Below are 143,885 nucleotides of genomic sequence, written 5' to 3'. Positions count from 1 at the left end.
GGTTACCAAATTTGGTTGGACGTATTCCTGGAGATTTCATCATATGACATAATCTTTAATTAAGGATTACTCTTTAATTCCTGGAGACTCCAGGACAATCCTGGAGGGCTGGCAACCCTGGGGGGGTGGGGCGGTGAATGAGTTTTGCATGTTTTACAATGACCCACCTGCCAGATGTGCCAGAGCCCAGGACTCCTGCAATGCAGGGCAAGACCCCGGCTCCACTGTGCCTGGAGAGCCCATGTGACCTGTCGGTTGGTGCAGGAGGAACCTAGGGGATGGAGCGTGTGACGGGCAGCAGGGTCCCAGCCCGAGGAAAATCAGTTCTCACCATGTGATTTTCTCCCCCGGGTCTCTAGGGTCTCACTGCACAGGGCTGGGACTCAGGAGACCCTGGTTAGCTGCCTGGCTCCGCCAGAGTCCCAGTGTCTCGTTGGGCAGCTCACTTCATCCCTGTGTCTCCGCTCCACACCTTGTCCCTCCTCCCACGCTTCGGTGCAAGCTCCCGGGGCAGGGACTCTCGCGACACGGGGACTGGGGGTGATTCCCAGCTCCAGGAGACAAACCGCACCGGGACTGATCGAGCTAATGCGCTGAAGATGGAGTGTTGCCATGGCAGTGTGAGCGGTGGGAGGGGCTAGTCACCCCGAATACCGGCCTAGCATCTAGGACGGGGATGGACTCGGGGCGAGCTGCCCCTCCCAATGCCGTGGGGACACTATTTTCAGCGCACTAACTGTGACTGAACTAGCGTGGGGGTGTCCCCTCGGCACCCCCTGCTCCGCGGGCAGACGTACCCGGTCTGTGTGAGCAGCTGCTAGCTCCACGACGAGCCAGCCCTGGGGCCTCTAGGCGCTCCCGTGGCACAGATGATACAGGGGCATCGCCATCAGCGGGTTCGAGCTCGTTGTGCAGAGAGGGCAGCCACTGGGGGCCCTGTCCAGACCACAGGGAACGAGTGCTCAGTCCAAAGGCCATGGCTTGAGAGAACTGGATCATCAGTCAGATACGTCAGGTATCTTCGTCCCCTCCCCAGACGAGGAGGAGAGCCGCAGACAGAGCCCAGCTCCCCTGGGACCCAGGTCCCCACAGCACATGGCCTTGCAGCGGGCTGTGTTTTGTAACTGCACCAGGAGAGGCTGGTCGGGTTAATCAGCCTGTGCCAGCTATGTGCTATGCTCCTTTCGCCCACGCACGAGAGGCCTGTCCCTCTGGTGCACAGGTACTGGGGTCCTCGCCTGGCTGGGTAGGGGGCAGGCTGTAGTTCATGGTCTGAAATACCCAGTTTTCCTCCTGGTTTCAATGGCGTGTCAATATCCATCATGCTTCTCTGTCGGAGCATTCACTGGGGTTACAGCCTTTGAAATGCAGAACCCCGGCACTTCCCCCCACACACACACCGGGTAAGCCCACCACAACCCCAGCCCCCAACCACAAGGCAACTCCACAACCCCCCCACCCTTCAACAGACACTTACAGTATCTAGAGAGAGAACACATATTGATAACATATTTAAGGCCCGGCTTGATAAAGCCCTGGCTGGGATGATTTAGTTGGGGACTGGTCCTGCTTTGAGCAGGGGGTTGGACTAGATGACTTCCTGGGGTCCCTTCCAAACCTGATATTCTATGATTCTTTGGTTCTATAACATCGCAGGTCTCCTCAGTCTCACGTGACCCAGAGCCTCTCACATGCCCAGTCACTTGTGCGGTGGTGGGCAGACAGCTGCTGTATTTTCACTATCTGTTCTCACTTAAACTGCGGAAGTGGGAACGCTGCAGCATCTTTAGCTAGACAGAGAAATTTTCTCTAGTAGCTATCCCGGTGTATTGGGAGAATAATGCAAATCTTTAGACCCACGAACAAAACCCCAGCAGATTAAATTATTTACTGGCAACTGGCAAATCCATAGAAAAACCAGCCGGGCCGGTCAGATACCAGCCCGGTGGGAACCCCAGCATGTTCCCCTGAATTAGATGCCCGGTCGAGAGGCTTGCCTGGGTGGGGAAGTCTCCGGTACAGCCCCTGGAAAGCACAGTCTGACACTGAAAGCTGGGCCATGAGCACCAGGCCGTAGGAGCGCAATTCACCCGTGCAAAGCGGGCGTGAAACTCAACCATGCGGATTCAGGAGGATTTCACGCCCGCTTTGCACTGGTGTCAGTGACTATGCACAGGGGGCGGGGCAGGGCTGAGTCAGGCCTCGGGGCTCTGTGAGAGGGATTCTGGGAAACTCCTTCCTGTATAAAGGGGTGTGGCTGCTGGGGGTGGCTCCCTTAGGCCAGCCTGGCTGCTGCAGGGGCAGGGGCTGTATGTTGTCTTCTCCATAGCTCGGGGGCTGGCTTTCCATGCCATCTGCCTGCACATTCACGCACCCACAGGGAACCTCTCGCTCGCGTCAGTCGGGGCACCAATGTGTGTGCAGGGGGGGGTCTGGCAGCCACAGGCAGGCAGAGCTGTTGTGTAACTGTTGATAGTGGGGGCACAATGTAAAGGATCTGGTGGGATGCAGCAGGGTTCAGGGCAGGGCATATAAACCCTGGGAGAAATGGGGGGGCATGTGACCCTGTGTGCCCCCCACCCCGTGTTGCCCCTGCAGCCAGGCAGGGCCACTAATAACAGCAGTGAGAGCGGGAGCCCGGCTCAGAGACTATCCCAGGGAATGCAGGAGGGAAGAGGGGCTGGGGCTGGCTTGTGTGTGCTAGTTAATAAGCTGAGTGCTCTGATTCCCAGGGGCTGTGGTGCTGCTCTCTCCTGACAGCGGGGCGGTTTGCTCTGCACTCCTGTGCTGGGGCCTGGCCCAGAGGAGGCCAGTGAAGGGTGTTTGTGTCCAACTGGCAGAGCCCCAAGATGCGTATTGGGGAGATGGTTACAGAGCTGGGGAAAGGGGTAAAGTCCAGCCACGCTCATCAGGCTGAGGCATTAGTAGGTGCCTCTCCTGGGCTGCTGATGGGATCGTTAGCAGCAGACATCTGATTGCTGCTGCGGGGAGGAGGGTGTCCTGCTCTCAGCAGATACTATGACTGCAGGATTCATAGCACACACTTGCTCTGCATGGGGGGCCGGGTCTGAATGACCTTTGCCTGCAGGTGCTCAGACCCTGAAGCCTCTGCTGCCCCAGCACAAAACAAACCAAATCAGTCAACAGCACCTGTTCCCCGCAATGATCTAACATGCACTGAAATAGGCAGTGAAGATGCTGAGTGAATATTGCATAGACAGGGACTCTAGGCCAGATGCTAAGGCAGAAAGGGGTGTGTGTGTGTGGGGGGGGGTTGTCTCTACATAAACTCTTTGCAAACCCAACCATGGCCTTCGATCCTTGCAAACACCTCCCCTGAGAGCAGTGATGGGAACTGCCAGGCTCATGGGTGGCTTTCAGCAATGGCTCCCAAACTTTCCCTTCCCAGGACCCAGCTGACTGGGATCTAGGCAGGCTGGCACCATCGGAAGGGCAGGGACTAGACAACAGCTGGTGACTGAGTGGTGGAGATGGGAATGGTCACCTCATGGGGAAAGCCGCTGACTTGTCCTCAGATAAAGGCTGGAGCTGGGGTCCCATCCATTGCTCCCTTGGCCAGGGAGAGACCTAGTGGAGGTACCCTGGGTTTTCAGAATCCCCAACAGGGGTAACTTAACTATTTCACTCCAGGTGGTGTCAGGAATAAATCAATGAGAACACAGCAATTCTGTCTGATAAAAGATCAATGCAAGTAAGCGTGTCTTTCTAACACTGCAGTTTATTAGATTTAAGCACACACAGACATGAGCAATAAGTTTAGAACAACCCAGATATTTACCTAACATCTGGAACAGTATTGAGTAATTAACAGCAGGTTCATAGTGGCCAGTTTCTCACTCGTCAGGGAGAAAAGGTGTCAGGAAAAACATCTCTCAAGATGTCTTCAGAAGACTGCTCCAAAGTGCACTCTACTAGCTAGTCTTTTATAACTAGCTTCTACAAAACACAGAGTTCATAATGACCCCTAACTTTCAATAAACTTCTAATATCAGAGGCATCTAGACTCAAGGTTTCCATCCACGTATCTTCTTTAATTCTCAGTTATTGATTTTCTCTCCCCTCCTCCCATTCTGATTAGCAGAAACTGCCAGCTAGTTTTGACCTTGCATCTAAAAGCCTGTCTCCAAATTAACCCTTAACTATGTGATGTTCCATTTTATTAATTCCTGGTGGCTGAATGCACATAATATGGTTGCAATTGGCTTGATCACATTCTAGGGTATGCAATTCCAGGGTAACTGGCTGTGGGGGGAAGCTGAAGGCAGCCTCCTTAGGGGGATCCCTTCCCCCAGGTTGTGTCGTGCCCCATCCTCCGGGTACTCAGCTCCCCCTCTGCTCCTGGCCCAGCTGCTGAAATCAGTGGGGGAGGGGTCACTCACAGCCAGCCCAGGGGGGAGCAGGGAAATTGTGCTGGGCATCTAGCATGAATACCCCGAGTAGCATGGTGTGTACATTGCGTCTGCCAGGCCAGCCAGCCCTCCCTCCCCCCAGTCCTTCCCCTGCTCTGTGGCATTTCACACCCATCCCCGGCAGGTTAAATCCTGCATCTTCTACAGCCTTGTTCTTAAGAGTGGGAGTTTGCCTCCAAATATCCCCTCCTGGTTCCTTGCTGTCCTGCTCCACCCCAGAGGTAGCTCTGTCATGGGGAATCCACCAGTGGCACTGTGCACTAGATTTGCTTAATGCCCAGTGCATTCCTGTGCTGGGTGGCTGCTGGCTTGGCAACAGGTACCAAATCCCTGAAGCATAGCCCAGCAATGGCCCTCTCCTTTCCTTACCCAGTTTCCAAGGGAGCTGTCTCCTCTATCCCTATTCCAGCCCCGAACACCACATATAAAACCACATACAGACCATCCCATTTGGCCAGACTCCAGTTAACCAGAGCACTGGCGTGTCTCCCGGACCCTCTTATGCAGCAGATTGGAATGTGCCGGAGGCGCTGCAAGAGGCCGCTCCTTGCTGCGGTCTCCCCAGCACAGGTGCAGTGACCATCCGTTGTCGCTACCCCGCTCACCAAGCAGGGCCAGCAATGTAGAGGGGTTGTGTCTGACCATGGAGGAGGGGCTCAGGGCTCCAAAAGGCTAGGGAAGAGTCTGCAGCCCCCGCCGGAATTTGCTCTGTGCCCATGAGAAGATAGGCTCCAGGGCACTGAGCAGAGGGGATTGCTGGGATCGTGTAGCCTGACTTCCTGCATAACTGGCCAGAGAACCTCACCCCGCGGTTCCTGCACCGAGCCCAATAACCCACAATGCGGCTAGAGCATCTCAGAAAAAACGCCAGCCTTGCTTTTCAGACTCCACCACCACAACCCTGTTCCTCTCCCCTTTGATACGGGGGCAATAGGAGCTGGGCTGTAGCCGCTTGGCTGGGCCTGGGCTTGGACCTGGGTCTGCGGCAGGCAGGCAGGGCTCGGGTTCAGACAGGCACCCACTCGCGCTGCCTCTCGCTCCCCAGACTCTGAGCTGGTCTTGTCCTGACGCGGAGCTGTGTGCCTGCATTTGCAGACCCCGAAGCACCAGCTCTGAGGGGGGACCCGCCCCGGGCAGCTCGGGGGGTGACAGACACCCAGAGATAAGTGCATTGACACGTGAGAAAGGCGGGGGAGGATGGTGGGGGATACCAGCACTCCCTCAGTCAAGAGGGAGCCAAACCCCAGGAGCCCCCCAGAGCCAGCCCGGTATCTGAGCCCCCCAAAGGGGATCCAAGCTCCAGAAGCCCTGAGGGGCCTCAACCGGGGCAGCTCGCAGAGCCCGTGGGGCGCTGAGCCCAGAGAGCGGCACGATCATATTGTGAATGTGGAAGCGCCACCACCCTTGTTTCCCAACCTGCCCCCTGGAGGCAGGGATGGTCATTGCGGCCCAAATGCACATTCCATGAACACTGACGTTTAATTGCACCTAAGTCAACGAATCACCCAGGGCTAAGTAGGCTTTGGAGTCAGATAATTTTTGCTGGGCCTCAGACCAGCCCTCTCTTGCTAATCCCCTGAGGCATGTTCTCCAGTGCCTGGGTTTAGACAGATTTTATTTCTGGTCCGTTCCAAGCTGATTCCTGGAGCTGCGATCCAGCTCCTTCCGATGTGTCAGTCCATTAATGTCTTTAAAATCAATAGTTCTGGTTTAATTAAAGCAAATCAATACGTTAAATACAGAGATGAGTGCATAATCCCCAGTAAGATTTGCCTGTTTTCTTGCTTTCTGGACTCTCATGCAGACTGCCGTCTCCTCCCAGCTAGTCAGTGTCAGAAATTATTTGAGACATTTTAAACTTTAAAAAAAATTCACTCATTTGCCTTTGAGAATTCAAAATTTGTGTTCTTTTGGTCAGCTAAGTCACATGATAGAGCATTTCTTCCCTGATTGGATGTCAGCACAAGCACGTCTGGCACTAATTCTCATGCATCTGACTATGACACTTGCCATCTGCAAACACTGGCGCCCGTGGACAGGGTGTGGGTGAAGCCAATCAGAATCCAGGTGAATATTTGGGGACATTTTTGCACTGTTCACCCTGCCCTAGTGAAATATGCATTGAAATGCAATAACGAAATGCAGCATTGAACAAGTTTGCAACCAACCGAGTTTTGAACTGCCAGGAAGACCCACTGGTTGTCCCACTGCCCCCAAACGTACTTCCTCCCTGTAATGACTCGGTTCAGCGCTTGCACCATGTGGAATGAAATGACACCTCCATCCCACAGAAACAGAAGTGAACCGCAGAGCTCCCTGTGAGAGTTTTAATCAGCTGGTGCAGTAACAGGAAATCAGTCATGTTAAAGGAGAATCGTAAAACAGTTTAAAAAAAGCCCACCGAGCCCTACAGAATTGTTTAGCTCTGTTTGTTTAGAATCCAGTCATTTTATGGCGCCATAAACCTCCCAGAATGTATTCTGTAGCGTATAAATCCCGGCTTTCACTCTTTTATGTGCAGGCTAACGATAGGGGCAATGTGTGGGATAAAAACAGCTGACACGGGAGTCTGGGCTCTGTCTCTCTTTGTCCTTGGTCTCTAAATGCTGCCTCTGCTAGATTTATTTGATTTTTTTGCCAAGCAGACAGCTCCATGCAATGACAGCAGAGAGCTCCTGGGACCTGACAGATGTTGCAGACTTCACCGGATCTGCAGTTCTCACGCTCACGCAACTTGCCGAGCTCCTTAGGCTTCAGCAATTTCATCACGAGCCTCCAGATTAAACCGCTTCTTCCTTCCTCTCCAAGCTTTGACACAAAAACGGGTTTGGTGGCACGTCGTCTGCCTTAATGCACAGGCCCCAGTTCATGCAGAGACTTGTGTAAACTTGGCTTTGCCGAAATAAAATAGTTTTTGAAGCAACAATACTAATGTAACGAGCTCTACCAACAATTCCATCTCCTGAGGGATCCGAAAACTCTGGGCTGAGCTAAAAGAAACTGGGAGGTGCAATACGTCTTCTAAAAATGGGCTTTTGATCTCATTTCCTATTGTCAAATGTAACCCATTCTTGCAGATATTGTAAGATCCTTCTCTGCATTCCTGACATACAGCCCAGGGCTTATTTTACTTGCTACTTGAAGTGCTAGGTGCTGGCCAACAGAATGAAGTGTGGACACCTGAAAACTGCCTGTGATCCGAGAGGAACCCTGATTCCTTCTAGGGAAGGGAAACTTGCACTGACGACATGTGAAAACAGGGATCTTCATCTGTGGTCTGGTGACCTGCAGAGTGAAACCGAACAGTGGGAGACAAGGGGATTGGGAGGGACAGCTCTGCCTCTCCCAGACAAGGGAAAATTGGAATTGCTGTTGAGTGAATAATTCACTGACTCTTGACTACCTTTTATCTTGTGCCAGTAGGATTGCCTCTGCCCCCTGGTCTTCGTTTAGCTTATGCCTTTCAGCAGCATTTCTCAAACCAGGGGTCCCAACCCAAAGGGGGGGTCTCAAGTATATTGTAAGCAGTTGTGAAAGCAGCGGCTGCTGGCTGGGCACCAAGCTCTGAAGGCAGAGCCGTCACCAGCAGCAGTGCAGAAGTAAGGGTGCCATGGTGTGGTATTAGGTTTCAGAGAGGTAGCCGTGTTAGCCTGTATCAGTAAAAACAATGAGGAGTCCTTGTGGCACCTTAGAGACTAACACATTTATTTGGGCATAAGCTTTTGTGGGCTATAACCCACTTCGTCAAAGGCATGGAGTGGAAAATACAGTAAGCAGGTATAAATACACAGCACAGGAAAAGATGGGAGTTGCCTCACCAAGGGAGGGGGTCAGTGCTAATGAGGCCAATTCAATTAGGGTGGAAGTGGCCTATTCCCAACAGTTGACAAGAAGGGGTGACTATCAACAGAGGGAAATTTACTTTTTGTAGAGCTAACGAGGCCAATTCAATCATAGTGGATGTGGCCCATTCCCAACAGTTGACAAGAAGGTAAATTAGGCCTGAATTAAGACTGGGAGTGGCTGGGTCACTACAAAATATTATTTTCCCTCTGTGGCTACTCACACCTTCTTGTCGACTGTTGGGAATGGGCCACATTCACTTGTGTAGCTTTGCCACTTGTCTGTACAGAGAACTTCGTCTGTCTATCCTGTCTTGCAGCTGGTATGACTGAATAGAAAAGAAAGGCCCTGACATCTTTGCAGCAAGGAAGCACAACTGTGGAGGAGTTCAGTTTACTGATTTGCAAATGTCATTTGATTTCCATAGCAAAGTGAATGACGTAGCAGAGCAGGGCGCTGGCTGGGAAGAGCCCATTGTATCCGATTCTGAACAGTCTAATATTGCGCCATCCCCAGCCTGGAAATGTAGCCAGAGGAGACCTGCCCGGCCCCTCAATGTTTGCAGGGTTCAGGCAGCCTGACAGGAGAACTAATAATCTTCATGGGGAAGCAGTGTTGGGAGTAAGAGCCCAAAGCCGACAACAGGCCGAGCATGGGCCAAAAGAGATGGTGAACCAGTCGTGCAGGGGCATTAGGTGGGCCAGTGAGACACGGGAGGGGAATAAAGGGTCTGGGATTCTGGTGTTGCCTCCGGCTGAGGAAGAGAAGAGGTGGCTTCAGGGAAGCGCTGCCTTGTCATTCTGTCAGGGCATGTGAGGAGGGTGGGGTGGATACTTGTGCACTGATGTGATGTCCCGTGGCTAATGTACTGAGCATAACGCTGCCAGTGAGGGCTATTCTTCTCTCACCGGTTTGCAGAGACTTTCCATTCTCAGCTAGTTTAGTGCCTTGCAGGAACAAAACATGCTCAGCCATTTCCTCTGCCCCCCTTTCCCAGAACACGGTCACCTTTCCTTTCCGGGGGGGACGGTGCAAGCTGAGCGGCTGGCGACAAGCACCGCTGTCTGCAAATGGGTGATATTTCTGATGTATTGACTTGTAAATTGGTACCTGGTATAAACTCTGCCCAGGGGTTAAATGCTTCCTTGTTCCTGGATCAGTTAGATTCCAGCAAACATTTTGCTCTTCCTTGGCAAGCTGCTAACCTCGTCAGACAGTTATAACAATGCTTCCTGGCCCGACTGAAACGCGGAGATACAGTGAGGTGGAGTTCAGGGGGTCAGTCGATAGAGCACTGAAGCATGGGCCTCATATGGCTGACTTCATAAAAGTGTGAATAAATGAAGTATCAGAGGGGTAGCCGTGTTAGTCTGGATCTGTAAAAAGCAACAGAGAGTTCTATGGCCCCTTTAAGACTAACAGATGTATTGGAGCATAAGCTTTCGTGGGTAAATACCCACTTCGTCAGACGTATTCACCCACGAAAGCTTATGCTCCAATACATCTGTTAGTCTTAAAGGTGCCACAGGACTCTCTGTTGCTGAATAAATGAAGTCTTCTACTGTTCACCCAAGAACAGAAGCGTGTGTGTGTGTGTGTGTGTGTACAAGATTGCATACACAGACCTACAGCATTTCAAAAGCCTGTATGGCTGGCAGGGTGGCAGAACCCACCCACCTGCCTGGCTTAGAGTGGGTTCCCTTCCCTTGGAGGCACTCAGAGCTTTGTGGAAGGGAGGGACTTGGTGCAGAAGGCTGTGTGAGACCCTCCCATGGTCCGTGCAGTACTCAGCTAGCATTCAGACAGAGCTTTCCATGGTACACTTGGGTGCTGCAGTGGCCCCCAGACAAGAGCCTCACTGCATGTTTGAAGTCTTCTAGTAACTGCACCTCCCTGTTTGTCCTCCACCTCCTTCCCCACTCATCGGTTCTCCCACTGCCAGAGCCCTGCCATCCGCCTGCCTGCTGGGAAGGGCCCGCAGTGACTTTGTTAGTATTACAGTAGAATCTAAAGGCTCCGATGAGATTGGGACCTGACTGTATGAGGGGTGGCACATACATATAATGTGCCTGACCTGAAGAGCTTACATAGGAACATAGCAATTGTCCAGCTGATTTGCTCCGGGGTCCCATCTCCAGCAGTGACTGGCACCACCTGCTTCAGAGGAAGGGGCAGGAAAAGCTGCCGTTGGCACTTGTGGGATAATCTGCCCCAACCCCTAATGTTTAGAGATTGGCTTATGCCCTGAAGCATGAGGTTTTCTCTCCATTCCAAATCTCTCTATCCGCACTCCGTATTCTAACTGGATATTCTTATCTACAGAGATGTGCGGTCCCTCTTTGACTCTTACTAAGAGCTTGGTCTCAGCAGCTTCATGTGGCAATGAGTTCCGCAGTCCAATGATGAGTTGTGTGAAAAACTATTGCCTTTCATCTGTTTTGAATTTGCCATTTTTCAGTCTCACGGACTGTCCCCTTGTTCTTGTGCTGTGGGACAAGGACAACAGAAGCTCCAGATCTCTCATCTCTAGACCGGCCACTATTTGATAAACTTTTATCAGGGCTCCCCTTGTCCATCTCCTTTCTCAGGTAACTATCCCAGTCTTTTCAGTCTCTCTTCATCTGAGAATTTTTCCAGGGCTTTAGTCATTCTAATCTAAATAGACAAAGGGTGGTTCTCCACTTTTTACAGAAGGGGAATTGAGGCACAGAGAGTGAGTCCAGGGACACAGAGTGAGGCTTTTGCAGAGCTGGGAGAAGGACCCAGATCATGTGAAGCCCTGGGAAGTAGCTAAGCCAATGGCAGCATTCCTCTTCCAGAAGAGACATTAGGACATTGTAAGTAATACAGGACCCAGAGTTTAAATCCATCCAGGCTTGAAATGAAGCGGTGGGTGTGGTAACTGCATCTGTTAGCTCTGGTAGCGTATGGAAGTGAGGATGAATTCTGAGGGGTGGTAATTGATGGGCTGAGCTTTGAAATGAGCACACACATGCTTTGAAATGAGCATGTGGATGTTGTACTCTACATAGGGGCGTATTATAACTTCTGTGCCCACCTTGTAATGAACTGGGTGATAAATAGCGTGCAAGGTTATTATGGGGCCCGTGTGCACAAAGTAATAAATAGAGTTGTAATGAATTCAATTTGTTATAATGAATGCAGGGATGGTGTAATGAGTGTGTGTGTGCTGTGGGGATTAGGACACTGGGGTGATGAGTATTGTCTACGCACCATGATAAAAAGCCTATCTCCAATACATATGTCCAAAACTAATTTAAGATTGAGAGCAGCTTATTAAAAATGAGGAGAGGAAATTGTCAGGGATCTATTTAGAAACCCCCACCCCAGTTCACACTTCCTGTCAGCATTGCCTAGCACTGGGCAGAGCTATGTGGGCAAAAGGGGTAAACAGGGAGGTGGCAAAATTTTGCAGATGATACAAAACTACTCAAGATAGTCAAGTCCCAGGCAGACTGCGAAGAGCTACAAAGGGATCTCACAAAACTGGGTGACTGGGGAACAAAATGGCAAATGAAATTCAATGTTGATAAATGCAAAGTGATGCACATTGGAAAACATATTCCCAACTATACATATAAAATGATGGGGTCTAAATTAGCTGTTACCACTCAAGAAAGAGATCTTGGCGTCATTGTGAATAGTTCTCTGAAAACATCCACTCAATGTGCAGCCGCAGTCAAAAAATCCAACAGAATGTTGGGAATCATTAAGAAAGGGATAGATAGAAAATATCATGTTGCCTCCATATAAATCCATGGTACACCCACATCTTGAATACTGCGTGGAGATGTGGTCGCCCCGTCTCAAAAAAGATCTATTGGAATTGTAAAAGGTTCAGAAAAGGGCAACTAAAATGATAAGGGTATGGAACGGCTTCTGTATGAGGAGAGATTAATAAGACTGGGACTTTTCAGCTTGAAAAAGAGACGATTAATGAGGGATATGATAGAGATCTATAGCACCATGATTGGTGTGGAGAAAGTAAATAAGGAAGTGTTATTTACTCCTTCCAATAACAGAAGAACTAGGGGTCACCAAATGAAATTAATAGGCAGCAGGTTTAAAACAAACAAAAGGAAGTATTTTTTCACACAATGCACAGTCAACCTGTGGAACTCCTTGCCAGAGGATGTTGTGAAGGCCAAGACTGTAACAGAGTTCAAAAAAGAACTAGATACATTCGTGGAGGCTAGGTCCATCAATGGCTATTAGCCAGGCTGGGCAGGGATGGTGTCCCTACCCTCTCTTTGCCAGAAGCTGGGAATGGGCAACAGGGGATGGATCACTTGATAATTACCTGTTCTGTTCATTCCCTCTGGGGCACGTGGCACTGGCCACTGTCAGAAGGCAGGATACTGGGCTAGATGGACCTTTGGTCTGACCGAGTATGGCCGATCTTATGTTTTTATGTCTTAGCCCCTGGCAAAAAGCCTTTGTCACAGTCACAGGGGTAGCTGCACCTCTACCCCACTCAGGCTTCTCTGAGCTCTTCCCCTCAGGTGATAGGCTCCTGCCTTTCCTGCCACGCAATTCCCCCACTCTGGGACCCGGCTACTGCACTCTATGTCTGCCAGCTGCTCAGCGCCCTGCAGGTGCAGCTGGGTTCTGGGCCCTGGTGTCTTCTCCCCCCGGGAAGCTAGTGCCAGTGGCAGTGAGCAATGGGCCCTTAGAGAAAAGTGTGGTCCTTACCTACCGCCCCATAAAGGCAACCTCATTAGACCTCACCTCTCCAGCCATCGCCATGGGTTCCTGCGTCTGAGTGTCTGCTCCCCGCTTGCACTCCCAAGAGAGCATCCTTAAACCCTCCAGGGTTCACTGGCTTTGTCCTTCCTCTCTAATGGCTGGCAGGAGACTAGAGCTAGGAGTTCTGGCATTGTCCCTCAGCACTCTGAAGGGGGCTGGTAGGGGACCTTTGAACTCTCTTTTCTGCCAGGACCACTCCAGATGCTTCACTTAAACACTTGTATACGGAAAGAAGGCCAGAGCCAGGTCAACATACAGTATCAAACTATCGCAGCCAGCTCCACATTCCTCATGCCCTGCCCTTCAGAGACAAACTGTCTCCCCAGAGAAGCAGTCCCTGCTTTGGAACATCCCAAGTGAATCGCTGGCTTCAGGAGCGGATCAATGGGAACCAAAGGAATCAATCTCACCCAGCTGGATTCTTTGCTCTTTTCCAAGCTCAGTTTTTGGCAGGAGATTTTTGCAACTCTGGAGAGAGGGAGCTGGACGCTCCAGTTCCCTTCTTGAATAAAATGGGGCAGGTCACCCAGCATCAGCGGCTCCCCAGAATACAATGCAAAGCCCTAACTGCACTCGGGTTCCAATTCTGACCCAGACAAACGGCTTTGTGTTAAATGCTCTTACGCAGTAGCTGGAAGTGCCATCCAGCAGCTGCTTTGCTGACGTCCCTGAAGCCGAACGCCCCTGTTGTCTCATTTTCCCTCAGTTCATTTCCCGTATCTCTGAGCAATTTGTCTCTGTGTGATGAAGCCATTAGATGTTGTAAGCACTAATAAATGCACTCTCGGATTTCTTTAGGGGGCAAATTGGCTTCCTCAGAACAGGGTCTAAGTTTTACTTTTATCCTGCGTTATCAAGGAAAGAATCCCCAAGCCCCATTGAAAATTGATGATCTTTGCTTCTGCCTCTTTATATTTTATTCTCTTTCATTAGATCAAACTAGTTTTTCTTTTAATGCTGGCCAATATGCCTTGTGGAATATACACTAAATTATGCTAACGGATTCCTGCCGTAGGTAAACAGAGGAAACTAATTATCTATTGTTATGTTGTGGAAAAAGAACACACACACACACACACACACACCCTGCCATGTCGCACTTGGTCTCAGCTAGGGTTGTGCGGGGTGGATCGGCAGGAATAATGCCAGGGTCGGTTCCGTTCATGTTAGATCACTTGGTCTCGCTTCCACTGGCCCGACCTCTGGAAGGGAACAGGTGTAGCAGGAGGTTTGCCAGCTTTAATGGAGAGGCGCTGCCGCTGTAGGACAGCAGACGCTCCTGTGTCCAGGGCTGAGCCCAACAAAGCCACAGTCTGTCTCCCAGGCTGTGGAGTCCAGGCAAGGCTTGGGGAGCTGAGAATCCAGCCACAAAGGCTCAGCAGGGCTCTTCCCTCTTCAGCAGGCAGCTGAAACCAGCACAGGTGTCAGGAGCGAGTTTCTTGTAAATGGTTAGTGCCCTTACAAAGAGGGACCGACAGTGCTGGTTAGAGCTAGGCAGAGCGCAGGGAGGGGCTGGCTACACTTCCCACTCGCAGCTCTGCTGGTGCACCTCATTCCTGACCAGTTCTCCCGGTACAGCGCTTAACACAGACGCCCCACAGCACTGGCTTGGCACCCGCTGCTACGCTGGGCCTAGGCTCTCTGAGAGGGGCCGGTTGTGCTGACGAGTAATCGAAGTGCTGTCGAGCTTTGTGCTATGAGCAAGCCTCCAACTTGTGTTTCTTTTCCTGGTAACCAAAGTGTGTGGTTAAATCACGTGTTATTCAGAACAAATAAGGGCCACGTTCTGGGGGCTCTCTCTGGCCTTGGTCCCCTTTCTTACCCCTACATCTGAATGGCCATTTCCTTTATCATAACCTGACAGGGAACCTGGCTTGACTGCAGTAGCCTTTCCCCTCACAGATCTTTCTAGCTGACATTTTGCTGGACTTTCATTCTTTGTCCCGCTCTGGAAGCGGCTGGTGGGGGCCAGGGATATGCGGATTATTATTTAATGTGCGTTACTGTGGTAGTGGCTAAGGACCAGCCAAGGATGGGGCCCCAATGCACCGGGCATTGTGCAAACAGAGTAGAAGACAGTCTTTGCCCTGAAGAATAAATAACAGCCCTCTGGGGTGTGGCTAAGATGTGCATTCCCCAGGTTCTAGCTAGTCCCCTCGGGAGTCGTGTAAATGCAATATATAATCTTTATCCTTCAAAAATTCACTGCATGGTATTGAGTCACATTTCAGAAACGTCGTCCCCTCCAGCTTTCTACTAGACCTGATCTAACTACTAGCTGGGGACCACTCATCCCTCTCTTTCCTCACTGCAAACGGGTGGTGCTTTCCCTCAATCTGTTCGCTGTAGGGAATGATTCTTACCAATGTAGCAGGCAGATGGGTGTGCCATGCTGCCTTGGCTATTACATAGCCAGGTGGTGTGATTGGTCACCCAAGTCGTGTGGTATGGCATCTGTTCCCTGATTGGGTGTTGTAACTCTGATTAAACAGGAGCCTTGGGCGGTGGCTTCCCTCCGGGGAGGGTGGGGGGCATGTTACGGAGCTGCAAACCCAGGGCAGTGTAAACCCTTTCTTGTCCCTTCATGCACTGGGGAGAGTGCCCTGTTTGGTGTTTACAGGGGGCTACACGCAGCTTTACGGAGCGCTGGGCTCTTTCCCGAGGGAGAGGGAGGGACAGGCATCAACCGGATTCACTGGCTGCCTCATGGAGTTTGCTTTGGGGACATTCTCCCCGAGTTCCTGCTGTGGTTGCTGAGACCAGCCCCCTGGTGCTGCTGCTTTCTCCAGGCACTTGGAAATCAAAGCTTTGATCTTGACTATTTCCCTGGCCGGTCACTGAATCTTGCCGTGCGGTTTGCTCTGGCAGTATGCCTGAAAACCCAGTTTCTGTGGCAAAGCTTTTCCTCCTGAGCGGTGTGTAACCACACCCGGCCGAGGCCTCCAAGACATGGGAGTTAATTGTGTTCTGTCGATATCCTGGGGCCTGTCAGCTGTGTCAGATTTAACGCCAGGATGGGTGGGGGTGGGAATGCTCCTCCATTACTCACCCTGGCTGAATGAGGTTTCAGTTTTATTATCTCCGGAACTAGCCAGTGTCTGGAATGTTCTGATTGAAGCCATTTGAAAACATGACAACATCCTCAGGACAAGGGGTGGCTAATCTCATGGAGCCAGAATGCATTAGCTACGTGCTGCGTACAGCGAGGAAAATGCAATTAACGCATTCCCGAGGACAGATGTCGTCCTACATAGGGGACACTGCAATGAAGACATCTGCAGAAGCCTAATGAAAATAAATGATCAGTTTGAAATATTCCTCCAATCAATAACGGCGCCTAAGCTGCCCCCACTTCTCCCCCGTCCTCAGACACCTACATCTAATGACAGTCACTTTGACCAGCTGCATTGTGTGATTTATACAACAGAGGGCCTGGGATGGCTCAGAATAGCTGAACAGCTGTTTGGAAATGAACATGGAAAGGTAACAATACAATATAAGAACAGGGAGGTTTGCACAGAGCTCTGTCCCTGCTACCACCTGCCCAGCGGTCTTCCATTCCTCTGTCCCCCCTCTTCCCCACTTCCTAGCTAAGATCGCCATCACAGCAACGTTTGCCTTGTAACTGTGCAGAGAGAGTCATTCTGGGTGTGCTAAAGTCCTGCCTGATGCTGACGGAATAAGGGTGCTGAGTTTTGGTGCGGCCTCTAGGCTGTAGTCTCAGGTCTTACTGCCAACTGGCCCTGCAGATAGTCTGTTACCCTCATGAACAATGAGGAGACCTCACAGCTGCCAGATCTGTGCATGTGCAGCGTGGAGGCATGAGGTGTATAAGTACCAAGTGTGCTGAAGATTCAGGCTCCTTGAAACAAGTGTTGCCTGGTTGGGGTGATGTCATGGAGGGTTATGGTAACCCACCCTCTGCAGTCGATATTTATAAACTACCCCCTTGGAATGAAATCTGCGGGTGGCATCTGTGTGGCTGTAGGACGGGAATGGGGGATGTGCCCTGGGGCCTGACGCTGACTCTCAGGTTGCCCAGGGTGAGAGTGTTGGGGTGAAATCCTCATGCTCCCTTGCAAAGCTTGAGTAACTGGACTTTGTGCAGCGGGCTGGAGGTGGAACATAAACCAGCCCAGCCTCCCCATGGTGGCCGTTATGACAGCCCAGAGAGACACTGTGAGCTGTCTGGGCCAGCGGCTGTCATTTGTTATACGGGTGTATCTGTATGACTCTAGCACTGTGGGGCTCTGCTTTGGCTGGGGTCTCTGGCTGCTGTCTTGCTATAAACAAGGATGGCCCTAGTGAGCAAGGCCTGCTGCCTGCCCGTGCTTGTGGAGAAGACTGCTGAAGTTGTAATTGTGTCCCAACCTAACCTGACAGCAGTTGAGTTCCCGCAGGCCTTGGGGGGTCGGCTCCAAGCTCTCTGAGGTGGGCTCTGTGCCTTCCCCATACACTTGCGGCTGTAAGTGGAGCCTCTGCCATTGTATGGTGGCAAGACGTAGGATGCTAAGCAGAAGCTGCGCTGCAGGAGGTGAGAAATGTCTGACCTACATGTTCTCTGCGGGTATAAACCCGAACCTCTATCCCCGCCAAGACTGCTCTTCCAATGAACTCCAACTGCAAAGCCGGCCATAGGTTCTAACTCTCCTTCCCACACGTGCCACAACCAGGACTTCCCTTAGTTCAAATGTCCAGACAGGATTTCAGCTCACTTCCAGCTGCGCTTTGAGACACCAGCCAGATACAGCCGGCTCAGCCCCGGCGAGCGCTCAGCTGAAATGAAGTTTACCAAATGTAGTTGATTGCATGAGCATCTCGGCGACAGCTGGGATCAGAGCAAAAGGCCATGCAACAAAATCCATCCTGGTGACATGTCGCTTTAGGATATTTCCCCTGTGATTAAAGTGCCATCACCTCTTTATTTTCTGCATGTGCTGAGGGCTGAGCCAGTCTGATTACATCCCCCACTGATAGGGCTGAAAAATCAGCACCATGGACAGATCGGACACTTCCAATCAACCCTTCTATCTCGGTGCAAGGGGGGAAATGTTCCTCACCACCGGTTTGACAAGAAACAGTAACTTCTTGCTCTCTGAAATGATATTTTATGGCTTTCTTCTCTAACTAAACTGCATCCTGCTTGAAAATAAAATCCTGTATGCTGCTGTCTTGTAACCAGTGCTCCTGTTTTTAAGATGAAATCAGAAAAGAACATAGTAATCCCTCCGTGCAGGTAGATATCAATGCATGGGAGTCATCCGGCATGCCTGCTTACTGTGTGTAATATTCAAAGCTCTCAGACTTTCCCTGTGATTTTTTTTCCTTTTTATTCCCAGTTCCTCACTGACAAGAGAAGTCTGACAAAATTTTGATCTGAGCCTATACATCCTCTTTATCCTTTTTCATCCTTTGGCACTGCTTTAAAAGCCACCATGTACTAATCCACTGCAGACCCACATCAAAATACATTCTTTTCCACACTGACACCACTAATAAATGTCAAGCAGATAGACTGCACCTCATCCGATGTTTATTCCATGAATCTCTGTGCTGAACTTGCACTGAGTACAATTGAGCCTGTATATATTTATCCAGTGATCAAGACTTCTTAGAGGAGAAGTGAGATGTAGGAAGATTCCTCCTTTGCATTCTGATATGACTGATATAAACAGCTGAATAATTCATAATCAATAGACTGCTTACAAAACACAACCCTATTACAAATTCACACGTGCCCAAAGGGGCTGCTATCCTGGGTAGTGCAATCTCTATTTGTTTTCATACATTAAGCTCATGGAAACCTAAGCCGTTTAGTTCTAGGAAATTATTTTCCTGTGATGTCACATTAGTAATCTTGGCCCAAATTAATTTATTTTGATTTTTGCTTCTCTGCAATAATACCGCACCCATCCAACACTGTGGACACCCTTTAAAATACACAAAGAAATAAACAGGCCATCAGTTACTCCAGCTCACATAAAGCAGTTACAACATGGATATAACAAAGTGACAAACTCCCCCCTTCTCACAAACTCAGCCTATAACAGTCTGTGGGGAAAGCAAGCGAACCAGAAATCGATGCCTGTTTGCAGAGGGGCGTCGTGTGGGTCTTACTATTTATCACTTTTATTGATCTTCCGCCCCCAAGTGCCTGTAGTCTAAGGATCTCCATTCCCGCTGCCCTTCAACGGGATGCTGGGGGTTATTCCAAGACAGTGTTAGACGCCTGCTTCCCTCCCCCAACATACATACACCCTCCCTCCCTTCACAGCACACACCAGCTCTCCCCGCCCCCCTGCGGCACAAGCGCCTCGCTCCTCTTTGTCCCAACATAGCAAGGGTTGAGTGTTAATAAAAACCTACTGTCCTGGCCACTCCCCCCTAAAGAGGGTTACAGAGAAATCACTTGTGCGCAGCTTCCTGGAGCCATGGAGCAAGAATCTACCCAGACACAGCAAACAGCTGGGAAGTCCCTTGGTGCCTGCTGGGTACGAAGGTCAAGAATGTCTAGCTGGATACAGCAGACTGACAGCAGGGCAGGGCTGTGCTCTCCTTGGGTCCAGGCAGGATTCAGTGCTGCTGCTTGCTTGGCTCCAGGACCAGCATCCTTTCCAGGTGTAGCACAGAATCGGTGTGTAACTAAAACCCTCTGCAGACATGGTGCTCACGGTGCAGCTATCAGGGGAGAAAGCTGTGTCTTTCCAAGTGTTTCTGCTCCATGTTATTCAACATGTCACACTCGCACACACGCGTGCACACACGCGTGCACACACACACGCACACACACTGTCCAAAGAGCGCTTGCATTCTCCCTGTTTTTCTTGGGCTCACAGAGCAACAGCCCAGGAGATCTAAGTTACTGGCCATCAGCTAAGCCTACTCCCCCCTCCGCAGAGCATCTCCAAGGTGTTCAGCCATCTCCGAGCTCATTTCATACCTCATCCATTGAGTGACTGGGGTGTAACCGAGCTCCCTGCTCCTGTACGTTCGCTGGGCAGCGCCGTTGTGTTAGAAGTAACGGAGTGGGATCACGCACACTCCTTGGCAGTTATCTGGGCCTGTTTCAAACCACCGTGCTCAGCCCAGGACATTTATTTCTCAAGAGCCGCCCAGCTGAGACCCCGCGCAGCCTCCGAGAGCGGAGTCCCAGCTCCTCAGCCGCATCCCGCCTGATCCCAAGGGCTGGGCTGGGCAGTCGGTATCATGGCAAGAGGCTACGCCTGTGCCCCTGGCATGAGCAGGCCAAGCCCGGCCAGGCTGCAGTGGGGGAGGGCAGAATGCCCAGAACGGGCCTGGCAATCCAGCCCCCAGCAAACGCTGAGAGTGCGTCTGTCTGGGGAGGGGCACCAGAAGCTGCCTGCCGAGGAAGCAGCTCGGTTCCATCTGCCAGGCCTGGCCGAGGGTCCGGGGTGGGTGTGCAAAGCAGGGCCCGCTGCTCGGTGACCGGGGAGAGCGCCAGGGCTGGCCTGCCCCGCAGGGACATTGGGCAACGCCCGAGGCTGTTACCCAGCACCCGCCCTGGCAGGTCCTGCCTGTTCTCAGCAGGAAAAGACCTTCTGCCAAGAGCTGTCGCCCTGCCCATAAGAACAGGGAGAGGCCATCTGCTGTCTTGTCGTAATCCCTCCATCCGGCCCGCTCCAGCAGCGCAAAGCCAGGTGCCTCCTCAGCTCCTTTGCTATGATTTACTCTTTGCAGTATGCTGGGGCGAGAGGCCCCGTTGCATGGGCCCTGTGCGGACACCTAATCAGGGCCAGTCCCTGCCGCAAAGAGCTGGCAGGCTAAGGGGCAGGGCAGACACAAGTGGGAGAAAGTATTTTGCCCATTTCATGCAGGGGAAAGCGACAAGGCTGTGGTCACACAAGGAGTCCGTGGCAGAGCTGAGACTAGATGCCAGTTCTCCGGAGCCGCCAGCCAGTGCCGCCTCCAGAAGGCCAAGCTGCATTTCACGGCCTGCTCTCCCATCCAGTCGCCCTCCCTGGCAAGGTGGCAGCGTCACTCCTTAGCAGGATGACATCCAGCTGAATTCAGCTGCCATGCCCACCGGGCAGACCCAAGGCGTTCAGCGGTAGCAAAGATCCTCTCTCACAATGGGCCCTGAGCTCCAGCTCCAAGCCCCCGCCAAGCTCCTGCGTGTTGGGTCAGGCCTGTGTTAACCCAGCCTTGCCCTGGTGGAGGGTGACGCCTGGGGAAGTGGATGCGGGGGGGAGAGGCAGCAGCTGTTGCTTGGTGCACGTCTGGGTGACATGACCGGAGAACACGTTCCTCTCCCTTTGTTATTCCCAATGCCCTGCTGTAAGGCCTGCTCCCCTCCCTGCAAAGCGCAGGGCCAGGGTTTGGGTCGGAGCTGTGAGGGACTCGGTGAGTGGGGGAAGGGAGCTGCAGCTAGCCAAGGGCATCCGGCAGGAATGGCAGGGCTGGCTGAGGGCCAAATCCCGGCCGAATGTTCCTAGATACTCCAGCAGGCGCCAAGGGAAACGTTTCCCCCGATACTGGGCAGCGTCACGCGCCCAGTGTAAATCACCGTTAATGCCAAGAAAACCCAGCCTGCCTAATCTGGGCTGTTCGGTTCAGGTTCGTATCCCTCTGTCACCCTGCAATATTGTACATGAAGCGTTGTGACGAATATCTGTCACTGGTGGTTCCTTCTGTCTCCCGCGGGAACAGCTGTGTGCTGCGCTGTGGTTTGTTTGGGTAGGGATTTAAAACCCGGTGCTCGGCGTTCATTAAAGACAGCTGGTTGGAGAAACATGCCTGGCACTTGCAGCAGGAGGTGTGGGATCATCCTTCATTCCCGCCGGCATTTGTTCCAGAGCCCCCAAGAAAGTTCTGCCTCGGAGTCTGCTCACGCTCCTGTCGGCGTCTACAGATATATTCCAGCCTCCCCATCCCCCGCCTTGGCTGTATGAAAACCGCCTCCAAGGGAGGCCGTCTGTGTTCCAAGCCCTTTGGTGCTGCTGGCCCAGCAGCCGCGCTGAAAATGAAGATGCTGTTAAACTTTGCCCTCCTGTCCCTTTCTCCATAGCGATCTGGGAAATGCCGGCATTTGAGACAAGTTCTGATCACGCTCTGTGCACACATAGCCTGCAATTTGTTCCAGCTTGGAAATTACTAAGTAATTGTCTGGGTGGGAGGGTCCTTTCTGGGCTAGGTATGGCTACATTGCAATAAAAGACCCTTGGCTGGCCCAGGTCAGCTGACTCATGCTAGCAGGGCCCCCATGAGGGGGGAGGGTCCCAGAGCCCTGGCTCTGAACATCTCCACTGCCCCCGAGCCTTGGCCAGCCTCGGCCATGTGGTGAGTCTGGTACCGCAGTGCAGCTGTACCCTTAGTGCAAAGATTATACAAGCAGGCGATTAATTTTTTTTAGAGTGACTTCATGCTCGCTGATTCGGGTGGGGATTGTTTAAAAATAAGTTGCCATTCAAAAATGTTCTGTTTTTACATGCTGACTGTTAAATTGTTCATCAAATCTCCCCTCGTTAATTATCCTGTTTTACAGGAGACAATAACAGCGGGATGCACTAAAGCCTAATTTAGTTCTTCGTTCATGGTTAAAATACCTTGAACAATTTACTCTCCCACTTACACATGGTTTATAGAATGCAGGGGTTGTACCCGGTGGCTGTACTGTAATATTCATGTGCAAATGCAGAGAATCATCTTTCCACATCTGTCTCTAATTCACCACCTTCTCCTGGCATCGCCCTTTTTTGTGACTAAAATGAAATGTATAAAAACAAACGAAAGCTCCCGAGACATGAAATGCCAGAGCCTGTGTCACGGCACAATGCTAATGCTGAGGAATCCAGCAGCTGAAGTGAAGGGGTCTTGAAGCCAGGAGCAAAGCGCTCCTCAGGATTGAGCCCACATGACCAGATGTCCCCAGGTACTGAGCACCCTCACCTCCTGCTGACTTACAAAAACCAGGCCCATCATTTCTCTGGCAACCTTTATTCAGCCATATTGCTTATCTGTAGGGCCAGATTCTCAGCTGCTGTAAATTGGCATATCTCCATTGAAGTTAATGGAGCTGCACTGATTTTCACCAGCTAAAGACCTGGTAAATTGTCTAGTCCTCTTTTACTCATTGTACTTGAATGTACAATACTGACTCTTTGTTATTTTGAGCGATGCCGTATTCATGCAGAGTGCCCAGCGTGGCACAGCTCGTGTTGTGGCAGACACCCCAGCAAAGGCAGCGCTGTGTGTATGGATTGGATTGGGGTTTTTCCATTGTGTCTGTAACATGTACTTGGGTAGCGATGTCTTTCCCTCCCTTCTGCAGCCCCACCCATGTTATAAATAATAATTAAAAACATCCACTTCTGCAAGTTGCTAGCAAAAGTAATTTGCATTAAATGGCCATTGTGTGGCAGACTGTAAATTGACAGTGATGGGTCTGTTCAGAGAAGAAAGTTTATTTTCAGAAGTTTGATTCATTATGGCCACATCACATTTTGACAGCACGTGATGTGACGTTTGACACATCACATTTCCATGCAAGACAATGTAACGATTTAATGTACAACTCTGCTTTATACAGCAACACAGTGTGTCAACATCTGAAAACAAATTAAAGAGCTGAGATCCACCCCAATCTTACCAGGCAATGCAATTAATACATCCTAAAGATGAAAATGTAACAGACCCTTGGAAAACCTTCTTTCTTCTTCGCAGACAAATGCAGCAGTTCTCATAGCGCTTTAGAAAACAAGATTCAGACATCACCAATTTAGACATAAACCTGAGGACCTGGCCCAAGTGCAGATATTAAACATACCATCACATATTTTAACAGAAAATGGAAAACTTTCAGGAAGCTGTAAAACTGCTATGTATCAAATGGTCTGCCCTACTGAGACTGCTGTCCTCAGGGCACCCCTGGCTTGGCTAACAAATACAAAGGGCCAAATTCCGCCCTGCTGGAAAGTGGTCGCGTGGACCAGTGGCCAGGCACTGGACTGTACTCAGGAGATCTGGAGCGCATCTCTGTCACTGCTTGGCTTTGTGACTCTGGGTGAGTCTGTTCTCTCTGACCCTTTGCCTGTCTTATTGGCTAGACAGGCAAATACCACCTATGTGACGGGGGAAGGACCTTCAGTTGGTGGGTGAAATTATTAATTCTGTGTAGCAAGGAGAGAGATTCAAAGCCTACCCTTGTGCACCCCCGGAACTCCAGGATCTCTCTTGGGCAGTTGAGTGGGGTTGCTTTCTTATTGTTTTGCCAAAAGCTATTTTAATGCGAGCAACTGCATTTCCTGACCCTGACTGATAGACTGTGGAGCTCAAAGGGATCTTCCCAAATGGCAGGTATTTGGTGAGTCCCCTCCACTTAGGCATGACATTTTGCCACGTGTTTCTAATGCGATGAGTGAAGTGTACGGGCTACACCACTGCAATGGCCGTTCTGCATTCCGGTCAATTCCAGCACGAATGTCCCTCGCTGGTAATGTCAGGACTGAGACTTCCAAGGCTCCAAATGAGAAGGACTCAGGACGTGTCTTGTGTGGCTGGGGAGTTGCATAACATGCTTCAGCCTCCCGAAAAGGCCAGGTCTGATCTGGCTCATGTGATTTCCTCTCCCAGCAGGGCACATGCTGAATCAGTCCTGCGATGTTTTCATTCATGGAGAGTGCGAGGGGACGCCAAAACCACAGCTGCTGTTTGAAACGACTACAGCTTACTGTGCCGCGTTGGAGGGGCTTCCCGCAGTCTAGATGCCAGCGTTGCCCAGCCACAGGATATGGTGGGAAATCGAACATGGAATTATTCTGGCAGGACTAGGACTTCAGCAGATCCGATGTCTTCGTTACCAGTCCCTTGAGCCACAGCTGGAAGACCATCAGAGTTCTTGGAACTTGTCAAGTTAACGACCTGCTTAACATGTGTATTTGCAACCTGAGGACTTGAGACTGCAGCTCATGGGCTTTTCCTACCTACGTTCCTCTTTTTTTCCAGTGTACTTGGGATGGTGCCATTGCGCAGTTACTGGAGAGGGAGTGAGCAAATGTGTGTGACCCTGCTGTACCTGTACCGCACAAACCCCAGAGACCTGAAAGGGGAGAGTGTTCCCGTCCTGGTTGCCAGCCTGAGCCTCACATCTGCAGGGCAAGGTTAGAGCAGCAATAAATTAACACAACTAAACCAATAGCAGGCACAACGTGATAGCTGTCCAGAGTCAGTTTCACACTCACGGTATTACACACACACACACACACGCAGCCAGTACAATTGCATCCTCCCCTAGGGCTGGCGCTTCACCCCAACAGGAACTTTTAGGTGTGTGAACAAACTCCTGACCCACACTCCATGCAGTCAGGGTAGCTGGTAGGTCAGGGTCCCCACATACCTGCTGGGTGATGGACTATAGCCTGGAAGAGCCGACATTCGAGTTCAGACTGTACTAGACAGGCATATCGACTTCTGAATGAGATAACAAAGGCAGCTGCATCATAGCCTGAGTCTCACTAACATCAAGCGTGTACACACACACACACACACACACACACACAGAAATTGCTTCAGAGCTCCTGGTTATGAGTTCATGCAGAGGGAATAACTCTGTTGCTCTTGCTCACACGAGCCATTGTAATAAATTCTACTTCTCCCGGCAGAAACTGCATTATATCTTCACTTAATTTAACTTTGTCCAGAAACAGGCACAATGAATGCAATCTGGGTCCCAGAGTCTGTTCTTCTCAGGAGATGTACAATATTGCCAATTTACATACCACTTACCCTGGGAAGTTTATATTTACAGCCGCCAATGGCTATTTATTCAGAGGTGCAATTGCCACGGCTCCAGAACACCTAAATCTCACAAAAAGCATTGTCATTGCCCCATCAATCTCGCCTCTTCCTGAGGTTTAATAGGATTCGCTTAAAAATATTTAACAGAATAAAACCGCCATGACTGAATATCATTCCCTGCACCGCCTTGAAATACGAACCGCGAGCGTATCAGCACTGGGCCTGCAGCTCCGGCTACCCTTTGCTTCGCACAGTTAGTTCCTCTGGCCCTGTTGGCCCTGGGTCTTTGGAAGCCGTTACCTCGAGATAGGTGTGAGTCTCTCATTAATTCCTGCCCAGCTGTCCTGGTGAGACACTGAGCGCCTGCCCCGCTTCTCCTCCTCCAGCCGGGAATGCAGGGGCTCATCCATCCCCTTCCCTGCCATGCACAATCATCTCTACTCATGGTGGGTTTGACTGAACATCTGGCTGCAAAGGGGAGGGCTCTCTGGATAACCAGGGCATGGTTGGCAGAGGCTGGGCCCAAAGCCTGAGTGAGGGGCTGGCACTCAAGGGCTGCTGCAGACCTGCTCTGGAACTGAATAGCTGATCGATCAGGTACCAGCCGCTGGGTTTTGTAGGTCCCAGTAAAAGCAGCTGCTGATGCAAATGGCTGCAGAGACACTGCCAAAGTGCAGTGCCTGCTTCTTGTGCACTGGCCGTAGTGCGCTGCACCAGGGTTTGAATCCCCAAAGGGGCTAGGCATGCACTGCGCTTGGGGGGTGATGCTATGGGCACAGGCTGCAGGGCTGCCTCATACAGAGCCCGGCGTTCAGGGAACCCTTGGCGGCTCCTCACCCCTCCTGAGCAACTGGTGCTGGGGTGGGGGAGGATCCGAGGTCACAGCCTGGCAGAACTTTGCTGTCTGAGGTTCTGCCAAGCTGTGGCGAGTGACACAGCGTCAATGAGCCAGTTGCCTGACAGTTCCTGCGTGTCACTCAGTCCTGGGGTCTGTTTGGCCCCCACGCCGCGGGGGAGGCAGCCTGCTATCGAACGCCAGCTAGCCCCGGCACAGGCTCCAACGCGGGAAGCAGCAGCAGGAGTGGGCATCACTAAAGCAAAAGATTACTCCACACAAAACCTGAATTCGTCCTGGGAACGTGCAGGATTGCACAGCAGTGACTCCAGAACGTCTGAGCTGCCATTCTAACTCCGATACGAGCCGGCTGCTTTAGTTCAAGTCCATTATGGAATTTAAATACTGTGCAACTTAATGGAGACATTTATGATTGTACATAAAGCAGTGAACTGCTCTCCTATTATGCCATACGGGGACTGTAATCGCATTTGGCTGTGTGCTGTCTGGCCATAAAACCACTGGAAGATGAGGTTTATCTTCGGAGCATGCCGAGCAGGATGTCTACCCAGCCAGCCCCATGCTGCGTAAGGGCTGCACTCCACTACGCACGGGCTCCCGCTCCCCTCCCGCCGCACTGAACGACCAGGCAAGCCCCAAAACACTGATACTTGTGTCTAAATTAGGCTGCACCGCTGAAAACTGCTCATCAGAGGACGCCAGCTTTGCAATCCTGAGTCGACACTTTTAATGCCATGTGGTGATTGTGATGTGTGTGTAGCAGCCTGGGGGGAAGGAAAAGTACAGGAAACTGCTACAAGCTTCCCCTCCCCCAGCTCTGCTACTGCCCTTCAGCCCTGTTTTGTGAGCTGGGCTGCAGAGGGAAGGAGCTCGCTGATGTAATGTCTCTACTGCTCCCCCTCCATCGAGCAGTTGCTTTGGCTTGAGGTTCAATATGCCATATGACAATGGGTTTTATTCTAGAGCGCACGGGATGGCTAGAAATTGGACCCCCTCGTCTCCCAGTGGTGCTGCTGCCCTTGTGACCAGACAATGCATGAGAATGAGTTGCTGTGTCAAAGCCAGTCTCCTGGGCAAGGGCCCCAGTCTTTAGGGTAGGGACCAAGCGTGCTACGGGGGGGAGAATGGAGAGGAGGTGGAGGACGCTGCTATGTAGCCCACTGGCACGAACACAGACTCCAAGCCTGCCGCAGCATTAGCAACCTCTGCCTCTCTGCACGCCCAGCCGGCACGAAGCCGGGGGGCACCAAATGTCTGAGCCTGAAAACAAACCAGCCAAGTGGGGGATGGACATGGTGAGCTGGGGAAAGGGCACGGCTCGGCCGGCGGAGAGAAGGGGCAGGACTAGGCCATAGAGAGAGCAGCAGACAGTAAAGCCTGCAAGGCCAGTGTCTTTGCCACGCTAAGGAAAGCTGCTGCTGCTCCCCCCAGGGGAGAGGCTGGGTCAGTTTCCTGGGGGCCTAGGGCTCAGCTCTCCCCAGGCGGCCATTCCCCTGCGATGCGCCCAGGCGGGCCAGGCCCCGGCTGTCGGCCCTGCTGTTTACAGCTCCGGTGCTGGTTCTGCAGTGTTGCTTTGCGCTTCTGGCAGGACTGAGCCCTAACATTCTGGGCCTGTTAATAAATCAGGGGCTCCTAAAGGTCATTTTTAATTATGGCCCATAAATTAGATGCTGCTTTTTAAAAATTTGGACCGACGAGCTGTCTTATTTCTGCTTTTATTAAAGCCTATAAATAACCCACGGTGCCTCTCCTCTGCTCCCCTTGTCACCGGAGATATATTGCTGGCTTCCACACGCGTCTTTATTACAGCTCAGTGCACCTCAGTGCTACTGCACCACCCCAGGGAGCCTGTGCTCCTGGCGGCATCACTGGGCTCATTATGCAGCAGATTGTTGTAATTCAACAAAAATTGAACAAACAGAAACAAGGTCCTCGAGCTGGGTCGGTGTAACAGAGCCCATGCCACCACGCCTGCCAGCTGCACGACCCACCCTCCCTCCCCCGGTGCCGTCAAATGCAGCCTCATTCCCAGTCTGCGGCTGGCTTTTGTTCCCAGCCATTCCCAGCCGCTCCGCTGCCCTGCCCTGGCGGCTGTGTGGTGCAGTGATAACGGCCTCCCTTTGTTGGAGGTGGAAGATGCTTTTCAAGCTCATTGTGATAAAACCTCATTTCTAATTGTGCAGTTAAACAGCTCCTGTGCTCGAAGGGCATCTCCCGCTGCCCGGCTTATTGTCAACCATCAGTAGGAAATGGCAAGACACCCAAGGCTACCTCTGCCCTGGATAGCGCAGATGCCCTGTGCACCAGCTCCCCTGCAAAGGCCACCTGCCCTGGGATGGACATTGCAACACCAGATGAGCCCCAAAGAGTCACTTCAGACTTGGCCTCCCCTGGCTGCTTCATCCAGCAAGGCCAAGGGCCCCCCTCTCGCCCCGCCAGCAGAGATCCTGGCTGTGCACAGAGCCTGCAGGGCAGGGAGAAGCAGTCGTATGGCCCTGGTGCTAACACCGTGGAGCTACGTGTTAATCGGGAACACGTCTGCAGTGGCTCTCAAATGACACTTCTTCAGGGACGTTGCTTTGTTCGCTCGGAGAGGACCCATCTGCAGGGAGAGCTGCAGGGGTCATTTTTTTTTAAACCTACTCCCTGCTTCCCATCATGCCATGGGTTTGATCATTGGTTTGGGAGCCAGCATGCTGCAGGCCTGGGCATTGACCAGGTGTGTGTTGTCAGTGCACAGCCTGGTCCCTCTTGGCAGTGTCACAATGGAAGCAGAGAGCACGAAGCTTCATTCACGAGCCAAATGTAGTTAGCAGCTTGAAAGCTGGCCGGAAAGAAAGATCCCAAGTATTAGCTACTGCCCCCCACTCCAGAGCCACAGAGCAGGGGCGAAGAGGGGGGAGGGGGGGGCTGGAAAGCAGCTGGCTAGGATCCAGCGAGTGATGCGCTCGCTTCATTAGCATGGAGATGCTGGGAGATTAATATGAATAGGAAAGACGCAGCCATTTCCGTGACACTCGCATTGACAAATCGCTGATTAGGATGATGGATGGTGCCGGATCTTCATGATAATTAGCAATTGTTATGCTCCCTCCAGACCTGGGCGCTCGTTAATAGTCCCCAGAATCATGTCTCCTTCTATCCTGTCCCCTTACAGGGCTGCTTCCCAGGGGCCAACTCGAGTGACCTTTGTGTGGAACTCTTCCTTGTCCCCACCGGGCCCGAGCGAGCCACAAACCGCGAGCGCAGCCACGGAGCCGCGGCGACAGGTCTTCCAGAGCCTGCAAGCCCAGCCCTCCTCCAGTGCCTTGTGAAACGCAGCCTGCCCTCACTGCCTGCGCTCTCCTGCCGTGGCCCCAGGGAGACAGACGGGGTAATCTGACCAGCCTCATCCCTGCCTTCTGGGAGCCAGGGGCCCGGCTGTCCACACTCGTCACTGCTCATTTCCAAGGGGCTGTGCTACTCAAACAGGTGGTGTTGCAGCAAGATTAGGAGGAAGCACCCCATTTCCTGTACTTCCTGGGCGGGGTGGGGTGGGGGGTGTTCCATCAGGGAGACCAGCTGAGTTCCTTCTTCCGGAGCAGGTGTATCTCCACCCCGCCTCCCCCTCCCCCGCCTCTTTTTGTCAGCTTTGTGGAAGAGCTTGGCTTGTGTTCTAAGGCCATTCCCGCCTCCCCCAGAAACCCCCCCATGGTTCTGGGCAGCTGGCAGCAAGCTCTGGGCCCTGCTCATGTTTAAAAGTGAATGTTCCCCAGAATGGTGACTCAGCCACACTGCCAGGTATAGAGCAACAATCGCAGCCAAGAGCCCGGGACAGACCCGCCGACAGACCACGTCCAGCCCGGGCAGAGACAGTACCTGTGTGTGCCGCCCGAGAGCAATGGAGCTGGGCCTCCAGGGGCTATTGCAATGAACACGATACACCAGCACGGTGCAATGGAAACCCCATGGTTTGCCCTTCCTCCGCTTTGCAGATCTTCGGCCTGGCTCTTGTTGTCTCATGCTCAAAGCATTTGCATTTGCCTGGGCATTTAATCTTGATTGACCAGGAATCTCAGCGGCTGCAACCACAGCATTTATCTTCCTCATTGTTTATCATTTTTCAGAGGACGTTTCTACTGTATCTTTAACATTTTCAAGTAACTTGTTTTTTGTCCCGGTTTCCTGTGAATTCCAGGACTTGACAGGGAAACCGAGTTAGGAAATCAATGATGCATCTGGAATAAATAAAACTGTCACAGCGGGAAGAACCACAGAACACACTTTTACAATATTCTGGTCACATGCAGGGTGACCTGGGGCAAGGTCCTTCCCTTTCACCCTTTACCTGTCCATGGGACAGGGTCTGCCTGGGCCCCTCCCACCAGTATGGGGCCCTGAGCTCTGCTGGGGCCTCTAGGCTCCATTGTACTGCACATAATACTCATTATTTAATAATAGCAACAATAATAATTCCGCCTTTGGGAAGTGAAATTCCAGACTCCCTTCTGTTGCCAGGTGTCAAACAGACTGTCCCTGCAACAATGGTCCAGTTCCGCAGCATGCTCTGCAGGTCTCAGGAGGTCGATACAGCGATGCTGGTTTCCCTAGCTGAAGAGCTGTGCCTCACCGGGAAACTGAAGACACCTTTTTCTGGATACTAGAACGTGATTTAGTCAAGCTGGTGTGAGTGGCAATTACAGTCTGGTTAACTCCTCCGCTCAAACCATGGAGCTGGTGCATCAGATTCTGTACAGGGGGAGAAGTGAGGCACAGGGAGGTTAAGGGACTTGCCCAACGTCACACAGGGAGTCTGTAGCAGAACTGGGACTTGAATCCACTTCACCAGAACCCCAGTCCAGGGCACAAGACCAGCCTGCATCTCTCTGTTTGGACTGGAGCTTGTCCTTCCACAGCCAAGCCACATGCCCACAAGGACAATTTTTCCAGCCTTTGCTCCAGGTGGAAGAGGTGACAGACATTTATTTCACCCCCACTCCCCTTACTGCAGGGAACCCCCATTTCTGCACAACTGCAGCACAGCCCACTCTGACTGAGAGGCCTCCTCTTCCTGCCTTTCTCTGCGTGGCCGAGAGCACATGAACCATTCAGTAAAGCCCAGCACGTGAGCGTGTGCGGAGCCACATCCCGGCAAATTACTCTGCTTGTTAGGATGATCAGACTGTACGGTCCATTTGCGGAGTGGCGGGGGAAGTACAACTTACCCATATCATTGCCCATGGCTCATTACTGGTTTTGTACTAAGGCAGCATGTCTTGGAACGGGTCAAATGCCGGTCATGGGACAGGCCCAGCAAGTCCAGAAACTTAGGCAAATGTCCCTGTTTGTTGCAATTGGCCAATTAACAAGCTGGAACTTCAAAGACAGGGCAGTTCACCTCCAGCTAATGGGTTAATAGATTCTCATTGTGAAAATATCACAGTGCCTTTCTGGACAATGATTATTAATGAGGCCATAAAGCCAATGATAATGGCTCAGGTAATTGCTAGTAACTTACTGTGAGTGCTGATTAGGAACTGGAGCTGGGGGTTTCCCATTGTGAGGAAGTTATGACAAGGGAGAGGCTGGCCTGGCTCCTCTCTCTGCCTCCTTGGCCACTGAGTGAGGGGAGTTCACAGCACTCCATGCAGAGCAAGGCCGAGGGTCAGTGGCAATAACGCTGAGCAAAGCCCTTTGAGAGGAGACCTCCTGGCAGGTTCACCTGGGTACCCTGGTCAGCAGTCCTGGCTGAGCGTGTTGGGCCCTCATCCCCCTGTGAGCCGACTCCACGAAGGAGCAAGCAGAGGGCAACAGTCGCAGGCCCCTAGGGGCCACTTCATGGAGTTTAAGGCAGAAGGGACCATTAATCCAACTACTCTGATCTCCTGCCTAGCGACCCAGTCACCCCGGCACTGAGCCCAGGGACTCGTCTCTGACTAACGCATCTTCCAGACCCGGCTGCCTAGTGTCCGCTGTGCCCGGGAGCAGGCAGGCGTCCCCCTCCGGGAGGCCCCCACCTGGCTGACCAGCCCTGCTCCCCAGCCAGTCTGCTGCTTTGCTACAGCCGCTTTTCCAGTTCGTTTGGGCCAATCGCTGACATTGCCCAGATCTGCTGCAGTCCAAAGGGCTCCCTGTGTCCAGCAGCTTTGATCCTAGCAGCAGTTTAACACTCGGGGAAAGCTCACGTCAGCTTTGTTGTTTTATTTTTTTAAGCAAATCTCTGTAAAAGAGACAGGGAAGCTGGTTGCCCAACGACTTGCATTTTGGAGACCGTAAAAGGCAAGAAATCTGAGTCTTTCCTTCGTTTTCCTTTAAACACAGAAAACTGCAGAGTTGATTCCAGCTTGCAGCGAGAACAGCACATCTGGAAGGAGAATCCATTGCCTTCAGTGCTGGGCACGGCCAGATGCTGCGGGGCCAGACATTCACTCAATACAGATATCAAAAAATCCTCCCAGAGCAGGTGGCACCTGTAAACTGCCAAGTCCTTCCCCTGACTAACCTGTGGTGCACCTTGTATTTTACTGTCATCTCTGCCATAACGGCTTATCGATCCCTCGGCTCATCACCACAGAAATATATATTCCAATTACAGTTACAGCTGTCAGTACAGGGCTCAGAGAGGCTTTAGCAGCAAATTAGGGGTGATGGCCCTTCCACGTTCCATTTATCTCCTTGCTAGGGCTGCTGGGACGCCGGGAATCCGAAAGAGAAGTTCAGCAGCGAGCAGAGGGAAAGATCTGAGTGTGACATAGGGTGTGATGCACCCAAGTGCCAGGAAGAGAAGAGACTTTGGGTCCTGGCCCAGTCACAGGACAGAACGTTTAAGAACAGCTGTGCGGTGCACTGACAAGGTAGTTTTTCCCATGTAACTGCTCCATGCTTGGGCCACAGGCCGGTGGAATCTCACCTGGTTTCTGTGCTTTCTATTTTCTGCATTTCATAAGCTACAATTAATTCAGGAAAGTTATGCAGAAGAGCTATAAATCCACCTGCTTCAGGACATGAGCCAACCTCTATCTATCAGGGTCAGGAAGGAACTTCCTCTGGGGCAGTTCCGTAACTGTGGGGCTCTCACATCCCTCCCGCTGAAGCTGTGGTGTCAAGCCATTGTGGCAGACAAGAGATCTGGTTGTATGGGCCCACGGAGATGACCGTATGCAATGGGGAGGAGGAGTGTTTGTGGCGAGCAGCCGCTCTCATATGTAACCTGACCTATGATCTGTGTCATTAGTCACGTGCTGGTGCTGCTAAATCTGGCTTTGTTCCTGGTTCAGCCACTTTGCCTGGTGGGCACGAGGACAGGACTGAGGGAGGCCTTTCCCACTTCGAGCTGCAAAGCGTCTGCTGGCAGTGGAGTGAATGGGAGATGCAGGGTGACATGCAGGGAACCCAGCTCTTCAGGGTCAGCTGGTCAGTGTTCACAGCTCCCCTCCAGCACTGCGCGCCCCAGGGAGGAAAGGCTGGTCACCTTTATTATAATATTATTATTATTATTACCCGACTCAGTGCTTGCAGACACATGGCGCTTTGAAGCTGGTTTCCGCCGGGCTCAGCAGGACAGGAGAGCGCCATGACATCATGGCTGTGCACGGCCCTCAGCTGCACAGGGACGTGGTGACAGGGCCAAGCTGCGTGCCGCTTTTCTCCAGGGTGGATGGGGGTTTCTACATGAATGTGGGATTGTCTGTGGGATTGGCTACTGCTGATGGGGGCTTGGCAGCGCTAAGCCCTAAGGACAGAAAAAGTGACTGGGAATGTGGACATTTAAAACAAGTACCCAAACCCAAGCTGCTCCTTTGAGAGCAGCGGCAGCTTGTCACTTCAGCCAGGCCCTCCGCTCTCCTTGTAACCCCATTTCATCTCTCTCTCCTCCCACTCCCCCAGGGCTCTCTGACACACTTGTCTAGCCGATAACACAATACTCAGCTGGACAAATTAACACACACAGCAGCGGCTGGGCTGGCGTTGTGTACAGCTACAGGGGACGGGCTCACTGCAGGACAGCTGAAGGTTCCTTGGCAGCATACAAGGACTGGTTCAGTTATTGCCTGGCTTGACTTAGCTAAATCTAAGTTGTTCCCAGTCTGGGGTAATGGAGGGGGACAAAACGTATGTAGGGGAAAATGAATAAAGGAAGTGAGAGCAGAGAGAGAAGGACCATCATCAGTAAGAGGCAGAAATGCTGCTAAGGTGATTCGGTGACTCCTGCTGGGTCACTTCCATTGGCTTCATTGCAGCTATTCCTGATTTACACCTGTGAGTGAGAGTGAACCAGCCCCCCACCTCGATATTTATCGATTCAGAAAACAACACTGACTTTCCCCTGCTAAGTGTTAATCCAATTGCCAGTGTAACTAGGTGACTGTGAGGGTTAGAATTATTTCTGTAGTGAACCAAATTATCTTCTGCTCCGGCTAAAAGGTTTGGGCAATGTGATATTCAGGGCACTTCCAGGGCTAGATTCTCCTCCCCCATAAACTGGTGTAAAACAGGACTCCTACAGCAGGATTCCCCTGGGGTTGGCACTACCAGGTCTAGCCTTGGGTATCTCCCTTGAGTTAGCTGCACGGTTCTACCCCGTTCTCCCTTTCCTTGTGCGTTTCCCTTTCTGCCTTTGCTCGAGTCTTTCCTTTAGAATCATAGAATCATAGAATATCAGAGTTGGAAGGGACCTCAAGAGGTCATCTAGTCCAACCCCCTGCTCAAAGCAGGACCAATTCCCAGCTAAATCATCCCAGCCAGGGCTTTAAAAACCTCCAAGGAAGGAGACTCCACCACCTCCCTAGGTAACACATTCCAGTGTTTCACCACCCTCCTAGTGAAATAGTTTTTCCTGATATCCAACCTGGACCTCCCCCACTGCAACTTGAGACCATTGCTCCTTGTTCTGTCGTCTGCCACCACTGAGAACAGCCGAGCTCCATCCTCTTTGGAACCCCCCTTCAGGTAGTTGAAGGCTGCTATCAAATCCCCCCCCCTCATTCTTCTCTTCTGGAGACTAAACAATCCCAGTTCTCTCAGCCTCTCCTCATAAGTCATGTGCTCCAGACCCCTAATCATTTTTGTTGCCCTCCGCTGGACTCTTTCCAATTTTTCCACATCCTTCTTGTAGTGTGGGGCCCAAAACTGGACACAGTATTCCAGATGAGGCCTCACCAATGTCGAATAAAGGGGAACGATCACGTTCCTCGATCTGCTGGCAATGCCCCTACTTATACAGCCCAAAATGCCATTAGCCTTCTTGGCAACAAGAGCACACTGTTGACTCATATCCAGCTTCTCGTCCACTGTGACCCCTAGGTCCTTTTCAGCAGAACTGCTACCTAGCCATATGGTCCCTAGTCTGTAGCAGTGCATGGGATTTTTTCGTCCTAAGTGCAGGACTCTGCACTTGTCCTTGTTGAACCTCATCAGGTTTTTTTCTGCCCAATCCTCTAATTTGTCTAGGTCCCTCTGTATCCGATCCCTACCCTCTAGTGTATCTTTGTTCTAAACCCTCTTGTTGCAGCCCTAGAGGCCCTTAGACGGAGAGCTGAACTGCTGCTACCAGATGGGGTAACTGCAGCAGAACCAAGAACGTTGTCGTGGGGAAGGGAGGCGTTCTCTTTTCTCCACTCTCCCCACTGCCGGTGTCTGGGGCCACCCGCCAACCAGCCATCAATAGGGAGATCATCCTTGTGTGCCCGGTCATTATCCGCAGGGATGGCGAACGCCTCGGCTTGCCTGGATGCCTGAGTAGATATGGATAAAGCTGTGTCTTGGGGAGGAAAGGGATCCATCAATGTGCCAGCAAACACCAACCCCCCACCATGCTGTGCGTCTGGGGGCGCGTGCACACACACACACACACATTTTCATACAAGTCCTGCTGCTTCGCTCTGTGACCGTGGCCTGCCCCGCCCTGCGCCGCTGTGAAAGGGGGATGATCTCTGCTGGGCCTGCCCGGAGCCCCGCCGTGGTCAGTCTTACACAGCACCACACGCTGTGCGCAAAGAGCTGTGCTAGGAATGCTTCGCACCATTGCTGCCATCCGCCTTTCCCATCCTGCTGCCACCGCGCTGCAGCATCTTCCCCCCAGACTCCACATGAGACTGATTAGTGCCAGAGGGCTGGTTCAGGAGAGAGCCAGCTCCAGCCACGCCGGCGCTTCTCTTCACTGGGGATGCCGGCAGCGTGGGATCGGGGGGAGGGGGACAGCTACTGGCTGCTACGTGGACAGGCCCAAATTTTTGACCTTCAGCGTGGCTGCTTCCGAGGCCTGGTCTCATCCGGATCATTATCGCTCTTTGTGACAGCAGAACAGAGAGGTGCAAGAGGCTGCGGCTGCCCTTTGCACCACCTGGGGGGCTGCCAGAGGTCAGTGCTTTGCCCGGGGAGCAAGTCCCTATTCCCTTCTGCCTGACTATCCCCCGAGCCGTAGCCTCCTCCGTCCGGGGCCAGACTCATGCTAAGCAGCTGTTCTTACAGCCGCGGCTCTGTTCAGAACAGTGGTATTCAGCAGGCCTGTTCAGAGCATCCCATTCTCTCTTACGCAGGTCACCAGGCCAAGTGCTGGAGCGGCTAATAAGGTTTAAGCTCCATTCCCTGAAGCAGAGCAGTTGGTAAAACCAGCTAATCCCAGCGCCAAGGGAAAGGTTCCATCCTGGCCCCCGCCAAAGGTCAGCGAGGCTCAGCGCGCGCCGGCGGCGCCTCCACGAGAGAGTGCTGCGGGAGGAGCCCCACTGCCAACCTTTGCCGCTGCAGCATCCGGTGCAGGGCAGCCCCATGGCTCTTTCCAGCACGAAGGCTGCAGCGAATGCCGGGGAGCGGAGCTAGCCACTCCCTCTCGTGTCATGCTAACAGCGGCTGGGCCCCTAGCGGGACCCCCTTCCCAGGGCATCCAGCAGAGATGATGGAGGTCATGGGCACTGTGTGACATGGTTTTCTGCCTGCCCCAGGCCCATCGACAGGGTATCTGGGCACCTTGCTCTCCATGACTAATTTAGCGGAGCTATTTCTCAAGCTCTCATCACTGGAACACTGAAGCACCATGCCGGCTTCCCACGCGCTCTTGCTGTGTGTTTACTTCCGATAAAATCCATGCTCGATGGGGACCCCATCCTGAACAAATCTTTCCCGAACCCCCCTCTTCTGGACTTCAAACAACCCCCCAGCCTTGCTATGCTGTGCATCAGAAGCAAGCTCCCCACAGACACAGACCCACCAACTCAAAGCAGCACCAGACCCTGTCAGAACAACCGATGCAAAACCAGCAGCCATCTCTCCACTGCTGCGACGGTCCAGTTCCCAGGGTCCCACACAACATCCAGTGCACTAAGAGCTCCAATAACAATGGGGGTGAAACCAGCCAGTTACTGCGCTTTTGAGCAAACTCACACAGGAAAATGGTAAAAGATAAAAACACCCTATCCCCTGTGGGCGAATGCTTTTCACTACGTGATCACGCCACATTGGCTCTCTCCGTCCTCCTTCTCAAAGGAAACCTGCACAACCCCTTCCGCAGAGGAGCCTGGGAACTCATATTCCTATCTGTCCTAGACACCAAAAAGCTGGCCTCAGCAGAGACCCTAGTTTTATGGCTCATTACAACAATTTGTAACCTACTAACCCTCCTTTGTCCTGTGACTGCAGAGGTGTTAATGGCCCAGTTCACTTTAACTGGTCTCCTGCCACCCTAACCCTATATGCTTATAGGACTGTGTCACTCTGATTACCTCTCCTAGACCTGAAGAAGAGCTCTGGAAAGCTTGTCTCTGCCACCAACAGAAGTTGGTCCAGTTAAAAATTTTATTAAAGTTAATGTTTAAAATTAAATATACACAAGTTAAGAGGGAAGGTGCTGTACATCTGGGGTCAGGTTTGAGTTATGAAGGATTACAGATATCGGTTACAAGGTTCATGAGGTACAGACATATCACATAACCAGCATAGACCCAGATTGGGATGCGGGAGTTTTTAACGCCTCAGTGGATAAGTGGGCTCGGGTACGCCACCCATGGAATGTATTTATTACCTCTCCCCCACCTTGTCTCATTACTTCCCATGGCAGGTAATCACACTCTGGTGAAAGAATATGCCAAAGTCAACTCCCAACATGTCACATCCACCCAGTCTGGAGCACGGCCCTACCCACACGGATGCTGGCACAGCTCCACGAATGCAATGGGATTTGGGGGGATATTTTGGCAATTTTTGTTGTCAGAAGGGGGTCGAGGTGCAATGAAGTTTGAGAACCCCTGGGATTGATCTTTCTGGGAGGCTCCAGCCAGGCTATCAAAGGCAAACACGAATGTAGCAAGTATCAGAGGGGTAGCCGGGTTAGTCTGGATCTGTAAAAAGCAACAACGAGTCCTGTGGCACCTTATAGACTAACCAATGTATTGGAGCATGAGCTTTTGTGGGTGAATACCCAGTTCATCGGATGCATGTCACATGCGTCTGACGAAGTGGGTATTCACCCACGAAAGCTCATGCTCCAATACATCGGTTAGTCTATAAGGTGCCACAGGACCCTCTGTCGCTTTATACTAATGTAGCAGTTGAAGCTCCGGCAGACAGTGGCTTTCCTGTGGTGGGCTGGACAGCTACGATTAGCCAGGAGGTTTGTTGCAGACATTTTTCAGAGGGTCATTTCCTCCTGGGAGAGGTTGGGACCATGCTAAGAATGTTGTTGAATATGCAAGACGTACACATGGTAATGGATGGGGCTGTGATGCTGTCCTCTGTTGCGCTGCAGGATCTGTTCTAGAAGTGAGTTGATACAGGGGGGTTGGTGTGTTGTACAGAACATATTTGCAGACCAGTCAGCTGCATCAGCCTAGGGGGTGGGAGGGAAGAACACCAAAGTCAATGTCAGCTTATGGAACCAGTCCCTGTAGTGGGGCCAGTTATAAAACTGTGACCAGCTATAAGGAGAAAGCGTCCAACATGAGTAGAGCGGAGAGACATTGACACTGTTCAATGCGACAGCTTAATCCAATAAGCCAGAAAACCAGCCTCCACTTTAGCCACTTCAAGGAATTGCTCAAGTGTGGCTCAGTGAGATGGAGATCCAACAGCTGTGGAACTATTTCCCAAACTGCAGAGGTGAAGGAGCCCATTTCATACCATTAATTAATGCCAGCTCATGAGACAGGTGTTGGGCTGAAACAACTCGGTTCTTGGCAATTTCCCTTTCTCCACAGAAAACACTAAGTTAGAGACAAGATTTGTCAGGCAACAGATGGGAGCTGATCTTGTGGGTTTACAGCTCCAGACTCTGCCTCAGGAGATCTGAGGTCAAGTCCCAGCTCTGCCACAGACTCTCTGGGTGACCGTGGGCAAGTCTCTTAATCTCTCTGTGCCTCAGCTCACCGTGTGTAATGAGAGCAATGGTACGTCCCACTGCGTGGCCGGGGGTGTTGGGAGGTCCAAACCAGTCATGTTTGTGATGCTGAAAGTGTCCCATGATCTTTTAGGAGGGATATATCTTGGGCACCTCTGGCTCAACCCCCCCAAGGGGAGGCAAACCAGCAGAAGTTCAGGGTTTCGGCAGTTCCTCCTGCTGAGCCCCGGGGGACGGCGAAGGTCAGGCATTGGTTTGTATTTCTGGGCAGGGGTCGGTTGAGTCGTCACCTGAACAATTTTTTTAAACCTTGGTTTTGTCTCCAATTAGCCCCAGCGCCTCCCCTGCTAACCTTGCCTTTCAGGCTGACCTTTCCCTCCCGTGCAGGGAGGCAGCCGCTAATGAGTTCAGTTATTTCTGCGTGCCGCCGCATGCAGCCAGTGGAGGGTTTGTCTCAACATGACAAGATTTCAATTATAAATGGCTTGATTTACAAAGGCAGCACCTTCAGCACGCGGCTGGCAAGCTCCCTCGGAGAGGCGGGGGTGTAGCAAAAGCGTTTCCTCACCCAGTGATTAATGAGCCCCACGCCCACCTGTGCAGGACAGGCTCCTGCGCCCATGTTTAAAGGAGTCAGGCCGCCCCTGTGCAGCCTGCCCCTTCCAGAGGAGGGCAGCCGCTGGGCCAGGGGTTCTCAATCTATTACCATTGTGGGCTGCGTATACAGCTCTCTAAGTGTTACGTGGGCAGCATCCACACAATACATATACTACCCTGAGGATGTCACACGGGCCACAGCCGAGTGCCAGTGGCCTAGGCAAAGATCCTGGATCCGTGGTCTCGACTCGCTCACCTCTCCCGCCTGCACATGGACTCGCGCTTTCTGCAGGATCCTAGAGAGTAGAGCAGTGAGTCCCGTGGCACAGGGGAGAGGAGAACTGATGGAGCCGATGCGTCTCTGCTAGAGAGATGAGCGGTAGGCCCCCACTCCTGCAAACAAGCATGCACGTGACTTAAGTACCTCCTTAGTCCTGCTGAAGTCTGGAGTAAAGTGCTGGTAGAACTGGGGCCTTATTTCCCAGCTGGAGAGGCGAGTGCACTATCCCCTTGACTTGCTAAAGCCTCTGATGATTTCCTTACGGTGCCCGTGTGATTTGCTGAGACAGCTCCTGGTGGAGGCTGGCTACATTAATTGGTAGACCGCGGGGAGCACAGAGGAGTTCAGCTTCCTTCTAGCAGCTGTCGCTACTGTCAGGATGCTGAAAAGGGGATTTTGTTTCTGTAGATTAGCATTAATATTCAAGCCCCTTGAGAGAGGAAATAGGGGCTGACGAAGAGTCGCACTGAATTGGTTATTTCTAAAGGCCTGTGTCTGTGCTGCATTTGCATGTAACGTGCTGGCTATACGCTGCTTTCGTTTACTCAATAAAACAATGATCGGCTTTATGCACAGTACTCTACAGTGGTTTTCCCTCTCCCCTCCCTGCAGCAACATGCAGAATAGAGAGTTTGCATCTGTACTGACAGCGAGATTGCACTGCTGATAGCTCCAAGGTTACCCGCTCTTTGGAAGAACGTTGAGGGATCCTTCACTTCCTGAACAACTTCTGGAAACAGGCAGATGGAGACAGCTCTTCACCCAAGAAAGTACCCAGGATGGATTGTTGAGGTAGAACACCAGGCAAAAAATCTCTCTGGATGGGCTTCCACCTTACCCGCCACCCGCAGCAGGAGGGGAGGGTCTCCTTTCAGCATGCACACTACTTAATAAACCATTGACACATGTCACACCTTGCCAGAGCTTAAACTACTAATTGGCTGATAATTGCCATCTGTGCTAATTGGTGCATTTCACTGGAACACCTGAAATAAACCCACACAGACAAGTCCTGGCACAGCTGGCATTGGGTTTCACTTATGCATATAGTCTCTCTTTATTGCAACCTTCAAACATGAGTCAATACATACAAAATTAACAAAAATGTCAATAGAGCTTTATTAATTATGTTATCATTATTCCAAAACAATAGTGATTCCTGGAGACGCCGGACTAGAATTCAAATAGTGAAATGTACAGTGTCCCTTGTGTTCTTATATTACATTTGTTTGAAACTTATAAAAATATATATTGACTTTTCCAGTATGTATTTACAATATATAACATGTGGTTAATGAATATCAAAAAACCTAAACTGCTGAACCAATTTGATTCCAATTTTGGTTGGGGGGGAGGGGGTGGAGGAGATTTAATACCTTGCTAGTTTGAACAAACTCACACTTCTTAAATTAAAGAATGGAGCTAATTTGTACTGAGTGCTTTTAAGCTCAGCACTTTGGACCATCCCCATTTCAGGCTGTCCCCTCCCTCAAGTCTCGTGGGTACCGACGCTATTGACTATGATGCTAGTTTTCCTGCTTTAAAACCTCCCCTCACTATCCCCCAGCAGAGAGACACCAGCTTGCCCAGCCCCATTTTGGTATGGGATCATGGGACCTGTGGTAGTGTCCAGAGACCCTGATCAGATTAGGGCCACCTTGTGCAGGGCACGCCCCACACAGGTAAGTCCTTCAGGACAGGGCCTGCCTGCCTGAAGACAAGATGCAGCAAGCGGGTTTAACAAACAATGGGAGAGGTGATGAGGAGACCAGCTCCGACTGGCACAGCTGGGAATGCCGGTACCAGATGGCAGCCTGTCCCCACACGGGCTCCCAACGCAGCTAATGCCGGCAGAGCTAAACAGCAGGGACACTTTACAATTATCCCCCCCACAGGGACAGCCAAGAGCTGCAGGCAAAGTGCCTGTACCCTGGCAGAGTCGCATTTCCAATGGAGAGGTATTAGTTAGGGATTATACGGAAAAGCCCTTCAATGTTGCTCCCTGCTAGTGGCTTGAGGTGGCAGTTATGCTACCAGGGGCAAGGAGTGGAAAAATGAGTCTGAGGAAGCCAATAATATGCCCAGACGCCTAGCATGAGATGGGGATGACACGCTCAGGTCTGCTCCATACACTTCCTGAGAAATACCCCCAGCCCTGGCAGCCACGCGGGTACAGAATCCTCGCCGGAAGGGAGCCAGAGACTAAGCAACAAAAGGAAAAGCCAAAGTGCAAGAATAATGGCCGCATGTTGAGCCTTCAGCCGAGACCTGAATCCAAGTTTATCCTTTGTAAGTTGACAGAATTAATTCCTCCCGATAGCATCGCCCTATGTTCGCAGCATGCCAAGAACAGCTTTGCCTGTCGAGTGCTTTTTGCACTGGTACTTTTGTTCTGATCGTCATCATCCAAAGAAAATCCTTTGTCACAGAGTTGTGAGCAGATTAATGCAGAGGCACCCGAAGGAGCTTTGCGTGAATTTGAACAGAAAGCCTGGAAGGTGGGCAGATGGACACCCCTCCCCCCCAAAGAGAGATTGTTTCACTGGAGCATGCAGGGACAGAGGAAGCAATTGCTGATAAGCCTCTTTGAAGAGGGAATTGAAGCTGCAGTTCAAGGCCAGTTGTTTGCACTAAAAATATAATTGACCTGTGAGTCCGGAGTCTTTTCTGGTTACTCAGGTACCAGTGTCTTTCCAAGGGCACCTCTTGCATGAGAAAACGCAGGTTCTGCAGGCATGATGGGGGGTGCAGAAAATCCATCCCTGGGAGCATGGCCTATTGGCCATATGGGCATGTGCTGAACCGGGACACTCACTACCAGCCTGGCAAGTCCTCCTCACTTACCCAGACAAGGAACTCACCAAGGGGGTGATAACCTGGGGGTTTTCAGCACCCTCCTGCAGAGAAATGCCGGTTCTCACTGGCCACCATGTCACTTGCCAAAGTGGATGTTGACAAGGTCTTGGTGCCTGAGGAGGTCACAGAGCCTTTGCGTGTTAAGCTCTTTGGGCCGCTTTGCTCTGCAGAAGGACATCTGGGATCTAATGGCTGTTCTGTTTGTTTCATGCTTGCAGCCAGAGCCCTGGCTGAGGAAAAGCACCCAGCCTTTGGCCACTGGGAGCTCAGCTGTTTACATACAGGATCATGGCCCCGTACCTAGAGGTACAGAACTGTGGCCTGGCTTAGGGCAGTGAGGCCAATGGGACAAGCTAAAGAACTCCAATTTGGGTTCAGGGGCTTTTCCCACTCCCGGAGCAGGGGAGGGGAAGGGAGACCAGAGCACAATCCTACTTGGGTGTGGATTCTGACACACACACACACACACACCCACCCACCCCCCTCTGGCCGCATTAACGTCTACAATCTAATCCTGTGGTAATTGCATTTATTAGCTCCAGTAAAGCCTGCTGATTACCAAAAAGGGTTCTTTATTCTCCTCTAAATAGGTCAGATTACACTAATGCGCCCATGGGGGAGAGGGAGTACTGTGGCAGGAGCATTAAACCTTCCTTACAGCCCAAGTGATCAGGGTATCCCTGTGACTAACAGGAGGGACGCTGGTTCTCACTGTGCCAAAGGTTGGAGGGGAAAGAGAATAAATTCCCTTGGTTGAGCAGCTGACAAACAGCGTTGCTAATTCATTGAATTACAAGGCGTTGAACACAGCCCTAAAGGTTAGCTACTGATGGGATAGACGTTAATATTAAAAATATAACAATAGTCTATAACTAGGGCGCTAGCAAATTCACGGCCATGAAAACCGCATCACGGACCGTGAAATCTGGCCTTTTGTGCGCTTTTACCCTATACTTTACAGATTTCAAGGGGGAGACCAGCATTTCTCAAACTGGGGGTCCTGACCCAAAGGGAGTTGCAGGGGGCGTCACACAGTTATTTTAGGGGGGTTGTGGTATTGCCATCCTTACTTCTGCGCTGCCTTCAGAGCTGGGCGGCTGGAGAGTGGCGGCTGTTGGCCGGGCGCCCAGCTCTGAGCGCAGCGCCCTGCCAGCAGCAGGGCAGAAGTAAGGGTGGCAATACAATACCATACCAACTTACTTCTGTAGGGCTGCTGGCGGCAATTTTTAAACCAATGGGATGTTTGTTTAAAAGATTCACCGTTGGGATTATTTTGGGCAGTTTTCTGGCCTGGCTATGCAGGAGGTCAGACTAGGTGAATCCACCACGACTCTCGATACCATGTTCCAATGGTTAATTACTCTCATGGGTCAATATTCACAGTTTAGTTCCAGTCTGAATTTGTTTAGCTTCAACTTCCAGCCCTTGGGCTCGTGTTCGACCTTTCTCTGCTAGCCTGGTAGATTTTAAGGCCAAAAGGGAACATTATGCTCACCCAGGGCCAGCGCAATCCATTAGGCGACCTAGGCGGTCGCCTAGGGCACTAACATTTGGGGGGTGGCAACTGCGGCGGCCGGATCTTCGGCCACCCCAGTCGTCATCAGCATTGCGGGGGCGGGACCTTCTGCCGCCTCTGTCAGGGGCGGCATTTCGGGGGTGAGACCTTCAGCCACCTAGGGCGGCAGAAAGGCTGGTGGTGCTCCTGTGCTCACCTAGTCTGGCCTCCTGCACAACACAGACCAGAGAATCTCACCCAGCGATTCCTGCATCTAACCCAACAATTTATGCTCCAGTTCAACCCCCTCGTTTGGAATGAGATCCAGTTTTGATTTAAAGACTCCAAGTGATGAAGAATTTACAACTCTTGGCAATCTGTTCCTATGGCTGAGTAGAGTCACTGCTAAAAATCTGCAATTGATTTCCACTTTGAACTTTGCTGACTTCAATTTCTAGCCATTAGATCTTGTTATGCCTTTGTCTGCTAGATTCGAGTCCTCGGGTAGCTCTTCCCTGTGCAGGTACTTACAGCTCATGAACAAATCACCTGTTAACATTTTCTTCAATATGCTAAAGAGGTTGAGCTCCTTTAGACTCCCGTTGTACGGCATGTGTTCCAGACCTTCCTTCATTGGTGTAGCTGTTCTCTGGGCCCTTTCCAATTTTTCAACTCCTATTTAAAGAGTAGAGCTAGAGCTGGACACAGTTATTCCAGCAATGGTCTCCACAGCCTCTCTGCACGCCCTCCAGAGTGCAGACGACCCTTAGGAAGGATCACAGCCAAGAGGTTACAGGTACTGGGAACCCAAGGGAAGATTTCAAATGCAATGAAATGATCAGGAATCAAGTTGGTTCAATTTCTTAGCTAGAGGACTACAGTACACTGTCTCTATAGATAAAATGTAAACATAAAGAGCATACAAATTGCACTTGATCCTTAGGATCTGGCGTTTCTACCAAACAAAGGTTTCAGTTCACAATTATTATTTGTCTGGGTAGGAAACAACAAGATGTTGACTAAGTGGGCTGGAATTAGATGAACCCTGAAGACAAATTCTTTCCATTAAAAGTTAACCAGGTGACATTGGGGCAGGTGTATTTTTTTTTTAACTGAAGAAGTGACAAAGAGAAGTGAGGTTCTTACCCACGAAAGCTTATGCTCCCAATACTTCTGTTAGTCTTAAAGGTGCCACAGGATCCTCTGTTGCTTTTTAAAGAGAAGAGAGTTGATCTACCTCAGGGAGAGTTCCTGACCCCAGCAATTCCCCCAAGAAATGGTGTGTTGAAAGGCATGTTGATTTCTGCATGCTCTGTAGATTTGTAGCACAAATTACAGGTCCAGTTCTCCATGGGGCAATATTTCTTATCTCTTGCTTTGCACACAATTTGTGCTCTGGTTATTCCGTTGTTCCTCACCTTTACTACCAGGAATTGCTTAAATTTGTTTCAAAAGCCTGCAAAGAAAGGAGGCAACTTCCTTAAGGTCAGCTCACACAGTCTGAGCTGCCGGGATTCAGGATCCTTTGACAGGAGAGTTCGGCTGTGACGTTGCCTGAAAGCTTCTACGTGGGCAGGAACATTACAAAGAGCTTTAGCTGGGACCTCTGTTGTATTTAAAATACACGCCCTCTTGGTGCCACATCTGGAGGGTCTAACGTAGTGACATGATGAACACTATCTGTACACCCATCCCCAGGACCATACAACTGTCCCTCTGTGGAACTAAACAGATATAAATCCAGCAAGGAGGCAGTACAAAAATAACCAAGAAAGCAAGCCAGCCAAGTCCCATGTAGCTGTCAGAGTCACAAAACGTGCACACATCCTTCCCCAGCTTATAGGCAGTGGTCATGAAATGTTATCTGAGAAAATCCCCTCTCGAGAAGAACGTTCCCATTTGCTTTGAGAATGCAACAAAACCAACATAAAGCTAAATCCTGCCAACAAAACCACTGGACTCCAGGACTCCAGAATCTGAACAGATCACAGCACCTGAGCCAAAACAGAATTTTACTCAGGTATGGACAATTAAAAAAGCCCACCATCGAGTAAACCTTTCTGAATAAAAGAGTTAGATCCCCAACGTAATAGGCTCTGCAAGGGTCACCACGCCAGTGAGAGAAGTTAAAACATACTATTGCCTCTTTGAATGAATGGAGATATCCTATCTCCTAGAACTGGAAGGGACCTTGAAAGGTCATCGAGTCCAGCCCCCTGCCTTCACTAGCAGGACCAAGTACTGATATTTGCCCCAGATCCCTAAGTGGCCCCTTCAAGGATTGAACTCACAGCCCTGGGTTTAACAGGCCAATGCTCAAACCACTGAGCTATCCCCCCAATTTTGTTTCATCACCTCTACGAGAGCAGATGAAGGATGCTCAGGCAGTGGGTAAATACTGTGCCAACATTACAGGGCATAGGAGGAGTTAAGGTCCTGTATTTAGTTTCAATTTAGTTTTCTATCCCTATGGTGCAGTCTAGTAGGCACATCTGAATCACAATGCAAACAGATTTCTAAATGTGCTTTGAATACTTTCCACTGCATTAATTCCCTTTGTAAATCTTTGTCTTTCATCATCAATAATGCACTTGTAATGCTTATAGATGATAATCAAGGGCCTACAAAACTCTGTACATCTAACTGAATCCAGGCTGCAAAAATCCATTTAATTAACTAACTTAAAGGAAACTTGTACTGCTAAGCAAATGCCATTTGTGATCCCTGACTGAAGACAATGGGTGCGTTTGATGTGCAAGGAATGCAGGACGGGGCCTGTTATTTACAACAAAACAAGGGGCAGATACAGCCTGCCTTGTCTGGATTTCAAGACAGTTTCAGAGATCCCATTGGTTCATTGATTCCGTTCTGATTCCCAATTCCACCATTTGGCCAGAATTTCCTGTCTTGGGATCTAATCTGGCAACACCACCATTGAAATTACCTCAAACTGACACCCTGACTGTGGCTCATCAAACCAACCCCCAAGCAGCGTAGAGCATTCTCATCACAGACAGCGCACATGGCCCAACCCTTCCTGGTGCTACAGCACCGTGCGTCTCACACCCAGCAACAAGCTTTGGGATGCACCTTCTGGCTCTGACATGATGTGAAACGTCAATATTGTGCTACGATTGAACAGGGTGATTCTGACCAGCCATTTCTAGTCCTGCTCCAGAGAACGGTTTTAGGGAGTTCATGGGACAGTCTCTGGGGGGAAATGGAGGCTACTCACCTGTAACCAGCGTTGTTCTTTCAGTGGCTGTGGGCACATCCCAGGAGTGGGAATGGACAGACTCATGCCATATTCTTCTCAATAACTCCAGACTAACTCCCTAATTTTCTCTGTCCCATTTCTGACGGAATTTGGGGACTGTTTCCTGCCACTTTGATTTGAATTAGTTATTTTTCATACACTTTTTGTGACGTAATGAGGTAACTCTTGGAATGGAATGGCTCACGCTGGGGAAAAGTGGGAACTCAGAATCTCCTCTGGAAGGACAGGAATGGATGGGCCAAGTCACCTTTCAAAGCTGGGTCATTAGAGTGCGCTGTGCTCTGGACTCTAGAAAACAGACGGTACTCGGAGGGTCAGTAAAACACATCAGCTTGTATAAAAAATACCTATGGATTTATCAGTAGAACGCGAGATACTAAAACACTGTCAAATCCAGTTTAAAACCAGTACACAAGTGTCCAGTCCACCCTGTTAACCTAGGTACCATGTGAAACGGCATCATTGTAGCTTGACTCTCATCCTACAAAACATTGCTGGGGAAAAACACAACCAACCAAGCACACTGCACTAAAGCTGCTGATGGGAGAACCCCAGGACAGGAAACGCCAACTCCTGGACTCCCTCGCTACTCTGGAATGACTAGTTTGTAGCAGACCTGTACTTCCTACCTCCCACTCACACCGCTGCTCTTGGTAAAGTCTCAGAGATTTGGTCCAGTTTAGGGGCCAGCTCCTGGCCCTGCTGCACCACTGTCCCCGGGGAGTTTTACGTCAGTGCTCTGAAAGCGTCCGTCCGTCCCTGCTGGGCTCACACCTGCACGCCTCGACCATGCATCTGTATCACCTGGGCTCGCAGGGTCTGGATCCCACTCAGGATGGTTTTCTGATGTTCCACTGAGGTGATTCCCAGACTCAGGACATCTCTGGAAAACAACCCCACAGCAGAGGTGAGTTCACAGCAGCAGGCCCCCAAGGCCACCGGCCAATGGTGGAAATGGAGATTTTAGACTAAAAGGCAACTGTGGCGCAGGGGTACAGCTCGTGTGGACACGAAGCCTCAGGCAATTCTCTTTGGAGCAGCCCACACATGGAGTCCCAGCCAAAGGAGACAGCAACTCAGAGACAGAGACTGCAGCATGCTGGGCACTTCACAGGCAACAGATGCTCTCTCTGCCCTGCAGACTTTGGACGGGGTCCCACACTGTAATTGCCACTGGATGCAACAGAAAGACTGGAACAGTGTCAGGGGTCACGAGGAGAGAAGCCAAACCCAAAGGAAGCTGGCTGGAGGAGAAGGGTCACAGTGAGATCCGGAGCTCACTTGGGGCAGTGCTACCTGTATTATCTGCAAATAGGGCTATTTATTTGCAGCTTTATAAACTCCCGGTATGATCGGAGCTGTGCTGGGAGAGGTAGCCGGCCAGCCACTCACCCATAAATTCTATAATTGGCCTCCAGTTTTCCAGCTTTAAAATCTAAACAGGTCAAACAAAGGACAGATACACACAAAAAAAAACAAGCAGCTCCAACCTCTCCTGGAGCGTGTTCGCCTAGGGGGTCCGATGCTCTATACATATCTCTTGTTCACATGTAATAGCAGCTGCCTGGTATTTCAGAGCAGGCTATTTTAAGCTGCATCTATTCTCTAGAACACTTTTCACTTACTGGACCATCATCCTTGCCACAGATTCCAGGTAGCAGTACCCCGCAGCGGTGAAGTTATCTTTGTATCTGCCCATCTCTATGGCTTCCAGCCACTCACCCACGGAGCTGAAAGACGGGAAGGCTGAGAAAGTGCATTCGGCCAGGGGGATGGATGGATTGTGAGGCCTGCCAACTCAAACAGCACATGAGCAGTTAGATCACACCAAAGCAAGGTTCAGCTCCCATCCGTAGGACGGAATCTGGCAGCTACCTCTCTAGCAGGCATAAAAGTGGGCTTGGCCCATGCAAGTTTTCAGGGAACAACTAAGGCAAGGCACATGGAAATTTAACCTGAGCACTGGCTATGTAAGGAAGGGGAGAACTGAGGGATGGTGGCTATTTGGCTCCTTAATCCTACCCACTCTGTGAGGATCTGGAATCACAGAATGTTCTGCAGTTCCATCAGGAGCTGTCTCTGGCTGTGATCCTGGGTTACTGGGCACTTCACTTTCTTCCCAAGTGACTCAACAATAGAGAAGGCTCCGTCTGCTGGAGCAGGCCTCACCCCTCCACCAGGAACCAGAGCAGAGCAGGTCACCCGAAAGTCCCAGACGGCCTGCAGCTCCGCCAGCGTAGCCACGCAGCACCGCTACCAATGGCTTGCGAAGTAATTCAGTCACGTAGCACCGCATGACAGACACACCCCAACGTGCTGAAGAGGAGCTTCTCTTAAACCCCTGCTTCCTCCTCTGAAGGGTTCTGCTTCTAATCAACTTCAGTTGCTGAATCCTCCTCCAGCCAGAGCTCCCAGACCCACCCGCGGGGGCTGAGGAGAGAGTGTGTCTGACCCATCAGTGCTGCATTAGCTGGAGGCAGAGAGGTGGGGAGAGGTTTGGCTCTGCAGCAGAGGCAGCGTGGGAGAAAACATCAGACAACGAGGGCAGGGCCAGAGTGCATCTGCTGGATCCCACTTCCCGTGATACCTCTCTCCGCGCTGGCACGCAGGGCGCCCCACACGCAGGGGGACAGACGCCTCGGGGGCCCTGCCACCCACCCTGTGCAGAGAGGTTGTACTGGTTCTGTGTTCCCACAGGAGCGGGAGGGTAGAACTGGGGCTGTCGCTCTCCAAGGGTCTGGCTACACGGCAGCTAAAACCCCTCCGCTGGCCGGTGCCAGCTGGCTTGGGCTAAGGGGCTGTTTAATTGTGCTGTAGATGTTCAGGCTGCAGCCCTGGCTCCAGGACCCTGCGAGGTGGGAGGGTCCCAGAGCCCAGACTGCAGCCCGAGCCACCAAACGTCTGCCCCACAATTAAACAGCCCGTTAGCCCAAGTCAGCTGGCCCAGGCCAGGCCTTGGGGTCCAATTGCAATGTAGGCATACCCCTAGGCACCGTGCTGGACCCAAGCCTTGGCAGGTCCATATTGCTGGTGTCAGCCCTGTGAGACAGCTTCAACTGTCCAGGAATCCCTCAATCCAGCCAGATCCCATGAGGCAGACTGCACTCAGAGGGCCCAATCCTGATCTCAGTTACAGCAGCGCCCGTCTGGGAATGGCTGCCATGATTTAGATGGAGTGGCTCTGGATGTGCTTCAGCATCTGGTGTCACCCAGGAGTGAGCCGTGTGGTGTGGCCCATGGGATACATACGGAGGCGAACGCTCCGGCACTCTAGAATTAAAGAGAAAGATTGGGGATACAGGCAGATTTTCACCTGGTGCAAGTGGAGGTGGTACATTTCAGTGGCTCTGGGTTTTGAAGCATCTTGCTTAGGATATTGTGGATGTGTGAGAACTTGGGCCTCTCATTTCGCTCCTTCTGCCAACAATCCAGCATGAGCTGGTGAAGCGGGGGCTGGCAATTCATCGGGGGAGGCAGCCGGAACCCATCCTCGATGGCCTTTATCACCTGAAATCCCACACGGGGCAGGAAGAGAAGAGAGCTATACAAAGGAGTCCATGGGGAGGGGGAGGCCCCAGTGGCTGCGAGCGGCTTTCAATCAGGCCCAGCCATCCAATCAGCCGCGCTGCTGCATGAGGGGAAGGGGGAAATCCCGGACATTTCTACTTTATTAGAAATCCCCCCCGGACGGCCATTTAAAGCTGAAAAAGCCGGACATGTCCGGGGAAACCCGGACGGATGGTAACCCTAGTTTAACCCGGAACAATTGTTTTAAACTTTTTGGGTTATTTGCGTAGCTCTGCTCTTATAGGCCAAAAATATGATAAATGTCCCCCTGCCCCACGTTAACCCAAGATGCAAATACAGAGCCACTCAAGCGACATGCATGTCTTGCAATTCCCGAATGCCCGTCATTGAAACATGATCTCTCCGTAGGGTCAGAGTAAGGTGGATGCAAAGCAACTCACATCCTGGTTGGACATGTCCCAGTAGGGTCTCTCCCCGTAAGACATCACCTCCCACATCACGATGCCAAAGCTCCACACGTCACTGGCAGAACTGAAGCGACGGTACTGGATGGCTTCGGGGGCTGACCACAGCACCAGGCTCTTCCCGCTCTGGCCAGGCAGAAGAAAGGAAGACATGAGGATCTCCGCATCAGGACGAGGGACACGTTCACACAGGCTCACTAATGCCTCCGATCGGCATGCGTCCCACCTGTGTTGTGGAGCAGTTAGTGACACAGACCTTGGCACCATGTGCAGTTTTAATGGGAGGGGAAAACTCTGCACCAAATTCTTTAACAATGGACCAAGCCCCAGTGCTAGTCTGCAGGGCAGGGCGAGGCCTGAAACATTAATGTGGGAGGTACAGTCTCCCGAAGGAGCTGATGGCATTTTATCCATTAATATTGAACGAAAACACACTCCGAACCCGGTAAACACACTGCCACTCCCCCCCACCTCACCTCCCTTGTAACTAGCAAATGCCTCTGCAGCGTCTGCAGAACCCTTCTGGCTGCACGTCGGACAGTAGGCACTGGGCTCCTCTCGGTGAATACTAATTACCTGCTAGGGACAGAGATGGACTTCGGCAGTCACACACCCTGCTTGTTAGAGAGAGGGGACCCTGGCGCTGGGGCATATCCGGCCCCCAGTCTCTCGTTAGCGCCAACGAGGTTTCCATCCATAACATTTGGGTCTCAGAGTCTCAGCTATAGCTCCGAGTGACATGCTTTCCCCTCCAATTCCACAGAGACTCCAAGTCAGGCTCTCCCCTGGCCTGACCCTCGATCAGGTTGGGGGGACGCGCCGAACACTCCACCAGCATCAGACACTCAGACTAACCGAGGTCGTTAAGTGCCAGGCTCGCCAGAGCTGGTGAGCGTCAGCAGTTCCCCGCGCAGGCCAGCAAGGCAGGGAGAGTCACCCCCCCGGTCTCAAGGGCTGGCTGAAGCCAGTGTGTCAACAGCCGCTAGTTCTTTGTGCTACCAGAATACTGCCTGGGACAGAACGTGTTCTTTGGAGTGAAGAATCCATTGTCGTTTTTAAATACGAATGCCGTGGTTAATGGGATGATATAATGGTGTTGGCTCACGTATGCTGGCTGTGGGACATCAAATTAAACATTTTTTTATTGCTTTTCAGTTAAAAATACTGTACATTGATTTCTTCACTGGCAAGTGAAATGCTCTAAATTGGACTGTGAGCGAATTAATGAGAGCAGCGCTATATTGCCGTGCTGAAAATGTGCTCGTGGGGAAGTGTGCGGCATGCCCCCAAACCTGTAATTTGACTCCCTAACGGAGCCTGCAGGACAGTTCCCCCCTCCAAGTGCCATGTTTGGGGTGTGGGTGTGTTTCTGGGGGAATGTAATGGGATCTCAAGCCCCATCTCTTTATGACTCTGAGTGTGTGTGTTCAGGAAGCCTATTGGCTGAGAACGCTGAATAGGCACGTGTGTGAATCAGACAGGTCTTAAATTCTTAATTGAAAACCATGAATTTCATTAGAAGTGATAAAACACACACAGCTAACCCCCAGGCTGTGTGAGCTGCTTACAACTCCCAGTGCATGCATGTGTACGTGTACACACACACACACACACACACACACACACACACGATGAGAGGGGAAGAATTTGTCTTGCACTGATTCAGATTCATAGGTAGTTTATGCAGAAAGCCTTCGCATTTCACTGCCATTTACTTTAATCTCCAGCTGAAAAGAAAACTCTTTTACATGCAAATACTGTATCAGGAAGAGACCAGGCAACCAGAAAACATCCTGCTTTTGCAGCAGGTTCGCTGTATCTGGTATTAACTAGAGCTGTGAAACTCAGCTAGCTTCATATTTTGATCCCTACTCAACATTCAGATCAGGCCTGCAAACCTCTTCCACGATGCTGAGCCTAGTTTTAAGTTATCCTGATTGTGGCTTTGCATCGAAACCAGAAGAGATCTGGTTTTGCAAAGATTCAGCATGAGAACATGGCCATTCTGCCCAAGGTTTGCTTTTTGCTTTGGGAAACATTGGTACCAGAAGCCAAAGCTAAAGGAAACTTTCTCACAAACACTGTGAAGTGGAACCCGTAACCCCAGCTGCTGGGAAGATATTAGATCTCTCTCAGAGGCAGGGCGGTGCAAGAAAACACTCCCTACCATGACAGAACTGTGCTCCTGTTCTGATGGGTGGCAGCAGAACCTGCACAAAGAGCCTCATAACCTTGGCTCTGTCGTGGAAGGGGCTTTCAGTATCTCAGAGGGATCGGGACATGTTGTTTTCTCTATCAGGGAACATGGTTCTATCATCCGCCAGGTCCATAGAAGGGAGGTTTCTCCATTCTTACGTTTCCAGAACCTCTATGATTCGTACTTTGTACGGGGAAATTCCTCCTGCCTTCTGAACCTATGTCAGAAAGTTTTGCTTCTCAAACTCTACGCTGCACTAACAGATCAGTCCATTTCCAAGCACAAGAGATGGTCTAATAACCACGTTACCCAGGGAGCTCATCTTTGTATTCCTCAGTGACTGTCCCTGACATTCCATCTCATGCACCTTCAGACCCAACCCTCCCCCCTCCAATGACCCCACAAAGTTAGTGAGTACCCAGCTCTGTCACAGCACAGCTACTGCACTGACAGTCCCCCACAGCTTACCATGGTGGTGAAGATGGTCTCCATTTTATCTTCCTGGGACTGTCTGAAGCCTGATATTTTGCAAACCAGGTTGCTATTCACAAGGACTTTGTGGGCAGCAAGGCTTTTATGTACGTAACCCATCTCGGTCAGGTACTTCATGCCGGAGGCAATCCCATGTAACATACCAGTCAGCTGGGCGGCTGTGAACTGGCCCTCGTGTTTCTGCAAGGCAGGAGTAGGGAAGGCTGCATTTCAGCATGTCACACAAACAGCTTGTGCTGTGACTCTTCAGTTAGGAAAATGGCAACACTGCTAGCCAAGGTCCGAGGGGGTAACCGACACCCAGGGACACTCACCCTGAGAAACGAATCCAGCACTCCGTTCCCCATGTATTCCATCACAGTCATCATGGTATTTCCTGGGCGCACAGACAGAAAGGGAGTATTTAGCCAACCTTGGTTTTTATTGAGCACAGTTCTGCACAGATATAAATACATACACCCAGCAAAGCCTCCAGACCCAAAGATGCCCAGCCCAGCCCTTAACCCTTCGCTCCTCAAAAGATCATTTTCTGCTTGCTTTTCACACGAGAGATTTGGGTCTCGTCTGCTCTGTCTGTCGTGGGAATCTCTGTGCATAACTAGAGAGTTAGTCAGGCAGCCACATTCAAAGGAAGGGACCCCTGAGAAAAGGAGGGGAGCTGGGGAAGGGATTTCTACTCACCCTTTAGAGCCAGCTTTTTAAAAACCTCAAACTGAAATGCCTGATAAACCATGGGGAGAAAATCTCTCTTGAAGATTCAGCAACCCCACCTCCTGCCGCCAAAGTGGAGAATTCCTGGAGCTGAGCTGCTGGGTACTCACCGGGCATGAAGCTGAAGGTTTTGAAGGTGAAGGAACATTGGGCCAGTCCCATGGGAGAGGGGCTGTGCCAAGGGACGGTCTACATCCCTACAATTGTCTCAGCTGGAGACGAACTGGGGCAGTCAGAGCAACAGAGGGGAGGGTGCTCAGAAGACAAATGCAGAACACACACAAACTTAGCTTGTCGCAAAAAATGTGAACCAATGTGATAAAGAAGGTGAAGAAAAGAAAATTTTCAATGGCTTAAAAACCGATGCTGGGAATCTGGGTAACAAGAAAGAGGAACTGGAAATTCTCTCTGATGAGAAGAAACTTGATAAAATTGGTATTCCCGAATGGTCGGACTGTCCATGAGGGGAATTTTAAAATCACTGGTTACACCTTACTCAGGAAGGATGGAGTGGGCCAGCACTTTATACGATAGACAGGACCTGTTTTAGAGTGACTGACGACTCAGTCTCAGGACCATGAATGCATATGACTCAATGTGTTAAGTAACAAAGTCCAGGAAAAAGAACAGGAGTACTTGTGGCACCTTAGAGACTAACAAATTTATTTGAGCATAAGCTTTCATGGGCTACAGCCCACTTCTTCGGATGCATAGAATGGAACATATAGTAAGAATTATGTATACATACAGAGAACATGAAAAGGTGGAAGTAGCCACACCAACTGTAAGAAGTTAATTAATTAAGATGCGGTATTATCAGCAGGATCAAAAAACCTCTGTATATGGCGCTGGTGAGATCAGTACTGGAATAGTGTGTCCACTTCTGGTGTTCACATTTTAAGAAGGATGTTGAAAAAGTGGAGAGAATGCAAAAAAGAGCCACAAAATTATTTATGGTCTGGAGAAAATGCCTGACAGTTAGAGACTAAAAGAACTCAATCTCAGCTTATCCAAATGATGATTGAGAAGAGACTTGGTTTCTGTTACAAGGACCTTCAGGGGAGAAAATAATAGGCACTGAAGGAATCTTTCATCTAGTGGAGGAAGGCAGAACAAGACCCAATGGCTGACTGATTTCTAATGTGAATCAGACATGTTTTTAACAGCGAGGGTGATTAACAATAGGAACAAACTACCAAGAGAAGTGGTGGCTTCTCCCTCTTTTATCTCCAGCTCAAGACGAGATGCCTTTCTGGAAGTTATCCAGATCAGTACAGGGACAACTGAGTGAAATTTACTGGCCTGTGATATATAGCATGTCAGACTAGATGATGGAATGGTCCCTTTTGGTTATAAACTCTGCAAATTTATGAAAGGTCCTGCTTCAGGTCTCTAGCTCCTCCAGTGCAGGGGCTCTCAACCTTTCCAGATGACTGTACCCTTTGCAGGGTCTGATTTGTCTTGCAAACCCCAAGTTTCACCTCACTTCAAAACTACTTGCAAAATCAGACATAGAAATACAAAGTGTCCCAGTACACTATTACTGAAAAATTGCTGGCTTTCTCATTTTACCATACAATTATAAAATAAGTCGACTGGAATATAAATATTGCACTTACATTTCAGTGTAGAGTATATGGAGTAGTATAAACAAGTCATTGGCTGTATGAAATTTTAGTTTGTACTGACTTCGCTAGTGCTTTTTATGTAGCCTGTTGTAAAACTAGGCAAATATCTAGATGAGCTGATGTTCCCCCTGGAAGACTTCTGTGTACCCCTAGTTGAGAACCACTGCTGCAGTGGGACCTCCAAAAAACAAGACAGACATGACCTCATACTCCTGATATTTCTCAGGTAAAAAAGCAGAAAAAGAAACCTTAAAATAAATAAATAGCAATAATCCTGGCCTCCTTCCAGTATCATCAGGCAGCTGAAAAAAGCACAAACACATTTCTTTTCCCCCTTTCAACAAGCTCCCAGCCACCCTTCAGATTTTACATCCACAGACCTCATCTTTCTGCTATGAGAACAGTGAATTAGGGCTTTCAAAAGTATGGCTTACTATACAATTCCTATATGGTGAAATGCTTCATGAATATCAAGTAGCTGTGGGAATGATGGGAACACAAAGCTCATGTGGGTTTTTGAGGCTATCAGACCCTGAGATGTCTCCAGAGTCACAGCTAGATGATTCATTTATTTTGAAACAAGATCACATCTGCCAAACAGAAAAGGAGGGAACTACACAGAAAAAGGGCCATTAACAGTGAGGAGGGTGCGTTTGCTCAGGGGGAGAGACTTGCAATTCTCTATCACAAACATATAATGAAAGCAACTAATTAGTGTTTCTGATTACCTAACTATCAATGGTGGAGCTGTTCATCTAAATGGCATAATTCACACACCCACAAAGCAAGCATACACGTCGTATTTTGAAGAAGAAATTAGTAAAAGGTAGGAAATGGAATGGATATAATTAGGGGTACTTAAGCACTTGACCGTCAGAGGATGGATTTCTGTGCATCTGTATTGCACACAAGCGGCTTAAACTCTAAGGGCCTGATTCTCTCGTTCCTTCGACCCCAATCCTGCAGTTTGCTCTGCCTGCATGGATCCAAGCGCAAGATTGGCGTCTCAGAGGGAGACATGGATCTCACCCTGAGGAATGCAGTCAGCATAAGGGGCCCTGCTCTTGATTTGGGGAGGAATATTAAATATTATCGCTAGGAACACTTTGAGTAGCACCATTGAGGAGAAAAGTATGTGAGTGAGGGTAGCTGGATCGGGCCCTATGTTAAAACAGAAGCTGATCCCCTGTGTTATAAATAGCACAGTTAACAACATGCGTGTTCATGTTTCTCCATATTTAACCACACCTTCCTCAGATTCATAAAGAACACACACTCCCACAGGGAAAGACAGCAACCACACTCATCTGTTTGCTGACAAAACTCTCATTTTAATTTGCTTTTATGCCAAGAGTTGGGTTTTGCTGCTAACCCAGTTTGACTCCCTGGCTTTATTAATCTAGCTGTAAAAATTCGATTAAACAGCATCAGAACCATAAAATAATAAAAACCAACACAAGCAAACATTTGGCTTCCAGAGGGCAACTGTACAGCATCTCCACCACCAGATAATCACATTGCTAAACAACTGCTCGAGCATATTACCAGATTAGTTCAAAGGCGAGACTCTTGCATTAATGACCCAAACTCCATGGTGGGTAATTAAGAAAACAATCAGCATTCTTCCTGCTTTTCCACAGGACAATTGCTTTCTATTGCTTTTAAATTACCAAGTAAACGAGGCCGCATTGTTGCCACAAAAATCAGATCAGGGAGCGTATCACTTCATTTTGCTGGGCACTAATAAGCGTGTAACAATGCTGGAATCACTTTGTATCTATCGATCAGAGTAAGTGCCATGCAATCGCAGAGCGGCTGTTTGTGCATATCCCCCTTATGCTGCCCAACTTGCATCGTTATCAGCCCATAAACGCTCTGAGTTACACAGGACTTGGAATTGTGTCCTAACCTGAAGCAAACATGTTGTTATTGCTGTGTGTGGCTAGGGTGTTTTTACAGCCGTCCCGTATGTGTGTTGAGCATAAAGTCTCATCACATAACACATGTCTCTCTGGTCCGGAACATCTCCATGTAGTGATTCCGCAGCCAGCGAGCCGGAGCCTGGGCATTGTAGCTCTGCCAGACTCCTGGTCTGTGGCTCTATTTTGTCCTCAACTTTTCCTGTTATTACCATTAGCTGTAGCCACCGGCATTCTCACCACCACGCCATGCAGGCCTACTCTGAGCAGGGGATACAAGTCAGCAGCCAAGCGCTCCCAGCATTGCTACCACAGTGGTGATCAGCTGGTGCTAGTGTGTTTGGAAACAGCTGGCAGAAGAGTCTAGTGTAGGCACAGTCTGTGTTGTCTAGTCCTCGCCCCTCCCCATGCCTCAGTTTCCCCATGGCAACACACACCTGCCTTTGTGGAGGGCTTCGGGTGCCCTGGATGAAGGGGCTGTGTGACCATTCACTGTATGTTCTTGCCTTCGCTCTGAGAATCGCACACTGTTAAAACTGCATGGATAGTGAGTGAAGCCACCACAACGCAGCACAAAGCTGCCAGTATTCTGGGGTTCAGCCCTCTCTCCGAGAGAGGGAACAGGAATCCAAAACTTTCCAAGCTGAAAGTGAGGGGGTGGAGGCAGGGGCGAGTGAACCTAGTGCATGAGGCTTTCCGTGCAGGAGGACTGAATTCAGATCTAGCTCTAGGATCTAGTCACAATCGGTTTGGCGAGTGTCATCCTAGATTAATTGGCCCTTTCGTTAAAAAACCCCCAAACCCAATGAGTTTGCATACCATGACATGCAGAGTTAATAAGCCCTACCTCTGGTGATGACGCCCTCCAGGCGGATGATGTTGGAGTGATCGAACTGGCCCATGGTGCTAGCCTCTGCCAGGAAGGTGCGCTTCTGCTTGTCTGAGCAGCCAGCTCGAAGGGTCTGGATGGCAACTGGGAGCTCTCTCTTGCTGGGAAGTTTCAAGCATCCCCGGCAGACTTCTCCAAACTCTCCTGTGCCGTAGGAGAGACGGGAATTAGAGTGTTTCCAGCTAAAGGAGAGCAGCCGTTTAGCGTCCCTGTGGTTGGACACTTGAGAGAGTGAACATCCCAAGAGAACGCCGCACGGGACTGTTTTCATACTGTCGTTCTAGGAGCTGTGCTAGCTGCTCTCGGTCACTCACAGGCCATGAAAACGGGAGCTATTGCTACGCTGATTTTATGTATGGCTTTCTCAAATCTTCAAATATCGCTGCACAGATCTGCTGCTGCGCAATGGGACAAGGGGCAGTGCTTCTCTTCTAGAAAATCAGCTCCCCTTCTGGTAGCGTTTCCTTGTGCCCCACATCCCCTAGCAGGACCTCTGCCTCTGGACCTGCAAACACTGTGATCTGGGTGCCGGGGTGTGGGCAGCCGGGGTCTGAGTACCTGGCTAATCAGGCAGATGGGCTCTGCTCTGACATAGCAGGGAACTGTACAGCCAGAAACGCTCAGGGGAAACATCCACCCACGAAACAGGAAAGTGGATTAAGGTCCCTTTAAAAATTCTCACCCTAGCCTCAGTTTATCATCTTCCCCCACTTCTGGGGGGCATCGTGACTTGCTGTGAACACACAGACTTTGAAACTCTTTAGTGCCAACTAGCAGGTGCAATAACACATGATGCAATTTCCTCTCTTTGGCTGCTTAGACCATTCCCCTAATACACCAGCCAAGTCCACACTGCACTTTTGAAGTGCTTTCCATGAATGGAAGATTATCTCCCAGAGATCAAGACAGTCCTCACTGGGCTCCGACTCTCTCCATTCCCAAACCATCCCAAATCTGCTGCCCACCGGAAGTACAGTCAGGGCCACGCATTGTTCATCAGCACTTGAGACAGAACTTTCTGCTCCTCGCAGTCACCAACGCGGCAGCACACAAAGGGACAAATTCGAACGAGAAAAGGCCAACTTTGGTTTTATAGGGAAAAGCCAAGGGATATGAAGAGCTTTATTGATCTGAGAGACAGGTATCCGCTAGGTCACCCGGGAGACTAATACAAACCATTCTACATTCCTCCTATTTAAAAGACCCACCCTACTTGGATTGCCTTTTCATTACTTATCTAGTGCTCGAAGTTCAGAATCACCGGGCCAGTTTCTCTGCCCAGATTCCTCTGCTCTCCACTGTCCGACAATCACCTTTTATTTCCATGTTAATATTTAAGCTGCTAGTTAAGCTACTCCCCTGCCTCTGTCGTTTTTGTTTTTAAAGAGCGTCTCTTTGGGAAAACGATACCCAGCATACCAGGGCCTCCGCAGATCTGGCTTGCATTAGCAATTAAAGCTGCAGGGATTTTAATCTGCATTGACGTTTTAGGCCGTAAAGTCGATGAAAATCAATAAATCATTGAGAGTTAGCATATTCATAAATAGTTTTTATGCCGCTGTCAACCTGCTAAGAAGCAGATAATTGCCAACGTTCTCTATGAGATGCTGGTCACATCACTGTATGCTCTGCCTGAGGAAAATAAACAGGGACACTAAATCAAGCTCATGTACAAAATACTAACCAACCACACTCTGCGTCTCCCTGCTACGAGCACACAAAACTGGCCAGGACCACAATGAGATTGAAAATCCCTAATGAAGCCGGTAGCAGGAAATATGTAAATGGCTTTAAGAACCCTGACGAGGCTCCCAGAATCCTAGAACGAGCCGAGCAGGTAACAATGGGCTGCTGAGATTCATTCCTACCCTGGTACCTGCTGCGGTCCCCTCAGTGCACAGAGCAGCAATTCACAGGCACCGCGGCCCTGTTCCTCTTGGTTTCAAGGAAGCAGGTGAAAGTCACAATCCTTTTAGTCGTTCCCAGGGATCTTGTGCCTCCACCCCGGCTGTGCCTCCTTCCTTTACAATCACTGACGGGTTTGACGCTGCTGCAGACTGGGACTCAGTTCTCCTCCGAGGGCGCCACTCTCCACCTTCCTCCCAGGCCTGTCTCAGGCAAGAGCCTCCTCTCCAGCAGGAGGAGCGGAGTGGAACAATCCAGAGCCCCAGTGGGATGCACTGTGAGTTCTTGCATTTCTCCTCATTCCCCAGAACTCAGCGAGGGGTCACGCGAGACAAGGCAGCGAGGGCTATGGGGGAAGTGAGGTGTTTACACTTGCTGCCCTTCGTTACAGATGGCGAGGTCCTGCCATGACCACCATCCAAGTGCGTGACACTGTTCAACTCTCCACCCCGGTCAGTCCCAGGTATCTGTTTCCTAGCACATGGCAGCTCCCGCAGAAAGCTCACCATGGAAAGAAAACCGAGGGCTGTATTTATACACCGGCAATGATGCCAGGAGTCATCACCTTACAGAGCCAGGAGCCAGCGGCTGCAGTCGATTTCAGCTAAGTAGCGCTCTGAACAGGTTGATAGGGCTCAGTCTCCTGGGTGGGGGAGGAGCAGCTTGGAACACATTTGCAGGGAAAAGGTCTGGGTGAAAAGCCTGTTTAAGCAGGTCCCCGTGCCCCCCTGCTGATTTCTGACAGGAGCCTATTCACAAGGGACTTGTCTACATCTCATGAGCTGCATTCGATGGAGAAGCTGCACTTCTGGAGCCAGCTCCTTACAGCTGCACGGAACAACGACCCGATGCAACTCTGAATGCCAAGAGTCAGACTTGTGACCCAGACCCAGATCCACACCTCTGCCAGGGCCGGCCTTTTCTGCACACTCCAGTAACATCCACAGCCTCCCCGCGTCCCTGCAGGCAGTTGAGATACAAGGGTTTGGAGGGTCAGTTTATCATCTAGAAAAGGCTCGAGTGACATTTGCTCTCTCCATTCAGGTGCTTATACAGCCCCATGCCTGTAGCGTCTGAGCACCTCTGAAGTGTTTGCAAGTCAAAATAGTAATAATTCTCTGTCTCTTGTCCCTCGCAGTCAGCAGGAGAAACTCTAGTCCCAGGGGGGGAACAGGTCTCAGATATGGCTGAGTTTTGGTGTCTGTTTCATACTCTCCGCCCTGCTGGCTCCCTAGGAGGGGGCCAGACAGCGTCCTGACAGCTCAGCCGGTCGGACACACATGTCTGCTTTTGAAAACAGAAAACTCTTGGCTGCTGACACAACGTACTGCTCCCAAAATGGATTTACAGTTTTGCTTAAGTCCCCGCTAATGCAAGAGCTGCACCAGGGCTCTGTGCCCGGCAAACCGCAAGGCCAGACAGAGGCTGGGGATTACACAGACTGGGCCACACTCCCTCACCAGGGAGTGCAGAAGGGTTTTTGGGAGGTGAGCGATGTCACTCGGAATGCAGGCCCGCAGCACCTGCCAGGGGGTAGTGAGCTCTCACTGCGCTCCCACTGGCCCCTAGCTGGGGGCAGCTCTCACTGCGCTCCCACTGGCTCCCAGCTGGGGGCAGCTCTCACTGCGCTCCCAGCTGGGGGCAGCTCTCACTGCGCTCCCACCGGCTCCGAGCTGGGGGGCAGCTCTCACTGCGCTCCCACCGGCTCCGAGCTGGGGGCAGCTCTCACTGCGCTCCCACCGGCTCCGAGCTGGGGTCCTGAGGACAGGCGCCAGCAGCACTTGCCGGGCTCCAGGTCAGAGGCTGGGGAAGGACTGAGCTGGGAGGTAGGCTGTGATCTGCTCCACCTGGAAATCCTGCCTCAGCCTTGGATTGCAGCCTGGAGCCCTGGGAACCCTGCTGGGAATTAACCCTTTGGGGTGAAAGAGGAGGCTGTAAATCCAACCCAACGCCCGTCCGATGGGCTGAGGACACGGTCTCCTCTTCAGATTGATCGCTGTGTCCCTATGGCACAGGCGTCCTCAGCCCGGCAGGAATGCCTCTCTGCAGAGCGCACCGGGAGCCATGCTGCAGCGTCTCGAACAGATACTTGCCTGTTCCAATGATCCGCTCGATTTTGATACTCGAGTTGTCGAGCTCTTTGGCAAAGAGGTGCACGGCCTGCGTGGGGTCTTCACAGGTGTCAGGGTCAATGTACGTCCTCCTGGTTGGTATTTTAACTACAGCAAAGAGAGGAAATAAACAGAGTGTGTGAGAAGAAAACCCTGCGTCACCTCCGCGAAGCTCTGCCCAGCTGGGACCCCACTGAGCGAAAGGCAGCAGAGTGCAAACCGGCAGGCGCTCTGCCCCTCTCTTTACCTGCCAGCCCTGGAAACCTCCTCCAGGCTGCATTCCCCTCGCTATCTCCAGCCCATCCTACTCCAGCTGCTGCTCTTTGCTCCCCGGGCTTTTAGCGGCGCTTTGGGGCTCAGGACACGAATTGGGCCCACACTGAGGGGCCCTACAGCAGCTAATCCACGCCCAGAGATTTCCTTTCGGACACCGTGTCCCCTTTTAGGATCTGAGACAGCAGCTCGGAGAAAGCCGGTCACAGTCGCCCCAGAGCTAGCGTTCACATCTCAGCTGAGCACGAAGGCTCCACGTAAATACAGAAAACCCCAAGATTCTGTAGCACCCAGAGCGCCAGGACGCAGCAGCAGGAGCCGGACTCAGCACTGGAGCAACAGCATCCATCTGAATTTAATGTAACTAAAAAACATTGCTGTTAAACGGGTAATTAGCTCTTCAGCTTAACGAAGTCTGACAATAACTTCCCTAAAACCCTACAAACCTGTATCCTCTCGCTGTGCCGCCCGGGGCCTCTCGTGGAGCCGCTCTCCTGTCTGCGGAGCCAGGTGATTTGGAAAAGAACACGCGGCTCTGCAATCTACAATATGCTCCGCTGCTCCCAGCCCTCCCGCACTGGGGAGATCTTTGCAAGGCTCTGCTCTTTATCTCACAACCCCAAACTACATTTGGCAAATAGACTGTCCTCTCCTCTCTCTACACTGTTAATGAAACGAAATGAAGTGAGGCAGGCATCTGTTCCTGTCGTCTATGGAAACAATCAGTCAGACCAGGGACCAGGCTTCCATTCCCCAGGACACGCTATCCACGCAGGCTACAGGCATATTGACCCAGTACGATTCTGAACCACCAGCGGTATCACTGCTCCGATAGACAGAGCGCCTCTCCTCATTGCTTAGCCCCAGACCACCTTTAGAGATACAGCCAACTCCGGCTGTAGGTCAGGTTTGCTCTGGGGGTGGGTGGGTGGGCTGGTCAGAACTGCCATTAGGACATGCCTGGGAGTGCTCTCTCCGGGCCTGGACGCAGAAGGAGCTTTGCTTCCAGCATCAGGACGGATGGAGCCAACGTGCTGCCTTTCCCCTGATCTGCCTCGGCAGGAACCTCCTGCCTCTTGGGACTAAAACCGCTGAGAAACTTGGCTCTGTCCGTTTGCTACCAAGTTCCTACAGGGAGAAAAGGAACCGTTCCCCCTGCTCATTCTCACCCAGACCAGTTCCAACAGGGACACAGTCCCTCCGAGTCTGAGCAGATCCGCCTCCCAGGTTAACCCTTCCCTACCTGGCCAGCCTCGGTGTCCAAGCCCCCCAGCAGGGATAATTAGAACCACGTGCTGCTCCAGGCCCCGATGATCAGCGCATGGATTGCAAAGCCTCCCCCACAGGCCGCTACCATCTGCTAAATGGCAACTGACGCTGCCTGGACCGAGCCCAGGAGAACGAAGTGCAGCAAGAGCGACCCAGTTACAAAGAGCATTGCACAGCGCGGGTGGGGACCGTAGCAGCCACTCGCGGGTTTCCTGTAAACCTTCATTTTAAATTCCCAGAACAAATAACAAAGACGGGAGCATGTTGGCTCTGCTGCTCCTGGGGCCTCTGCTCCCAACACAACAGCACTGGGTGCCCTGACCTGGGAGGTTTGCCTTGCTCAACCCAAAGACTGGCTGAGTTTCTGCACATTCGGAACAGGCAGGGGGCTGTGCCTGCTGCATGTGGTGCTCCCACTGGGGAACCAAACCAGCAGCGAAGGCCAATCCCACGTCAACTGAGCACAAATTCCAAAGAGTAAATATAACGCATGCGGCCCCTCTGGTGTCCTGCCTGTGCGTGACGGCCCCTGAGGCTTGGATCAGGGCACCAGGAGCAACCCCCTCCCTACCCAGATCAGTAACAGGTAGCCTAAGAAACCCCAGCTCCTGCCCTTCCTCTCCCGCTGCTTTGTATGGAAAACTCTCAGCAAGCTTCGGAGCATGGCTCGGCAATAATCAAGGATCCTGAAAAGCGGATGACAGCAGCAAAGGCTTGTCTGAAAAGCGCACAGGCTCTGCTGCCTCTCAGATGCTGCAGGGAGCAGAAGAGTAGGTGTGTGCTTAACCGGCATATGCCAGGAATCAAATACACTCGTCAGTTCTGACATTTGCATTTCCTTTGACAACTGTTGTCTGTAAAATTATCACTGCTTGATAATCAAGAGATGCCCCAGAAAACAAACCCCCGCTCTCCCGTAGCTGTATGTGAAAAGCTGACAGAATAATTCATACGCCCTCGAGAAAGCTGAAAGCATCTCCATTTCCTGTGGCATGCCAGTGACCTCCCTGAGCAGCCAGTGCTCTGTGCGCAGGAAGGACGGCCACTGGCTTATGAAGCTGTCAAGCCAGCTATCTCCGGAGAGCCTTGCTGTGCTGAGCTGGCCTTCTCTGGGCTAACACGGGATGACAGCACTTCAAAAGGAAGGATTCCGGGCTGCTCTGCAGAGAGCAGGGTTTTTAATGACAGTAAATGCAGAGCTCCCCACGCAATCAGACACAGCATAGTGGCCAGACGTCACTTACAATGGAAGTACAGCTCCTCGTCTCCGTCCTGGCTGGCTTTGCTGTACCCACACTGTCTGCAATGAGAAGCAATAGTCACGTTAGGCCTTGAGCGTGAATCTCCCACTGGATACAAAACCCCAAATGCCAGTGCCCAAGAGAGCTGTCCAACCCCCCAGAATACACCAGCACCAGGAGCCAGAGGCCAGGGTCAAGCAAACCTGTACGCTTAACCACTGTGGTCTCTGTGATCCCAACCCCAGCAAGAGAGAATTGCTGAGACAGGGACTGGATGTGGAGTTGCAGCTTCAGCGGTGGGCGTGGAAGAGCGTAGGGGTTACAGCACAGCAGACGAGCAAATGACGGGGGCAAACCATGCAGGGTGGGCACCGACTGATCCGGGGCTGGGGTGGAAACCAACAAAGGGCAGGTCAAATCTGGAGCCGCAACACGAAGGCAAGTGCCGAACTCCCAGGGATAATGACAGAGCAGCGTCTCCAGGTCATTTCCAGCCCACACTAAGAGCTCACTGGTCTCCCTGAGCCAATGGGCACCGGACGCCTGGCACACGAGAGCATTTGCTAGCTCAGTCATGTGGATAACTCAGATGTCCACATCCTGTGACAGGTGCAGATAAGCCCTGCTGCAGGTAGGATATTTGCTCGCGTGTCCACACCCCAGTAATCTCAGCCTGACAAAGATGCTAGTCAAACGCCATGGGATGGACGGACTCGCTCCAGTGCGGCAAGCAACGAACTCACCAGGATTTCATACGTGGCACCAGCAGTGCGACAGTCAGATCCCTGCTCTGACCTTCAGGGACTCCTATTAGCATAGACGCAAAGCCCACTCTGCTGCGCGCCCGTGGGTCGCCAGTCATCAGCCTAACCCCTCCCTGCTGCCCAGGCCAGAGCTGTGCTCCCTGGGCTGCGGGCAGTGGCCAAGTCCTGCTGGTGTCCAAGGGAGCAGAGCCCAGTGAGGACCGAGCCAGAGCGTGAGGCTGCCCCAGATGCCATTTGGTTAATAAACTAAAAGCAAAGCCAACACCACACCCTGCTGCTCCTCCGGCAACCTCCCAGCTCAGCCCCCACTGACACCGGCGCCACGCCAGCCAGAGGGAGGAAGGAACTTCCCCAGCTCTAAAGCAGGGACCCAGAGCCTTGCACCAGGGCTGCCTGCACGTGCAAACTGGGCAACTCTAAACAAAGGAGACCTCCCTTGGAGCTGCTCCTCTGCTACCCCAGGGCATTTAGGGGAAACAGCCGCTGGGGGGAGCTGAGTGAACTCTCGCTGCCTGCGTGAGCCTGGCTCTCAGAGCTGAGGCATTCTGTGCACGGGAGGTCGGCCTGCCACTCTGGAGTCACCCCCTCCTCCCCGCCCGGCCGCTCCGACAAGGGGCACAGAGACCTGGGATTCCTGCGGTGAAGCAAGTGACAGTGGCCTGCTCCCACCCCAGCCCTGTCGTTACACAACATTCAAGTCTTCACTTGTCATTTTTTATTATTCTATTTATTTAAATTACTCTCATTTTGGGCTCAATTTAATCTTTTAAGTTAAAAAGTACAGATCGTTTCACTGACCCATCTGTCAGATGAATACCGATGCCCCTCTGAACCATTTCCCTTGTCCCAGCAGCCCTGGCCGGAGGAATGGCGATCGGAGCGAGTGGCTCCAAAGACAGCACAATTATCTGCTTTATATACTTCCCCATGCAGTTCGGAACCCCAGCTGTCTGGGTTTCACCCGTCCTTAAACTCCACAGCTAGACCCAGCCAAAGCAAAAACCTGAGCCTTAGAAAAGCCCCAGATTAGGAAGATTAACAGAAATACAGATTTTAAAAATGCTAAACTAACTTCAGGGAATTTCTATCCTTGATTTACCAGTTGGAAAAGTGAAGAGTTTCACACTGTTTGGAGATGTCCCAGTGTGACCCGCCCCGAACCACAGAGGCTGCGAGTCTGGTACAGTTCCAAGACACGGCCGGGAGTGCAGAGACTCTTGTGCTCTCTCTGAAGGTCTCCAGTTGGCCAGCGTGGTGGCCACATTGCAAACAGTGCAGAGAATCCTGGGGGTTTAGTTATTAACTGGAGCCAACAAATTCTCCCAGATTCCCCCCACCCAGGCCCATTTTCACAGTCACATCACTAGCTCGCCGAGCACCACAATGGCTGCAGACACACAGCTCAGGTTAAGCTTTTCCCACTGTCCGTTCCACAAAACCCTCTAGCCTCGGGAAAGTGACTCACTTGTGTGACAACAGCACAGCCTGGGCCATGTCAGACTCAGGACAGCTTGTCCCTGGGGGAGCTCTGAGTGCCACAGCCGCTCCTGGCCATGGGCAGAGTCACACGTGAGTTGCCAAAGCATTTTTCAGCTACCAAACCCTGTAACCCCACTTGATCCCCTGGCACAAACACCAGCTATTCCAAGCCTGGAACAGGAAGGTGACATTCACAGCTCTAGGCCGTGTGCTGGCCCTCTCGATGAGTGGATTTGACCCTAAGGCAGCCAAACACACAGCTCACAGGGCAGAACTTGGCTGTTACAGAGACCTGTCTCTTTCCCAGTGTCCCCCGAACCCCGGCTGCAGCATTAGCTACACCAAGCCAGCAAGCCACCCCCAGAAATCCTTGGTCTATTGCCATATGCACAATAGAAAAGGTGCGAAGTCTGCTCACCTCCTCCAGATCATCACACCAATCACCATGGAAACCAGCACGATCAGCCCAGCGATTGCAACCACCACGATGATGATGATAGGGTTCTGTTCGCTGGGAGCCACAGTCACTGCCAAGGAGAGAAGTGAAACAGGGGTTAGGTCTGTATTCCCCTCTGCACGTACCCGGCACCATGGTTACAACTCCAGACCAGCCTGCCTTGGCTTGTGCTGCATTCCTGCACCAACGGGACCAGGAATCTCCAGCACCAAGGTCGGGGCCCTGGCAATGTCATGGTGTGTGCCAGAGCACCGAGCTCCAGGGCGCTCCTGCACCAGACAGCACTTTCGGCATCACTGGCAGTGTACGATAGGCCCCTTGTGTTTAAACACAACCGGAAAAGGGAACAAAACTCTGGGTATTTCTAGGGCAAAACACAAGAGAGAGACTGAGGTAGGGCAAAAAATCTTTCAGGCTTTTCTGCATCATAAAGCACCAAGAAAGGGGACAAAGCAGGTCACTTTTAACTGCCTAGCTTCCTCTTGCACATTCCCTGCAATGCAGGTGCGTCGCCCTAGACCAGGGGGCTGCATAGCTCAGGGGGTATGCAAAGGTCTTCCTGGGGGTACAGCAACTCATCTAGATAGTTGCCTACTTTGTACTGACTCCGCTAGTGCTTTTTCCGTAGCCTGTTGTAAAACTAACATTTCACACAGACAAAATGAGAAAGTCAGCCCTTCTTCAGTCACTGTGTGCTGTGATACTTCTGTATTTTTATGTCTGATTTTGTAAGCAAGTAGGTTTTAAGTGAGATGAAACTTGGGAGTACACAAGAAAAATCAGACTCCTGAAAGGGGTACAGTCATATGAAAAGGTTGAGAGCCCACTGCACTAGACTAAGCTGGCAGTTTGCAGATGTTACATGGTCTGAAAACTTTGCCTAAGCCACAACCTTGCCCTGATGGCTGAAGCTGAGAAAAGATTTCCACCAGGATGCATTCGAAATGCCAGAAGTGACGTTCATGCTGACCCCGTGTTAGCAGCACACGACCTGTCGGATGTCAGGCCAGACCTGGGAGCAGGGGTCACAGAAGCTGCTCGTGGAAAGGCAGCAAGGGGAACTCAACATGCTATTTTCGTAGGGTCAGCAGCACTAGGGCTGGTTTTTAACTCCGATTTCACAAGGCGAGTGGCAGCTTGTTTCCAAAGCAAACGCAGCTAGACAAAAGCTAGAGGATTTGCCACACCTTGGGAAGGCTGTAAACGCACTTGGGTCTCAAATCTGGCCATGCTCCCTCGGAGCATCTCCCTATCCCAGAGCTCGGCCCCTCCTCCTGCTAAACCAGCTCAGGTTCCTCTAGCAAAGACTGAGAGAAACTTTCACCGCAGGTGCCAAGCTGCTGTTTATTATTTCTCCAATTCACGGGCCGAGGCTGTTCTGGCAGCCAGAGCCAGTGCAAGCGGAGTGAAGGGCAGTGTTGTCTCTAGCTCTCAGCCTTAGTGGACTCCTCATTCTATTAGCTGGTGTTAAGGAAACAGGCCTGTTTATGGGGGAGACACATTAAAATTTATAGCTTACAAATGGTCTCCCCCACTAGTTCAATACTTTCCTCTCCTGCGCTGGCGAACCGAGGTCTGAGATAGCGACATTCGATAGACAACTTCTACTGGAGTCAATTCATTCTGAAAACGTGTGGTAAATGGATGCAATTTAAGGCCCTGTTAAACACAATCTGTAGAACTTCATACTGAGCCAGCCACCCCTGGACTTTCATTTCCAGCCAGGGCTGGAAACCTACCATCTCTCCCAGCCCCTCCTTCAGACAGTGAAACCAGATGGTCTTGACAACAGGGTTGAATGGAAGCTGTAAAAAGTAAAAACCCAACAAGATCCAGTGAAGCCGAGTCAGCAAAGTGACCAACACCCTAAGTGCTCCACAGACACAGGCTCGAGACCAGCTCTGCTTCCATGTGAAATGAGCTGAAGGACCCTGGTTTGGTTTCCACTGGACAATAGTGCAACTGCCCCCCTCCCCTTCTGTGGCACTACTTGAAGACCACCTGGCTCAGAGGATTGAACGACAGTTCAGCAGGTAGCGACCGACAGCCGTTCCCATCTGACAGCTGTTTGGTGGCCCGTGTAATGGAACTGGGGGGATCCATCCCGATGTCAATGTCACAAAAACCAAGTCACAATCGGCCCTACCGGGCATCCTCGTGGGCAGGCTCAGTAGAACCCCCAGAGATGTCCGGTTAATTTCTCCCCTTCTCCTGCCGAGGGGCTCCCTCTAGGGCAGGGCAGAAGCGGGCAGGCGGGTGCCCTTGTCGATGCTGCACTTGCTCTGTGGACAATCGGAGGACGTCAGCCTGCAAGGCTGTCAAGCCAGCAGCCCTCATTAGCACGACATCAGTCTCTGACAGCGTAAGGAAACGGGTACCTAGCAATGAAGGAATAGGCCCTTGCTCAACAGAAGGGCCCGCTCCCTCCTTAGGGGACAGCCCACACCCAAAACAGACTCCGCTGCTTGAAGTCAGTGGAGTCTCAGGCACGAACCGTGAGCCGTAGAGCTGCTCCAGCTCAAAGTAACGCCCCTGACGTGTGCTCTGTGTTCGAGACGCACCCCACCGGCCTGCTAGCACTTACGTTCCCCCAAGGTTTCCACTTCGATGCCAGGACTGTAGTTTCCATAACCCTGGGCTGACGCTGTCCGGACCTGGAAGACGTAGAGTGTGCCAGGCCTGAGGTTACTGACTGTCACGGCCGTCGACGCGGTTTTCACGGTCGAGTAACTTTGATCTCTTTGATCCTATGAAATAATGAAACACGGGAGATTTAACGAGATTGACAGCTGTCCTCTAGCTGATCTGTGGAGCAGCTGTCTTATCGCTGTGCCTCTGGGTCCTAGCAGGGCTGACTAGCCAAACGTTAGACCATCAGTGAAAATGAAACGTTTTCTAGATGCCTCATTAATAGAAATTACATTGAAAAGTTACAAGAAGGATGAATAAACGCAGCTAGGACTAGCGGATACGACAGGTGAGAGGCTGGGGAACGGGTGTTATAAAAGGGGCGATACACCAGCTTCCTTGGCTGTCCTCTCCCATTCACGTCTTTACATTTTCTTTCACACCACCTTGCACGCTGGGAGAGTGCACACCAAGCCCCTCCCCCTCTACCTCCAAGGAGGTCCTGAGCGTGGCTCTACATATAGGATAAGATTAATATTCACCATATAACAGAAAGTAGTTCCACCAGGTAGGGCTGAGAACAAACAGCTAAGCAGGCCTGGCATTCCAGCCAGCAAAGGGTGCTGGGTGCAGTCACATACTGGCATGCACTCAGATGCCAGCCAGCACACTCCTGTCCCCCTACCTGTCCCCCTCCCAGCCCGAGTTACCATCTCCAAAGAACCCGAGAGGATGGGCAGAGGGTGTTCGTGGATGTACCTTGGGCAGCCCTGTCTGGCTATAGAAGGACATTTGGAGGGGTTGCATGGCATGTCCAGGGGAAGCGCTGAGTACACAATCAAGCCAGCAACAGGGCCCAGCTCCTCAAGGGGACTGGGGTACACAACGGCACTGCCTCAAAGCAGGCCTGGGAAGTCACTGGAACTGCTGGCCAAAGATGCCGGCGTCCCAAAGGGATATCGGAGGAGAAGAGTCCAAAGGGAGGGACAGGCTGGAAGGTGCTAAGTGACTCCCAAACGCATCAGGGCAGGTTGGGGGGATGAGTCGCCTGAGGGCCAAGGAGTCCCATGTTCAGTGCCCTGGATGGGGAGGGGAGGCTGCTCGAACAGAGAGGCTCTTGGAGGAATCAGGGGAAGGGGAAGGGGCAGGCTGAGTGAGAGCAGAGGCAGGTTAGGACAGAGGCAAGATGGTGCATCCTGGCAGCAGCATGGCCATCTCTTTAAGCTCCCTCTGTAACAAAGGGGCCTTTCAGGCTGGGACCGGGGACAGTGGGTGAGAATGTGTAATTGGGTCCCCAGAGAGGGGTTCATTTAAACTAAACGGGGGCTGCTGCGTGTCCCGGGGGGAGGGGGGGTGTGTTGCTACGAGCCATTTCCCAGGAGAGAAGAAGAGACCTTCAGCCTCAGCCCCTCCCTTCTGCCTCTCGCCAGAGCGATGAGCAGGTTCTCAGTGAAAGGCACCGAGATGGGGCCACACCCCCAAAGAGGGCTTGGCTACAGCTGGGCCAGAGCCCAGGAGGACCCTGAAAGGCAGTGAGCAGAGTAGAGGTGTGAGGGACAGAGGAGACAGCGCCTGTACTCACTGCACTACTCAGGGGGAGGACGCGTCTGCCAGCTGGAATCTGATCACCTGCCACCACCAGGCCGTCTGGAGAGGCCCTCTCCGCAAACTGGAGCCAGCTCTGAATGCTGGGCAGTCCTACAGGCAGGTGGGCTGGGGAGACCTGGGTTACCCAGACCAACAAGGCCTCTGTGCACCAGCTCACCAGCTCCGTGCCCGAATCCCATCCCACTCCAGCTGGGCCATCAGCTGACAGCCAGTGGAAAGCCGCTGGACAGCTAGAGCTAAGCCCTTCCTCCCGACTGCACAGAGTGGCCTAGCGCCTGGCACACAAACCAGGTTTCCTGGCGAGAACACCGCATTTTAAACTGCTCCAGCAAACAGCATCAGGGGCACTCTCTCGGCCACGGCACCAACTACAGCAAAGACACGTCCACAGGAACATCTTAGCTGAGCTAGTCTGGAGCTGCCCGTGCCCTGCAATGCCTCACTCACGCAGCCTCTCCTGCCCAGGACGCAAGTCACACAGCGTTAGCATGAAGAGTACTGCATCCCCTCCACTGGGGGCTGCATGTTCTACTCTTTGGCCAGAAAGCCGTTTGGATAGTGAATTGTTCTCATTATGGCTAATGTGAAGGCAGCACATTGGATGTCTGCAAACAGTCTAACTTAATTTCTTTGGTACTAACCAGTGCCTGCCATGACGGGGGGATGGTATTAAACCCACCGGCGCTTCCCAGACATGTCGGACTGGAGCAGCCGGGAGTGCAGAGGGCAGAGCTCTTCCCGGATGCAGGCTGTTCTTGGCACCAGCAGTGGGCTGTTTCTCAAGACTAAATAAACGTGTATTAGCACACTTGGAGTAATCAAAGCTGGCAGGCACATTCTCTAGTGATTCCAGTCCCAGGAATGTGATTCACCTACCCAGCTAGCTCCGGATTTCTGCCTTGTTATGACTGAGATGGACAGAACCTTTCAAGCAGCAGCTGACACATGTCAGAATGGGAAGCTGCGTCTCTGCATGGCAGCCCGGAACAGAAAAGCTCTGAGGTAGCATTTCCTAAGGCAATAGGTCTCCGTGTGGCAGAATGGCCGTTCTGAGGGCTTTGCTGTATTCCTTGTCCCGAGGAATCACACAGAACTTAAAGACAAACTTTCTGTAGGCTCCAGAGATGCAGCCTCTACATGCCTACAGCAGCACATGTTGTCACAGTCCAGATGACGTTCTCCATGTTCTCCACTGGGAATCTCAAAGTCCCAGGCCCCTGGATATATTCATGCTTCTCCCAGGTAGAGCCTCCTGTTAGGAAAGCTCCTCCCAAAGCACATTTGACAAGCCTCCACCCTCCTCAATCCAATCACTCGCACAGCACCACCAGAGAAGGAGCTTATGCTTAACAAACCACTCAAACCATCTAGACATACGTAGCATCCCAGAGGTGCTGGGACTAGAGGTGCTGGGGGCTGCTGCACCTCCCTGGCTTGAAGTGATTTCCATCATATATGGGGTTGCCAACTTTCTAATCAGACAAAACCAAACACCCTAGCCCCACCCCTTCCCCAAGGCCCCACCCCCGGCCCCGCACCTTTCTCGAGGCCCCGCCCCCACTCACTACATTCCCCCTCCCTCCATGGCTCGCTCTCCCCCACCCTCACTCACTTTCACTGGGCTGGGGTAGGGGGGTAGGGTGTGGGAGGAAGGGAGGGCTCTGGGCTGGAGGTGCTGGCTCTGGGGTGGGGCCGGGGATGAGGGATTTGTGGTGCAGGAGGGGGGTCCAGGCTGGGGTTGTGGGACCGAGGAATTCAGAGTGTGGGAGGGGGCTGCGGGTTGAGGCAGAGGGTTGAGGGTGCAGGAGGGGGTATGGGCTCTGGGTTGGGGCCAGGGATGAGGGGTTGAGGGGATGAGAGGGGGCTCTTGGCTGGGGCAAGGGGTTGGGGTGCAGGGGGAGTAAGGACTCTGGGTTGGGGCTGGGGATGAGCGGTTTGGGGTGCAGGAGGGGGCTCCAGGCTGGGGGTGTGGGGCTGAGGGATTCTGATTGGGGGGGGGGGGGGGGGGGGGGAGACGCCGGGTTGGGGGGGGGGGCTCAGGGCTGGGGCAGGGGGTTGGGGCGTGGGTTTATATCGGGTGGCTCCCGGTCAGCGGCGCAGAGGGTCTGAGGCAGGCTCCCTGCTCGTCTTGGCACCGCGCTGCGCCCTAGAATCAGCCAGCAGGTCCGGTTCCTAGCGGGGGGGGGACAGGGGGCTCCACACGCTGCTCTCGCCTGCAGGCACTGCCCCCCCAGCTCCCATTGGTTGGTCCCACCCCGATTCATATATGGGGTTTAGTCTAGTTCAGTGGCTCTCAGCGCCCCCACTACACAAACTGTTCCAACGCCCCATCCAGAACCTCTATCTTGCCTTGCCCCGCCCCGTTGGGGGGGTGCTACATTCCCATCTATTAGCCTGTCGCACCCTGGAGCAGGAACTAACCTCAGGGGGTTTCTGTGAGGTGCCTCATATGTTTTGGGTGTTGTAAAGTAAGTAATAGCAAGAGTAGGTAGCAAGGTAAGAACAGAAGGATTTTCACTGCCTTGTTTGCTATTCCAAGGCGGGAAGGAGGCATTCCCAAGCAACTGGGGCTGTGTGTGCAGGCGTGAGTGAAATGGGGAAACGCACTGTTAAAGCTGGGACATTCGATGATGATGATGATGATGATGAAGAATGAGTTACGCTCTTATGGGAGGTAACAATGACAGTTTGGAACACATTGCTTGGCAAACAGATTAGTCTCTTTTCACCCAAAGCTCAGGTAGAAGTTATTTGAGGCCAGGTTTTACTGCAGTCTGTGGGTTCCAGAATTCATACAGCTGTACCTTGTGTCAAAGACTTAGCAGAGCTCAAGCCTGCGTTTCTCACACACTGTTTATGCTGAATAACTAACCTGAACACATTTCTCAAACCCTAGTTTCTAGCATTAATGCCCCAGCCTGCACAGAGTTCATTACATTTCTCCAGGGTCTGTAGATGTTGTTGTGCACCATGTTATCTAGTTGAGATGTTTTTTTCTCAGAGCCCTTTGTGTAGAGAATCAGGAAAAAACTGAGTCCTTAAATACAAGGACTAGGTACCAAGCCAGTTTTCTGGAGTCAGATCAAATATTGATTTGTTTTCATATGAGCAATTGCTAAACTGTAGAGTTAAACTTACTAACCAAGTTCAGAGGCAGTGGATTGTTATTTCACATATGCTCCAAATCTCGTGGTTATAGTATTTTTGCTAAGAAATTATCATATTATATTTCAGCAACTGACCTCACAACAAATTCCTCTCTTGGAATCTCTCAGATATTAAAGAGCAAGTTAATGTGAATCTATTTCAAACTCATCTGTTTCAAGGGAAAGAATTTCAGCGTGTCACTGCACCTTTTGCTTGGCATGTAAGGAATTTCATAAGGAGCATCCCCATACGCTGACAGGATAATTTACAGACCCATGTGATAAACTGCATTTATGTCTTTGAACATATTCCCCTGCTCTCTGCCCACTAGTTTTACTTCTAACCTTCTCAAACCTCACAACAGCTATCAAAAGTGGCCATTTTTTAATTTAAAAGACAATCACAAAAATGTTTGCTTCATTCCCCTCCAGTGTGGAATTTCACTCACATATCATTGCTCTAATATCCAGGACTGGTAACAGTCAGTCCTGAACTCACTGAAGTTTTAAGGTTCAGTATTTTGTGATCCATCAGTGCCAAAAATATAAGCCTCACCCTCCTGCGGTTCTGGGAATGCCCTTCATCCAAAGGGACTAAGCACATGTATCTAACTTAGCTGGTTGCAAGCTCCCAAGTCCCAGAATTCTAATGCAGTTAAGGAAAAGCTGTTAAAAACCTCTAAACATGCTTAAGTTCTACTCTTTCTCCCTGGAGGTTTATATATTAGGACTCGCAGTGTTGATGCAACCTGACTGGCTTCACAGATGGAGACAGAAAAAACCCAATGAAAATAAACTCTAAAAATAGCTAAAATAATTTAAAGCGTGTATAACCAGATTGTGTAGTGGTGATTTGAGGAATGTGGAACTTGTAAGTAGCAGAAGCAAACCAAACTTATGCCAGAAAAGTCTTGACAATGCGCCCCCCACACACACACACACTTTTCATTATTGAAGATTTACAAAGCAAGTGGGTCACAGCAAACGTTACAGGGGAGACATGCAGATAGCATCCGTAAGCACAGCTCTATGTATCACAAAGCTGGCTGGGAAGCGGGGGAACCTCTCATTTGGAGTTTTTGGCATGTCACTGAAAAGATGGGAAACAAGTCTCCAAAGGATCTACCTTTTCATAGTACTTGATTTCGTATTCCGTGTTACTGGCACTTGGGAAGCCCGGCTCCTGCCATGACAAGGAAACGCTCTTCTGTTCAATTTTATCTGTGCGGATGTCAGCGACAGGAGCTGGTGCTGAAAAAGCAGACAGAAGAGACAAGCAGATCACTAACACCATCGCCCAGAGGCTGGGCTCCCCCACCACTCACCCCAGAAAAACAGCACCCTGATTGTAGAGTCTGACCGTGCAGCCATGCCAAGCAGAGACATCTCACGGAGACTTCCATGCGCAGAGCTGCGGCAGAATTGGGCCCTTGAGGAACAGTATCATCAACCCATTTCTATGCCTGGTCACAAATGTGCCCCAGTGACAGATCACTTGTGAATGCATTTCAGAAATACTCGCTCCTTCTGCAGCACAAAGGGCATTCAGCTTTTGGGCCGACACAGAGTTTCACAGACAAACCCTTTGACACAATAGGTTTCACTCCACATTAGCCTAAGTTGTGTTGTAATAAAGGGCTAGTCGGCATCTGCACGACACACACACCGTGCACGGAACCGCCTTGGTTTTCTCTCTCTGCTAAGACGAGGCTGGAAGGGCAGAGAGAAAATCTCACTCTTCTGCCATAAAACCAGGGTGTTGAGCGCAGCAAGACCCTGCTGCCCAGCTGCGCAAGCACCTGCTTTGTGGCCAAGAAGTGAGACAGCAGAGGAGGACTGGGTTTTATTTGGGCAATAAGACCCTGGAGTACAAGTCCTTCTCTAGGACTACTGACCAGCCATGAGGAGACAGAGGCCCAGGGTTAGTCACAAGACACCAGCCTGTCACTGCTGCCCAGGTAATTCCACTGCACTGTAATCCTCTGCTGATAAGAGAGGCCCTCAGCTAGCTCCTTTAGAAGGCAAGAAGTTTCCACAGGGCCCTTAAATAAACCCAGCTGCATCTGCCTTCTTAGTGGCCTTCCAGCTGCACCCTGTCTGCAGTGTTACAAACCCCGGGGCTCTCAGGATTCAGGGTATAAACACAGAGCAGAGGAAATCAGCTCTTCCTGATAGATTATTCAGTCACGTCCCCTGGGGCTTGCTTAGATCCTGGCCTGGCTGCCTGCATTTACAACCCTCTAGGTCAAGAACTGATGAAACGGGCAGAAATACATGGCGGGTGGGGGAGCTGAATTTGTAACCTTCGATGTTTTGTTAACTTCATTCGTCTGTTCAGTGTTGGTTAAAAGCACTGACCCTGTCGGGGTGGCCTGGCAGACCCAGGAAAGGTAATCCGAAGACAAGTTCAAAGCGTAACAACTTTGTTACAGCCAAAATCTTTTGCATTAAAACAGAAGGAAACTGCTTCAACTTTTAGGCAACTGGTTTTAAACATGTTTTAAACATGAAGCCAGCGAACACTAGGGCTCTGGGACCCTCTTTGCTGCTGCATGTAATTGTTTTGGAGCTTAACGCACAGGGATCTGTCCGGTCAATTAGTCCAGGCAACACAAACAGGTTCTTTGCTTAAAAAAGGACCTTGTTAAATGTGGAACTCAAACACCCTGAGCCAGATCCCCCCAGTCGCACTAAGGGGGTCTCCAGCCAGCCAGCTTAGCTCTGTGGACTTGCACTGAACGTCCCATACTAGGAGCGGTTCTCCTCCCAGCTCTGCATCTTAGCTCCAGCATTCCCTTCTTGCTGCACGCACATCCCCGTATTGACAGTCACCAGGAATTCTGCAAGGGTATGGAAAGCAGGGTACCGTAGTAGCATTCTGCAGTGCAGAGCTGGGAGGGGAATCTCGCCTGAGCCCATTGGGTTAGGTGAGCACCGTTTTTTGCCAGCAGATAAATCAGTGGCTAGTCAGTCTGCGCTGGGCTGTTTAGTCATCTACAGGGGGGAGATTGAGTGGGGCTGGGGTTTATAGCACACAACTTCCTGGGACCTTCTGCCTGTCAGAGTTACAGTCAGACAGTGTTATAGGGCTGCATGGTCACAGGTGAGAATGAGACTCCTGGGGTCTCTAGAGGACACTGGTCTATCAGAAAATCACTCCACAACTGGCAACTTCCAGCACTGGAATAACATGGGGTACAATGCAGCACATCCAGCAGTGAGGTGCATCCCAGAGGCAGGAGCTCATGTTCGCCCATTCAAAACAGATACCAGTGGACACAAAGGTCCATTTGCACAAACTCCTGAAAGTATTTTGTTTCCCTAGATACTTGTACGGCAGTTCAGCCCCACAGGGTCACAGCACCTGGTTTTTAATCTCCGGTAGTGAGGTTTTTTTTAGACCTTTTCACTTTCCCTTTGAAAATCTGGCCCACAAAGTACAGACAGTAGAAATGAACTCGTAGCTCGGTTTCCTTGAAGTGACTGTTATGGCCAGAGGAATTACAAAGCTCCACCAGAAGCTGGGTGTTAGCAGAGCTCAGATCTGAGAACAAACCAACAAGGCTGTCTCCGCTGGGAGGTTCTTTTCCAAAAGCGTATGCCTTGCAATTGAAGGGAACATGGCTGCTACTGGATTTCCTGGACCCGTCTGTGCCAGCAGTATTTACTGGAGAGATGCACCCGTCAGCCAGGGCTGCATTACTGCCATGGGGACGCAGGCAAGAGCAAGTGTCTTGCCATATACCAGGATGAGCGACTAGCTGGGTTTCAAAGCTTATGAAGAGAAAGCACCAGTCATTTGGGAAAGTACAAAACTCACCAATGCCCAGACCATCAGCTGTTACAGGTTGTTGCTAAGCTTAGCGCAAACTCTGGCAAGCTCCCAGAGCGGGAAGGTATTTTCAGCTACAGCCCATTGGCATCTCTTCACCGCAAGCCTTTCGCTGAGGCTCGGAGGGTAGCTTTGGGAATGGAGAGTAGATGAAGGAGACCAGAGTTCAGCTGCTTAGGCCCCATTAGCCTCCTGTTGTGCTGTTAATAGGCAGGAACCGGCCCCCTGGGCAGACTGCTTCAGACTCCATGGGAAGTGAGACTGTAAATAGCAACACACTAGAAGAGGAAATCTGAGCAGAGCCGGGGTCAGGCCCTTCCAACCCGTCAGATAATACAGAGCACTCAAATGTCGGCCTGGACATAACGCAGCAGAGCATGGCCTGGCATTCACCGAACGTCAGCCATGGGGCAGAGTTCGACCCGCCGACAGCTTCTCTCCACTCATCCCCCAGGAGCACAGAACTGCTGCTCAAGTGACACGACAATCAGGCTCTTTATTTGGCCGGATAGTCCCGTGTGACAATCTGACTCTAAGTGAAAATAAAGATAATTTCGTGTAGATTGGTGCCTCTTGATTATTGCACAGGCTCAGAGGAGAGCCAAGCCCCAGCGCGCTGGCTGGGTGTGGCTCCAAAGTGCAGAGGACTTAATTCGCTTAAGAAAAGGAGCCAGCAACAGCAACAGCAGTGAGTATCAGTCTGGCAAGCCCCTATCAGGGTCTAGCAGCAGGCAAGTCACTCCAAAATCATTGGCAGGGCAAAAAAGAGGCTTTCCTGTCCCCAGGACAGTGCCCGGTTCAACACCGCTTCAGATGAGAGAGCGGCAGGCACCCAGCACTAGCTGGCACAGTCTCAGCCCACGGGAGCGCAGAGCCACTTGGAATTCACTCTCCCCAGGCGGGGCACATTCAGTTTTAAAAAGGAACAAAATCCCGACAGGGATAAAAACTGTTGGTTTGTTTCAAACTCAGCTTCACAGTGTGAAACCTGAAGTGGTGAGCAGGGTAACGAACCCCCAGCCCAGGATTCCAGAACCAATGCCCAGCCTTCCTCCCCGCGTTGTTCGCGTTTAGTTCTCCCACTCGGGTTAACCCGGCTGGGAGCCAAAGCAAACTGACCTATGTGGAGCTGGGACCAGTGGATGAGCATGAAAGCAGCCAACCTGGGCTAACCCTGGGCCCCTCCCCTGGAAGCTCAGCCTTTGCCCCTAGCACTCGAGGCAGGGAGAAGGGAACGACTTGTCTGCCTCCCTCTGCTGCACGGATTTCCCCTCCCCAGCGCCTGCCTCTTACACTGCTGCCAGCTGCTATAACCAGCCCTTTGTGCCCGCCGGGCAGCATGTCACTTGTACTCACCGGGCTCTGCGGGCATGTTGTGGGTGGCACGCCAGAGCGCTAACTGTCCTGTACTCTTCTGCTGTACGGGAGAGACCAGCAGGGTTTGCAGGTGCCAGCGGGACCCGGACTGAGCTGTCAGAGTGTCACAAGGAGCTGGGTCAGGGACGGGACACCCGCTGTGGGATAGAGGCCTCAGACTCAAAGCCTCACCTCCCCACGGATGTGTTTTTTGCTGATTTATCAGGACCAGGGGAATGGGCTGACTGGGCTGGAGAAGCCCAGGGGATGCCAACCATTTAGCTAAATAGTTCAGCAGTGAAAATCTAGCACATTGGATACAAATGTCCACTGAAGCCCCTTTTTTGTCCCAGATTAATGAGAAACCCCGACTCTCCCCTGCAGTTGACCATGCCAATTAAGGCCGGTCACGTCTCTCCCGTGAGGCAGCAGGGATTGCTCTGACAGGAGAGGGGAAATGTTTTCTGTTCTTGGCGTGTTCCTCCTAATACAAAGTCTCTTTCGCAGTTCGCTGGAGCTTGTTGGGCTGCCAAGACCTCCCACCTTCCCCCAGCCATTAGGTTGTTCATTCTCAGATCTGGGTCCTGGAGATGCCCAAGGAGCAGAGCATCGCATTTCACCCCTTTAAGCTGCAAGGCAAGAGTAGAGAAGAGAGTTTACACTGGCTGATTTATCCTCTGAAACGAGCTTCTTTGGGGAACTTCTGATCTGCTGGTGGCTGTTCACAACAAATTCCCCACTGGGAACACTGCTTGCACCTGTCCCCTTTCTGCTGCTGGAGCCCCGAATCAGGGACACAAACTCTTGATGTTCCTTTCCCCCGATCCTCAGTGGTCACCAGAGAACAGCAGCGATAATCAGTCTCAGCGGGCAGATCCCAAAGGAGGGAGTTTGCTGTTGCCCTAGTTCTGGTTTGCTCCCATTTTCCGTCACACCCACTGACCTGGGCGTTTACATTCCCTCACTCACAGTCAGAGGGAGCATCCGTGTCTGGGAGGTTGGAGCAAGGGATTGGAAGTCAGGACTCCTGGGTTCTATACCAACTCGACCACCAACACTGTGGGTGGCCTTTGGCAAGACACTTCATCTTTCTTCCCCAGCGTCCTCCTCTGGAAAGCGGAGACCAGGATCTTCCTGTCTCACAGCAGGACCGCTGTGAATTTTAATCACTGAACTGGCACCTTATGTTGCCCTTCTGTAGCATCCTTCCTCTGGGGAGTCCCAGCATTGTTATATACATCAGCACACCTAGGATTTCTCCTGCTCCAGAGGGCCCCCCAGGAAATGGGAGCCTGGGGCCGGTCAGACCGAGATGCAGAAGGGTACCCTGTTTTCATGGATTCTGTCGGTCTTCCTAGGTCAGTTTGCAGGGATGCAGGTCAGTTTTGGCTTCCTCATTTATATCCTGCCAGGTCATTCAAACACAAATCCCCAATCGTTAAAGCCCGGGCAGATTTTATTTTTTGTTAATCAGAGCAAGAGTCTCTCACAACCCCCCCATTAGCTGGCCCAGGGGACGGCAGGGCTGAGCTGACAGCCTGAAAGGAAGCTTGTTGAGAAAAAGCAGCCTGGGAAATTAGCTAGTTCTATGTTGTCTTCCTTCTCCCCCAGATTTTGGAAGCTTGCTAGAGCCTGACTATCCTACAGGGAATTCCAGTGAGAGGAACAAGTCCCTGGAAAGCAAACTTAAGTAGCTGTGAAATGTTGTATTTATTACGTAGCTCATTAATCTCTGCTGAGAAAAGTCCTGCTGATGAATTATTCATGTTGACTGGCTCCTGGTCCTTTCAGCCTCTATTTAAACAACTGGTACAGGCCAGACCAGCCTCAACACGCGCCACCAGCAAAGCAAGCCAGGGAGCGGCTGTTTGCATGTGCGGGCACTCTCTTTGCACAGGTCACTTGTCATTTACTTCTAATCTGACTAGATGTTATTATTTGACATTTTAAGAACTAATTCTCCAAGTAAATACACTAGCTCTGGGCGCTGACCTTTAGGAGGATATTGAATTATCCGTATGTGAAGAGGGTGGAGCAAATTCACTCTAGCAATGGAGAAAGAGGATAACAAAGGTTATTAATGTTTCAGGACATATTGACAGACCATGCAGAACAGGCCTGATTCCCTGGGTGGGAGCAGCAGGAATGAATGCAGAGGTTAGAATCCGTCTCAAGGCCCAGAATTAAAAGGCACAGTTTGGGACTTTCATAGACACCAGGGTCAGCTTCATCATTCCCACAGCTCAGCTGAGACCGGAGACAGAGGATGGCCTATTACTGACGCCAAATATCTGGGTCATCTTGAGCTCTCAACTTTTGGCAAGTCTTTTTCCTAGATGAAAGCCCCTGTGTAGTGCTGGGGGAGGGAAGGGATTCTGCTGTGTTTGAAATTAAAGACCCAATGAGAGCATGAAGTCAGAGCAGCACACCTGCGACAGCTCTGCAGGTGGGTGTCCAGGTGTGGTCTGAAGCAGCACTGGTGCCTGCATTACCACTGCAGCTAACGCTGCATCCTGTCTGGTCTGTCAGGTAATCGCAACAACAGGCAGAGGACAACTCTGAAGAAGTGGGGTTTACCCACGAAAGCTTGTGCCCAAATAAATCTGTTAGTCTTTAAGGTTTCAGAGTAGCAGCCGTGTTAGTCTGCATCCGCAAAAAGAACAGGAGTACTTGTGGCACCTTAGAGACTAACAAATGTATTTGAGCATTAGCTTTCGTGGGCTACAGCCCACTTCTTCGGATGCATCCTAACCCTAACCCTATGCATCCAAAGAAGTGGGCTGTAGCCCACGAAAGCTTATGCTCAGATAAATTCGTTAGTCTCTAAGGTGCCACAAGTACTCCTGTTCTTTAAGTCTTTAAGGTGCCACCGGACTTCTCGTTGTTTTTGAGGATGCAGACTAACACGGCTACCCCCTGATACTAGATTCTGCCTGTAATTCCTGCAACATGCGCCTAGCTAGCATTTCCTTTACCCCAGAGTCTCGGGTGCGAAGCTGTATTTGAAAACTTCAGGTGTCAGCAGTAAAAGGTCCCATCCCACCAAAGACACTAACAGCTACGGTTTAGGAATAACAGGAATGGCACAAAGCCTGCTGCCCCCTTGTGGTAGTTCAGAGAACAATAGTTAATATGACAGGATTAGTGCCGCTTCTGTACTTCCTTATACCGCATCTTGCCAATTACACCTGGCTGCCATTTTCCTCAGAGCCATTTTCTAGGATGGCAAAAATTCAAGTGCAATATTTGCTAAGGGATGAGGGGAGGGGAGAAACTATTTTTACCTGCAAAGAGTCTTTCAACAATAGAGAAAAACCAGAAATATTCTAGATGAAACCATGACAATTTTTTGCCAGCCTTGCAAAGATAAACACACACACACACACACACACACACACACACACACACAGAGTTTCAGCTGTAGTAACTGGAACAGCTGGAAAAATGCCCACCTCCAGCATGCTTTAGTGGCTACTGCATGCCTGTAGTATTTTTAGAGTAACAAGGAGGGTGAGATAATCGCTTTTATTGGCCCAACTTCTGTTGATGAGAGAGACAAGCTTTTGACCTACGCAGAGCTCTCCTTCAGGTCTAGGGAAGGTACTCATAGTTAAATACAAGGTCAAACAGATAGTTTAGCATAAGAAGTTAGCACAATTCTAAGGGACCAGTCAATGTCAAACAGCCCGTTAACCTATAGTCACAGGACAAAATATCTTTGTGCTCTGTAAGAGGTCAAGTTTTGTTGGCTTCTGAAGAGCAGCCTGCTCTTTGAACTTCGGTGTTGCTCTCCTAACTTGTGCAGGGGGGCTAGGGCCTGAGCCTTTTTATAAATTAAAGAAAGATAGACCCTCCACGTCTTGAACTTAGGACATATTCCTAGCAGTGACCAACAGCAGTTCTGCTCCTGGGCCTTTTCCTTCCAGACAAGCTGGGAAAAGTCATCTTGTCTTTGTTAACAAGCAGAGCCACCCACACAATTCTACCTCTGTATCGCCTCTAATCATTGCTGCTGTTAATAAACCCTATTCATTGCTAATCATAGTTACGTTTTCTTCTGGTAACTCAGTGATCTGCTGCAGACCAGTGTGTGGGGCTTCTTCGTTCGTGTCATATGTAGATATCAGCTAAAAAGTAAAGCCCCAGATGCATTAAAAAGGAATTAAAAAATCATACAGCTATAGAGTAATTCATGTTGTGAATAAAATGTTTCTTATTAATATTTTAAACTCCCTAACGTTGCCTCTATTCTGAAAAGCAAACATTAAATTATTCACCATTCTGCCTGATTTTATAAACTCCATCTCATTGTGCATGGCTTTGTTCCTCTTAATTAACAAACAAACCAGCAGAAAAGGCATAAAAATAGGTGTACCCACTGCAGCCATCTGCTGAGAAAACAACGGCATCTGAAATATGGATTCTAGCAGGAGATGTCTAAAGATGTCCTAAATACCTGGGGCGGGCTCCTGCCTCCTGGGGGAGGCTGGGATCCACGTTCATTGCAATGTTTCACCGATCCATTCCCCAGGGGGACTGGAGAGGGAGGCTTCGCAAAGACATTCAAACGTGATCCACCAAGGAATCAGAATAACTATCTCCTCTCCAGATCCCTAAGTGGCCCCCTCAAGGATTGAACTCACAACCCTGGGTTTAGCAGGCCAAGGCTCAAACCACTGAGCTATCCCTCTCTGTGCATATGGGCAACTCTTGTGGTGTTACTGGGAGTGGAAGCAGAGGCTCAGAGAGGAGAGAATAGGGAAAGAGGAGATCTGTGGGGGTGCCAGATAAATCCCCCTCTCTCCATCATAATTAGAGAGGGAAACTAGTCTGCGTCCCGGGGAAGGTGCCACAAGGGTGGCTACATGGCAGAAGAGCGAGCTTTGGGATCTCTCTTCCAAGTTCACCAACTCACCTTTATTCTGAGAGAGAAGCTTTCATTTTCCAGCTCAGTTGCTTCCCATGGGCATCCTGTGTCCTTTAATGCAGCATTAATTTAGCATCTTTCCCTGTATACTGTGGGCATCATGCAAGTCCCCCAGGAGTAGTGAAATATCAGGTGTTTTATTCTGCATGGAACAAAGGTCTAAGCCAAACAAGTCCAAGATGAACACACTTGCAAAGGTTTGGAACGTGACTTGAGACAGATTCAGCCAGAGACTGCCCAGGGCAATCCCAAGGAAACAGAAAGTTGAAACTGCTGCTTTAAACGCTCCCACCCACCCACCCAGAGGGCATCATGCCAGCAGATTTAAAGAGCACGTCACTAACAGAACATCTATACGAGAAAGCAGCTCTCTCTGGGGCTGCACAATTTATAATTCAAGAATTTAAAAGGGGGGGGGGCACACTGCTTTAATAGGGCAGTAAAAGATTCCCTCCTCCCCACTCTCCTTCTCTCCAAGGTATTTATCATTATAAATGCAGCGAGCTGTTGGGAAGGGCTGAAATAGCCTAACGGGCTAATGTTCCCTTGAAACGGGAAAAATCCAGAGCCAGGAGGATTCCGTTTTTCTGGGTTATGCCGTTTCTGTGTCTACACTGCAATTAAACACCCGGCTGGGTTGACCCCCGTCAGCTGACAGGGGCTCATGGGGCTCGGGACGCAGGGCTGTCAAATGGCAGTGTAGACGTTCGGGCTCAGGCTGGAGTCTGGCCTCTGGGACCCTCCCCCTTGGCGGGGGCCCACACATGGAAACCACAGTTTTACAGCCCCACAGCCCAAGTCAGCTACCATGGTCCAGCCGTGGGTGTTTAACTGCAGTGTAGACACACCCTTCATTTTAAACCTAGCTACTTCCATGCAGCTATTCCTGGGGTTTAATGGCCAGAGACGGTTAATAGACCCCAGTGCCTAAACTCCTCTCTACCTAGGGACAGCTTCCTGGCACAGCACGCTATCAGGAGATATGAGACCAGGCATCCAAGTTTATTCGCAGAGTTGGCGAGGATTTGGGTTTAACCTGGCATGAGCCATCGTGTTATTAGAAAACTTCAGCAAGTCTTCCCTGAAAATCCTGCCCAGTTTGTGCCCTGTCAGTATCAAAAATCCCAGAAAGCAAAGGTGGGATTTTCAGCCTGGGAAAGCACAGAAGGGAAATTAATGGTGTGTAAGGTATCTGTGCAAAAGAACTTGGAACGTGTGATTTAATGGCTAAGGAACTGAGAGGGGCCCTTCAGGAAATCGTTAGAGGATAAGATTATTCTCCACAGACATTTTCTGTCGGTCTCTGTTGCCATTTGGCATGCAGGGAGAACACGTGTAATAAGCACAAGTCAAGCTACACACTCCAAGTTAGCACCCTGGGTGGGGTGGGGGGAGAAGTATGGGAGAGAGCTCTCACCTAAAGGGGCAGGGCTCAGCACCTCCAGGAGCCAGAGCTACGAAGCAAACCACATCCAGCGTGCAACCGAAAAATCACACTCCAAATCATCCAAAGAAATGAGCAAGATGCTCCCAAAGCGAAGGCAGGAAGGGAAGAGAACTAACACTGGAGTTAACATTGTGGAAAGGCAGCTGATCTCTCTCAACCTGGACTGAGCCCAACAGCCACAGAGACATGCCAAAGAAAAGATGGCTCGAGGATGTGTGATGCTGGGAACTGTTCACTCCTAGCTCGTGAATTGCTTTACAAAATCAGTATTCAGCTATTACACACTCTATACCTGAGGTCCGATTGTGTTCAGCAGCCATAAGAGAGCCAAGACAAACCCTAAATGACCACAGGGACACACAGCAGAAGTTTAAGCCACAAACATTAATTCGCACCTGTTAATTTGTGTGAATTGGCTGCAGAGAACTCCAGGCTGTGACATTAAATGGACACTGTGAGCCATAAATCTAGTGCTTAGTGTCCCTGAAAGGCACTGCACTGACCCTCCTGCCCTGCTAGTTTGCCCAGTTATGCACGCAGACCAGGTATCGGGGCAGAAGAAGTGGATTTATCAGGAATAACCCCACTTCTCACTCCCTAGGGTATTTGAAAATCAGACACTTACAGCCTGGGAGCAGGAGGACTGACTTCAGTGAGAACTTTGAGTGCTCAGCAAACGAGTGCTTGACAGACGCAAGCACCTTGGGACATGGGGATAATCATGCTGGCCAATTTTACAGATGGGGATGTTGAGGCACAGACAGGGGAAGTGACTCACCCAAGATCACACAGGAAACCTGTGGCAGAGCCAGGAATAGAACTCAGGAGTCCTGACTCCCTTTCCCCTCTGAACCATTCAGGAGACTGCACTCCCTCCCGAAGATCCAGAGAGTGAACCCAGCGCTCAGGGGCATGGCTGGTGTTGGACTAGTACAGACAAAGCTCTTGAATTTGTTTTAATGTATTTAGAAAAGCTGCCCATTAAACGCAGCAGCAACTGAACCCACGTATCTAGCAACAGTGACCAGTGCCGGTATGTGAGGAGCCCCTGGGAGCCAGGCCTGAAATGCAGCTTCGGGCAGGGCATCTCAGCCGAGTCAGCTGGCTAGAAGCCAAGGCCTGCTGAGAATTCTGCAGGTAACAGCAGCTCCCTTTTATTTGCTGAGCTGGTGCCGTAATGTGGGCTGTGCCCAGCTCCTGTTTGTTACCTAATGTTTCTCTCTGTACGGGTAAGAATGAGGACATTTGAATTTCTTGTTAATAAGCGTCACTCTGAGTAGTTATTGGCTGGTGAAGATAGAGTACTGTAATTATAGTTCAAAACCTCCGGTTTACTCAAATCCAGGAGGGAGTTTTCCTCATTAATACAGTCCAGCTGCCTCTCCTGCCGCGGTTGGCACATCCAGATGAACCATGGCAAAGGGGAGCATATGGCCAACCCCCTGCCGGTTCAAAGGGAGTCTGAGATCAGTGAGGAAATGCCGAGGGAGTGTGCGCTAGAACTGGCGCGAGCACTTGGAGATGCCAGCACTTTCCTGCTGGAGGCTGCAGATATGTGGGGAGAACGTCAGGGAACCGAGCAAAATAATTCACACATTCCACAGAACGGCCTGCCTGAGGTAATGAATTCTTCCCTCGGCCAACTGAGCACCGCACAGGACAGTTCGTGCCACAAGGAACTTGCCATCTATGCTGTAAATGAAGCTCCAGGCATTTCATTGGGAGGCTCTTTCAGAATAGATGCTAAAAACCAAGGTCCCCTCTCCTCTGAGCAGATAGGAAAGAGCCCCAGGGGTGTTTCTGCAGGAGACTGGCCAGTGTCTCCTAACCCTCACGCTTGTGCAATAGACCAGGAGAAGTCTGGTTACCTGGTTACCACCCTGTCTGGGTAGGGTGGTCAGGAGCATGCCAGCCACGTGTGACCATATAAAGCTTCCCTACCAGGCCCTAATTGGGCACAAATCACACCCCCACAGACAGAAATTAGAGTGTATTTCAGCCATGGCCGCACTATTAATTTGCAACAAATTTAAAAGACAGAACCCAACACCTGCCGGGAATGGAAAGGGCCTTGTCCTACAGTGTACAGAGGTTAATGCACTCCTCCCCTGCAGGTAAGCAGCTCCATTCTCTCCTCAAACACTTTTACTTAGCCCCACGCTGGGCCAGATTAGAAAAAACACAGTATTAATTTTGCCTCCTGTAGACTAAATTGCCTCTTTCCCCCCCGCAGACACAATGGAGAAGTGTTAATGAAACCTCTTGTGAACACTGACGGGCGGGAAGTGGTTAGAGCTGAAAGCTCTAGTCCAAGCTATAGTTACAGGTACAGGGACCTGGCAGCCAACTAAGACCTTCTTTCTTTTTTTAAGTTTTCCTCTGAATCTTGTGGAAGGTTATTCTCCGACAATCTGTATATCTGCAGCCGGAGCTTTGCTGCTGCAGATCTCATCCCCTGACGCTGCCACGTCCCAGCCAGGAACAAGGTCTCCTCTGCGTCTGCATCTTCCAGTGGGTCCTGGCGTCTCTCTTTCCACACTTCTCCTCTCCCACAGAGACGTCCACATTACACTGTCATGGGGCATCAGAGCAGCTCGGGCAGTCCAGGACACAGCTGGAGATATGCCTAACGAGTCCTGCTAAACCCTAACTGCCAGGCAGAGCCGGCGCAACCCATTAGACGACCTAGGCGGTCGCCTAGGGCGCTACAATTTGGGGGGTGGCAACCGCGGCGGCATTTCGGGGCGGGACCTTCCTCCACCTAGGGCGGCAGCAAAACTGGTGACGCTCCTGCTTCCAGGGCTTATGCCAAGAAGAGAACAGCCCCTTCCTTAGCTCTGTGAGCCTCCTACACCTGCACCCGTGCTCGGATAGTAACTGAAGCAATGTAGGAAGCCTGGGCCTCCTCTGCTTCTTTCCAGGCCCGTAGTCAGGATGTTCTTCCCCGGTGAAGCGGACCAGCTGAGGCCTGGAATGGTCTGAATGCTCTGGGCTTGCTGAGGCACCCGCCAAGGGAACGAGAGCCGGGGATGCTCAGGCTCGACCTTCTCACGGGAACCTATAAGGGTCTCACAACCCTGCAGCAACTGAGACGTGAAAGAGCTTCTCAGCGCTGCTTCCACCGACGGCTCTGTGACCCCAGCGCAGCCGCCGGCGCCAGTTTTGTATCCGAGGGTCCCCAGCCATAATGGTGGATTCCTCACACGTGCTAAGCAGGCTGCCTTGAAAAGCCTCCTGCATCTCACGGTCTCCAGACTCAGAGCCAGAGCGCGCCACACAGGTAGCCAGGCTCTAAGGCAGGAAGGGGCAGGTGGAAGGCCAGAGGGAAAGCTGGACTTCAAGGGTACCAGCTCGTTCCCTCCCCCACCCCCTTACAGCCTCCCTGTGCCTGGCTCAGTCCAACACCCGTCTCCGAAGTCTCTGAAATCAGCAGGAGTTCAGCGATTCTCGTACCCAGGCTCTTAGGAACAGCTCAGAGCGATGAGCTACAGTCCCAAACCCCTGGTTACTGCTCTTTTCTATTGCACCTCGACCAAGACCAGCGCACGTTCAGGATCCGACCAGTAGCTTAAAAGCCCTTGAAAAAGAAACTCTTCCCCCAGGCAGGAGCCCCGGCCATTCAGGAGTGAATATAAACTGCCCCAAGCTCTCCTCTACTCACTGTCTTTCCCTAATGTAAGGGATGTTCCACTGGCAGCACAGGGAAGCACATCCCTCCCCACAATGGGAGTGCCTGGAAGAGGCATGTTTGCGGAGAACCCCAGGTCTGAACCATCTCACCAGGGCAGAGTTCGCAGAATGGGCTTATGCTCTGCAGTGCATTAACAGCCCACTTTAACTTGGGGCACAGAGCTTCTCTCGTGCGGGAACATCAAGGCTCACAGAAAATTGCAAGTGACAACTTGTTAAACAAAGCGGAGGCCCCTGGAACTGTGACTGCAATGCCCAGGGTTTGGATTGCACATTCAAAATGAGTTTTGCTGCTCTTCCCATCTGACCCCCCCCAGAGCAGGGCACACACGCAGGTGCAGGGATTTCACCAGGGAAGGTTGGTCTCTGATCTTGCAGGAATGTTGCAGGCAAGTCAGACTTGTAAGCCACCTTGGTGTGGGAAGGTGCCCTTCTTTCCTTCTTGGCTGGTGGGCACAAGTTAATTATCACAGTCATTTTTTACCCGACAGATCAAAACAGAGGAATTGGGTCTCCTGCAACTCAGCACAACCCCCCGAAAGACCAAACACAAAAAGAACAAAATTGACCATTCCAATCTAGCAATTCCACTGCTTCTCGCCACCTAGGTAAAAGCCAGTTTCAGCAGCAAAAATGAACATGCTTCAGGAAACTTCCTGAATGGTGCAGAAGTCTCAGCTGGTTAGCTAGTTTCTGTATTGCCATTTGCATCTGGAATCTCAGCGGCTTGACAAGAGACATTGATTTGGAATAGTTTATGAGATTACTTGCCACATTCTGTGTCTGCATTTCAGTTTCTTTGGGAGTCATGTATTTGTTAAGCAGTTTGCAAGAACCACCCAGGATTCCCACTTATGAAGGAGAAGGGACACATTAAATACACACATCTGGGGTGTATGATAATCTGACTTGTGTTGCCACTGGCTTCTTGCTCCCTGGAGGAGGAGGATCTTGCAGAATAGCTGCTGTCCTAGCTTTGCCTTAGTCTCGTCCTATATGACATAATTGCTCAGGATGCAGATTCTGAGTGCACCTGTCTCCCCACTGCCCTCTGCTGGGAGACCTTTGTGGGAGCTCCTCTAAGCAGTTGTTCTCAACCAGGGGGATGCAGACCCCTGGGGGTACAACACAGGCTCTTCCAGGGAGTCCATCAACTCATCCAGATATTTGCCTAGCTTTACAACAGGTCACATAATAAGCACTAACGAAGTCAGTACAAAGTAAAGTTTCATGCAGACAATGATGTCAAGTATCAGAGGGGGAGCCGTGTTAGTCTGGATCTGTAAAAGCAGCAGAGAGTCCTGTGGCACCTTATAGACNTGCTCTATATACTGTGCACTGAACTGTAAGTACAATATTTATATTCCAATTGATTTATTTTATAATTATATGGTAAAAATGAGAGTCAGCCATTGTTCAGTACTAGTGTGCTTGGGACACTTTTGTATTTTTATGTCTGATTTTGTAAGCAAGTTGTTTTTAAGTGAGGTGAAACTTGGGATATGCAAGACAAATCAGACTCCTGAAAGGGCTACATTCGCCTGGAAAGGTTGAGAGCCCCTGCTTTAGAGAAACCTCTCTCTGTTTCTCATCCCTGTCAGCTAACAGATTCACCCAGTCCCCGTGTCTAATACACTCTGGTTCTGGAAACTTGCAAATCAGCCCTCTTGTCCTTCCCCACTTGCCAGCTGTGACCAGTGTTGGCTTCCCACCTGTGGAGAAGTCAAAGCAACATGGAAACACATTCTGCCTGTTTGCTGCCAAGCCAGGAAAGTCTCTTTTTCCAACGGCAGCAAGAATCTGTCACTCAGTGACCTGTGAGTGGCTCAAACACACGTCCTTCCCGCCCTTGCCTCTGAGAGAGCTCCCCTAACAAGCTCTCCTGCAGCCACAGCATTTCCCTGGGGGCTAATCTGACTTTTCTACTAGCCATCTGGCTGCCTGACTCCCTGGACCTAGGGGGTTAACATGAGCTCGGGCACTAAAAGCTCTCCGCTGACCAGAAGAGGTCTCCTGTGCGGAAGGATAGGTCCATGTTGGCCTTGCATCTAGACTGCACAGCCATAGAAATTACTGAGTAAGGAAAGAAAAAGCAGCGCGAGCAAAAACATTTGATCAAATGGTGGGGAAATTATTCATAACAAGATCAAAGTTTAATCTCTCAAGATTAAATTGTTGGCCAATTCCTATGGAGAGGGACATGGAGATGGCTCATCTCCATTAACTGTGGCTGGGGAATGGATTTTCATGCAAATTAACACCAACAGAGGGAGAGACAAGGACACAACAAGCCCTCCCTGGCTTGCCTTGGAGAGGTTTAAATCATGGAGAGGGACCTGCAGAAACAGAACGGGATTGGAGCAGTGGGAACAAGCCCCTCTCCACCAGGGAAGGGCTCTGGCATGCAGACAGAAAGGCTCCTCCATTCTGCTCAGGTCAGGCAATTAAAGGTGTGAGCCCCTAGGGGAAGGAAGACATTTACAATGGGAAATTGTGCCCTGAAACGTGGCCTGAAGAAAACAATGTAACCAACAATTCTAACGCTCTCCTATTCCCGTGGGACAGCCAGCCGCTGAATCACTCTCTGTTAAGGAGTTTCACGTGACTGGGTTGCAAGAACGGATTCCCTGAAGACATTTTTGTGATCCATAAATTCAAACTGTAACTTAATCACGCCGTGGACTCACAGCTCCATGGAGCTCAGAACCTCACTGTCAGAATAGCGACTGTCGTGTAGCTTTGAAATAACACAGTACATGGAGCGCTAAGGGCTAAGGGCTCTCCCGTGGGCCCGGGGCTACTAGATTGCATGGGGCACCTGTCTACAAGTCTTTTTCCTAATTTAAAACAAAATTATCACAATTATGGCACCAAGGCTACTAACACTATACTAAACTTGCCTTCTAATTAACATAAAGCCGTTCTGTGGTTACATTTCAGTCTCAAAACATGTAGAATACAGTTAAGTTAATTCAAAATGTCCTGCTTCTTCCCTTAGAATAGCTGTTATATTCATTTCTTTCTGGGAGGGAGTTTGGTGCAGGAGGGGATTCTGATCTGGGGCAGGAGGTCGTGGTGCAGGAGGGGATGCGAGGTGCAGGCTCTGTCCGGGAGGCACTTACCATAGGCAGCTCCTGGCCGGCAGCACAGCGGGGCTCTTGGCCGGCTCCCTGGGAGTGGGGGGCAGCATGCGGAGCCGCTCCCCCCCCAATCAGGGGCCACAGAGACATGCCAGCAGCCAGCCGTTTCCGGGAGCAGCGTGGGGCCAGAGCATGCAGGCAGCCTGCCTGAGCCCCGCTGCACTGGGGCCCCCCTTAGCCCAGGGCCCTGGGCTGCAGCCCCTAAAGCCCCTGCGTTAATCCAGCCCTGTCTGCAGAAGAGTGTCCATCTTCATTGCTGAGTGATGGGCTTTTCTAAACCCAGCAAGCTTCTGTTCTCTGTATTCTAGCAATGAAAACCCAGCCCGAGTGCCACAGAGCTGCTTTTGTCTCTTCCCATCTATCTGCCTAGGCACTGGTATGGTCCTCATCACTGCTGTAGTATCTGCGTGTCCCTGAGTATCCAGCAGACGAGGTGAAGGTGAGAGGCCTGGGGGGTAGGGGGGGCATTGCCAAGTCCTCGTGGGGGGGAAATCCACTGGCCGAGCTGTATGTGAGCAATCACCTCCTCCCAGAAGGCAAAGCTACGGAAACACCAGCTGAGCCGTGTAAACCCCTCCGGCTCACTCAGCCATCTTAGAAAGATTCCTAACAGCTCATGAGAGCAGGTAGACAAATGAAAGGATCTCTGGCTTCCTGGTGAAGGTGCCAGGAAATGGACTAGGACAGGAACGTGGCCAGCACATTTGGGAATGCAGGGAACTGTGACATGACTACTCAGCCCTGTGCACTGTATCCCCCAGCCTCCCAGCCCAGATCCTGACGGCTTGGCATGGGGCACGGGCTGCAGCAGAAAGAGCTGCAATGCTGGACAGGCCAGCTCCAGGAGCAGATGGTCTCATGTTACTGGGGAGACATCCTCCAACCAGGCATTCCCAGGAGCTCTGCCGAGGAACGTCACACCCCAGCACTGTGTCCTCAGAGCACGTCTGGGATTCCAGAAACAGCTGCTCTGGATCACGCTCCAGCATATCAGGCCCAGTGGCTCCTGTATTCGTCACTTGCTTCAAGAGGAGCACATTGGCCCAGCAGTGAACATGACCCACGTTCCTTCTGTAAAGTGATGGCCGCTGCGGGTGCTAACCTGACTGTTCCTCCCCGGGGGCCCTGGGGCTCAGTGCTGCAGAAGTGCTCAGAAAACCTTGGGCTTTCCAGGAGAGCTCTAAGTTAACAAAAATGGTCAGAACTCTAAGCCAGCGAACTTCATTCTAGAGCTGTGCCACTGCCATGCTGGACAATCGCCACAGGCCGCAGAGTCAGCCTGGGGGAGGGGGGGCTCTCCACACCACTCCCTTTTTACCCCTTCGGGATTCTTGCATCACAAAGTGCAAGTCCCAGAGGTTCACAGGAAGGAGCAGAGGGGGGTAAAGCAGCAAGTGCAGCCAGGGGTGGCCCGTACCTGTGAGGCTGGTGGAGATGTTCACTTCCGCGTACTGCGGCTTTGACAAGGCACTGAAATCCGAGACGCCATTGACAGCTGCCACCCGGATAGTGTAGTTAACATGTGGTAGCAAGTTCACCAGGGTAACGGTCCTGTCCACCAATCCCGTCTGCTGAGGCACAAAGCCAACACTGCTGCCGCACTGCTCGCACTGCCGCCGGAGAGCCGCCGAGCAGCGGTCACAAAGGAGGTTATAGGTGATGTCGGTCCGGCCGCCCAAGTCTGCTGGTGCGCTCCATTCCAGAACCAGCGTGGACTGCTTCAGGCTGTAGATGAGATTCCTTGGAGCAGATGGGGGACCTGCAAGCAGAAGAGGGAGCGTTTCACTGCGTGTGCACTGGGTGCAACCACCAGCAGCACCAGTGCGGGGCCGTCACAGTTATAACCACACTGCCACTGCCACTGGAATTCAGGGGAAATTACAGAATGGCAGAGGAAAAGCTGGATCCAAGAGAGCCTGTTTCTAGGGCACTCGTAATGCCATCCAGTAACACAAGCGTCACTTGGGCAGCCTCGGCCCTCTGCAATATGTGCTGCAGGTGCAGCAGGGAGAGTGTCCACACTGAAGCAACGTTTTAAAGAAAGCTCTGAGCAAGGCAGAACAGGATTAATGATCAGTCTCCCTGCAGTCTGAGTGTACGTCTACACTGCAGAAAAAGGCGTGTTCTTAACTCAGGTTAGCTAATCCGCATTAGCTAACTCAAACTGCTGCATTTTCCCTGCTACGTTAGCCTGTCTTTTAACTTGCATTTGCAGCTTAAATGAACACCTGTAGGGGAACATGGGGTTGCACTCAAGCTGCTAACTGGAGTGAAAAGCCAAGATGCCGTAACTTGACTATTTTAACCCAGATTAAGGACACCGTGCAGTGTCCTTGCAGTGCAGACAGAGCCTTAAAGTCGGATACCTGCAGACACTTGACACATGCCGGCTACTCACACTGCTCCAAGCTGGAGACTTGGCTTTGCTTGTTTCACACGGTGAAATAGCGTAGACCCAAGCCATCTGGCTCTGCAGTGAGGCCATGAATAAGACCCCTCTCACTCGGGCTAGCTGTCAGTCAAACCACACAGGCTGCTGCTTATTATATAAGCAATTCTAAAGTGCCCATCACCGTAGTATCTATTAATCAAATGTAATTAACTTGATGCCATTTAATTAAAAATGTGGGCCGTGCTAGGCTGTGTCTATACAAGCATGCCCTCGTTTTATTGGGGAAATGCCGGCAATCCTTACTGGCATGTTCACAGCCCCAGATTTCAGGCCTTATAACCTCCGACTGTGAGCTCCCTGCAGTAGGGCCTGGCTTTTCCTATCTGTTTGGAGAGCACCGAGCTCCTTGCGGGTGCTACTGGAATAACTCCCGGTGATGCTAATGCCCTGGGACACAGCTATAGAGGCCAAGCGGCTCTGCCTGGGTGTTGGGGGCCTTGCCACTGGGTTGGGGGCACCTTCTTGGCCCGTCATAGGCCTGGCCAGCCCCAGGGCAGTGGCAGCTCTGGCTGGCTCCTCTCTCTCCCTTCCATTTACCGAACCACGGATGTTGCTGGAGAGAGACGTACGGGTGCAGGAGGCAGATGGCGGGTCTGACGGGGACCGGGAGTAGTTCTTCTGGCACGTGCAGAACGTGGAGGCTTCTCGATGTGTGAAGCTGCGTTCGGGGCAGGGAGAGCAGAGAGGGAGTCGGGGGGATAGCTTATAAAATCCAGTAGGGCAAGCTGTGAAGAGACAGACAGACTGTTATGGCAAGCCGAGTTCTGGCAGCACAAGCAAACGGAGCAGTTGTTAGTGACCAGCCTTCCCCAAGTCCTGAGGCCCCCTTTGCTTTGGGTCTCAGTGTTCAGAAACCTTCCCGCGGAGTCAAGGTTGCCAGATTTTAGCTCCAGGAGGTTGGAGAGGCATGAGGAGAGCAATGGGGGGCTCTGAGCGAGACAAGGAGGAGGTGGCTGCAGGATGAGGCAGGCGATGAATAATGCATGGCCATGGGCTTTAGGAGTCGGGGGGACAGGGAAAGTTCCAGAGAGGACACAGACGCAGCAGCAGGATTTAGCCACAGTCTGAATGGGAAGGAAGAGCCAACAGTGACAGACAATTTACTCTAAGGCCCCTTCACACTGCCAGAATGGTGTCCGTGTAAGTGAGAATCAAGCCACAAGGCTGCAAGCCTGGGCAAATAGGAGTGTGGCTTTACCAACACAGGAGGTGGGTTGTGGGCGGTGAGGTGGTGTAATATAGTCATCGATACTGAATGATACGAATATAAACTTACAAACTAATAAACTTTTGGTTCCCATGTATTCTCTGTAAATTACCTTTGAGGTTCAACCAAACAAGTCCTTAGTTTCAATGGTGACCCTGAACGCATTTGGGAAGAGAGAAGCCTGAAAACAAATGCGTGAGAGTCGTGGTGCGATCAGCCAGACAGACTTGGATAGACGCGCTTTCCTGCACAGCTCATGGAGCAGGAGCTCCAGCCAGGACCCCTTTGCTCTATTGGGCAGCTCCTCTGTCTGTTGCGGGAGCCACCCCCAGCTGAGCCAATAGGGACTGCTATGAGGTTGACTCAGCTGGAATTCAAGCCGAACATATGAGCAGAACATAACTTTCAGCACCACACTTTGCTTGCTTCTCCTTCCTCTCTTTGTGAGGTGCTGCTGTCTGCTATGCCTGCATCAGCCCTTCATCAGCTTCTTGAATATTTAAACTTAATCACTTTTAAACTTCCCAGCTGCACAGTTCCACAAAACACCCATATCTTATCGTTGTTAAGGAGTTCACTGCTGAGATTGTTCCTTTTACAAGAAATTATTCCGGGGCACTCCGGTTCATTAATTTTTTACCGTGATATAATACTGGCAGTTACAATTGTGATCTTAGGACAAAGTACCAGAGATACAGGATCAGCTGGGGATGGCCTTTATTCATAGGACAATGGAATGCTCAGGCAACACAAAGTGAAAGGCAGATTTTCATCTATTGCAAAGTCTTTTTGGAATTCACATCGCCCTGCAAGTCAAATCAAGGTGTGGCATGAAGCATTTTATTAATCCTTCCTCTTCCTTGAGAGCAAAGTTCAGCTAACCATTCTCTGGTATTCTCTATGCTCCCTGGCACGTGTATGGATAGCTGGCTGGCAGAGTTGAGGTCTACCATTCAAATGAGAGAATTTTTTTTTTAATGTTACACAAATGGCCTTTCAGGAGTTGCCCCAAACCCACATTTGTTTTATGTCCTGATCCCTGCAATGTCCTGTTGCAGTTCTAGGTACACGTGCACCAAGGGAAGAGGAGAACCATGCTCAGTAGTCATAGACTTTCAGTGTCGAATCAGAGCCCATGTCCATGAGACCTCCTCCAAGAGTGCTTTACCCGATACCAGCCAAGCAAACCAAGACATCAGGGGGAAGAATGGAGCAGGCTTTGCCAACAAGCTTCCCCAAATGTGTCCAGTAACAACAACAAAATGCTTTCCCAGCTTAGATTGCAAGTCCCACTCAGCACGGGAGAGAATTCCAGCTCAGCATTTCCCAAGGCCAATGTGCCATGTTCCCAGAGGCCTGTAACTCAGGCAGAGCTGCCCACTCGTCTGTGTCACGTGGTCAGAGACATCTTCTCTGAAACGGCCGGCAGAAACTGAAACATTGCATAATGTCGGTATTATGGCAGGCACTGCACTGAGCTGCTGCCCGTTCTCAGCTCTGTACAGCCAAGGAGCTTTGCTGCAGTGGGTATCGATAGCATCTTGTGCAGCTTTCAACCTGAAAACAAGGATTGTTTCCCTATTTGCAAAAGGACAGTGAATCTGCTCTTGCCTCTGAAAACCCAAATTAAATAGGATTCTAGCACAATGTTACAGCCACGCAAAAAACTAACAACTGCCTGGCCGTTGTCAACGCTACTTCTGTATGGGATGCAAGCCAAGCCTCCTAAGCCCAGTCAGGTCAGCTCAGAATTCTTGGAAGCAAAAACAGAGCGATCGGGAGAAATTTTGTCACTGAAGCAGCTGTTCTCTCCTTGTCGTCCTTCCTGGCACTCACCAGAATGCTGGGGAAGCTGCAGGATGATGCACTGAAATAGGAAACCAGGGTCTGCAGTCTGCAGTTGCCAACAACTGCCTCCCAGATCTCCCAGTTCATAAACCACAGGCCCTTAATCATGGTGAGGAAGCCAACTAGGACTTGGATCCTGCTCTTATTCGCTTAGCTGGGATCGATTTAAGAGCGCACAATCCCATATATTTTTGGCAGTCTTTGTTTTAAGCAAACCTTGCAAAAAGCTCGAGCCCAGCGTTTTCCCCTCTACTGGATTTGTCCCTTCCTGTTTGTTCACTTCTTGCTGCAAGAGAGTGGTGCTCGATTTGCAAGGAGGCCACATTCCTGTGGGATTTGCCATGATGCTGATGAAAAATTTCCTTGAATGTCCCCTTGTTGTGTTAGGGAGAACAAAATCCCCCAATCTCCACCAATATTCCACACAAAGATGGACTACAAGCTATCAGGAACAGTATCCCCGATAATGTCACAGCTAACCAGGTGGCTGAACTTTGTGACTTTGTCCTCACCCACAACTATTTCACATTTGGGGACACTATATACCTTCAAGTCAGCGGCATTGCTATGGGTACCCGCATGGCCCCACAGTATGCCAACATTTTTATGGCTGACTTAGAACAACGCTTCCTTAGCTCTCGTCCCCTAACGCCCCTACTCTACTTGCGCTACATTGATGACATCTTCATCATCTGGACCCATGGAAAAGAAGCCCTTGAGGAATTCCACCATGATTTCAATAATTTCCATCCCACTATCAACCTCAGCCTAGATCAATCCACATAAGCGGTCCATTTCCTGGACACTACTGTGCTAATAAGCGATGGTCACATAAATACCACCCTATACTGGAAACCTACTGACCGCTACACTTACCTACATGCCTCCAGCTTCCATCCAGGACACACCACACGATCCATTGTCTACAGCCAAGCTCTAAGATATAACCGCATTTGCTCCAATCCCTCAGATAGAGACAAGCACCTACAAGATCTCTATCAAGCATTCTTAAAACTACAATACCCATCTGCTGAAGTGAAAAAACAGATTGACAGAGCCAGACGAGTACCCAGAAGTCACCTCTCACAAGACAGGCCCAACAAAGAAAATAACAGAACACCACTAGCTGTCACCTTCAGCCCCCAACTAAAACCTCTCCAGCACATCATCAGAGATCTATAACCTATCCTGAAAGATGATCCTTTACTCTCACAGATCTTGGGAGACAGACCTGTCCTCGCTTACAGACAGCCCCCCAACCTAAAGCAAATACTCACCAGCAACCACACATCACTGAACAAAAACACTGACCCAGGAACCTATCCTTGTAACAAAGCCCGATGCCAACTCTGTCCACATATCTATTCAAGTGACATCATCATAGGACCTAATCACATCAGCCATACCATCAGGGACTCGTTCACCTGCGCATCTACCAATGTGATATATGCCATCATGTGCCAGCAATGCCCCTCTGCCATGTACATTGGCCAAACCGGACAGTCTCTACGCAAAAGAATTAATGGACACAAATCTGACATCAGGAATCATAATACTCAAAAACCAGTGGGAGAACACTTTAACCTGTCTGGCCATTCAATGACAGACCTGTGGGTGGCTATCTTACAATAGAAAAACTTCAAAAACAGACTCCAACGAGAGACTGCTGAGCTGGAATTGATATGCAAACTAGATACAATCAACTCAGGATTGAATAAGGACTGGGAATGGCTCAGCCATTACAAACATTGAATCTATCTCCCCTTGTAAGTATTCTCACACTTCTTATCAAACTGTCTGTACTGGGCTATCTTGATTATCACTTCAAAAGTTTTTTTCTCTTACTTAATTGGCCTCTCAGAGTTGGTAAGACAACACCCATCATGCTCTCTGTATGTGTGTATATATATCTCCTCAATATATGTTCCACTCTATATGCATCCGAAGAAGTGGGCTGTAGTCCACGAAAGCTTATGCTCTAATAAATTTGTTAGTCTCTAAGGTGCCACAAGTACTCCTGTTCTTTTTGCGGATACAGACTAACACGGCTGCTACTCTGAAACCTATCTTCTCCAGACCATTCAATATGTCATGGACTTTTATCAAATCCCCTCTTGTCTTCTTTCTAAGGACAACAACCCCAAACTTTTCCATGTCTCTTTCTAACAGAATTTTTCCAGGCCTCCTAACCATTTCTGGAATCCTTCTCCAATCTTCTCCCACTCCCATGCCCCAAATTCTGCACTATCCTTCCAGAGAGGGGGTGACCAATGATGCACAAAGTATTTCACATGAGGACACACCATCGATTTACATAATGGCATCACCATTTTTATTGTCATCTACACCCCTCTCCTGGGCCTCCAGGTGCTTCCACAATATAAATGTTAAATAATGGTAATGGCTCCATAATCTATGACCAAACTCATGGTCCCAAGCATACCAAACTGCCTGCCTCCCTCCTAGTCCCATCACTGATACCCATGCAAGCGACCACTCGCTTACCATGCATTCTTTATTCTTTGCATTGACAGCAAGCACACTTGTTCCCATCTTGTAAAAACACTGTGCGCGCTCAAAATAGTAGCAAAACAAGCATCATTGATTTGTGCTGTAGGTTGGCAGATAGATAACCTGGCAGATGCACCCGTGGGATGGTTTGCTCTTACATACACAGCTGCTGCATTTCTGTGAAGGGAGGAGTGGAGATGGTTCTATCAAAGGAAGAAAGTGACATCCACTTTCATGCCTGACCTTTTCTGGAAGGAGAGCAGATGCTAGTAGGGATGCAGCATTCAGACGCACATGGCAAAGCTGCTCAGATTATGGTAGGACATCTGTGTCTTCCCCTGCCCAACAGAACTGCCGATCCTCTCCATTTCACAGCACACTATAGTAACTGAGAGCCTCAAACAATTAATTCATCCTCCGTTTCCTTGTAAGGTAGGAAAGTATTAACCACGTTTTAAAGATAGGGAAATGGAGGTACAGGTCATGTGACTGGCTGAAGGTCACACAGGAAGAGTGGCAGAACCAGGAATTGAATGCAGGTCTCTGGAGTCCCACTCCAGTGTCTGCACAACCAGCCCCTAGAGCAGAGGCTGCTCTAGACCCACAGATGGGATTCCAGCTCTTCCATGCAAGTACTGTAGCATGAGATAGTGACTTAGACACAAGCAACGTGAAGCCATTGCCAGTGCACACAAAGCGACACCGAATAATCCTTAGGCTGGGCAAGTGAAAACTGCTCTGCAGCAGCACCTATGGTAACTGGGGCGCTGTGACCTGCACATGAGAACCGCCCTCCCCCAGGTCTCCGGGGACACAGACTCGAAGGTCAAGACTCTGCACCATGTCCCATCATGACCTGGCTGAGTGATGGAGTCCAGTTATTAATTACGTGGTGGCAGAGGGATTTAATTTGATGCCAACACAGCACCTGAGATGGAAATGCTCAGAGTCCTGCAGCCTAATGGCTAACAGTGCAGTGCAGGACTCAGCTACGGTCAGCGTCTGCTCTCCTGTCCACATTCCATCTGCAGCTCACAGTCCTACCAGGACAGACATCAATGGAGAGCAGCTCCTCTCAGCATGGAATTGGCAGTCACGTGGCTCCTAGGGGAAAGACAATTCTCTATGAGAACAGGAGGACGGGCTGGGATAATGCTAGTGGCATCTTATAACTCGGCCAAGAGATTAAAGAGATTCAATCTCAGCCACTCTCACTAAGGGGAAAATCTACAGCCAGTTTTCAGTTGCCATCTTGCTGTAAGAACCGTGGAGACACGGCTAGATTGAAATAAGTAGAAACCCACCAGGGGTAAGTAACAGCAGGGGCTGTGATCCTGCTGCTGCAGTGGTTCTCAAGCTATTTACCATCAGGGGCTGCATATGTGGCCCACAACGTGTTATGTGGGCCACATCCAATACTACCTGTATGGCCCTGAGGATAATCACATGGGCCGCAGCTTTGTGCCGACTGGGCCGCAGGTCGTGAACCACCGTGCTGTTGGGTTCACTGCACCCAAAGGTCCGTTGTGGAAGTAAATTTTATTTGCAGAGACGGGTCCCGGTCAGAAATCCTCCCACACTGCCCGGATTCCACAGCCGTTTGCTTGTTACAGCTGTCACATTTAAATGTTTGCAGCTTTATTACACTGGTAAAGTCAGAACCCTTCCTTGATAGGGCTTGGCTAGCTGCAGCGTAGCAGTGCACCTCCCCTCCTCTCCCAGGTTCATGCGGAGTGTCTGTCTAGCTCTGCATAATGCAGAAGCAGCAGCTGCAGAGCGCTTTTTAAATTATGCAATGGTATTTAATCAGACAAATGTGAGCACGAGCATGTTAAAACCCACTAAAACTGACCCAGCAAATCAGTAGAGTCCAGTGAAAATCAATAATCCATTCTCTGTGGCCTTATCATTCACCTGACTAACTGAAACACGCTTATTGTTTTGCAAAGAGGAGTGGGGCAGAGACCTGAGTAAATATGGCAGCTTAGCATAAAATAAAGAGGATGAGCACAGAGGGGAAATTAAATACGAGGTGGAAGCCACTTCCTATTATGGATTTAGGAATGAAACCTAATGCTAATACTAAAACAAGGACACACTCCTTTGTGTGCTTCCTCTCCGCCCGACAGCAGTGGTACAGGTCTGCTCCTCCACGCCTTCCTTCAAAAGGGGTAGGCTGATATTGTAGAGAAAAGGTGAGGGACCTGCGAATGGAAACCAGCAATTGCTCCAGCAGGCAGCAGGACTGGGAGAGGACTTCCCTTCTGGGTGAATTTCAGGACAAGCACTTTGAAAATCACAACCACCTGCTGCCAGGGGGGCTGGATTTCTTAGCCCACCTGCATGATGCCTCTGCTTATAAAAACCCAGAGCTGCTCCTGGGGCTCGTGCTAGTCGCTCTTTCCTTGAAACTGGGAGCAAAGCCGCTGGCCACGACCCCCCGCCCAGGATGCTGTGCTGCCTTGTGTGTTGTCCGGTCAAAATCTGGAACTCCCCGTATTGAATGTGAGCTTCATCTTTCCAAGCCGCAGGATAGAGGAGGATGTTCTGAACGTTTCCTCCAGGGAGCCGTTTTCAGATGTAATCACGCTGAAGTGGGCTTTGTGAGGGGAGCACCGGCTCCTTGCAAGGCACATTGAAGCATTTGTAAAAGGCTAAATGGTCGTGGATACTGGCAGGGCTCAGAAGGTCACAAAACAGCATCATGTAGCCAATCCAGCACTCAGATGGGAGAGACATTCTCTGTGGAAATGGAAAGCACCGAATTCATGGCAAGGTCAATCCAGAATAATAAGAGAAGAACTGAGAAATGAAGTCAGTTATGTCAATCTCTCCCATCAGCAATAACGGCGAAACACGCTCTGACCATGCTGCGCAAACTCTCAGCACACACCCCAGCCTGGAGGGGAGCTTGCGGTGCATGTGGTAGGAGCCACAAGATTCGGGTCACAGAGGAGCCCTCCGCAGGAGGGAGAGCGGCATGGTGAAGGCAGGAGGGAGCTGACTGAAAGGAAGTTTAGCTACTTTAGCTCACAGGATGTCAAATTATTTGTGAAGTTCCAAATTTCAGTGCAGCTGCCAGCCTTCCGCACCCCCAGGAAGCTGTCAGAGCAGGAGTTGGGGTATTTACCCCCCACCGCCATTGCATTAGCAGGGCTCCAGCGCGGGACAGAAACCCCACAGATTTGGAAGGAGGCATTCTCAGAAGTTGCATTCATCTTCACCTAGCATTCAGAGAACGGCTTTGAAACGAACTGTGACCGCTGCCAACTCACCTCCCTGCTAGATCGGCATCTAACACGACTGTGACATCACAAGCACTGGTGGGTGAGGGGGACAGACAGGCAGGGACTTGGAGCTCTGATCTGCTGCAGTTACCGAGAACCCAGCTTGAGTTCTAGATTATTAAAGTGGCAAAGTTACACGGTTTAGAGACATGGGCGTGCAAGGCCCCAGTGTGACTGTAGGTGACTCAGACTGCAGGGACTGCTCGCGTACACGCTTCCTAAGCATTCGTGTAGTGGGAAGTCTGGACACACCACCATCTGAGTGGTGAACACAAGAGCAGGCCAGTGTTCCACCTAGTGCCTCTCTCCCGCAACCACCTCCCCCCTTCTCAATCTCTCCACTGGCTCCCCTTTCTGATGCCACCAAAAATCCACGCTTACTGTCCTCACCTTTACACCTCTGCTCTTGCTCCTTCCTATTTACCTCCCCTTGTCGCTTATCAAGACATCTTCTTTGGGCCACCCCCCCCAAGCCCTTCAGCCGCCTGTTTGTCAGTTTCTCAACAAGTGGCACTGGACCGTCTTCGCCTTTGAGCGCTTCACATGGGATGCTAACCCTGAACTGACGCAGAAAGCCACGTTCCTCGTCTCAAGACCCCTCTCTGCAAAGGTACCGACAAGAGATTCCCCGAACTCTGGGGGAGAAAGGATGTTATTCCCCCTGTTCTAGCTCCTCCACAAACAAGGCAGCGCAGCAAGAGACGCCCCAGGGCCACATACAAATGTTTTTCCACAAAGCCAAGCAGCAGCCCCCACAGAAGAGAGCGCATCATTAGGGGACAAATACACACATTTCTTTGCAAAATGCAACTCACTGGTCTCACACAAACCCCGTTTTTGTGGCTTTGGGGCCTGAGCTGCATGTGGGAATCCCACTGAGGTTTCTATTCGCAGGTCGCTCCCAGGACAGGACAGGACAGCAGGGGGTACCACTGTACCCCAAGCCTAGGGTGACCAGATGTCCCAATTTTATAGGGACAGTCCCGATTTTTGGGTCTTTTTCTTATATAGCCTCCTATTACCCCCCACCCCCGTCCCGATTTTTCACACTTGCTGTCTGGTCCCCCTACCCAAGCCTGGCCTGAAAGTGGCCAGAGTCTGCTTTCCGGCCCGGGGGGAGGGGGGGAAGTTATTCTAGAGCTAGATCACTCGGTCCCTTAGAGTCTTGAACAGAAAAACCCTCAAATCCAACTCCCTTTTCCTAACCAAAGCTAAGGATGCCGGTTGCTTCACACGGCAGTGGCACATTCATAGAAGGTAGAAAGCTGCCCACTGACGTGCAGCGGTTCAGCGCCAAGGGTAGAGCTTTACGGCTCAAACACCCGAACAGAAGCTGACTTTGTAATTAAACACGTTTTCTTCTATTCTTTCTTCTCTCCCTTTTTCGCTCTTGTGTGAGGCTCAGATGTATTAAATCTAGAGGGTTTGTTTAGCTGTAAGTGTAGGAGGAAACAGATTGCTTTTTTCCTAATCATGTTTCCATAACAGCCTGAGGACACTGTCCCAATCCTCAGACCAGTAAACAGTTTCTGGAGCAGTTGCCACACTGGCTTTTCACCTTCAACTTGAGCTCCTATGATAAATCTATCTCCCCCTTGGGATCTTCCCACATTCACTGTGGCTTTGCAGCCAAATTTTGGTCATGAGTTTGTTTCTTCTAGAGAGCTGTCTTTGCGAAATCAGACTCCCCCTTTCTGGAATTCTTCACTTCCCAGACCAATGGCTCTTCTGCTGTTCAATATGGTCGCCTTTACCTTTGTTTTTTTATATACCTCTTAAGCATTTAATTTTTGAACTTTTTGACAGATCTGTATTTTTCCTCATTGTCTCAGCTTACTTTGTTCACCCATAAACCCTACAGACATCTCTAAAGCAGAGAGACAAAAAACCTGAAGGACACAGTATGCATTAGCACTATTGAACTTGTTCATGTTGTTTAATTCATAGCTATAGTGGAAGTGTTGTATGCTTGCCAGCACGAATCAATAACGCCTGCAGTTTCTCCCCCAAACGCCTATACGATCATTTATAATTAACACTACAGCTCGGTAGTCTTCTAAAATCAATTCCTTTCATTTTTTTGTGAGAAATTGTATTTGACAAAGTTCGTACACTTTTAATGTGTTAATTTTCTGTGCCGAGATGTTTAATAGCATGCATTCATGAAAGGGCCATAAAGGAGAGATGACAGGACAAACGCGCCAAACCTAGTGATTCAGACCAGTATGTTTATGGACTGTTATTGGTCACGTGTACACGTCCTCACGAGTTAAACCTGGAACCTTCAATCCCCTCACATCCTCCCAGTCATAGAGCCACCAGCCCAGCCTCCTTCAAACAGGTCCCTGGCATGGAGCCAGAGGAGCTAGTTAGCTGGAGAGGGAATGCAAGCCGATTTGGATTAACCTGGTCTATCCACTCCAAGTGCTACACACATCATCATACACCCCATTACTGCATTCGGCGGTGGGGGGTGGTGGTTACAGGTTCATTCTGAGGCTTGTTGATAATCGGTTCTCAGCAGAACATGGATGACCACTTGGTGATGGATGTTTCTTGCAGAGAAAACACTGAAGGGCAGGGGCAAATGAGGAGAGGGTTGTTATACATTTTAGGTTCCCCTTAATCTCTGCTCAGAAACTAGCCCCTTAAACGAGCAGAGAGTTGAACAGGGCTCACCCAAAGCTCTAGGTATTATACACAAATTAACACACCAGGGGGTAGGTCCTGAGAGACTGTAGAAAGACCCCCTTTGAAGCACAGTGGCAACACACACCAGCACACAGCATTGCAGGAGAAAGTTCTTTGTTGTCCATGGCTGAGGGACAGGGCAGAACTTAGCACTAAACCAATTTTCTCCTTAGAATCCATCAGTTGCATAGGATGGCGGTTTAGAAGGGAGGGAACTGGCTTTCACAGAGGATAATTGTGCTGCTGTGTCGAGGCCTCGTGATGAATCACACACGCCGAGCGCCTTCAAAGTCCCTATTCCAAAGCCAACTCCTGTCACACGGCGGTAAAACAGTGACATCATTTCCCCTAAGGCAAGAGCATTTGCTGCAAATTTCAACTCGGTCGTATAGCTAAAACGATGTTTCAAGCTGACATCTATTCATACAAAGAGAAATGCCACTGTCCCAGCTGGAGTAGCGCTGCCGCCTATTAATCCAATAGCCACAAACAACGTGAGCTGGAATTAATTTGCTCTTCGCCAAAGAGTAGAAATAAAAATCAATATTTATCAGTGTGTGGCTCCCCACAATGACGTTTGAAAGTTCCGTAGTCAGCTCCTTTGTAGCGCTCCAGTCTGCTCTGTGCCAATGATCCAGGATGAAGAGACATCAGGGCTCTGGCCCTTCCTCCACCCCCCAGTTAACACTCCCCGCCCATCATTGTGCCCCCGTAACTGAGGGGTGGGTAGAAGCAGGGCAGCACGCACGTTCAAGCAGGAAGAACCCACATTCACACCACCCCTGGGACAAGTCCAGACGGCACATTCAGCACTGCACAATTCGCCAGGCACTTTCTACAGACAGCCTCCTCCCTCTGAATCAGAAGTCGCTGGCCGCTCCTGGGAGGCAGGCCACGGAACCAGAGGGACTACACGTCTGATCTGGCGAGGCAAGACTAACGAGAGCGAAGGGACAATGGAAAAGCAGGGGAACTGCTCTGGAGGCAACTAAGGAGAATGGGAGCCATCAGCCCCGCCCTCGAATTCCCAGGGGCACTCCACCCCGTCCGCTGTTCTAACTTGCTGTCTTGAACCAAGTGACCTCGTCTCTCTTTGACGGTGCAAGTTGTATCCGGCAGATACATAAATGAAAATGAATGCAGTGCAGCGGCACCCAACGCATGCTGGACATTGGGCAGACGTAGGAGGTCAAACCCTGCCCGGCAGAGCTTCCAAAGGGAAAGAGAAAACGGGGAGAAGAGGGGGCAGGGCGGCGCCTGGTACATGTCTCAGTTCCCCACTTTAATTTTGCAAATATACTAGAGCACCTGCTCCCCTGCTACGAGCCAAGAACGCCTGGCAGGTTGCTTGTGGGGGCTGAGGTAGACGTAGCTTTCCGGAAGGATGTGAATGCCAAGAAGGCTGGACAGACCAGCTCAGAAAGGGCATAGAAGAAAATACAGACACTTGTGAGAGAAGCAACAGACAGAGTATGGACACTGGCACATTGGTGCTCGACCATCAAACCCCTCTTCCCACCCCTCACTTCCCCCGCCCCCCGCAGTGGGATTGCAGAGCTCAGAGAGCGGGAGTGAGGCTTTAGTGCATTTCCTTCTGCGAGTCTCTCTTTGTCAGCTCTGCCTATAGGGCTTCTTTTCCATCACGGTCCATGACGGATGAGAATGCCCAAGCCTCGTCATTCAGGTTCCTGGGAGAGGGGAGAGACGGGCAGAACCAGCTGACACTGTATAGCTAAGATTTGTCTCTCCTCTCCAAAATCTTCAGACACCACCTTTCAAGATGGCAGTTACCTTTGTGTGCGAGTCCGTGTCAGGCTAAACATGGTGGGTCACAACAGGGAAGCCTCAAAGCAAAGCCCCGGAGCTGGAGGCGACAGAACATTCTCTAATGTGCTGCCAAACTAACTCAGCACCACCCTCCCCGAGTGGGGTCACATCAGACAGGCTGCTGGCGCTGCCCAGGGGAAAAACAGAAGTCAAGCAGAAGGCCGCAGGACCCACATTCAGTCCCACTCCTTTGGGAAGAGGCGTTCCAACTCTGCCTATAGCTTCTGAGGTGCCAGGTGGGGGAAGACGAGACAGAGCAGAGAGGTGGATGTCCAGAACATGAACGCTTTTCTGTGTTAAAGAAACTCTGCAGTGGCTTTTGCTATGTTCAAGCTGTTCCACGCACAGCTTTTGCTTCACTGTAACTATATTGATTTAGACAGAGTTAAAGCAGCCTGGTCCCTGAGCCCCTTCATGCGGTTATAACTGCATCCACACTGGGAGGTCATACTGCTTTAACTGTAAACGGTATCAGCCGAGAAACGGATAAGGCAACATAAACATCTGCGTGTAGACAAGCCCTCAGAGACAGGAGATACCAGAAGGGAAGAGCAGAAACTTCTGTCGGCCAGCTAGCACATTGGATTTTACCCAGCATTTCACGGGATCCTCTTTGGTGCCTTGCCCCCTTCTCAGTTGTAACAGCTATATCATGCAATAACTTGGGGGACCATATTGTATTATGTTTATGTATCACCGTGGGCCAGAAATTGTATGCAACCCACAGCTCCTCCAGGAACCAAACACTGGGGAGGGGTGTGAGTGTGATTAAGATTTATCACTCAGGTTGCAAACACCTCCCCCTAGGAAGACCTGCCTAGACTGGGTCATACTGGGTTTTCACAGGCCAACAGACAAAAATCTTTCTGGCAAGTGGGCCTTGTTCTCCCTAGCTGCAGAAAAATCATTCCTGTGCTACTGGACTTCCACCCTTCTGCTCCACTGAGGAGCCGAGGTGGAGAACTCACTCACTTCACCCACCTGGAAAAAAAAAGCGGGAGGGGGGAGGGAGAAACAATCCTGAAGACAAGGGCAAATTCTCTGGTGTCCATTGTATACGATCACAGATTTTGCTGTAACTAAATGAAATACTCGGGTGAAACCTTTTATAAGAGAAAAAGGTGGATGAACCATTGAACTGGATTTGGTCTAGTACATCAGCAGGTAGGAGAGGGAGGGGTGTGAGCAACAGGCCCCCAGAGTGAGCCAGGGATGAACTGCATAATCTATTTCCCTACAAAGGGCAAGGATGAGAGATGAATCACAGATAGAGGGGCAGCCATTAAAACAGCCCCTTTTCCCTATAAAAGAATCAGTCTTCATTTTTCTTAGTGATGATCCTATTCTAGCTCACTTCTCCCAGTAGCATTCTTGGCCTTAAGGTGTCGAGTCATCTGAAAACCCAGCACACTCTACCAGTGATTCCACAAATCCCCTTTCAGTCTGCGGCTAGCCTGTACCTTCTCCTCCAGTGCGAGGCAAATGGAGCGGTTACTCAGAACTATGGCACAAACACCGCACACATTGTTAGTGACTTTTCATTACAAAGGACCGAACAGCTGTTCACAGGTTGTCTTATGTATTTAACACATACCGGATCTGCAGGTCCCTAGGTGGAGCCCTGCGTGTGGACTACACAGATGCTACTTCTAGGTGTCCTGTTGTGTGACTGAAGTAACGTGAAAGCAGTTTCAGCTGCATGCCAGCCCCCTTCCTGATGTCAGTGAAGAAAAGGGTCCCAGCTACACGCGTCTACAGCAAACTGGACATTCGAAGTACTGTATAAACATCAATCTCACTTGTCTCTACACCTGCGATTTGTGAGCTACAAAACTGCTCTCACTGCAATTTCTCTCCGGAGTTCTTCCCATGGATTTTAGCTACCACTGATGCCCCTGTACCAGGCTGACTCCTGGCCTCTCATCCATCTGATTGCCATTATTAAGCTTAACTCACTGTTATGTTTCACACATTGTATCAGACTATCAGGGAGGACGTGTGCTTCTTAACACACGGGGATGGATGAAAAGAGAACCTTTGTCGAGGAAGAGCTACAAGTGCTCCGTGTAGGCGTGTCGTAGATTCCCAAGCCCCATGGCCGGTGGGGGGAAATGGATCAGAATATCAAAGTACTAAAAGGTGGGAGAAATTCACGCACAATCTCATGCCAGGTAGATCAGAGGACATTCCCACTGCTAATAAATGCACATTACCACTGGGTGATCATCTGGATCTGGGACAATTTCCCCATTTTCGGCACTCACTACACATTTAAGCCAAGACCCACGTGTTCCAAAGTGGTCTCTAACTTTGGGTTCCCACCTTGAGATATGAAAGATCTGGTTTTTAGGAGGCTGAGCACGTGGGCTGTTAGTGCTCAGCACGTCTGGAAATCTGCCCCTTGCTGTCTCAAATTTACTTTAAGTAAATTCAAGCCCAAGATCTTCAAGGAACTAATCCCCGGACAAAGCACCAAGGCGCCTCCTCCGTCCTGTGAGCGCAGCGGAGGTTTTATTACGTGCCTCCAGCACTGACAGGAGCTACGAGGTGCTGCAGATTTCATGCAATTAAGATTCACACTCTAAAGCTTACATTTAAATATCATTAAGGAAGTCCGGGCGAGAAGTGCAGCAGCTCGGCCCTGGGCAGCAAACCAGACTCGGATGTAGAAACAGGCCAACTAATTTCCAGCCAAAGCTTCTCTGGAGTGCAAAGTGGTGGTGCTCACAATGGGCCAGAGTCAGTCTCCCAAAGAAGCATCATGCCCTGCCCCTCACCCCACAGAGGGCAGAATAGCCCCGATACCCCCAAAGAGACGCCTGGAGGATGGGGGGGGATGGGAGGTGGCCACGTACCCCCTCCTCCCCATAGGAGCTGTTGGAGGGGTAGCAGAGTTCATTTCCCGTCTATTTCCGACTGGGGGGAAGGGAGTGTCTCACACACACACCCCTTACCGGCGCCAGAGAGCCAATGTGGCCCATGGAACATGCGACCTATGGGTCGAGTAAAGCTCAGACAGTCTGGATAACTCTGCACGTTGAATGCTGAACCTGGAGTTTGCCTTTGCCGGCTCACTGCCGGGATGGGAGTGTCTGAGTCCCAGCACTGGGGCCAATGCAGCCGTGACCCCTGTGAGCATCAGATCATCGCACTGAAGCTGTCGATCATTCGGGTTTCCCTCCATTACCACCGAGACGTATCAATTACTGACAAAGGCAGTAAATGCCAGCGAGCTGCCACTTCCCTTCAGTCACCTGGCCCCGGGGGAGGCTTTGCCAGCTGACCTGTAAAATGCTATTGCCACGTGTGTGCTGGCCCTCCTCACACGTTCCATTTGAACTGTCTTTCTCCAGCACATCTATCCCCGCCCTATACTGACTGTTTGAATCCTTCCACACCAGGGGTCTGGCAATTAGCTGCAGTGCCAAGGAGATCAAGGAAAGGAGTCGTTTCAGGGGGGAAGGAGAAGCCCAGTCTAATGAACTGGAATAACCAGAGCAGAATTTCTTGCCCGCATTAAGCAGAAAACGTGCAGCCCAGTCTATGGTTCTGGGACTGAGATAGCGTCCAGCCCCCACTGAGCCTGCCTGGGCCAAAGCCCACCCTGCCAAGCTGATTGAAGTGGCCATCTGAAGCTAGCTGTACACCAGCCCCCAGCACTCGCAGAATGGTGGGGCGGGGGCACACTGGGAGCCTTGGAGATACCCCTGGAGATACCCCTCAGCAGAGCCATCAAGGGAGAATGCGTCTGTGCCCCTGGTTTGAAACGCCCGCGGGCAGGAGCACCAGTCAGCGCTCTGGAGAGAGAGCCCTGCTAGTGCTCACACTCTTGGGATGCAGCAGAAAGCAGAGGAGTCTAAAGACATTTATTTTATTGCCCACAAGGAAGAAAGTTCTGGTGGACCCTCCCCCCGAAGGTCCTGGACTTGTTTCTGAACAAGCCTGGCCTTGCACTGTGGGCAGTGAACGCCAGCAGGAGCATTAACCAACACACACGGCTTCTGCAGAGCGTCAGCTTCATCCGGTACTTTGGGCGGGTTTGAACGAACACGTTTGCAGTCAGACTGGAACGAGGTGTCGTCCCTACAGAGCCCTGACTGCTCCCTGCTTGGGCTCTTGGAGGCTCACCGTGACAGCTCCAAATTAGCAGCAGGTAGCACAGGCTCCACTCCACCCCCCTCCTACAGTGAATAAAGAGAGCGCCCGGAATACGGACACACGCATGGACAGACAGCTGCTCGGATGCCGAGACGCCCGCAGGTTAATTTGGCAGCACCGTGACAGTCATGCGAAGAAACCCTGGGGTGGAGGGCAACAGCAGCAACCCCTGCCTCTCCCAAACAGCAAGTACAGACAGAGTCCTATGCAGCTCCGACCCCTGCCAGGCCGTGCACAGAAGGGCCATTCCCTCCACCGCACCCCTGGTGAGGTACAGAGTTGGGTCGTAGCACTCAGACAGTAATTCACAACACCAGCCAGCAGAGGTAGCTCCCCCTGGGTACGCCCAGCTAGGGGGCGGATTTCTGGGCAGCACACTGGTCTGCTCTTGCAAGTCTTATTTTCTGGTACTGCAAGAAAAAGCTTAAATACAGCAAAACACAATCCTGCTGCTTAGTGTACCATCTGGCTGCTCCAGACACAAACTGGCCCAGCCCCTGAGTAAATGAGAACAAACTGTTCCACTCTCTACACCTACCTAGGAAGAGAAAAAAAATATTCTTCCGCTAGAAGTAATTCCAGGTGAGATAGATTGCTCAAGTGCATTTTCATTAGGGCTGCGATCTCGTGTGTTTTACTCCTGGACGACACACACCAATTACATCAAGCTGAGAAATACCAGGAGAGCGTGCAGGACACTGACCCTGATTGAGAGACGGCTGATACCAATGAGTCACATCTGCCATCACTACTGGAAACGTACTTGGAGGAAAATGGGAAGAGAAGCCTTCATGTCATTGCTGTCTATGCAGACTCATTCAGAAGTCTGACAGATCCCACTAGCTTCCCAGCTCCTAATCCCCGGCGGGGTCTACGCTAGGGAATAGCTCTTGTTCAGCAATCAATGCCCCGCACCCGGTACGGCTAGCCCAGTGCTGACCCATAAGTGTCGCTTGCACTGATGGAGCTAAATGGAGTTTACGCCACTTGAAATTGCTCCTCCCTGATATTTCGGGGGGGGGGAGAACCCATCAGGTATTTGTGCCTTAAAACTGTTGCAATCAATCAATGACTTAATGCAGCAGGTCTTATTTTAAAGTAAGGCTCAGCTCCTTTGAAGAGTGCCTTTTGAATCGAACAGCCGCCACACTGCCTGTTCGAGAGGAAAACTCAGGTCGCTCAGGAAAAATCATCTTCCAGTTTCCTGTCCAGACTTTTGCCCCTGCACCTCAGATTAAAGCTGAGCTGCTGTTCAGTACTAGGGGCACCTCTCCCGAATCACCACCAGCCCTCTTGTAACTAAGCAAGCGACACCTGACATCTGCAAGGAAGGGGCGGAGAGACAGGCAGCGGCAGGAGGGCTCAGTTAGTTAAGGACACACCAATCTCTACAGAGCAATTCCTTTGCTCAGATAGGCATGTTATTGAATGTCTTATTTCTAAGCTGCTCCATTACCTACCATGAGAACCCTCTTGAAGAGGGTGGGCAGGGCATGAGTAGGGGTAGGGAAACTCTACAGGCTTCCCTCCCGCCCCCATACAGGAAGTCAGACTAGATGATCACAATGGTCCCTTCTGGCCTTGGAATCTATGATAAAGTGTAAGTGGTACAGCTCCTGAGCTGGGGAAAAAGCCTAATCAACAATTGTCACTGTCTCACAGAGGAGCTCTCCTGTCTTCCCCATACGTGCTGGGTTTGGGGTCTTGCCTTGTCTTATTGCAAAAACTGTCGTCAATATTTTGCAGACAGTGAGCAATTCTGGTACAGAGCCCCACTGTGAGGAAGAAAAGAAAATCTTGTACAATCTCCGTGCCTGTGGAAGAGGGACAAAGTCTGTGGGAAAGAGAGATCAATACTAGCAGTGGATCAGTTTTTCAAGGGACAGTCATGCTCTTCCCTTTTAAACTCCTGTTATCTTGGTACCTTACTGTTAAAATGGATCTTTCAGACTGTGCCACTTTGGAACAGGAGGGAAATCAAAGGTAGTTATTTTTCTGTTAGAGAACTGGTTTTCAACAATACTTTTCAAAGTCTACAGTCTAATGTGTTCTCAGTATTTTTGAAACTCTTAGGACAACACTACAGTATATTTTTTGCCCTTCTTAAATAATTTTAAGAACACAAGTGAAATAAACTATGTGCAGATGCCAGAATTGTGTGCATCTCTTGAAATATTAATAAGCTCTTACTAGGAGAAATTAAATTCAGTGATTTTATCTAAAGGAAAATTAAATACCCCAAGTGTTATCAGTATGGCAGCGCTGAAATATCCCACGATTTAAAGTCCGCAAAAATATTCACTTGAATTCAGTGTAGGGTGACCAGACAGCAAGTGTGAAAAATCAGGACAGGGATGGGTGGGGGGGAGGGAAATAGGAGCCTATATAAGAAATAGACTCAAAAATCAGGACTGTCCCTATAAATTTGGAACATCTGGTCACCCTAATTCAGTGCAATCCCCAGTACTGAACAAAAACCTTATAAACATTTCTCTTTATTAGGGTGACCAGATGTCCCGATTTTATAGGGACAGTCCCGATTTTTGGGTCTTTTTCTTATATAGGATCCTATTACCCCCCACCCCCGTCCCGATTTTTCACACTTGCTCTCTGGTCACCCTACTCTTTATGTAGAGCCTTCCTCAAGGCCACATAAAAGCAGAGACAGCAACAGAAGCCTACTGTAGTTTACTATTTGTCTGTTTCAATTTCATAACGTAATTCACCAAGTTACAGGTCAGGGCATACATTTCACAGGAATATCCCCAGCCTACCCCCGATAACAACCTGGAACCTACCTGCCTTCCAGCGTTCCCCCGGCTCAAAGTGAATACTTATTGCCTGCCTTGCCTCTCAGCAGAACAATCAGTATGTCCATCTAGCAGCCAAACATCTATAACCTTAAGCTTGACAGGAATTTTGCAAACAAGTTGTGATTCTTGTAATTTTCTGAGTATTTTACGCTAAAATAAAGAGTCATTGGGTAATTTGTGTCTAGCTCTGCCAGGATTTCCAGGGCCCTAATTATGTCAGACACCCCGTAACATAGCGATAGACTATGCAGGACAATAAAATATCCCCAAGCTCGATAAGCACTCCAAAAAGGAATTTACAGCAGAAACATCTCTCATGAGGAAGGCACAGGAGAAAGTGTGCGTGGGAGAGAGAGGCACCTGTTATGGGGTAGGGTAGACTCAAACTGTAGGTTGTTAAACAGATGAGAGAGGGCTTCAGTAAGACAGACGTTCTCAATGCAGTGTAAAGAGTTGCTTTGCTTGGGTTGCAAAAGCCCTGCTACCACAGTATGCTAATATGCAGAACCTGACTCGGGAAAGTGACCTGTCTGCTTTTACTGTCCAAGTTGCTAAAGATGCCAAAACAAAGTCATGGAGCACAAAGGAAGTTAGAGTCAATATAAAAGCTCTCAGATTACATGGATTCAGGTGGTTTTATTTTTAAGCGGAAAAAAAAAATCCTTTACTAGTGTTACTAAATCAATGTATATATAAAGAATGTCCCTTTAAATGCACAGAATTCTATCTGCCAAGGAAATTATGCAAAGCTGTATATTGTGAAGGATACTGGATAGATCATGAAAGTAAAGCCTGGGTGTTTGGTGCAAGTCACCAGAATCCCAAGAGAAAAATAAATCCTTAAACTATATGCAGTTGATTATGCATAATACTCAGGCATCAGCCAAAAGACAAAATAAACTCAGGTTTCTAAGCTAATGTATAAAAAACTAAACGCATTTAAAAGACAAAGTGCTGTACATATGGATCTCTTTCTTTAATTTAAATGAAAAAGCAGATTTGAGGCTTCACAAGACTTTTTGCACTAAAGAGCTACAAGAATCCCATATTCAATTTAAAAATTCTCTAATTTTCAACTAAAACATTTTGTTTCCATTAAAAATTAGAGAATTTTCAAATTAAAGCCGTGACACTAAAATATACAGCCTTTAAAAAGGCCCCCAACACTATCCTCCACCCCATGCTTTGACACAGCCAGGTAAGATCCCAGTTTCGGAAAGCACCTCTGTGTTTAAAGTCAGACACATGTTTAAGAGCTTTGCTGGACCAGGTCCTAACCACATATGGTACCTGAAAGCCATGGACAGATCGGAGGAGGCTGTATCAGACACATACCTTGGATTACTTAAGGCTTGCATGTACCCATGACACTCTCTGACCTCTCCCAGGCTGTGGCAATCACACATACTCTACTAGGAAGAAAGTCATGTGCGTAGGGTGACCAGATGTCCCAATTTTATAGGGACAGTCCCGATTTTGGGGTCTTTTTCTTATATAGGCTCCTATTACTCCCCACCCCCGTCCCGATTTTTCACATTTGCTGTCTGGTCACCCTATGTGCATGCAGTGCACAGCCACACTGGACTAAGGAACCTGCTATCTGGTTTCCATTGGAAGATGACTACAACCAACACACCCTCCCTAGGCGTTCCCATTTCACCTCCCACTCAGTCACAGGAGGGCTTCTCCTGGCTTGCCAGCTTAGTTTCTGCAAGGCTCTGGACATCTGCCGGTCTCTCTGTAAAGAGGCCCCATTGTTCCTGTTGCCCTTTTACAATAAGTGTGTCTTTTCCTGTTGCTTTAGGTTAGATTTGGGTTTCTGTTCATTCCAATGGCTATAACACCAGTTAGCATTTATTGGAAGTTGGGGGACTCTTCTAAGACTGTTTGGAGGGGAGGTGACCTGCACGGGGCCCCCATCAAATCTAAGGCTCAGATTGTCTTCAACCTTTTTGAATTCTGCTTTCTTACCTGGCTAATGCAAGTGCCTCTGTTCCCAGCATGGCATGGAGCACGCCAGGATTTAGGTATTATTATCCTGAGTTATTTGTATTATCACAGTGCCGAGGAACCCGAACACGGACCAGGACCCCACTCTGCTAGATGCTGTACAAACAAAACAAAACGACAGATGTTGCACCAGACTTCCCATCTAAAGAAGCACTAGTCAGGCACATCGTCCCAGCCACATGGAAAGATGCCACAAAAGCACTTTCCCTATTTAGCAAAGATGGAGTCTCTTTAAACACCTGTGTTCAAAACCTATACATTGTATATAAATATATTCTATTTCTGCAGCTCCTGAATCCCCACATCTGCCTCTCTCATCTTGGCTCTAGTGCCGTTTTATTTGTTCCACATTCCAGTAATTCTGACATTCAAGTACAGGATGAATACTGAGGACAGCGAGAGAATGGTTGATGTGCAATGCAAACAAATAACCCTTAGGATTTACAAGGACACAAGCGCAGTACGCATTTGAGTGCCAATACGGGAAAGACATTGCCAATAACTCACTCAGTGCCAGCAACTGCCTTTTATAAAGCTGATGTTTGCATTTCCTCTGTATGAAGAAACTTAACTGCCAGTTCTGGCAGAAGACACTAAATCAAGTCCTGAGTTTAAGGCCCTGGAGGGGAGGGGAGGCATTCTGATTTACTTGCCGCTACGTCATCCTCATCTGACCTCTGGGAGTGAGCGATTATAGCACCCACTAACCTCTCAGTGAGGCGCTCACTGTGTCAAGACTCTCACACGTCAAGCAAGCACTGACGCTCAACTCAGTTCCTGCAGCTGTGCCATCTCTTCCATTTTTGTTGAGTCCCCCATCTTAGGGTCTGTGGCAGGAAAACCGTGTCTTTATTTGCTTCTCTATGATGGGTAGCAGGGCCTGAAAGGTTTAATCTCCCCCTTTCAAATACAGTGGGGGCATCGCTGCTTTTTTAAGAGTAACAGACATTCAGGTCTTTTTGAACCAGTCTTAAAAGTCTCCATGGATGACCAGAAAATGAACAAAGGTTAAGATACTGGACAACTCCTGCATGTAGCACTGGTTGAAAACCTGATTTCTCTCCCCGTCCCCCTGTGAAAGAGTTCAACATGAAAAATTTCATTCAAAAATTTGACTTTTTTTGCAGGAAGACTTCATTTTGATTCAAATCAATTTTGCTGTTTCAAATCAGTATTCCAAAATAGGAAAAAAAAAAAAAGTTTGGATTTGTCTCTTCTTTTGGGCATGGAGTATAACAGAATGAATGAGGCTACGTCTACACTGGCAAGTTAAAGACAAAACTTTTGTTGTTCTGAGATGTTAAAAAAAAATTAAAACCTCCCTCCCACCCCACGAAAGACAAAAGTTTAGTCGATGACAAGCGCCGCTCGTTGGGGGTGGAACTTTCTTGTCAGCAGAAGAGCTCTCTTCTACCGACAAACAGCGGCTACACTGTGCGCCTTTTAGCAGCACAGCTGTAACCACCAGCCGTGTTGCTAAAAACTTCATAGTGTAGACACAGTCTGAGGAAGAGGTTGGGTTTTCTCCCACTCTTTCTCCCCCCATTAACATTCTGTAACTTCCCCAGCTTTGGACAAGTTAGAGAGAAGCAAAAGGAAAACTGAAACCCTAACTTTGCCACACTGCAATTCTTCCAAAGTTGGGAAAGTTTTGAAAAGTTACAAAATGATAAAATAAAACAAAACCCCACATATGCCCTGGGCATGATACATTATTTAATGATACATTTATTGCATCCAGTGTCAAAATGGGGCGGGGGAGGCAAAGAAGGAAGAAAGATGGGGACACACCAATTATTTGTTTTCAAAAACTAAAATGAAACAAAATTTTAATTTCATTTCAAAATTTTCCTTAAAAAAAAAAAAAAAAAGTCTAACAATTGAATCCAAAGTGAGATTATCTTGTTACAGTTCGATAAAGCCACTTTTTGACAGGAAAAAAAATTTGGTCAAAAAATTTCAACCAGCTGTGTATGTAAATAAGGCCTGATTAAACACCATGAAGAAGATTTGTTTCCCTATTTAGTTAAAGCTTTTTTGTTGTAGCTGCGGGATAACTCGTTCTGCAGCTACACACACGCTTCGACTGATAACACGTGTTAAAAAGCCAGATTTGCAACACACTGTGTGGACTTTTAACACAAAGATTCAAGTTGACCCACAACCAATTTGAATTGTAGAGAAGTCCTACAGAGGGAAGCTTTTCATGAAGGGCTCTGCACAGCAACCCTTCAGCTAAAGGGTTCAAGAAGCCAAATACAGGAAAGAAAAGACTCGCCTGAGATTTCTGCAGTAAAAACCAAAGCAGATACTTCAGGCCTTCTTTATAGATCAGTGCAAGAAAGGGCCCGATTTAATTGCCCTTTGCAGAACACCGTTCCAAGCGTGTGCTGTAGCAGGATCTTCGCTGGTTGAATCACGGTGGGGAAGGATTTGCAAACCAAAGTCCTTGTTGCGTTTGACAAAGGGACGGTCACTGGGCAAAGATGGTGGCTGCTCCGCAAGAGGCATTTCTCCAAAGGCTGAGGCAGAATGGCAGCATCTGAGGAATAGCTGGACCGTTAACAACTGCCGGAGGAAGAGAAGGAAACACCCAGAGCACAGGCAGGCTGACGGTTTCCTTGCTGTGTTTGCACTCTCGGGCAATAGTCTAGCTGTACAGTGCAGTGTTGCTGTAGCTGGGTTGGTGCCAGGCTAATAGAGAGACAAGGGGGGACGGGAATAGCTTTTATTGGACCAACGTCTGTCGGTGAGAGAGACAAGCTTGCCAGCTACACAGAGCCTGCCTGTGTAAAGCTCAAATCTTCTCTCTCACCAACAGAAGCTGGTCCAGTAAAAGCTATCCCTTCCCCTCCCGCCCCTTGTGTCTCTGGATGTTCAGTGTTCGGAGCACGTAAAGAATGGGTGAGGAGCCCCGATAACAAGCCAGGCTTTGCCATCGTAAATCTTGTCTCGTCATTACCAACAACAATTACATGCTGCCAGAGAACATAATTATACTGTGCACACGGTTAGATTCAACAGCCAATTCAAGCTATTAATAACATGCCCTGGCCTAATCACCCAGCAGAGGTACAATGCCGCCCACTGCTGAATCCCACTGCATAACCAGCACGACGTTGGTTGTCCCCATTGCACAGCTCTGTGCCAGTGCCAGTGGCACCTACTGTTCTCTGGGACAGTTTGCTTGTAACTGGAATGACATCGACCTGGGCCTTGTCTCTCATCGGGAAGTGCCTACGACGCTAGCTGAGTTAGGGGTTGTAAAGTCCTTGGAACCCTTCAGGTGGAAGGTGCTAGAAAGGGCACAGAACTGTTACTAATTAAAAACACATTGCAAAATACAGGGCCCGTTTCAGCCAGTGAGGAAGCCTTCCAAAGTCGCACCCCATATCTGCGGGTTGTTAATTATCCCATTTGCTAATCCCTTCCCCAGAGCACCCTGCAGCATGGCTGGGAGCCTCCTCAGCAGGAAAAGCAGCCCACTAGCTCCTGAACAGCTAATGACTTTACCTCCAGTCCCACGGACTCTGGCCAATGCAGCAATTCCCACATAAACAAACATGCCCAAGCAGCGGCAGGCTGGTAGGAGTGCGAGAGAGAGTGATGTGACTGGCCAGAATCCTCCCCCGACACGGGGCACAGCTTTCATTTCCCATCTACAGAATTTAGGGAAAACATGTGTATACTACAAAAATCCACACAACTGGTGAAAGTTCTGCACCAGCAACCCCACTAGCTCCCCCGCATTCCCTTCCCTCCGCCTCGGGCTCCTTTTAAACTAGTTGGAATGTTTCTCAGAAGGGACAGGTGGGAGAAGCGTCACATTTACAATACGAGCGGGGACTCAGAAGAGCGGCTGACCCATGTGTCTGGGGGAGAAATGGGGGAGAGTTTGGGGCTAGGTGACCTGTCTATGGGGACTCGAACTGAGTGAGCAGTGCGACATTTGTAGCAGTTTGAGCACAGCAGTCTCAAGTCTGGCAACAAATGTTCAGCTCTGCAGGAAGTTTTGCTTGGCTGTCCCATCAGACTCATTTTGTCCATTACGAAGCTCTCCCGACATCAGCTCTCTTTCTATCACAGTTTCATGGCAGAAGCTGCTTGGGCAAGACTAGAGGGAATGTAAGAGTCAGGAAACACCTGGAGAAACAGCAGGGTCATTGGGAGCATCTTGACTTCCTGAAGAAGTACAGTTTGCTCACAGAGGGATGGCACGCAGGGCATGAGATGGAGCCTGGCACACAGACTCCCCTTTTCCAAACATTTAACGCAGCTAGGAGTTATTTACTTGTTCCCATACTAAGAACTAGGGGCCACCAAATGAAATTAATGGGCAGCGGGTTTAAAACAAATAAAAGGAAGTTCTTCTTCACACAGAGCACAGTCAACCTCTGGAACTCCTCACCTGAGGAGGTTGTGAAGGCTAGGACTGTAACAGCATTTAAAAGAGAACTGGATAAATTCATGGTGGTTAAGTCCATTAATGGCTATTAGCCAGGATGGGTAAGGAATGGTGTCCCTAGCCTCTGTTTGTCAGAGGGTGGAGATGGCAGGAGAGAGATCACTTGATCATTATCTGTTAGGTTCACTCCCTCTGGGGCCTTTGCCATTGACGCAGCGAGTCAGAAGATAAATGTAAATCGATTGTTATTCAGAAGTAACTGCAACACAGGACAGAACTCCCACAGGGCACTTGCTGGTGGGTTTGGCGAGATGGCGGGTCAAGCGGTGCTGACTCTCCTTGTTTCCAGCTGTTGTGTTAGACAGGAACAAGTTAGAAGTTCCTGAATGGCACTTCTGCCTGTGCGTGTGATGGTCTTGGAATTGCTATGCAACAATCTAAGAATGCTCAAGGGTAATAATTTATGAACATTGACTGGGACATGGTCAGCAAGGGGAAGTTACTGTTTACTGGGTTATTAGAATTTCCTGTAGGACTGTATTAATCTAACTTAACAGGGGCTGTGGGAAGAGCACACTAGATATAGGCAAGGACACCCCAGCACACACTTGAAAGACAATAGGGCAAACCGTTAGCTTCAGGGATCAACAGAACACTAGACAGTTACACAGCTCTTCTCCAGGGCAGGAAGGCGATGTGTATTTGGAAAGCGAACCATCAGCAGGACGAGCCGTTCGCTCTTCTAAAGGAGATGAGGAGTCAAGCAGAGTCCTGCTGTTGCAGCCACTTTTCAGTGAGTGGCAATGGGGAACACAAGACCCTCTCACACTCTGTTGGACGGCTGATTTTACAGGATTACAGCCCAGCAGGTACTACAACGTGCCTATTGACAGTCACGTACACAACCTGAGCAGAGTAACAAAGAAAACTAAAGCTCCCTCTACTCCTGCCCAGACTTGCATGGCCTCAATTATAAGGGCACCTTTCAAACTGGGATTAGGTTAGTTACCTGAATATCTCCCTTAAACAAGTGTGGTGACTTATGCTCCACCCCACATTCCACACTAGTGAAAGGGTGAGACCCACTGTATCACTGAACGTGCTTCTCTTAACACCCATTGATTCCTGTAGAGTGCAGAATCTCCATCACCAGTGGAGGGTGCGGGGGGGTCAATGGCCAATAGAGAGTAGGGGGGGAACCACGAGACTCCCCTGCGCCCCAAATAAAGTGAACATGTCTTACCAGAGAAGCGAAAAAATCCATATTTAAGAGGTTTTTGTCCCAGCCCAAGTTCATGGGTAAGTAGAGATTTGGGCTATTATTTGCTGTAGATATATTAGTGAGTAATCAACATCTGCAATTACTCACACAGTGAATTAATGTCTCCAGTGCTCTGTGCTGTGTCAATTCTGACTTGCTGCTCAAAAATCTAATCAGCAACTTGGGAGGAGAATGTGCTTCACCCCTGTTACCCAACAACAATTTAGATAATGAGCTGATGCGGCCAGTAAGTTGCCAATATGACTTGTGGGACACGCATGTCCCTCAACAGCAAAACAGGCACACACAGCGCTGAGTGTTACCATCACCCTGATCTGTTAGGAGAGTGTTTATGTATTTTCCTCCTCTGCATTAACTAGGATAAGCCCAGAACAGAGCTCACGACCAGCAAGCGTTTGACAGAATGTGTCTCCAGAGCCTGCTCCTTTGTAGTAAGCATGGCTGCAGGTACCACAGTAATTCATTCAATATGTTAAACAAATGAAGAAATCAGAGGAATCTCTCCCAAGAACAGGTTAGCAGCTCACGAGCTGAGCCCCCCATCCCTAAAAGCCCTTTGCAGCACAAAGGGCTCCAAGCCTAGGACATTGGGGGAGGGATAGCTCAGTGGTTTGAGCCTTGGCCTGCTAAACCCAGGGTTGTGAGCTCAATCATTGAGGGGGCCATTTAGGGATCTGGGGCAAAAATCTGTCTGGTGATTGGTCCCCCTTTGAGCAGGGGGTTGGACTAGATGACCTCCTGAGGTCCCTTCCAACCCTGATATTCTAGGAGTCTATGTACAAGTGCATTTTTTAAGTGATACATAATACAGTGCGAATTCCCTTATGACAATATAATACTAGCCCATCACCCCTCTGGGATGGTGCCCTGATGTTCTTCAGTGAGCACGTTCATTTCTAATTGCCATCTCATTTGTGCTGTTCCTGAGCACTGGGCTAAACCCAGGCTATGTTCCACTAGTGGAAATCTGTTGGAAAGTTTGGTTAAAATTTACCACAGCTTCAGGTGTCCAGCAGCAAAATCCACATTTCCATCTCAGCGTGCAGAGTGCCAGACAGTCAATTAGTACACACCTTGCTTCTTTGTTATGTTAATATTAAAGCTATTTCCATATTCATGTCCGCATGTGTGCTCTTCCCATCATTAACACACACTGATGGTCTGTCATGGCCATGCTTTCTAAGGGTAGGCTAGGTCTTCGTGTCAAGAATCTCTCTCTACTTAATGTCACCTGAGGATTTGATTTAATTTGAGTTCTTGTCAGCACCTCTTAAGGAAAAGACCTAGTGACCTAGGACCAGGAATGACTACATCCAACTCCCTGTCGTTCGGAGGAAGAGGAGAGCTATAGGGGCAGCAAGGCACAGTGTAAATGGGGACTGCTCGCAATCTAAGCGTTGCTTTCAGCGTACTAAGGATAGAGAAGGGGAAAGAGGGTTAGTGAGGCAGGCACTTGGAGAAAGAAGCATTGCTGCATTTATAGATAATTTAACCCTTCAGCAATGGTTCACAATCTGGCACATTCTATTACACACACACACACACACTTTCCAGACTGATCTATTGTGGTGGCTTGTAATGTGGACTGGCCCTTCGCCATCTCACTGGCTCCTATAACACAGCAAATACAAGACAAGGCTGAACTCTGCTGATCTCAGTCCTGCCAGGTTAACCCGGAGGCAAATCAATGGGTTAGGAGCATGCAGTACCACTGCTAGGCCTGTACCTGTTCTGCACACAAGAACATAAGAGCGGCCAGACTAGGTCAGACCAATGGTTCATCCAGCCCAGCATCCTGGCTTCCCACAGTGGCCAAAGCCAGGTACCCCAGAGGGAATGAACAGAACAGGCCAATTTAAGTGATCCATCCCGTTGCCCATTCCTTGCTTCTGGCAAACAGAGGACACTTCTGAGCATGGTTTTGCAACGAGAGACCATCCCGAGCTGTCAAGCTGACCCTTTACACCAGCACTAAATTCACCTTTTTAACAGGATTTTTAAAATCCTGACAAAGCAGTAGAGATTCCACCTCCCTCCCAAAATTGGTTTCAGTGCCATTATCCCCACAAGGAAGGTGTCCTAAAGCCTGTGGAATTGCCTGCTAATTAGATCATAGCCTCCTGGGGGGAAAAGATGCTGACTGGCAGGTGATAGAGGTGAAGTAAGAACTACATACAAAGAGGCTATTTCTCCAGTGCCTGCTGCAAGCCCAGCAGAATACTAACGTGCAGCCAGCTCCCACCAGGGCTGTCAAAACTGGGCAGAAATAAATTGAAAAGAAAAAAAAAAAAAAACTTAGCTACAGCGCGAATTTACGTTTCTGTCAAAGAAAAGTGGCTGACAGCTATTTTTGGAAACTGGTCATCATATTAATTCACCCTCTGATGAAAGTTGTCTCATTTGCAACAAATCTGGCTGGTAAATATTAACCTTGGGCTTGGTTGAAATTCTCCTTGCAGATACAAAGAGGAGAAGGATGGAGAAGACGAAGCAGAGACAACTTCACCACATATGTGAGGCACAGTCTCTACATTAGGGCTTCAGTTACACAAAAGATATTGCATACACTGGAAAGTAAATGATACGTAGGGGACCAACGCATGTGTCTCATGACATTAAGGGTAAAAGGACCCAGCGGCTGAGGACCCTGTCAGGAAAAAGGCAGGAGTGGACAGGTCTGATCAGCTGCAGTGTAATAAGACTTAATTCACTCACTATGTGATCATTGGAGCTATTTTTCAAAACAAAGACAAGCACAGAGCAGCATCTGGCTACCGACATACGCTAAACAAGAAGAGTGTTTCAAATGTATTTAGTGACAGAACTTCATCTTATTTGATAAGATAGTCAACAGCTTCCTCATTCTATGCTAGAGGTGGCTGCATTTCAGTGACTGGTGAAGTGATTTAGAATATATGAGAACACATACAAAGTTTGTCACCTGCCTTGGGATCCTTTAGGATGAAAGGAGCTGTATAGAAAGATGAACAGCAAAACTATTTGGATTTATTGAAGCAGTGATCAGTGCATGCTAGAAATCCTATTAGTCCTTTTTTAAATCTCTGCTGATTAGTGTGCTAAAACATGAATATTCCCTCAGCACAACGATGACTTCAGGACTTTAATCACTAGAATACTAGAGATTTATAATCTAATTAGAGCCCAGCCTTGCAAATTCAAGAAGACACAGAAATCCATTTGCTCCCCACTGAGAAAAGCGTCTTAAAAGAGCTTTCTTCTCCACCACATCAAGTTTAAGCTCTGCATCCTCTCCACCCAAAGTCCATGACTCCGCCCTGCTTATTTTATCCAACTCTCATTGTGTCGATCCCCATTCCTTCTGCTTTGCAGAGATGCCGGCTTTAACGCCCAATCTCATAGCACCCAACTGAAGAGGTACTGATCAGCAAGGCAGGAAATAAAACTGACCAGAAGGCTTGATACACTCCCTACAGACCCCAGCACTCATTTGGTTCACAGGACTCGGATCTGGATGTAGCGTGTCATGCTTGCAAACAGGGTCATTGTAGCTCAGGGTTAGAGGCTGCCAAGGAGAACCACAGAGGATGCTATTGTCGGGGAGGCGGGGGGGGAAATGACTATTCGCATGATTCTTATTCCCTGCCACCATTTAATTTATTTTTTCTTCCTATTTAGAGTTAATCAAACACACCTGTCCGTGGGCTCTGTGCACCCAGCCAATTACAAATCGAAAACACTAGAATCCACTCTTCACTTTTACTGTGAGCTGGAGAATGGGGCAAACTTTTCAAATGAAAAATTAATTTATTGGGAAAGGCTCCTGGCTTGGCAGCTACGTGGGTCTGGAGTTAACTCAGGAGCCAGCTTGTGTCTTGTCTTCAAGGGCTCATTTTTAAAGGCCAGTCAGAGCAGGGCCAGTGCCACTGGTAAGGGAGAAAGACTCAGCCCTGGTGTTTTCATCTGCAAAGGGCAACCCACACATTCAGATGCATCCAGCTTTAGTTACTTTATCATTTCCTCATTGCAATCAATGCCTAATTCGGCACTCTCCCTGCAGGGCACAGTGTAGGCGCACTCTCTGTTAGCCGCGTCAGAACCGGGGCAGGCAGGAAACATTTGGAAGAGGGAGTAATCAGAAGAAACATTAGGGCCTGGCTTATGTAGGGGGAGAAGAGCAGAGGCTGGGGATCAGACAGATACTGCTTTGCTCAGCACCCCTCTTTAAGGCTGAATACGGAGAAGATGTTAACTCCAGCAATGCTGCTCCAACCATTTCATTGCTCTGTCTGAGCCCCGGCCCTGCTGCAGGGTCTCTCGTTTCCACGTTTTAAAAGACATGGGCCAGATCCAAGCTTGCATTAGTAGGTGCAATGCCAGGCCAGCAGGGCTGGATTTGGTCTGGCACACCATGGCTTTTTATCACCGTGTAGCTCCATTCATAGTGACTGGCAGCAAGCACACAGAACTGTGCCCGCAGCAGCCATGTTCCAGGGGCATTTAAGGCCTCCTGCCTGAGGTGCTCTCGTGGCATGGTGTCCTCTTACTGCAGAGGCCCCAGGCAGGTCACAATTACAGCTGGCCAGTCTGCTGGATCCTGCAGTATCTTACTGCGGGTGCAGGTCGCCCCCCCCCCCGCGTTCAGAGAGTTCCCAGCCCTGGGTAGCTCACTGCAGACGTGATGCCAGGTGACTGCTGGTCCTGCACATGCTGCTACTTCCCAGCAAATTCCAAACATGAGGTGCAGCCAGAAGGGTGTCAAAGAAGGTCTCGAAGGATAAACAGACAGAGGCCAGGGAGCTCTGAAGTGTAACATGAGGAAAAGCCTGGCAAAGAGCCAGGCCCCCGAACTGCCAGGCCCCCATTACACCAGACAAATGGTCTGCCCCGAGCTTATCCCAGTTTAACTGGGAGCTGTCCTTGAACAAAAGAACAGGTACTTCTGGCTGCCAACAAAGAATGAACGAGAGAAGCCCATTAAGATTAGGATTCTATCCCTGTCACCTCATGAAATAAGGGCCCTGCTCACAGCCCCCCCCCGCACGAAATCAGGCAGTGACACCCGCAGACAAATGGAGCCTCAGAGCAATTCATCACAAATCAGTCAAGCCACATGTTTCAGACATGGCCCCAGAGGGAAAGGGAGGGGGTGTTCAACAGACAGAGGAGCAGAATAGCCCAGCAAGGTTGTATGATGCCCTCTCCTTGGGGGAGAGAAAAGACCATGGCAAATGCTCTGGCAGACCAGCTCAGTGTGAGAGAGACAGCATTGCACACACTCTCCCCTAGACGCTGGCCTTCACCCACAGCCCACACATCAGCACGGTGGCTTGCAACCATCATGATATACTGGGAAAGGACTTCTGCTGCAGGTCCAAGCAGCTCCCACTATCCCAAGTCAGAGCTGCTGCTCCCTTGAGCTGGCCCGCAATCACATGGGCTGGAATTGCTTCTCCCTCACTTATGTTTGCCATCCATGAAGTTCCCCAAGCCTCCACTGGAGTCTCTCCCTCACTGGTAGGCAAAAGCACTGCTGTCAGAGGTCAGAGTCACAGTTTCACTGGGAAGGAGGCCCTGGAAAACTTTAACCTGGAGTAGGGCCCTTCTCAGAACAGATCTTGGGAGCAAAGCACTGGAGTCAGATTTGCTGCACAGCCAGTCAATTTTAACATCCACAAAAAGCCATTGTTGTTTGCCTTCAAGTGAAGCTAATTTTTTTGTCCTTGTCGAAGAATTCCTGCGGCCTTGGATGCTTTCATCATAAATCTTTAACATTATTCACTTAGCACTATGCTAATGCAAGGTTTAAAGAAATTTCCACTTTTCAAAATTATTTTGATATTTGACCAGACATCAGATGGAGCTCCACACAGTGACTAATGACCTGCTTTCTGTGAATGGGGAAAAAAAAAAAACAAAAAAAACTTAATTATGTCCATTAAATTACTTCAAATATTTTTCCTAAGAGAATATGAATTATTTAAACTCAACAGAGAAACCTGAAACATTAGTAAGAGCCTTCTGGGACTCGCTATGTAAATTCCCCACTCCAAACAGATGGGAAGAGCATGGCAAGCTGCCACACAAGCACTGAAGCAATGAACAATACCAAGATTTCAATTCAATAGTTTTATTATGGTCTTCTTAAAGAGGGCATTAAGTGAATCACTACTACCAAGAGCACCATTAAAGGCTTTCCCGCCTTCCGGGGGAGGAGGAGAGACGGCCGGCACACTGCATCCTGTAAAGGGAATTTAAGGTTTGCATGGCGCCAAGTATTCATTTGACAACTGAACTGTTGTCCTTAGGCAGAGCTCACTAACACACGGGTGCATTTCTACCACAGAGAAATGTTAGCACTTTAGGACATATTTACGTCCTTTCGCCTCTTCACGGAGTGAGTTTTCTGCAGCCTTGCATGGCCTTCCAGAAGCAGAGGGTAGCAGGGGTTTCACCCAATCTGCATTTTGGCAATAGCTACAGAGCCACTGCAATCTTAAAAATAAAGTTACCCTGACAGTCACCGAGATAACCTCCAGTTTAGAATCATAGAATCACAGGGTTAGAAGGGACCACAAGGGTCATCTAGTCTAACTCCCCCTGCCACGATACAGGATTTGTCGTGTCTAATCCATCCAAGACAGATGCTAGCCAGCCTCCTTTTGAAAAAACCTCCAGTGAAGGAGCTTCCACCAGCTCCCAAGGCGTCTGTTCCATTGTCCTACTGGTTTTACAGTTAGGAAGTTTTTCCTGAGATTTAATCTAAATCTGCCATGCTATTGTTTGAGCCCATTGCCTCTTGTCCTGTTCTCTGTGGCAAGAGAACAACTTTTCTCCATCTTTTCATGGCAGCCTTTCAAGTAGCTGAAGACCGCTATCATGTTCCCCCTCAATCTCCTCTTTTCCAAACTAAATATAACCAGTTCCTTCAAACTTTGCTCATATGGCTTGCTTGTCCCATCCATAGTTTAGATGTGGGATCAACCAAAGTCAACTCAAGCTGACCTGGACAGAAAGAGACAGAGAAAGAGAGAGGTGTGCCATGATTGGGAAGACAAACCAGCTGTAGAAGGACCCTGGAGGTCCACAGGGAAGACTGACCCCAACCCAACCCAAAGAATGCTCTGGAGTAGGGAGGAAACTAAGGCAAATGCATGAAAAGTTTATTATTTCTGTCTAGATCTGTGTATATCTTGTACGATTAAGAGCAATCATGTTAGATTCCTGTGCAAAGGCTGTATGTACATTGTATTACACTAGTCTCAGGCCCTTGAAATGTTAACCTGTGGGACCAGCATGCTCACACAGACGGAGCTCTGGAACAGGGTGTGTTTAAGCTATGAGGGAGTACAGTGGGAGGGGAAGTCGGCACTGATCACAGGGGCTGGACCGTTGGACATGGAGGCCTCAGCTCTCAAGAGGGGTAGCTAGACAGAGGATCTGCGTGCTGGGACCCCAGACTAAGGGCAGTACATGAACTGGTTAGGCCTCAAGCACTCAGGATCCGGCAATTGGTTCCCCTCACAGCAACCTGGACAGTGCCCAACAGGGGACACTTGACTAGTCTGTGACAAAAAGGTGCACAAGAACTTCCTAGTATTTGCACAGATAACGCCACTCTCAGCATCCTGCCCTTGAAATTGTTTGAACAGATGCATCTTAGTTATTTTGACATTTTTAACTTGATTTACAGAAGCATTTGCTACAATGCTGGGCTGAGATTAGATATTGAACAAGAACTAAGAAAAAGACGTTAACAAAATAATTCTCCTCCATTCCAAAAGCATTTCCAAACACTGATTCTAAGGACAGCACCAGCCCCCTGGCTCACTCAGCCCCTTGGTAATGCTGAGTTTCTCTTACCATCATTTTAAAAGAGAGAAACTGAAGTGAATTTCAGCATCAGACTCATTAAAGTGACACTAGTTAAGTAGGGGTTATATCCATTTTTACAGCTGTCATTAAATGTAACCTTGCAAGCTGTAAAGTCACTGAATTATTAAGTTGAGTGTAAAGCACGACAATGGGGATATTAATGTTCTAGAGTCATTTTATGGCACATACAAAGTTATGGAAAATACCTGAAGCTATTCTGAGCCTTTGGCATGTCTGTTTAGTCAAAGATGCTGCTGAATCAGTCGGCACAGTACAACCACCGTCACAAAAGACAACTCTCTTATTCCCTGGTCCCCAAATAAAGCTCTGGTTATTGGATTAGTAAATCAGAATGAACTAAAAAAAAAAGCCACAACACAAGATTGACAAAATGCAATTCCATTTGTTTACATTGTGCTCTGATACCAGGGTGCTGGACACAGTATAACAATGAGATGGACTGATTGGGGCCTGAAATAGAAATAGAGCATGAATGGCCATTTTTACCTTCACACCCATCATCCTTCTCTTCAAAGCCAGCACTACATGTACATTTCCCAATGGGGACTAGCCACTCCCCCTCCGCACTGCAGTGCATCCTGGGAGGACTATCCAGGTCTACTTCAGAATGATTGACGCAGGTGCCCTTAACTTCCACCAGGGTTGCAAATGCTGCTTCTGCCACAGTGTCTGGAAACACTGCCAAGTTCTGCACCGTAGAGAGGCACTTTTTGTAATAAACCCGCACAGAAACCAGAGCCACGCAAGCACCCACGTCCTGAAAGCCCAGGTGGAAGCCTCTCTTGCTCAGGTGCCCAATCTCCCTCAGCTCTGTATTCAGCTTCATTTTGCGCTCGCCCAAGTCCCCCTGGGTGAAGCTCTCATCGGCAGCGATAGTGTCAATTTTTGTATGCTTGTTCTCATGGATGCTGCGGCCCAGATCAGAATCTGACTCAACATAGTAGAGGTTGAAGGTCTCCTTGCACGTGCCAACCACTCCAGGGATGCTGTTACAGTCCCTCAGGGTGAATTTCAGCTCAATGAAGATTCTTTGGCCACTGCACCTGGCAATCCAGCCTGTCTGCAGCCAGTTGTTTTGATTTGACTCCATGACGTTGCAGACCTGGTAGGTACGAATCGGTTTGTAGTTTTCATCCACTCCACTGATTTCTTCCCACTATAAAAAGAACACACACATCATGATAACTGCTATTTAGTGAGAACCAGTCTTCCAAGTAAAATCCCCTTCATACTGTAAAAAGCAACACAGTCCTGTGGCACCTTTAAGACTAACAGACGTATTGGAGCATAAGCTTTCATGGGTGAATACCGACTTCATCAGACGCGTCTCTGTTGCTTTTAACAGATCCAGACTAACACGGCTACCCCTCTGATACCTGACCCCTTCATACTGAGATCATTATAAATACAGCCACTAAAAACCCCTTAACCTGTGCATTATTATAGCAGACATTAAAAAAACCTGAAGCCCACAGAATACATAAATCCCAACACAGCCAGTAACAGAGAGGATGGACACAGGATTTAATGTCTAAAACAAGATCTCATTTCTAAAAGCCAGAAAAGTCTTGTCTGCAAAGCTAGAGGCAAGGTGCTCAATCCCCCAGTTCGCTCCCGCAGGGCCAGGGATGGCTTTCCCTGTATTAGTGACTAAAGTGTATTATCAGGGCCTGTTTCCAATCCCATTTGACTGACCTCTTCTCTCCAAGCACCTACTGAACTGCTCTGAAGATGGCGACTGTCAGTCTCTCTGCAACTCCACTCGCTTTAGGTCAAAAGCTGTATTTTAGTATAGCGCAGCAGCAACTACAGCTCCCCAGTGGGGAAACTACCCTCCTAATTAGAGCACCGGCGGGGGGGGGGGGGGGGGGAAGAATGGAGAGTAAGAAGAGAGGAAGTGTCAGGCCAACTTCCTTCTCCTGCCCACCAAATGACAGGCGAGAAGGACTTCACCCTCCCTGCCAAGAATGAGCAACTCAGGTCAGAATGGGGGGCAAAGTCCCCAAGGCCGACTGTCTCTCATGGCTTTACCTTCCCAGACAGGTAGTATTTGTCACCCAGAAGCAGCTCACACTGCCAAATATCAAAAGAAGCTAGAGATGGCTGGGGATGAAGGAGCCAGGTGCCTCAAACCCAACAGGGACAATCTCCGGCCTGAAAGCAGGCCAAGGACATTGATGCTCTCAAGGAACAAACTCACCCCAAGTGTAAATGAAGTGGCATTTCCCTGCAGCAGCCAGGGAAGCGTTGATTGATGAGATGGTGATTAGATCATCAGCCCTGAGAAGGAAGTGATCTGAGGGCTGCTCACAGCAAGTCCTTCCACGGGTGGCAGAGTTTGTAGTGAGATAACCAAAGAAACCCCCTAATGGAGTTCCTTCCCAGCTACCCACAGGTTCCAGTCCAGCTGACCCCTGAGCCAAGCTCCAAACATGCAGTGTCACTTGTGAAGAGAGAGTTAAGAGCAGCGGGAATCATCTGATTTCACTGATTTGCCCTTTCAGGTGAAAGTGGGCACAGCTATAGACAGAGGCGGCACCACAGCCATTCACTTAGACAAACTACAAATCATGCAGGGGTATGGGGTCAAGTTCCCCAAGGATTCCAGAGATCCTGCCCTTTTTGCTCATCAGGGAACAGAGTGAATCCTTAAGGCAACTGGCCTGGAAAGTGAACTAGAGAGAAAAGCTTTAATTGACTTGAGTTCCTTTTCTTAGTACAAGAATGCAAAGCGCATTGTCATGAGCTATGCTCAATTTGCAGTGTTCCTCTGACATAATCAATACAGTCACTCAGCTCCTCTCCCCGGCTGTCTGGGATTGACAAACATCACCGTTCACGTCCAGGCAGCATTGTGTCAGCTTGTCAAGCCTGCTGTTCACATCACGGAGATGTGTCGCTGCTTCTCTGCTCACCTCTGGGAGCTGGATTTTAAGCAGAATTTTGTCTACCCATCATTCTAATGCTATTTAGTGGCTGAAGGCAGATACCTATCTAGACAAGCAATAGCCAAAAGCAAAGGCCCTCCACAGTATAGAGCACTGGACACCCCTGAGGAGATCATCGGGATCAAGAGTTCTGTCTTCATCTCCTTGAAGGGAGTGCACCAACGAATGCACTTCCGCAGGTGGCGTTACTCAGCTGCTGAAGCTAGTTCACTCGAGCCACGAAGCCATTCCCATAAATCCAGACAGTCTGGAATCACCATGCAGAATTAGGAGAGATTCGTGACACATGTAGGCGGCGAGTAATGCTGGACGCACACCATTGCTCTAAATCAGGGTTAACTAGGCTGACCAGGGGTGGGACGGGTGAGATGCTGGAGCTGTATTATAGTGACAGAACATCTCTGCATATGTTTTCACTTACCCCATTTGATGGGTGCGACGTCCAGCCCAATTCGGCCTGCGACTCCTTAGAATCCAGCAAAACAACTGCATGGGAGACAGAGGTGTTAAAAAGTGAATTTATAGAACTCACACCCATCTCAGCCACCCTGACAAACTACACTGAACATCCAGCCTCTGAAATGACCAACTGGCTCGACCATTTGGAGACAGTATTCAGACCACTTCTCACTTTTAAAGAGGCACAATGTGCCTCAGACGTACACCCCACGGAGCAGTTTCACAGGAGTGACACTGCCGTGCTTTAAAGGAAACCCTGAAACAGCTTAAAATTCCAGTTTGTCACCCGCTGACACTAGAAATGTAATGATGACAACTACCACATCTGCAAACTATTTCAAAGGCCATTTTGCCTTCCCTGACCAGCTGAGACCAGAGTTCCAGGTTCTGCATTTGCCCATTTCTACTGTGCCAACAACAGCAGCAAAATTGCCAGAGGACATGCTGTTTTGGGGGGTCTGGAAGGTCAGCAACTATCTCAGGGTAACCACAGAGCCCTGAAATGGGGCAGGTGGGGTGAGAAAGAGGGGGGAACAGACCATTAGCTTGTAAGTTAATTGAGAACTGTTAAGTTCAAGAACTTACTGCTGCTAATGTAGAGTCTTTAATCTCATTTCTAAAACTTTCCTGTGTACCTCTGAACTAGCCAGCTGTGGTAGCGCTACCTCACCAAGCTTCAGCAGACCTACCCAGCTACACTGTAATTGCATCTAGGAGGGATGTCTATTTTACAGTGGCAAGAAGAATTCCAGGATACACATTATGGTGCACAATTACACCTGAGTGGTGAAATGCTGGTGTCACTGAGGGTCATGGCAAAACTCCCACTAACGGCACAGCTTTCATTCCAGAGGATTAAAACGCTCAGATACCATGGTGATATTTTTTTACTAGTAGAAAAATCTTTAGCTAGCTAAAGACAGCTAAGCATTGGGCTCTGAGTAGCATCTTGCAACACAGCTCTTCATACTACAACCAAAAGATCAGCAAAGGGACATGACTCACGTGTGTAAGTCTGGTCTAGAAATACCATGACATTAGAACAAGTGATTTTCAGTACTAATCCCATGACAACCACTTGACATTAAATACCACATTGAAATTGACTTTAATGCTTGAGATTAGGTCAGGTTAGCCCACACGGCTCCTTGGAGCAAAGCACAGTGTTCCACTTTACAAACATCAAAATTGCTGGAAATTCTCCCATTTTCTGATCCAAGTTACTCAAAAGGGATTGGGCGAGGTCAGTTTCCAACACATTGGAAAATGGTGCTGCCCTTTCCAAATGCACCATTGCCACTACCAGGCCTGAGATACTAGATATCATTTTACACTAAATATAAACGTCCACTTTGATTCCCATATGTAATGGCCAAACATCACAGGTCACCAGCAGGGACAGATCCTGGAACGGTCGAGATGACCCAACAGATCTTTTCTACTCTCAGTAGCTGTAATTTCCATGCCAGGGCTATACCAAGTCATTCATTTATTTATTCCAGTGTAGAAATGAACCAAGTATCTTGGCAGAGTACCCCAAGAGAGGCAGGATCAAACTCACTCACCCCTCTGAAAGTCATAAAGACACCGTCTCTCTGTAGTGGGATTCTCTTTAAAACTAACAGCATATAAAGGCTAATCTCGACAGGCTCATGCCAAAAATAACAGGCTGGAACCATCTGCATTTTTATCACAGTGATAAACATTTCACTGGTGTAAGTGTTGCACATGGGCCTTTTATTGGAAGAGACGATCACCAATAATAATAAAAATGTTCATTTTTAATACCCACTTTGGAATATAAAGACTGTCAAACATTTAAACTGATACAATGAGGATATTAAGGATAACTGCTAGCTCTCAGGAACTTGTGCTATAACTTCAGTCACAGACAAACAGAGAGTAGCTTGTTTATTCAGTTAACGGACAATAATTAAAAAACATTGTCATTACTGATTCCCTCCTGAGTAAGGCTGTGTGTCTGTCATGGAAGTCATGGATTCCGTGACTTCTGCAGCAGCCGGTGCTGGTTCCAGCAGCAGCAGTTTGGGTGTGTGGAAGGGGGCTCAGGGCTGGGGCAGGTGGTTGGGTGTGTGGCGGTGCTCACCTGGGGTGCTCCCCGGCTCCCACCAGCATGTCCCTGAAGGTCCTAGGCAGAGCAGCCATGGGGGCTCCATGCACTGCTCATGCCCACAGGCACCACCCCCGTTCCCCACGAATGGGAGCTGCAGAGCTGGCGCTTATGGCGGAAGCAGCGCGCGGAGCCCCCCTGGCTGCCCCTCCCCCTAGGAGCTACAGGGACATGCTGGTTGGAGCCAGGTAGGTAGCCTGCCAGCCCTGCCAACCCTTCCCCCCTCCCAGCACCAGTGGGGAATCGCAGGCCACAACCCCCCCCCCCCGGAACCCCCACGCCCCTCCTCCCCCCTGAGCACCTGCGGTCCCCCAGCCCAAGTTTTAGTTAGGGGTATATAGTAAAAGTCATGGACTGGTTTACTGCCTGTGAAATACCAGTGACTAAAAAGTAGCTTTACTCATGAGTTTGCAAACTGTGAGCTTGGTACAAAGTTTTCCCCAGAGAATAAGGGATTCCCAAGCCAACCTGAGGATTGGGGGGGGGGGGGAGGGCAGAGATTCAGACAAAACACAACCCACGACCTGCTTGCCTCTCAATAGCAGAGAATAAGTAGTCTCATCTCTACCTTCGGTTTCCATAGAATAAAAGAAGTTTTTATTCACATGCAGAATTCCCCCCCCCCCCCCACGCCCCCAACATCAAGTTTAGTTATCTGTAAGCCTTAAATTGCCAGCCTCTGCGGTGTATTCCTGGCAGATGCTAGTTCTTCCATCAAATGATATTACTGCTGATTTGGCCATTTGCTATGCCCCCTGCCAGACCCACCATATTGTACCACTTCATAAATTCCGCTGATCATCACCAACGGTGCTTAGCGGCATTAGGCTTCTCAGTATCTGAGCAGCAAATTGAGAGAGGGCTGTTTCTGGACAGCACAACGAGCAATACTTAAAAGAAATATAATGTGTATGAAGTGAAGTTCAGAGTGAACTGAATACAAACCTTGGCTCTCTCCATCCTCGATCATTCATTTGCAGGGGGGTGTTGGTTACAATGCAGACCACACATTTTACTCCAAAGCCCAATCAAATTGGCCACAATCCACTGGGCATAGTTCAGCTAATGCTCTTTTCCTACATTATAGTAGAGCGGATTAAAGCGATGCTGAAATTATTTACAGCAACAAATTCTGACAAAACCAGTACTTCTCGCAAATAACCTCCCTCCCTGCATTTCATGGTCTGCAGCTTTCATTTCGAGCTGTGAATGTTCAAATGAAGCACCTGTATTTCCAGGTCACAGCTGAGTTTAGAGGAATTATTATTATTATTCACCACACTTGTGCGACTATTTACATAATCACCAAATAGCCCAGTGATGGGGCATTCGTTATTTGAAAATCTAGAGCGATGAATAAAATCCCTCAACAAATGAATGACAATTTAAAAAACAGACTGCAAGCACAAGTCACTGGCAGCTAGTTTCTTCCTCTAGGCTCAGGGGTTTCTGATTTGGGGAGGTGGGGGGAAGAAGGGGGACTCAGTTTTCACATCACTTTTTTAGACACTTTTCTGCCCTTTCCAGATAGAGCTCTTTGTGGTTAAAAACGTCAGCAGGACACACTAGCTATCTCATCATACCCACAATTCCAGGGGGATTATTAGGCAAAAGATCTGCACATAACCCATGTTAACATAGTTTGGCTCTGCGTGTCCCTCTCGTGGTTACATGGGCAGGTATGAGGCTGCTGTTACCTCCAGCTAATAGACACAGACCTGAAGCTCAGGCAGTATCTGCTTATGCTTTTAAATCCACAGATCTTGGGTTCACTCCTCACAAATGACCCAGCCAGCAGCTTCCTTACATGCCCATAATGGAGTCTTATTGTATTAGAAGTAAAATGGGTGTGGGAGAGGTGGGTGGAGGATGAAGAGGAAGCCCTACTGGGTCTCCTTCCCTACCTCAGTGGTGTTACTCTGGGCTGCTTTGGATTTAATTACAGCAAAGTGTGACAGACACAAGGGCTAACAAGGAAAACAGTCAATAATGCAGAACCTTACACAATTTACACTAACAACTCATTGTCCTCTAGCACCTGTCTACTAAAGACCCAAAAGCACTCTACAAGCAGTAATGAATGAAGCCACACATCATCCCTGGGAGGAGCACATTGTCCTCACCTTACAGATGAAGAAACAGAGGCAAAGAAGGTTGTGAGAAGTGCTATAAGTTGCGTCTGATGAGTATTTTTGGACTGACCGAGGTGATGTTTGTACTGACTGGCTGGCTTCAGCTTTGTTTGACCCAAGTGTATTCTTAGCAAGCTTCTTAGTCAGCAAACTTGCTTACAGCCGAGGCTGCATAGCAAAGGAGAGGTTTTGACCACAGATATTACATAAACTGAAGGGAGTTATTGGGACAGATACGCAAAACGTACCACCAAGAGACAATTAGAGAAAAATCAGGTAAAAAGTCCCTACACAGAGTAAAGAGTCAAAGTGACCTGGCCAAATTTGCATGATCAATGGTAATAAAGCAATTAGAGAAAAGAAATAACAGGAAATTAGCAAAGATAAACAGAAGTTATGCCAATTAAAGTTTACACGTGTACTGTATGAGTTACATAAGATATGTAATATTCATGATACTTAATGGTTATTGAAAGAGAACTAACGAATACGCAATTTGGATGTATATAATACAGGATAGATTATCAGAGACAGTCAGAGCTTTGTAGGAGAAACCCATTGTGACCCGCTGATGCCCCAGGAGAAAATAGCTAGCCTTTTTCTCTTCCCCCCCCGCCCCTCTCTCTCTATATGTCATTCATTACTTTAATAGTAATTGCAATCCCAAAGCATGCTTCTGTTCAAACAAAGGTCTGAATTAATAAACTTAAGTGTGTCAGACCTCAGTGGGTGTCATGCTCAGTCGACAATGGGAAGAGACTTCTCCTAAGCACATTGTGTTTGTTCTAGAGCCAGGAACAGAAGCTAGATTCTCTCCTTCCTCCACCACATGCTTCAACCAATAAGCAATGCTGCTGAGTTCCATATTTGCAACACACCATTGTACCTGCTAGGCAAATTTGTATGCAGTCCATTTGGCTGTATTGTAACTGAAATTTAATGGAATATCCCCTCTCCAAGGGACCCGCTGATTGATCAGATCTGATATCAGGTAACAGAACCGCCATGATTGTATTAGGGAGCTCTCAAAGGAGCAATCAATATTTTACAAAATTAATTATTTGCCCTTTTAAATTATATTTATAAAATCCACTCGTGCTGCCATTTTGAAGAGAGATCCCCTGGGAGAGACCATCTCCAAAGACCAAAGAGACAGATGTTTCTGCTACTGAAGCTTAATAGAGAAATTAACCAAATATATGCACATCTGGATAACAGAATAAAAACACATAAAAGAGAGGCCTTAAAAGCTAATGAGATGTTCAAATATTGCTTCCTGGTGGAGTGGCAATAAAGCACGTTTCTCAAAGCACAGCACAGCGCTTGTTTGCTCCTTGCCAGCACCACAACCTGACAGGAAAGTATTGAGATTTCAGATCTCTCTTTAGCGCTACCACTGCACAGCAGCTAAGAAAGCAGACACATGCAAATCAGCCTTCAGAGCTGCAGTGGAGTGACAAGTACAGTAAATGTAAGTCCCAGAAATCTCTGTGGGGCCTGTCTGGATACAGTCCTCTGTGCTCCTTGGCTCCATCTTCTCTTGCACATCATAACTCCATGTCCCGAGCCCCAGGGCCCCTAACGACAGGAACAAGCGGGAGCTTTCGCAGACCCCAGCATCTCACACTGTTGCTTTAGTTGCTCTCTGACCCTCCTTCCCCTCTCAAACAATACGATCTAGTTTTCACCCAGATGCATGCCTGTTCTTAATACTGTCCCATAGGCATTGAGACACCACTAGTGCTAAAGTGTGCCAAGCAAAGAGACAGGGTGGGAGTCCCAGAAGCCAGCATCCCACATGCTCTAGCCTGCCCATCCTTCCCCTCGCATTAGGCTGCAGCTCCACTCTTCCCACTCATCCATGGGCTACAGAATACCCCAAGGTGCAGAAAATCTCTGCTTTGTTTCAGAGAACATTTAACTTGTCATAGAACATGAACCTAGTGAGACAGAGATGTCCAGTGTTGGAAAAACACAAAGGGATGTTTTGGAAAAATCACGTTATTTATAAATCGTTTGATGCTGAATTCTTGGATTTCTCATTTTCAGGAGAGTTTATTATCGCCTGTCAGCGTGCATGGATTCCAGTGAAGCACAGGTGCCTGCGCTGCCAAGATTACCTGCCTTAGTAACTGAGCCCCGTGGGGAGCACTGACTGCACGTGTTTGGCAGAGCAGAAGGTTAGAAGTATCCATATTCATTCCTTCTTCCTGGCCTCCCCACAGGGCAACAGGCACTCAGAACGGTCTGCTGAAGACGGAATGCTCTCTGTATACCAGTTGATGGCA

The 143,885-nt window shown here is 49.9% G+C and overlaps 1 protein-coding gene across 3 annotated transcripts; it reads right to left on the bottom strand.

Moving 5' to 3' along the window:
- Positions 1–47,456: 47,456 nt before the first annotated feature.
- Positions 47,457–138,097, bottom strand: EPHA10 (EPH receptor A10). Of its 3 annotated transcripts, none has more exons than XM_034754068.1 (16): positions 137,297–138,097; positions 134,414–135,083; positions 98,583–98,738; positions 96,979–97,320; positions 78,296–78,420; positions 72,372–72,534; positions 69,749–69,857; positions 67,091–67,146; positions 64,287–64,412; positions 60,247–60,432; positions 55,456–55,517; positions 55,118–55,321; positions 52,429–52,578; positions 51,774–51,967; positions 50,086–50,250; positions 47,457–49,343 (listed from the first exon to the last, which is right to left on the bottom strand). In XM_034754068.1, exons 1-16 carry the CDS (start codon positions 137,411–137,413, stop codon positions 49,229–49,231), a joined length of 2,940 nt encoding a protein of 979 aa, XP_034609959.1. In that variant the 5' UTR covers positions 137,414–138,097; the 3' UTR covers positions 47,457–49,228. The 3 variants fall into 3 exon arrangements, 2 of the variants coding, with proteins under 2 accessions (XP_034609959.1, XP_034609961.1); XR_004643596.1 differs by having other exon boundaries at positions 49,208–49,343; positions 50,086–50,257; XM_034754070.1 differs by lacking the exons at positions 47,457–49,343; positions 50,086–50,250; positions 51,774–51,967; ... (9 more) ...; positions 96,979–97,320; positions 98,583–98,738 and adding an exon at positions 130,833–131,922 and having other exon boundaries at positions 137,297–138,076.
- Between the last annotated feature and the right edge of the window lie 5,788 nt (positions 138,098–143,885).

Source organism: Trachemys scripta, chromosome 20 (genome assembly GCF_013100865.1).
Source record: "Trachemys scripta elegans isolate TJP31775 chromosome 20, CAS_Tse_1.0, whole genome shotgun sequence".
Taxonomy (NCBI): Eukaryota; Metazoa; Chordata; order Testudines; family Emydidae; genus Trachemys; species Trachemys scripta.
The sequence above is the reverse complement of the archived record's forward strand: the minus strand, read 5'-3'. Positions and strand labels throughout refer to the sequence as shown.

What these genes read in the sequence shown, in the direction of transcription:
- EPHA10 (XM_034754068.1), bottom strand. Translation starts at nt 137,413, where the DNA reads ATGGGTGTGAGTTCTATAAATTCACTTTTTAACACCTCTGTCTCCCAT. An exon ending in GCCATCTGCCTCCTGCACCC is followed by an intron (nt 97,321 to 98,582) that starts GTACGTCTCTCT and finishes TTCTGCTTGCAG; the next exon opens with GTCCCCCATCTGCTCCAAGG. An exon ending in CGAGGAGCTGTACTTCCATT is followed by an intron (nt 64,413 to 67,090) that starts GTAAGTGACGTC and finishes TCTTTGCTGTAG; the next exon opens with TTAAAATACCAACCAGGAGG.